General features: G+C 44.5%; 2 protein-coding genes across 4 annotated transcripts in view; both read right to left on the minus strand.

Moving 5' to 3' along the window:
- Window positions 1–2,636: 2,636 nt before the first annotated feature.
- Window positions 2,637–76,773, minus strand: igdcc3 (immunoglobulin superfamily, DCC subclass, member 3). Of its 2 annotated transcripts, none has more exons than XM_088641037.1 (14): window positions 76,431–76,773; window positions 68,336–68,641; window positions 30,453–30,597; window positions 29,448–29,578; window positions 29,025–29,162; window positions 24,866–25,024; window positions 19,623–19,788; window positions 10,992–11,239; window positions 9,784–9,948; window positions 8,510–8,698; window positions 7,972–8,076; window positions 7,585–7,720; window positions 6,369–6,582; window positions 2,637–5,704 (listed from the first exon to the last, which is right to left on the minus strand). In XM_088641037.1, the coding sequence occupies exons 1-14, from the start codon at window positions 76,492–76,494 to the stop codon at window positions 5,552–5,554; spliced, it is 2,319 nt and encodes a 772-aa protein (XP_088497163.1). In that variant the 5' UTR covers window positions 76,495–76,773; the 3' UTR covers window positions 2,637–5,551. The 2 variants fall into 2 exon arrangements, with proteins under 2 accessions (XP_088497163.1, XP_088497162.1); XM_088641036.1 differs by having other exon boundaries at window positions 68,336–68,644.
- A 9,581-nt stretch (window positions 76,774–86,354) lies between these two features.
- igdcc4 (immunoglobulin superfamily, DCC subclass, member 4) overlaps window positions 86,355–144,179 on the minus strand; it is a 65,622-nt gene continuing 7,797 nt past the window's right edge. Inside the window, exons 2-20 of one of the 2 annotated variants that reach the window (XM_088641038.1) lie at window positions 129,809–130,123; window positions 122,762–122,903; window positions 115,725–115,858; window positions 111,263–111,397; window positions 109,872–110,024; window positions 109,048–109,458; window positions 107,658–107,822; window positions 106,886–107,023; window positions 106,261–106,431; window positions 105,533–105,766; window positions 103,537–103,644; window positions 102,816–102,999; window positions 102,445–102,572; window positions 99,418–99,588; window positions 98,689–98,829; window positions 95,926–96,031; window positions 93,662–93,896; window positions 91,876–92,040; window positions 86,355–89,491 (exon numbers count right to left, since the gene is read on the minus strand). In XM_088641038.1, the coding sequence (XP_088497164.1) occupies window positions 88,955–89,491; window positions 91,876–92,040; window positions 93,662–93,896; window positions 95,926–96,031; window positions 98,689–98,829; window positions 99,418–99,588; window positions 102,445–102,572; window positions 102,816–102,999; window positions 103,537–103,644; window positions 105,533–105,766; window positions 106,261–106,431; window positions 106,886–107,023; window positions 107,658–107,822; window positions 109,048–109,458; window positions 109,872–110,024; window positions 111,263–111,397; window positions 115,725–115,858; window positions 122,762–122,903; window positions 129,809–130,123 (3,773 nt within the window). In that variant the 3' untranslated portion in view covers window positions 86,355–88,954. The remainder of the gene's footprint in view (window positions 89,492–91,875; window positions 92,041–93,661; window positions 93,897–95,925; window positions 96,032–98,688; window positions 98,830–99,417; window positions 99,589–102,444; window positions 102,573–102,815; window positions 103,000–103,536; window positions 103,645–105,532; window positions 105,767–106,260; window positions 106,432–106,885; window positions 107,024–107,657; window positions 107,823–109,047; window positions 109,459–109,871; window positions 110,025–111,262; window positions 111,398–115,724; window positions 115,859–122,761; window positions 122,904–129,808; window positions 130,124–144,179) is intronic. The other variant, XM_088641039.1, reaches the window with a different exon arrangement.

A 144,179-nucleotide genomic window follows, 5' to 3' on the forward strand; every position in this document is an offset into this window, starting at 1 on the left:
AAATGCAATGCAACATGATGTTGGTACTTGATTTAAAATGGGTTTCAGCGTTGCAAAAACGTTCTGATGTCAATGTTTTTATTAATGTGACAGTGACGTCTGAAAAAAAGAGGCGCTTATTACGAGTCCCGGACAACTGGGAACTCTAGCGTCGTAGCACAAGCAGCGCTTGGGTCTTATGCGCAGGTTAGTTTTCAGCTTTTTTCCTTTCTTTTGTTTCTACAGTATGTACACAGAGAAAAAAAGAAGATACTTTTCAAGGAGCCACTACATGATAACGTCTTCTAGAACACGACAGTGATTTCGAAAGCGAGGATGATTTCAAAAAAGAGTGGTGCTGCCGGGTCAACAGGGTGTTTCAGTATGTCACTAGCTGGTCTGTGTGCTGCCCAGGGTGACACACCAGAACCTTTTACATCCAGCTGCACAGACCTCACAGCGCAAAGGATTGACTTCTGCACCTGGTCTCCTCGGAGGGAGCTTGTGCTGAATTGTCACACCAAGTAAATTGCTTTCTTGCTCACACTCACAAAAAGATCCCTATCAGAGAATATAAGAGGCCTGTTTTTTTTCTAAAATTAGACGCTGGTCACGAATCTTTGAGCCTTGTTAAAAACAATAACTGACAGTGGAGAAAAAAAAACACATTCAACAATGGACTTGCAATTAATGCAGAATGTGTATCGTATGCGACTCTCCACTGAAGAATAACAGCTGCCGAAAACAACGAGTTCCTGTTCCTCTGCACTCTGAGGGTGTAGCTCTGGAATGGTGCTTACAAGATTCTGGTCCTGATCTCGGCCACATTAAAACACTTGGACCTATGGCCTTCTTTAAAACCTAAGGACGGGTCAGTTGTAAGCAGTAGGAGTCTTATCATATTTAAGATTAAACTCACAGGTGGAGCCTGTGTGAGACACAGGCAATACCAGATTTCCAGATTTTGTTTGGCATCACAGGTCACTGCAGGCAATGCACACTAAGCATGAACCACAGTGGCAGAATGCTCATGGTCTGGGTTGACTAAATATTTCACATGGACATTACTCATTCAATTATACCAATGGAACTGTTTCTTTCTGCTGGTGCTGTGCCTCCGTCTGGCTGGCCTGAGCATTCAGAACAAGGAAGCAAACTCTTTTAAACTCTTTTGACAATGATCAGCTGCACAAAAGGAGCAGGGGAGGAGGTGGGGGGGTGGTGGTGAGTCTCTGCTGCAAACAGTAGGAGGCTCTTATTCTCCCAACAGCTAAATTGCTGCACAATGAAATGTTTAACACCACATATTCATAAGAATTTTAGTCTTGTTTCAGGGAAGGAAAGGGAAAGAAAAAAAGTCACAGAATTTTAATCCCTTTTAAAGGGTTTAAAAGCTGAATTGGCTACACATTGGTGCATCAAACTGTTTGTTTTTCAGATTCAAAGTTTGATCTTCTTACTACAATCTTTTAAATACCCTGCTGTTGCCATAGCAGTATTTGCAGCTTAGCTACATGTTAATAGTTTGCCTCTGTCTCTCTCTAGGGCAACTGGGACACTAGGGTAACCCTGACAGAGGCAGCATTGTCAGCAGAGAGAGAGATATTCCTTTTACCAATGGCAAAGACTCTGAAATCTTACAGAAATGCAAATGCAATCTTTCTTTTCTATGATTTAGCAAGGCAGCATCTTACTGCTGCGTTTTGAATTGGCACAGTTTATCTTAACATTTGTTTAGCCGGTACAGCCCCCCCCCCACCTCCAAAACAAAACTGGCTCTGAGAGTGTGAAGAACAGTGGGAACAACGTAATAAATATCTTGACACTAATAGAAAAATACCCTGTTATTAGCGCACTATGAGCTACTGCAACATGAGGATATGTTCCCTGAGGAGACAGCCATCACGGGCACTCTCTTTGATAAAAAGAACCAAACTCGGTGGACAGGGATCTCTGCAGGGAAAAAAGACAGATAAAAAAGAAATTAAGAAATGGTTTTCAGTTTCCATGACCATGAAGATGACGGGGAAACTCTTCTTCGGCTGAGACATAACAAAATCACTGGACTTTTTTAGAGAAAGAGGTAAAAAAGCAGAACCATAAGCTATTTCTCTCTGCAGTTTTAAAACAACAGAACACTCCTGCCATTCCAGTGTTTAAATCGGGGAGTCTAAGAACCATTGATTTGGAAACCTAAAGCACCACATGTGAAAAATGTTTTCAGTATGCATTGTGCTGCAAAGTTGGGGCCACATAAGACAGTTGTACCAGTAGACTAGAAAACCTCATGCTTGTCTGGTTGGTAAAATGAATAGAACGACCTATTTCCCTGGAGAGATCCCAATCAGTATGAGGGCAAAAATACTTGACAAATACTACAAACACTAAAAAATCACATTGGTAGCAGTATTATAAACATACAGGTATTTTACCTTTATCGCAGACATCGTTCTTTTGCTAGGTTTCCTATTATGAATATTACATACTGACAAATATAAAGGTATAACATATTGAAACATGTGGAAAGGAAATTACTTTGAACGACCAAGAAACACACACAGACACAAAAATTACTGTAGGTGACTTTTGCAAAAATTCACTTGAAACGTAAAAAAAAAATATTAATGAGCAATAAACAATGGCTCACACCATAGAACTGCTTCAACATCCCTCTGAGGAGTCAAAGCATGAGCTCAGTCTTTCAGGAATGTTTATTGTCCCTCTACAGTAGTTACTTCACATGGAAATCCAAGAACAGTAACAAGTTTTACAGTACACATCACCACATTTCCCTCAAATCCATGTCATTACGTTGAAATATACTAAATAAGTACAGTTCGATCCATAATTGGATGTTACTTCCCTAAATTTCAGAGAACATTTGATATTCTGCACCAGTATTGGAAGCGGGCAATGTATCTACAGTATTCTGTTCAATCATGCTTAGAGCATGGGCAGTCTGCAATGTGTGCTACTGGACAGGTCATTACTGTACACTCTCAGGAATGATATCCCTGGGGCTTTTTTAAAACAAAAACACAGAAATTGAATGCATTTGGCTTTTAAAAAGTCCCCTCACACACACTTAATACAGTTGAAGGAGAACTACATTAAGTTTGTTCATTATTTATAATAACCTTTGATGGACTGGATGAATAACCTATGAAAGGAGAATGAGCTCTTTGTTCAGCTGGCATATATATATACAGAATATATATTCCCATATTCGGCAGTAAAGGCTTATGATCCGTTGCCTTTTCATGCTACTGCTGCTGTGCAGCATACAACGTAAAGGCAGAAAGGAATCATCCACGACAAATGTAGTTATGCAAAACAATAGAGAGATTGTGACAAATCCACTGAGAAACACAGAAGATGTTTACAAAACAGAAATATTTACCATTTAATGCATTTCCATCAGTGAATGCCCCTGATATTTCTTTCCCAGTCTATTGTTGTCGTAAGATCACACCGGGACCACCTGGCTGTTGTGACGAGGTAGGTAATCAGAAACCAGTTCCAGGCTGCATGTATCGCTTATTCTAAGGCTTAAAAAGCAAAGCTACAGAGATAACACTATTCACCGTATCCTAAGACTGTATCAAGACTGCAGATCATGAACTCATGGTTAAATAACCTCCACACCTCAGTCTCAAACAAATCTGAGTTTAACTTTGACAGGAGGGACTTGTTCATTCATTCCAGAATCCAGCTCAGCTGAGAACTCCAGTCCCTGTTAACTCCTGGTTGGAACTGATGAGTGAAAAATACTCCCTTGACTTTCTGATTTTTTTCAATACACGGGTATGTTATTTCTGACTCGGAATGCTCTATTTAAGCTGGCTCTCTGAGGGGGTTAGATATCTAGAGAGACTTGTGACTGACAGCCTGAGACCAGCCTAAGTGGGTTCTGACACTCTGCTAATTAATAGCTCCTCTCCAACAAAACAATTAGGGGGCTTTCTCTCTCCTTTCCTTATGGCTGGGGTGTCAACTTAAAATGACAAAGTGGCAATACCAAAGTCTGACTGATAGTATACAAGTGTTCTTGCACTGTCAATTAAATGTCCACAATTTCAGACCCCATCATTTTGAAATAGATCCATTTTAAAATGTACACTCTGCATTGCCCTGGCTGATTTAATAAATCTGTGCTTTAAATCTGATATCTCTGTACATAACTGCTGTTAAGCAAACACAATCTATACATATTCTGTATGTATACACACACATTTTGTACATATATTCTGTATATATACACGCATTTTGTATATACTGTATTTATATACATGCATTTTGTATATACTAAATATATACACACATTTTGTATATATTATATATGCATAAATGCATATGTATAAATGTATGTAGACGGATCAGTCAACAAAACAGAAATGATTTTTGACAGACCCACTAAATGCCCCTAACACTTGTTAACAGATGTAAAACTATCCTTACATTATTAGTAGGAGTGCACTGCATTTCTAACAGTCTTACAATGTGGAGAAGAAACAAATCTGCTGAAAAACTATACACAACATAGGCACCTGAAAAAATAAGGAACATCACCGAAAAAACCTTCACAAAAACAATTTCGAACACCGTCCTGTTTGGACAGTGTCACTAGGCGCCATCAAATCCATGAGTAAGATTCCCAGTAGAGGGAAGCAAGGATCCTGTGACAGAAATTCGATTCATATATATTTATATACGTATATATATATAAAAAATAAGAACAACAATCTGAGGTAGAACATTGCCTTCAGTGTTTGGAAGTGCTTTACGTTGGAAACTTTTTTTTTGTTTTTGTTTTTTTTTTTAATAGCGGATGTGTGGATCGATGGCTGAGGTAGTGCTGAACCTGTTCTGACCGAGCGAGTGCTGTGTAAATCATTGAGCACAAAGGGAAGACGCACATTCCTGCTGCCTCCCTGACAACATTCATTCCGGCTGAGGTAGGTTTCTGTTGCGTATCCTAGGGTTTCTTAGCCAAGTCTGTAACAGCCTTCATGTAGGCAAAAACCACTAATATCACTCAGCAAAAAAAAAGAAAAAAAAAACATTAGAAAAAAGAGTCCTGAGACAGAATGTCAGATCCCTGGAAGGAGGCCCTTTCCTGGCCAGGATTGTGGAATCATTGGTAGGCTGAGGCTGGCAGGACTTGTCATTTCAAGGAGGCCCAAGTCATAGGTCCAGGACTGCCAATGTAAAATAAAAACAACAGGCCTGTAATACAATACCTTTGTGAACAAAGTTGTTTTTTTTACACTAAAGAGATGTATCCAGCCCTCATTCCGTGTGCGGCAGGCAGACGATGGGACCGAGGGACAAAAAGTACAAGAAAATGTCATTTGTCTTTTGTCCAGTGACACTGTCACTATACACTGTCCATTGCAAAACACATAGAAGGCTGGAGTGTCTGAGTACGGCTTTCTCAAGGGTACTTTAAGTCGACAATCTTCGCATGAAAAAAAAAAACTATGACATACTTAAATTGACCTGAGAATGATGAGTCAAAGAAGAGACACTGTGAGAAAGTATCCTACAAGAGGCAGAGAGTGAGACTTGGCGTTTATCCTTCATCCTGGGTTGTGTTCTGCCTGTTGCAGCCATCTCCCCCTGGTGGAGAGTCTTCAAACTGCGGCTCTTCCACCATGCTGAACTCGTCCAGGGGCAAGGTGGAAATTTGCGTCTCATCGTGCGAGGTAGCTGGGATATGGTCCGTCTGCCCAGAAAAACACAGACAAAGTTAACAACACAGTTTCACAAAACACAGCAGACCTGAAGCCTTTGTACACAAAGCCCGGCACTCTGCAATCCTTGACAACATATAATACCCTGGCCTAGTGCATCCTGCAGGGTTTGGCGTCCTTAGTCTTGCAGAAGGGTATTGTTTCTACCACGGAGTCAGAATTATTTGGAAAAATGCGACAATTACAGTGTGTGTGTGAGGGGGATTTTACAATAAACATTGGGGTCCTAAAGCAATGAGCTTTTCACATTTGAAATCCTTTGCCAGCTGCAGTGCAAACCGTGGCCCGTTGCTACAGTAACCTTTTACTACTGAGAGATTCTGACCTTTACGTTTGCTTATCTGCCGTGGGTAATGGCACAGTACCTACATGACATATCTATGACAGCCTGACAAATGATGAATTCTGCAGCCTTTCTCCCGAATCAGCCTGTGTGCATTTGCCAACTGATCCACTCCAAAGGAGCTCATCCATTGTTATTGGTCTGCTAGGGTACATACAGTCCTTCTCTTCTTAAGTACATGCTTACCCCTCTGTGGGATCACACTCAGAATAAATGGTTGCGTATTTTTGACCTGAGCAGCATATCTTTAGCCTGTGGTGGGATTTGCCTGCTTTCGGGGCCCCAGTTCTCACCATGTCTGCCTTATCCCGTTGCTCTCGGAGGGATGGTCCCGGGAACAGCTGCTCCAGCTCGTTGGTGTCGTTGAGTTTCCCGGCACTGCAGGCTGCCTCGTGCTCTCTCCGGCTGACGCCGTTCAGCACCAGGAGCCCAGAGCCACCTCTGTTGGGATTGCGGGCTGCCTGTGGAGTGTGAAGCTGGTCCTGCATGTTCTTGCACATCATGAGCCTGTGGAGAGACAGTGGACAGCGTTACTGCCGGCCTCCCGGTCCCTTCCGATCGGGCTTCAGCTCACCGCACCAGAAATGGCACCTTCATCACAGTCGCCGAAACCTCAGTTCAGCACTGTTCTCCTGAACATGCAGTTCTGCAACAACAATGCTTATATGCTGAAAATCAGAATTTCTAAGATCCATATTTTGCCTAATCACACAAGGCTAAATCGGCCAAAGGCCCTGTACAAGAACAGTCATGGGGTTCAGCATGGGTGCATACAACAGGCTGCATCTTTAACCCTGATGATGTCTCTGTATGTACTGACTGCCCGAATTTAATCTGTCCAAGTCTAGAACTTCAGAATTGGTAAATAATTGAGCTCTTTGGATTTACATTGCTTTCATGCAATGTAACAACTTTCATGCAGCTTTCATGCAGTACCACAGCCTATGTTTTTCGTATCACACCTACTGAGGTGAAATGTGAATAATTTCACCTAGAAAGGATCTTAGAACAAAAGGCCCTTTAGAAGACGCACAGCACGGAAGCCTCTCACACAAGAATTCCCTCTTTTAACAAAAAATCCTTTCTCATTGTTTGTAGAATGACAAAGCCCAGAGCCAGGAGAGGTTCTCATTATAGGGCTGTTTTAAATCTTGATCAGTCAAAAAAGGGCTGCAAGGCTCAGAGCTTCACTGACCACACAGCTCCATTTATATCTGTATGCAATGCAGCAATGCAAGTGCCAGGGATTTCACAGAATTAGCAGTCATAGCCCACTTAAGTGAACATAAAGTGTTGCGATGATGGGGCATAGATAGTTTAAATACTGAGGAGCTTCATTCAGCTGCTTCTGTTTAGGAAATTACAGTAGAGCGCATTAGTTCTGTTTTGAAAGACAAAGTCCAGACGGGACAGATTGTATGGGAAGAGTAGATCACACCTGTCCTGCTATTCCACTACCCTTGAGATGTGTCTCTGTGCAAGAACGCTGCTAGCCAGCTGGCAGCCTACCTTCCTCGATAGCCAAACATGAGGAACAGGACACAGAAGATGATGCAGGTGACTCCAATGTGGATTCCTATGAGGATGCCAGGGGTTGATGTTTTGCTTTGCTCATCTTTCACGCAGTCACAGGGGGTGTTCAGCACTGGGGAGAGGATGTGGAGGACATAGCACAGCGTGAGTAGAAACACAGTACGGAAAACGTGTCCACCTAAAGCCTAATACCCAACCACCCACTGCTGCCGACCAAAGAGAAGAAAAAAAGAGAAGAAAAAAAGAGAAGAAAAACGACAGCCAAACGCCACTCATCTCATTGCATTTTAATAATTTACTGCACAGGCAAAAAACTGCTGATGAATACAACCCACTGCTTGCACAGCTGCCCCCCAATCTCACCTGATCGCTCAATGGCCTCCCGCAGTGAGACGAAGCGCACTGTGGAATTCCCGTCTCCGTGATGGTTGAAGGCCAGGAGCTTCACCTCGTACACCACTGAAGGGTCTACCAATCAGCAACAGAGCTCTGAGTCACACAGCTGGGAGGTACTTCTGTCTCATAGCATGATGTCAATTTTGCACCATTCAGGCATGCACAACCCAGGGTGTCTACACCGAAGAGGCACTGTCTCTAACAAGATTCACCACTAGCTTGCTGGGAGAAACAAAAGCCAATATGTGCAACACATGATGTCTCCCAAACCATCGCGGCATAGAAACGGGAAACACTAGGCAGCATTTTTCAGCCGGACTGATGATGCCAGTGATACGTGAAGAGGGCACAGCAGGAAAGAGTCTCAGGATCCAGCCTCTGCACACGAGGCCAGCTAATATGAAGCCTGTGATGTCCCTTGCAGAGCAGTGTTGAGCACCCAGTGTTCACACACAGAGCCTTCCAGCCCCGCCCACCCCCACCGCAGGACAGGAGCAGGACTCACCGAGCTGCGTGATGTTGTAGGAGGTGACGTTCCTGGACAGCAGCAGCGGCCCAGTGAAGTGAGTAGCATGAACCTTGCGGTAATACAGCTTGAAGCCCTCGTGGAGACCCAGCTTAATGGAAGGCTCCCAGGTGGCCTGAACCGACGTGCTGTTTAAAACTTTAATAAAGAGCGATGGAGTGGCTGGAACTGAAACAAAGAAGAGAACAGTAACTCCTCTGCCTAATGCTGAGGACAAGAGCAAATTATTTGTTTTTATTGGTAGCATATATCATTCTGAAATGAAGCAAAGAAGCTTGAGAACTGTGGGCTTGTGAACCTTAAGGCCAATACAGCCTGTAAACGGAAGATCAACGGAATTATTTTTACATTTAAGTGAGATTATCCGAAACCTGCAGAAAAAAAATCAACCCACTGGCTAAGTCTTTTATACTGCTACGACGGATTACACATAGGAGTACAGTATACACCTTGGAAACGGGGATGCATTTCAAAAAGGAAAGTCTTACTAAATCCCTGAATATTCAAAAGTCCCAACCTAAATCTTTACGCAAATCAGTTCGTGAGGCTTAATGGCTTGTGAATACCCCATCAATTGGGGCATTCAGTGATGCGCAGCCCTGGGAAATGTATTGCACTGTATAGTCCATGTCATATACTGTACATGGCGGTGTAGTGGCTCTGTGGCTAAGGATCTGCGCTTGTGGCTGGAAAGTTGCCGGTTCGTATCCCGCGGCCGGCAGAGAAATCCTACTCCATAGTGCCCCTGAGCAAGGCCCTCAACCCCGACTACTCCAGGGGCGCCCTATAAATGGCTGACCCTGCGCTTTGACCCCAAGCTCTTCTCCCTGTCTGTGTGTCTCATGGAGAGCAAAGATAAATTCCTAATACAAGAAATTGTATATGGCTTATAAAGTGATCTCTTATACACCAGATTCTCAGGTATTGGGGAGCCACCCTCTGCCTGTAGTGCTGCGGTTTTCTGGGGTTCAAAGAGCTGGATGAGTAGCTTTACTCTATACATTAGAAAACAACGCAGGACTCCCAGGTACACATCACAACTGGCAGATCCCAGCTCTGTTTACGTCTCCTCCTTTCCACCCTCAAGGGAGCTGTACAAACCCCACGAAGGAAATATCCTGAAGCAAAGCTGAAACAGATTGGGCAGCGAGTGCTTTGGCCTTCGCCGAGTCAGGGCTCCAGATTCGAGAGGGGATGTGACCCGGGAGGCTGGCGCAAGCCAAACGCCGCCCGACTGTGGAGCGGGCCCCCACCTTCGCCCAGCGTGCTCTCCACGGCGCTCTCCGAGGGCTTGCTGGCGCCGCGGGAGGTGTAGGCCTTCACGTAGAAGGTGTAGCTGGTGGAGGGCTGCAGGTCGCCCACCACCTGCTGCAGCGTGTTCTTGCTGACGGCCTCCTGGTACTCCATCTCCACGGGGTCTGGGAGAGACACGAGGGGGGCACAAACACCGCATTGTAGAAGCTCGTTAAATTAAAACCTAGCACTCGCCCCCCGATTGAACATCAGGCCTAGTTCAGACCAGCGCGCGCTGTGCTTGTATCTACCAAACTCCCTGTGCTATCTGGGTTTCTGTCTTTAGTTGGTAATTAAAGTATTTCCTCTTCTGAGGCCTCCGAGGGTTTTAACGGGCCATCTGATAGGGATTTGCAAGAACCGCTGTGGCCACAGAACTGCCTGGGTAAGTTCTGCTGGCCTAAACAATACAAAAATAAACACTAGAAAGGAGAAAAAAAACTGGATAATGTGATTAATTCAGATTTAATTAAGAGCCTTTAATCATCTGGCTCAGGCAAATGAGAAATAAGTATCATATGAGGCTGATCAATTAGGCACTGGAGTAGCTTGTATTAGCTTGACATTATTGCGTTTAAAACTCTGAATCTGGGTTGTACCCCGGCATCCTGAGCTAAGGGCTATGCCGCTTATTTTAAGACATTGCTGTTACCCCTTTGAACATGCAGACCTGCTTTCCAAAGCAGTTTGGCCTTCAATCCTTAGATTGCTGCAGAAAAAGAGAGTCATACATGTACCAGTCCCCACCAGGAATGTGTGTTTGGATTTCAACCTGCACTTGATTTGGAGGTTTTGTCTTCGCTGCTTGGCAACAACATACAGCACGAACTGAACATTGAAACAATTTCTAATGATTCTCAATGCTTATGTTAAAATATACCTTAATTTAATTGTAAAATGCAATTATATATTTTCCTTTGTAGCCTGTCTTATATCCTATCTCACGAAACGTCTTTGGTGGTTTCTCGTCTGTGTGGTAAAAACAAGGACCGGGAGTCCTATTCCAGCTGTAAACTCAGTTCTGAAGGCCTTACTGTAACCTAACACTGCTATTACGCAACACAATTACAATGTTCTTTTAGGCAGTGAAGAAGAAGATGATGATGAAGATGAAAATGCTTGTTGCACTGCTGTTTTTTGCTCTGTTTTTTTCCAGCAGCCATCTTACCTCCAGTCTTGCGGATGTGCAGCACATATCCTATGATGTCTTGCGTGTTCTGGACGGGCTCTTTCCAGGACACCTGGATGGCAGTGGGGGAGACAGTGGTGGCACGGACGCTGTGGGGGGAGCCGGGGAGCCCATCGGCCCAGAGCACAGTGAGGCGCGCGCTGGCCTGCGTGGAGCCCGCGCTGTTCTCCGCAATGCACTGGTAAATGGCCTCGTCCTCCTGGCTGATCCCATAGATCGTCAGGGTGCTGCGAACGAGGAAGAGGAGGATGCTCACAGAGTGAAAACGAAAAGGAAGCCGTGAGTACAGCATCATCCCACAATGCACTGCCCTGCCCTGGTTCTTGACGTGTACCGCCCATCTTAGCCTGTTCTGGGACAGCTGCAACATAAGACAGGAGGCTGCTCAGACCTTGTGCTTGTGTGGGTGCAAACAGCTTATTGATCACAGATGTCAGCACTGAGTTTTGAGACACAGGAATAAGACCCATATGTGGACACTTAGGATTTCAATGTAAATGACTTGTAATTAGACACGAAAATCTGCTCATTATTTCACATTGGCTTTTTCATCACACCTCTATTTAACGGCTTACTTGGAAGAATTTTTCTTCAACTCATCTGAACCCTGCCTGGTACTTTTAGCTCATTCCAGACAAAACCATATCAATATATGTAATTGTCTTACTCACTATTGGGAATTTTGAAATGTATTGAATTTTTTATATGTATTCAAATTGTAATATTATGTTATTGCACTTGGCTCTGTATGTATTTATCTTCTTGAAGTCGCCCTGAATAAGGACATCTTATGACTAAATACAAATTATAATAATAAAACATAACCAGTATACATCAAAGCAGTTTCTGTCAAAACAAAGAAAACAAACAGAGGATCCAGATTGATTCAAAACTTTAACCCATCAATCACATATCAAAATGACAAAAAATGACATGACCCTCACCATGACCGGCGTTATTATATATACTGTACTGTTAGCAAGTGAGCAGAAGTTTTGATTTCATCCCAGACTCTGGACAGCAAAGACTGTCCTTATCTTGGTTTAAAACGAACTTCCTCTGGGCATCTGGCTGAGCCAGCAGCCTTGACCACAGACACAGCACCAGCCCAGTGGCAGTGAGTGAGGTAGTCCCAGCCCATCAGTCCCCCACAACCACCTCCATGAAAACTGCAAGAGGAGTATTAGGGGAGTATTAGAGCTGAATACATAATGAGATACTTTGCTCCTCTAATCCTTGGGCTAAAAAAAATAAAACATTTAACAGTTAAACAAATCACTTGAGAGTTAGAATGTGTAAATCAGCCTGCAGCCCATTTTAATTTCAACTGCAGATGATTGGAATCCATTATTTTTATTATTTTTCTGAACAGCTTTTGCTGCAAGGAGCACTTTCATTTTATTGAATCAAAAGGGGTCATAAACAAAAAAAATGGGTTCGCTTTAGTTTTTCATGTTTAAAGTACTGTGCATTTATTGTATTGTGTCTTTTGCAACCACATTTTATTATTATTGTTGTTGTTATTATTATTATTATTATTATACTGTGCCTTTCTATTACACTTTCTTCTTAGTATTGGGATCCCTTGGGTGATCCGTCTAGGATCAATATCTACATTAAAAAAATCCTTATCCCAGCTTTCTTCTTATGCTTCTCAGAACTTCCTTTAGGTCTCGAAGGCATTTTTCAAACGGTGCTGAAACACAAAGTTAAATATGCTTTCTTTCCCTTCCGAGTTCTCCCATTCAGCGAAGCAGGGCTCAATACAGATGAGCTGAGTGGCACCAGTCACCTCTATTCAAACCCATTTCTATGGGATCAATCTCGGAGAGAAAAAGAGAATGAGAGAAGATCAGGCTTTCCTCTGCATGGCCACAGCCGAGCAGCACCCTGCCGGCTGAAGACAGGGGTTCCGCTCTGTGTTTCAAACGCGCTCTTTATTTGGTAACAAAGTTCTTATTTTCCAGACCACCAGTGCAAACTGCAGGGGCAGAGAAAATGTGTTGGAGCAAAAACAGAAAATCAAAATATACTGTTGCTTAACACAAACTGGCTCCCCAGTGATACTGCAGTGCATTTTATAAAATGTAAGGAATCATCCAGTTCACAGTTGCCCTTAAACCTTGGAAGACAAAAACCTAAGATTTGCTTTTGTTTGAAATGTTTCTATTTCTCTCCAAAATGATTTGCATAATGCACTGCCAGTTCATATTGGAAACTTTGATTTTGGATATGTGCATACTTAAACACATGCACTGTGTAGTAAGAACCTCCCAGTAACGTATAATACATGCAAGTATAATGTTCGACATAGAGAATCTTTTTTATTAAGAAACCTTAACCTGGCGTAGTGCTTTTAAAATGTGATTTAGATACACTTGGTGCTGTGCGCGGTGATGAGACAAAGGCCCCAGAGGTGAAAACCCAGCCCACGTGACTCTGGCTGTCAGTTACTGGGAGGTAAAAAAACACTGCCTGGCGACAATTTAAAAAAAATAATTACTCCAATCTCCAAGGCAAAAAAAAACAGCCTTTTCTGAGCATTGCTGAAAAGAGGCATCACAGGGGTGACTGCTGTGGGTGAGTGGGTGGTGGGGAGGAAGGGCTCCTGACATGCAGAGAGCAGGCGGCTCTGTTGGACTGTGCTGATCCCTGTAAGCCCTGTGGCACTGGGTCAGGACGGACCAGCCTGGGAGAGGTGCTAACAGGAATTAGGAAGCTCTATTTACACCTCAGGCAGCTCAAGAGGCAATCCTCTCGAATCCTCTGCGATTTTATTAGGACACGTTCCAGTCCTACTCAAAACATTCCATTTTCCAATCCACACTGGTGCTGCAAAGCAGCTGGGGTCTCTGTGTGGAAGATAAATTGGCCTGGTTTTCAGCCAGGAGCTGTGTTTTATGTTCCAGGGCTTATCCCTGTCTCTCTTGCACTGGCACCCCAGTATATTCTAGGATACAAAAGCCTTGACTTAGTCACCATGCAATAAAATACCAAAACTGCAATGCAAAATTGATCATGTACTCCAAGCCATCTTAACTATATAAAAACAGATGGATTAGATGCAACACCTTATAATATGTAAAAGCTTTTGCATGTTTTACACGCAATCGTTTGACCATGGACACTGCTATAGAGTTTATCTCTTTTCATTTTTACTATTGCTGTGTTTGCTTTTTGAGACTTTACAACTAAATAAAACCTTACAGCTTTTTTGTTTAGAATGCAAGGGGTTTCATACTGAAGTTACTTATCGGGTTCAAACAAAAATCTTTGAGGAGGACCCATCTGGGATGAACCCCACTCAAGTCAGGGCAGAATCACTTTCACAGAATCACTTTCTAGTCCAGCTAGGACTCCAGGATTAAAAAGTCTTTGTTCAGCCCCTAGTTTTACACCAGCCTGTGACTGCATCCCAAGGCAAATATGACCTTTGACCTGGAGGTGCCTGCAGCCCCCCCCCCCTCCCTGTCCCAGTCGTCTTGCCCAGCGAGAGGCTCTGATGTGGTGGATGAATGAAGTGTTGCTCGCCAGGCTGCTTGACCAGACGCCAGTCACAGCCCTGCAGGCCCCCTGGGAGCATTAAGAATGAGGCTGGAGCTCTAGGTATCCTGGGATATTTCAAAGGCACTGCATATTTCACTGGGGCACCAGTGCCACTTTAGCGTGTCTATCCAAGTTCAACGGTGCAAATGGTTTGATTCATGGCTTGTGAAATTCCACACCCACAGTCAACATTCCGTCCCCTTCCAGCCCCTCCACTCTGTCCAGCTCGGTGCTTCTTTCTTCTCTCCCTCTCCTGCTTGTGCGCCGCTGTCCCCATCGCCCTCCTGCTCCCCGCTCCGCCCACACACCCTAGAACCATCCTCCCACCACGTCCTCCGCATCCTGCAGCCCTGGGCACCCCAGGGTGCCACACACACTGGGAAAGCAGAACAATGTGAAGCAGCAGGACAGGGCATTGGAAGAGACCCACATTCACACAGACAGGAGCAAAGAAAAAGTCATACCAAACGCACGCCTGCACAAGATTAAACTGAACATCAAATTACATTGACACGCAACACGAAACAAAACGAAACTGAGCATTTCCAGTTAGCATGCAAAGACTTTAGGGAAAAAAAAATCCCAACTGCTGTTTAAAGAAAGTAAAAATGTTTTCCTTTCCACAATTAAAGTGATGTCTAACATCTTCTTTAAGTTATTCAGACCTATCAGAGACCAGTACAGAACATAAACTCAGTCAACGTGCTGTTTATGTTATCTTTTTTATTGCATTGGCAGTTTAGGCAGACTATCATTATAAATGCCTCATAAAAGCAGTTAATAGATGTGAGTCGAAGATCTGCCTGAAAGCTGTGAAAGCAGTAAGAATGTGTCTAAGCTATCCATGTGTTTTCTGAACTCCACAAGATCAAAGTCAGCAGATGCATGCTGTGTGAGAGAATCTGCAGGGGGCTTACGACTGTGTACAGTATGTACCTCTGAAATGCACAATGAGTAACTAATATTTCACTATCAGCACAGCACTACAGAAGATCATTTTCAACAGAAGTGTACAAAGCTAAAGTTGTTACTCAGAACATTATTTTAAAATCCTGTTTTATACATTTTGTAGTATAAAACTTACAAGGCGCTGTAGACAATCAACAGTATCACTTTGCAGTACAGGACAGCAAACTCTCTGGTGAAATAACACTCAGGTGGAAACACAGCCCTTGTTTCCAGCATGCATGCAATCAATACAGAGATAAAAGTTTATTGCTGGAAAACCTGTAAGTGAATTTTCTCAAATCCATCCTTTTATTTCTCGTATGCTGAGAAAATCGTGTGCAAAAGGCCAACTCTGCCAACCGAATGCGAAGTGGAAAATTTCACAAGTGAAAACTGAATAATGCAGCATCTGCACCAATGGATCTGAACACGTCTGACTGCTGCTGTTCACACAAGGGGGGAGATTTTTTTTTTTTAAAAGCCCTGCTCAGATAATTAAAATATGCTTAACCAGGACATAAATAGTTGGGAATCACATAAGCAGACACAAACACAGGACAAAAAAAATCCTTTGTAGTCCCCAAAATGAGCCTGATTAGACCATCTGCTCTTGTGGATTTCCTTTGTACTGACAGCAGATTGATACCGTCATTTACTCATCAGTTCAAAACCACTTCACAGATAGCTCAGGCAAGGGCTGTTTTGTTAGGTGCCGGCGATGTTTGTGAAACTGCCAATCAGCAGTTTGCAGCAGAATGCACTAACAGCCAGTAATGAAAGGCAGTCGGGGCCGTGTCAGTTTCTCACCAAGCTGGTCTGCAGAAGAAAGGGGCAGTGAGGGGAGGGGACGGAGAGGCAGAGTCTTTGAAGAGGGGGCACATTGAGAAGCTGTCTCCCGGCTCTCACGAGGCGATCAAGATGACTGATTGCGGAAGGGTCAAGGGTCAAAGCCAGCGCCCCTCGTCCCAGCATTTGTTTGGACCTCCGAAAGGGTTAGTCTTGACAAGGAAAAAAAAAAAGCTCTCCAGCAATTCAACAGCACAAACAAGGAGCTCACCGGACCTGAATGATATCACCGCGCACTAAAAAGAAGCTTTCTCCCCCCAGCCAAAGGGACATTTAATGAAATTAATAACAGTTTTTTTTTTACAGATGGAAAATCCCCTACAATGGCTGAGAGTGTTTCAAGTGTTGCCCATTAAACCTCTGCCTACACCCTCTGCATTCTTATCAGGGGAAAGCTGGCTACAGAAATCTAGCACATGTCAGCTGTGAATCCTGATGTGCTGTACATTTTCCTGTACAGTAGTTTAAGTGTGAGCAATTTTCCACCAGATTAGGGAATCGTGCACATTCACTTTCTAAATAAGTGGCAGGACCTTAAAATCTGAAAAACTGCTTTGTTTCCTGTTTGCTTTCTTCTGCAGAACATAAACATTCAACATTATTCAGCTCTGAGCTATGGACGGCTGTTTCAAATGTTCTCATTGACACTGACGGGCTTGAATAAACATTCTAAAAGCAAAAAGCACTTGCTATAACGTGCTGCCATATTAATGAAACTTTTATGCATATAAGGGAGTTTAAAAAATGCACGCTTCCTTATTCAGGTCACTTGTCATTCATTAGTTCCTAATATTCCCCCAAGTGTGCCGATTACATCGAACACCAAGGATCCGCAAATGAAACAGCCTTTTATTCTCTGTGAAGTAACGAACATCTTAGGAACAAAACCAATTTAGCCTGCAATGTAAATATAATAATGTACCGATAAAACAGAGGAGAAATACATCAATATAAGCAACTTAAAAAAAAACATTTGTCAGGGAAATGAAACAATATTGCCATCTCCCTAGCAATCACTCTAGCAATACTGTCGGCTCTCTCGAATCTGCCTTTTGTTTTGTAAAGCCACCAACAGCATCTATCATTGCAGTGTCTGTCCTTAAAGGCAGATCCTAGGCGCTCCTGCAAGCCTAATCAATACACTGGCCTTCCAGCTCATGAACCTCCCCAGAAGGTCAATACCACAGGAGGCTGTGAGTGCAGGATGGGTTGGAGCTGGAGAGGCAGGGGAAGGACACACGCAGGGCTCTGCGTCTGCACTTCTGCGTGGGCCGCGTGTCGGCCCCTCACACAGCCGAGGACGCCCTCAGGGGATCGCTCAACAACGTGGAAAAAATCCCAAACCTTCACCCAGCGCAGTCCACGTCACAGGCCAGATTTTGCTGAGCTAGTTATTTTGGTGTTTGCAGAATATTGGTTGTTCGGATCGATAAAAAACATTTTATTCCTTTATTTCAGACTGCAAAAGATATATACTGTATAGATGTGTATTTGTAATGTCCTCAGGAAAGGAGCGAGTTGAATTGAACGCATTTTTCAAACCTGGTTTATTATTATATACAGTACAGTGCATGTAATTCAATAATAAATATACAATGTACAGTATATCAATTGCTATTAAGCAAATTGCCCTTTTCTCATTCCCCTTCCTATGTTTAAGTGCCAATTAGTTAACGATGCTGCAGGCGCAGCAAAGCCACGGACTTGCAGCCAGTCAATCCTATTAAGGGAAGGGTGATGTATGAATAGAGGTCAAGGGTCAAGGTGACATCACTGGGGCCTGCACCGTGCCTTGGCCTGCCTCCTCTCTTCTCTGAGTGAGAAACAGCCATCAGTATAACACACCCCTTGGGGCCCTGCTGCTCAATCAATACAGGAGAACTGGACCAGCCTGTGCTTCAGCAAAGCAGGTTTTTAGTTGGACAGCTCGTTACAGCTATAGCTAGAAGAGGGACAGAAACACGGGAGAAAAATTACCCCAGGAACCAATTATGGCCTCTGAACCCCTCTGCATGCTTTCTAGATCTATACAAGGCTAGCTTCAGATTTTGGAGGCATTAAATTTCTCATTATGATCTGCAAAGTACTTGCTTCCTTTCCTTGAGTTACATTGATTTTTTTTTTCAAAAAATCATTATCAACTCATAAAAGTAAAGACAGCCTCAGCTCTGCTTGTCTGGCGAACCTAGTACAGTTGTCTAAATGCACATCATTGCTCTGAGAGAGAATCCTTGCTTTCCAGCCTGTGCTTTTCTGTTCAGTGTATATAAGCATGTTCAGGGGGGATATATATAATTGTACACCTTCTGTAATATAAAAAAGGGTGTCAACTCCAGTCGTTCAAATTTAAGTGCTGCAAGAGCAGAAGCATCCAGATTTGAACCGGATTTAAGACCCAGGCTTTGCCTTCAGTGCTGAAATGTTTAGACAAAAAACCTGGGAGACCTTTTAATACCTATTGCTCTTTAAAATATTGAGAAGCACTTTCAAAAAGTAACTTCCATCTTATCCTCATGAAAACTTCTGTTGCCTAATTAAAAATAATAGCAGCACCTATCAATGGTCACGAAGGGCTAAATCCAATAGTCCTTAATGCTTTATAAAGAGGAAAAACAGATTGGAAACATTGATTTCTGGGCAATTTCCTGCTCTTTAGTGAAAAACTTTCCTGCAGTAGGCTATTGGTTCACTGCAGAAACAAAGCTCTCTCTTGAGGATCTTTATTGTGTACCAAGCCCCCTGTGCTTAGCTAGACCCCTTGTCTACCTCCCAGAAAGCCCTTCAGATTGTAACCTGAGCCCTTAAGGCTCATCTCCCATCCTCTCCCTCCTTATAGTCTCTCAGAGCAGCTACTTCATCCTCTTTCATGTAACCTGCAATCTCCTCCTGAGAACATCAGCCTGTTCTCTCCTCACTACACACAGCCCATGAAAGCCCCTTGTAATTGGCCAGTTATTGGTTTCAGCTTAGGCCCTTTCCTCTCATCTCTCATCCAGGCTCTCAGGATGTAACCTGCACGCTGTACACTCTTTCCCTTCTTCTCCTCTGTGGCCAATCACAGTGACACTTAGAAACCATATCTAAGTTGTGGAAAGGAGAGGCAAATCCCCCTTCCCCAGTTTAGAAACTGGATCTTACACACTGTTCCTTGTTACCTGCACACCTTACCTTCCACTCCACATGGAAAGGATAGTGCCCTGGATCAGTCCCTTGTCCAAGACTCCTTTCAGTGCCAACGTCAAGTGTAAAAATGGCGTGCATATGACTCACCTGTTGTTATTCCTCAGCTTCACATGGCCACCAGGCTCCAAGATCTGTCCGTTCTTCAGCCAGGTGAGCTGTGGCATGGGTTCGCCCTGTGCCAGGCAGGTGAAGATTGCAGTGGTGCCAATGGGCCGAGAGATGGATTGGGGTGACTGCACAAACTCTGCAGGTGCTGAGAGAAGGAGGGGGAGGAAATTACCCATTCGTTGATTGAAATTGATAAAAGGAGACAAGATGTTTTGTGTGATCTCTCCCCTAAAGATGAGTTTTTATCTGGCTAGAAATGAGCAATGCTAAACTGCACTCAATGGTCAGACTCAAATGGTTATGAATGGTTATGTTACTGTAACTGACCCAAATTTGTCACAGTTACGTCAGATGATCACATAGAGAAGACAACAACAATCTGCATAAATGCTCATTTTGAGTGTATAAACCCTGCTCTATGGGAACACTATTGATGCTGTGCAGCAGATAGTGAATTGACCAGGATGGACTTTGCAATCAATTTCACTGCTGTCACCAGGATCTGAGAGGAAATGTGTTTATCTAAATGCTGAACAGTGTTTCACAACATTTACTAAACTCATCAATACTCAAGAGGTCTGTTAATGTCTGCATATTGGCACAGTTCATAATGCTGCCCTGTCAGGGCTGTTATATTCTTTGTCTAGCAGTTTAATATTTTCTATTTCTCAATGAATCACAAGATACTAAGACAGCAAGAATCACACTGAAAATTAAAAAGAAAGAAGCAAGAAAGTAAGTATAAGATAGCTTCAGTATCAGTATATTGATATAAAACAGCAGAAATGTTATTACTGATAGTAACTATGGTGGCAGGTGGGTGAGTCTGTGGTCTGTGCTTTGAAAAGCACACCCTAGGAGACTGAAAGACCCTCTAAGTTATTCAGACTGTTCCACTTTATAGTGCACTCAGCTGTACTGAACAGACCTGTACTGCACAGTACTGTACCATACTGTAGTGCACAGGTCATTGCTACATAACTACTTTACTACGCAGTATAAAAGTGTGGACTGTACATTATAATAGTACACATGTATTGTTCACATCATATTACTGTATTACACTGTTCAACACAGCACTGTACTATACTGTACTGCACTGTACTACAGTGCATTACTACAGCATAGTACTAATATAATACACCACAGCATACTATAGCATACTGCACAATACTATAATATAGTACACAACACCACACTATAGCATACAGCACTGATTTGTGCTGCACAGCGTGCTAACACTGAGCACACAGCCAACCATAGCAGCAAAAAGTGCCTACAGAAAATCTCTGTTTCAGTCATGACTGTCTGTCCTGTGCCTGCAACAAGAGCTGGAAAAAAGCGATGTTCAATTTTGCTTTCATTTTCACATCCTGACGGATCTTTTGTCAAATTCAATTCAAAGGGGCCCCCCGGAAAACCAGGTCTGTAAAGTGTCTATATTGCAAGCACTAGGGGCCAGGCATGCTTCAGGCAGAGCTGTCAGACAGCTGTCAGTGTCGGGGTTCTGAAGGCTCGTCTCTGGGGTGTGGGAGGGGTGGTCACACACTCTGATTCCTGACAGCACACTGGTGGTTCTCTCTCCACCACCTCACTTGGAGGTGACGGACGGATTTCTCTTTTTTATACTACCACGGCCTTCAAAAACAGCCATAACGGAATTAAGCTCCAATTGGTCTCACCCCTGTTGCGCCTTCTGTAGACCATGACCTTCAGGAGTTGTAGGACAGATGATAACAAGATGCAGATAAATCACTCATTTTGGCTGCAATATTAAAGATGCATGCAGTACTTGGTCATGGCTAGCCACAAAACATAAAATAAGCAAAATAAACTAAGAAAAAAAACCTGCAATTCTCCAGAACAGGGTCTGGTGGGTGTATTTTTCCTATCCGGTCAGCAGGCTGCTCCCACCCCCGTCTTCAGCCAATCAGCCACCAGCTCCCCCCCCCCTGCCTCTCCCACACTGGCCTTTCCTCATCCCTCCTGCTGCAGGTTCCAAACGCGGCCCGGTCTCAGGGGAGAAAACGGCTTCCACTCCCTCCCCAGCTCCCACACTTCTCAACTCTCCCAGGAGGGCTTTACTGGCACAACATGGGCTGCCATAGCCGTCACGATTAGCAAAGATTTACAAATACCCGGGACGGTGACATCACATTATTTGAGAACACACTCTGTTCCTCAGGCTGTGCCAGGACATCACATGCCAGGCTGCAGCTCAATGGAGTTTCCTCGCCCCTCCTCTTGTAGGATTGACAGCCTCGCCCTCATCTCCTCACTCACACCTTCCTCCCTCTTCCCTCTCCCTGCAGGGCCCGGACATCTGGACCGGAATGTGCATCTCTTTCCCCACTTGTCCTTCCCTCCCTCCCTGGCCCTCTCTCTCCTGCTGGCCCAGTGTTTGCTGCAGCCTCACTCCATTGTGCCGCTCTGCCAGCGTCACCGTCCTGGCACGGGCACAACGTCCCTCCTCTGCTGCTCGGGAGTTTCATGCAAAATATTGAATTTCCTGGGGTATTTTTTGTCAATGAGAAGACAACGTGGAAATACAGTTCATACAGAATCCCCTACCCCCCTTACCTCACCCCAAGCCGTAGTGCACACTGTATACAATGAAGTCAAACACAAAACAAGCACTGCCTTTGATCTTCAACTGCCTGCACGACAACCATCGGCCAGGGGACGGTGCGTCAGGAGAAGCTCAGAAGCCAGCGGATGCTGTGCGGACTGCCTCTCCCCATTATCTAAATTACATGCCACCCAACCATCGTCAATACAAGGCAGAGACAGATGAGAACGCTGGTCATGTGGTGTCAGTCCATGCTGATCACGCGCTATTTACATACTGTGAGCAGGGTATTAGAGGCGAAAAAAAAGCTGTTAAGAGCCGGATTACCTTGATGACAGTTGTGAAAAACAGGCTTTAAAAAAGAACAAGAAAGGAGAGAATCCAATCTGGACGAGATTACAAATTACAGAAAAGGGAATTAAACTGGTGCTGATAAACAGCCAAAGGCACTGCAGTCTCTTCTACTGACATTTCTCCCAAAGCAATGAAGGATTATTTCCAGCAGGCACAGTGATGAATCATTCTTTTGTTTAACCACCGCTTGGTTACCTTCAATTGTTAAAGCGAGCCCGCTGAGAAGCCGCAGGTAACTTGGTACTTTATTTCTACATAATCAGACAGTCCTCAGTTTTACTGATTATGATTACTCCTCTTACTGTTCATAATAAATTGTCCAAAGCTGCTTCATTAAACCATTTTAAGTGTAACAGTGCACCATTTCCACTAGAACGAGAACAGAGATTTCTCATTAAAGTGTAAGTTTCATTCAGCTCTCTGATTTTACTGCTGCATTTGAGAGTCCAGAAGTGCTTGTTTACACGGCACGCAATCTCTCCCCACTGACAGGACTGCTGCTGATGTTTTATATCATGAATGAAAAGGCAGGCCCAAGACTACAGGGCCAGCCACTGACGCGCACTGTGCAAATATGATTGCTCCTCTCCGAAGTAAATGAAGTGTGTAGAAAGCAGAGGCCGATGGCCATCTGGTCATGCACAGCACATCAATTCTCTTATGACATTACACTGCTAATAAACACCATACACTACAGCGAGGAGTTAATGGACTGCCACTGTATATTGCCCCCTTTTCTTTGATTCACAAGCCAAGACAAATAAAGTCAGCCTCCTGCTTTTTTGTAGGTGGGAAATACGGACTGGATTTCAGCACATGGTGTGCAGGGGCAGGCGACCAATTGAAAAGAGGACTTTGTGAACGCTCTGGGGGTATTTAACAGGAGTAAATAACGCCTCATGGGCTTATAAAACATCTGTAAGCTGTAAAGTAAACTGCCCGTGACAAACGCAAAAGGGGGCAATATTTCCATCACCTGCCTGCGTAGCAGGACTCTGGGCGATGTCACGTGAGCTACTGAAACGAGAAAAAAATAAAACTTCCCGATGACAGCAGTTCACATCCATCAGCTTTAGGGGAAAGAGGAACGCAGTGTTGCAGCAGTGAGCAGTGATTTAGGTACCTGCATCTTAGCTTCGTGTACCAACTATTTATGGCATCGTAGAATTTCTAAACAGGATCTGGGAAAAAAAATGGAAGACAGGAACCCCTCTCAACAGCTCTCATTGTCAACAAGTAATCCCTTTAATGATATCATATGAAAGGCCGACAGCTGTTGCTCCTTAATTAAATACCGATGCCGCAGGTAAACAAATATACAATTAACTAGTGGGTCAGTTTAACGAGGCGAGCTCTGGAACCCGGATCTCTGGGAGAAAATAAAATATTGAACAGGAAGGGATCTATAGACACTGACCGCGTGCTGCTGGCTCAGGAGAAGTTCAGTCTCATATTTCTCCAGCCTTGGTAATGAAACTGGCCCCCGACACCTTGCTCGATGACAAGTACGCTCCATTATTGATAGAGAGGCTGTCTTTGCCTCCTCGGTGAGGAGTTCAATTAGTCCACTTGGGGGCTACATGCATAACTCTGGGTTCGGGGGTGCGGGTGGTCAATACTGAGTGATTAAACCAATCAAAATGTGGACTCCCTGGGGGGCCCCAGGAGCTCGGGGAGCTGAGTAATCAAGGCAGGATTAGCACCTGCGCAGCTCAGCTCAATACGCAGCGGGCTGGAAAGTGGTTTCTGTCAGATTTGATGTCAAAATCCTCACTCATATTAACGGCTCACCTCAAAGACTTAAGCCTTGAACTTGCAGCCTCATCAGACCTCTATTCTCGGCGCTCAGAGAGTTTCGCTACCCGGGGCCGAGCTGGCGTTTTCTCAAGCTCTCAGCCCGACGGAGAGCTGCAGAAAAACCTCTCCGAGAGCATGGATTTCACACCACCGCTACACGCCTGTGCTTTCGGCTAACTCGGCTCCCAGGGGGAAACAACACAATCTACAGAGAGCTCTCCGACTTCCCCGTGCCCCCGTCTGGCCCAGACATTTCTAATGAACGCCAAAAAAAAAAAGAGCAGCCCAGCTGGGCAAAAAAAAAAAAGTGAAATCAGAATTTCCGTTTGGCTTTGATGTGGGTCAAAACCTGCCCTCCCACATCTGTTGGCGCTCACCACAGAGATGAAAAAACTATGTTAATAAAGAAAAATGCCCACCCCTCCCCGACTCTCTGCTACAAGAGAAACCCTGACTGGCCCTCGTCCCCGCCGAGGCCCACAGCGGGCACCGTGCCCCTCACCTTGCACCACGAGCCGGCCCTGGGCAGTCCTGCGCACCCGCGTCCCAGGCTTGTTGGCGGCGCACACGTACACTCCGGAGTGCTGCACCCTCAGGTCCGAGATCATCAGATTCCCCGTGCCCAGCACCTGGATGCCCTCCACGCCGATCGGACGCCCGTCTGCGTCGGGCACAAGAACACGGGAAGGGTTAGAAACACCGCAAAGCGGAACTACAGGGACCCCAGGCCTCTGAGCTCAGTGACCCCCCCCTCAGGCCAGGCTGCAACAGATGCTTGTCGGTGACTCTGTCTCTCTCCAGGGGATAGAAGCTCAGTTATTTATCACCAAGTTATTTTTTTTTTAATCTAAGTATTTTATGACTAAACATTTGCAGGCAAGTAAAAAAAAAGGGTGGAACACAATCAGATCAAAGCAGCGATATCATAAAATACTGCACGTAGTATAAACGACAAAGGATACACTGGAATGAGCCAGGCAGCGGAAGAGACAGAGCATCCTACCCTGATTGTCATGTAGTTGTCAGCTGTGCAGGTATACAGCACGTCTGTGTGTGTCACTACATCAAAATCCAATCAGTAGGGGGGGTGAGATTAAAAGACTGCAGGCTGCGTCTGTCACACCTCTCTTTACACGACACGCACAGATCTTTCAAGGGAAAAACGGGATTTCCGTGCCGTAAATCGCAATACATATAGAAACCTCACTTCCCGCACCTCTGAAAAAGACATTTGCAAGGCATAAAAAGCGTATTGCTGTGGCACGGCTGCCGGTGTGTGACAATGGAAGAGAGTTTCTCCCAGTCGAGCAGTCTGATAAAAAACGCCACCAGCTGCTCCTTGAGTGGGTGAGAAGATTTCTGTTGCCATGGTTATAATGCGCCGGGGTGTGTGTCCCTGTGTGTGCGTGTAAAGAGGGGGGTGTTGTACACATGAACACAGCATTACAGATGTCACATGTAGCCCCCTCCCCCGTACCCCCCAGTCCTCGTCCCCAACAACCCCAGGATCAGCCACGGAAGAGCTCTTGTGCTTCGCAGGCACAGCTCGGCGGTGGATTTCACACGAGCCTCCATTTCACACGTTCTAAGGAGCGAATTCTGTTTTACCCGCGGTCCCTTCCGCTCCCACCCCTTCTCGTTGGCTTTCCTTTCCGAATTTATGGGGAAAGACGCATTTGCATTTTAAAAGATCCTGACATGACAGCGGGAATTTTTTACTCGTCCGGGCGCTCCATCATTTAGCAGACATCTGCCATCTACATTACTCAAACTGAGAGGTGCTAAAGACCTGAGCGCTGAAATGGATGGTCTGTGTAACATACACACTGCATGGCTGACTGCCACAGCAAAGCAATCTCATTCAGGCAGCGAGGGGGACCATATGGCCGGCCTGTGTGAAATGGAAAACCCAGTTGAGTGGATTTCCACAAGCACATGTGCAGGTCTTGCACAAAATGAAATTGAAGACATTCAAAACTGTAACGACATAGTGTATTATGCATATTTCATAAAAATACAAGAGCAAAGTGCTTCGATTTATTATTTTTAATGGATTCAGTTTGCTGCTTATTTAAGTCGATGGCTCGTTTGGAATCGGAAGAGCTGTTGAATCCAGAAAGTCTGTGGGATTCTCTGTGATGGTGGAGCTCATCTCATTCCCTGCTACAGTCCAGTAGTTGTTATTCATCTCTAAAAATTACAGGTGGCTTAAGACCCGAGAGGGGATAAAATGGTCCACTTAAGCAATTAAGTCATCCAATTATGCAATTAAGAACTCTAAACACAATGGATGTCAAGCAGGATTACAGTCCACTCGTATTCAACTCGACGAATGGTTGAATATGTCAGTGAATGACAGTGCCAGGCATCCACAGATGCCAACATATACTACCGTGGTTTATTATTAAAGCCATTTGGATCAACACACAGACAGCAATTTGCTATGCAAACCATAAGGCAGACTCCCGCTACAGCTTGTGATTGGCATGACTGACAAGCCAAGTGAATAATGACCTACAGTAGGACACAAGCGCAGCACAGGGGGGAAACAGATTCTCCCAGCCAGTGTCAACCGGTTTTCATTTATCTGCTGCTACTGAAGGCAAAACCAATGTGTGGTTGAAGTGCTCAGCTTTCAATGGTCTTCACTGTGTGGCTTTAGGACAAGTCAACTTGACAAGTGAACTTGAGAGAGCTGCTCATTACGCAACCTTCAGCAACAGAGCCAATTAAGAAATCAAGGTAAAAAAAATTAGAAACAATTAAGCAATTAAAGTACAATCGAGGAATTAATGGTCAATTAAGTGATTAATGTGCTGGTTAGTTTAAAGTCTTAGACAAGATCTTCGTCTAGCCAGTGGTGTACTGTATGTCCTGATGAAGACTTGAGAATGATGAAACACTGGTTCTAACATATGAATTATTTTCTGATCAGATTAAGTGTGTGCCCAACTGACTTTGTCGTCTTTCCTGATTTTTTACTTGAAAGCACCATAACAATTTGAGTGTGGGTTTTTTTTCCTCTTTCCGTTGGTTTAGAGTCTTGCCACAGTATAGCACTAGAAGAGGCAAGGTTCCTGACCCCTGGCACAGGGAATGCCATTTTACTATCTGAAAGCTGGACAAGAACAGAGACCCTTCAAACGTCAGGGAGGAGAGACGGGCTGCCAAGGATCAGCTGGACACTGAACCTCTATAGTTCACATGGATCCCTGCATCTCAGGCAATAATGGAATTACAGAGAAAGAGGGAAGACGACAAAGATGTAGCAGCATTGATGAATAAAAAGAAGAAAAACTTTCCCATTAGAGAAAGACTAATGTTTATCCATCAGATTCATTATGTAGCCTACCCTAGGCTCTTCCCTGGTAATCTAATACTCACAGAAGCCATCATGTTAGCATTTAATTTTGGCAGCAGCATTCAAAGCAAATAGAAAGAATATCTTATTAGCGAGGACGTGAAGCCGGGAGGGGGGGTGAGCAATAAGTTACCGTTTGTACAACAAATTCAATAGAATAATGGGTTTTGAAAGAGACGCTAAATTATTGAAGAGTGGGTTTTGAACATTATCAGAAGCGCACTGAGAAGGGGGATCATAGCATAACAATCTTCTGACTGTCCTTGCAGTGGAGTGTTCCTCCGGCACTTGGGAGACAGGGGGTCTGTGTGTTTCACAGCTGACTGTGAAAGACCAGACTCACAGTGTGACAGTAGTAATATACATTACCCTCCGTATATTACTACTGTCACACTGTGAGTCTGCTCTATTCCACTATTCCACTTTTCCATTGTCATAAGCAGGACTTTCTAATCCATTGCAGCATAGTAATTTTGGCAGAATTACCTCCTTTTAGTCCATAATGAATTAGATGCTTAATTAAGAGGCCTCTCTGCAGGTGAATGGACTGAAACAGTGTTCCTAAGTCCTCACCAGTCCTTGTAGGCCTATCCAATCTTTTGGTTTTTATCCTGTGTTGGCTCTTAATTAGTTAACGGGACTCATTATTCACTTTACTGGAGCAGTCTTGCACTCTCCCTCCGACTGAAGCAGGTCAGGAAGTGAAAGGAACTGGCCGAAGCAGCTGAACTGAGGAGCCCCGTGTCCTGACCAGAGAGACGCCAGCTTGGCAGCTGGGCTTTTGACTGGCTCTTTGCTATGGGTGGCAAACACTGCACACACCCGTCCACTTCACGGCCTTCTTACCCAGCAGACTCTGTCTCAGCTCCATTAAGCTGGCCTTTGGCCCATCAGCTCAATTCCCAATAGTGACGACTGAAGCGAGCCATCTAAGCTGGGGCCATCTAAATCTAAATGTTTGGTGGAAAAAGGAAGCAAAGAACCGGTGAAAAAGCCATAGCAAGACTTTTGTTTTTATTGGTTGATGTTAATATTTTTATTTTGCTGGCACAGTTTGATGTTGTACATCATAAAGAGAACAAGTGAATAAACAGGACCTTCCCCTTCAGGCATTCTGTATTGAAACAGGAGCACCAAAAGCGAAGCCACTTGGAGGCCTCCTTGCCCTAACCACCTACACTGCAGTCGCATCTAGAGGACACTGAGCAATAGCCTGTTGGTGTCAGCGTCTCAAAGCAAAAGAGCACCGCCATGCCGCCCGAGCCAGCCCATGACATCCTTCCACTGCTGTGTATCTCACCCAGCCTGCTCCAGGAGACGATTGGGCGTGGGTATCCCGTGGCAACGCATTCCAATATGGCAGTCTGGTGAACCGTGAGGGTGAGATTCTCCGGGCCAACCAGAATCGCGGGCTCCTTATAAACAGACGACTGAGAGCCTGCGAGGCAAGGGGGAAGAGAGAGAGAGAGAGAGAGAGAGAGAGAGAGAGAGACAGAAGGAGGATTCCAATTTAAATCTCTCGCCCCTGTTCATTTCTTATCTGTCACTACATTAGAAAATGTTCATGCAGGAGAGTCACAGCACAGCCCGGTATCCGTGAACATGATTCATGTTTCGTCATACTGACCGAAGTGACAGGTGGGGCAGGAGATGGGTAATGATTCCTAGTGAGGGCGAGGGGTTCACCAGTCCGTGTGCCAGCGGTGACGGAGCCTATACGCACCTGACACAGTGAGGCTCGCCCCCGCGCTGCGCTTCACGCCCGCGGTGTTCTCCGCGACGCAGCGGAAGATGCCGCTGTCCTCGGGCCGGATCCCCGTGATCTGCAGCACGCCTGTGGGCAGGAGGGTGTACCTGAGGACCAGGAGAGAGACGGCATTACTGGGTCGCACCGCTGCGATAAGTCTGTCTGCAAGACTTATTACATGGCTATTTATGTGTTTCATGCTTAAGTGGTGAGTCAGTTTGTGAACAAGCAGTAGCGATTACGGTCTGGTTGGGCCGTTCACTCACACCGCCCGAGCCAGGCCCAACCAGACTGTAATCGCTACTGCTTGTTCACAAACCAACTCACCACTAAAGCATGGAACACATAAATAGCCATGTAATAAGTCTTGCAGACAGACTGCTAAGACAGATCAATAGATAAGACTACAATTCATAAATGATCAGACAGGTAACATGAGGCACAATTGGCGCTGAGCAGTCTTTTCTTCAGGCGTGTGAGATAGAAGTGCTGGCGAAAAGGTGTGTGGCAGTGAATGAGTGGATGAAGAAAGGAGGTAATCTGGACAGCAGGGCAGCCCTCCCTACAGGCTGGGAGATGCCATCCATTAGCTGTGAAAAAGTGCAGTGGGGATCACTGCAAGGGCACTGAAGCTCCTCTCTTTAATTATTCACCCAGGTTTGCTACCAGGAATCAAAGAGCTTTGGATTGTGGGACCTCAAACACAGTCATTTTGTATTCATCTTTATAAAAAAGCCCTATAGAACTCGACTGGGCAGTTCCTAATTCAATCGGAAGGCCTCAAGGTGGAAGCTCACATAATGCTTGTCTACAAAGGTAATGCATAGCTTGAGCTTCTCAGTCATTAAAAAAGTGTTAAAAGAAAAACAGCTGACAACACTTGCCGCTTCAATCCCATGACCACAGCTGTGTCGAAAACAGCTGGCTTGCAACACGTCTGCTAACTCAGCCTTTCCCAGAGAGGGGATTCAAAGGCAGTACCTCTCATCCTCGGTGTCCACAGGCGCTCCGTTCTTTTCCCAGCTGATGAGAGGCTCTGGCAGGCCGTGAATCTGGCACTGGAAGCGCCCCACACCCCCCTGCTCCACCAGCACGGACTGGGGCTGCACGTGGAACTCTGCCATGGCTGCGGAAAAGAAACAAGACAGCTCCTGGTCAGGCACGGCGGCAGCCCACAGCTCCTCTCCACACCACAGCACCCTGCTGAGCCTCTGCCCTGCCTCCTACTGGCTGGAAGGAGAAACAGAGGAGCATCAGAAGAAAGGCTTGGGGGTGCTCTGGGAAGCTTTATGTCCCTGATAAACTTGAAATAACAACGTCTTGGCTAGACCACCCGAAGTAGCTGAACAAAACTCTTCTGTTTCCTCACAGTTCGTAAACATAATTCAAGTGCTATTCATTCCACTGCTGCCATTTGCTTTTAATTTTGGAGGAAAAGGACTGAGAATCCGCCTTCAATATCTCTCATTGATCGCTAATCTCACTGCTTAGCTGTGGAAAATGGGCAAGGCAGGCCAAACACACATGACAAATGAGCAATACTGCATAATCACCACAGGGCTGGGTTTTTATCACCTGTCTGCAAGGTTGCAATAAATCAGACACAGAATAATTGTCTCCACATCCTATTCTGTTTTGTGCATTTAAATGCACTTGAACACGAACGTCTTAAGAGTTGGAGAGAGACACTTCTTTTATTGAAGGCTCCCTTGTCCTTGGCGCAGTGACACTGAGCGCGCAGTTTCTACCAGCACCTCTGATCGCAAGGATGAGATGACCTTGTCAGGTTGCCTTTACCGCCCTCTCTAAGAGGCAGAAGCTGCTTTTAAAAGCCAATGGGATTGCCCCCCGCCAAGCACAAGACCTGTCTTCCTACCAACCCATTCCGCGGGAAACAAACTCAAGCGGACTGGCCTCCGCGCTAGCTGTTAAATTTCCTACAGCTGGAGAGGACGAAACGGAGCGAGAGGCTCTAACCTGTGAGGTGAGGAATGTTCTCCAAGGCAAGGCACTAGTGGCCAGTACACGCTAGGGTTCTGGTGGGACTAGGGTGACAGGTCCACAGTCTTTCTGACTGGATTATTGATGGCCAAATAAATACAAGCGTTTCTGGCTATGACCATAAAGGGTTACAAAAATGCCACTTCATTCCCAGTCAATTGGACTGATGGGGAGATGAGTGTGAAATTTAGCTGCCAGCACCTAACTAAAGCCTATCTCCCTGCCCAGAACTCCAGTGTGGCTACCATTTGCTGTCACATGTCATTGAGCAATATTCCAGAAAGTAGTGATATATAGATATAAACCAGGCATTAATCAAAGAATAGTATTAAGTATAAAATATCCAATATCTTTATTAATCCCCCTTATTTCTTTTTCCTAAGGGCAGCAATGGATCTCATCAGCTAAGGATCATAACGAGGGGCATCCTGCACTAACTCAAATTAGTGAGAAGTTTGGCATTTTGCAGCTCTCACTGAGTCTTTGAGATGAGTGCACTTATTTAAATATCACCCCTAATTAACTTGGACTAGGCAAGGCTAATCTCAGCTCTATTAGCATAACAAGAGGGATAAACTAACTCTGCTGTGTAGCACCCGGCAATTTGTTTCCATGCACAGATTTGTTCACGATAAGCTGGGTCTGCTGTTGTACAGAACAGACATAAGAAGCATGAAGTCAGTGCAGCTACACAATCTCCACCTGTTTTCTAAGAGGGTGTTATGAAAGCATCTATATTTCTACAGACTCAATCTTACAATGTGGAAGAAAGACTTAAATCATTTAATTGTACTGGCAAAACACAGAGGAGCTCAAATCCGGAACAATGACATTTGATTGGTCAAGCGGAGTGGTATAGAAATAGAGGAAAGATATCAGTGAGTCGACTCTGTTTGGTAGTGTTAATTAAACCCATCAGCACAGTGGTAAAATGGTTAGCATTGCTGCCTCACAGCACTGGGGCCCTGGGCCAATTCCAGATCTGGAGTGCTGTCTGCGTGGAGTTTGCATGTTCCCCACATGGTTACTTGGGTTCTCTTTGGGTGCTCCGGTTTCCTCCCGCAGTACACGCTAGTAGGATAATTGGCTTTTGAGAAAATCGGCCCTAGGTGTGAGTGTTTGTCTGTGACTGTGCGTGGACTGTAATGCTTCACAATAGGCTCTAGTTCCTCCATGACCCTATCTGCTTCTTTCTAACTGAAAGAAGCAGTCAGAAAATGGATGGATTTAAGCCCATCTTACTAAAAGGGAGGTTTTGGTGAAAAGTGCAGAGTGATCTGACATGGTATGGCAGAATGTTTCAATACATATGTACAGTTCTTTGATTAAACTTTAAACAACCTGATTTAAAATTCCTAGAGCTAGGCAAAGTGCACTTGAGGTATAAGAAAATAATCAGTGCGGACAATGTCATAATCAGGAAGTATTGCACTTCAAAAGGATGTGACCGGCATGAGAGGAACTGCTCCTTCATTCTGAGCTGCTTCCTGCTGTACAAGAAACAACGAAAAAAGCTCGAGAGACACACATCAATATTTCTCTGTTACTGCCTTTTCCAGAGAGGAAATAAACATCTCTACATGCATTTGTAGCATCCTGATCCTTGCTAAACACACTTGGAATATGGATTTTTATGATTTTTTTAGTCAAACCTCAGTTTCCTCGTGGTGTTAATCAGTCAATTATTACTAACTGACAGCCTGCCCGAATTTTCCCTCTCAGACAATTAGCGGCAGCACCTCTGTGATGCACACTTTAGGAAGCGAGATAATCTGGCAATTTCAAATCTCGCAGCCCTAATTGGTGAGAGCGTGCTGAAAATAATTGATAGGCTGAAGGAGGGGAAAGGACACAGCAAAATCCCTGGACACAACAGCTCCTCGCTCGGTGGGCCAGCTGCTGCCGAGTCTGATCTGATATCAGGCCTTTTGGTGTGACCTTTGCAAAGTCTACGAACGATGCAAAAACCTCAGCAGGAAGGGTCCCTAACCCCCGACCTCTGCAGGAAGCCCTTAGGAAGGCTACATGAACGATAACCACTCATTACAGAAGAGCAAGCAGATGTTCTTATCCATGAGTCCATCTATTTTCTGACCGCTCCTTCCAATTAAGGGGCATGAGGGGGCTGGAGCCTATCCTGGCAAGCAACAGGTGCAAAATGGGATGGGATGCCATACATCCTGGATGGGACAACAGTCCAGTGCAGGGCACTCACAAACACAGACACGAACAAGCACGGACTCACACCAAGGCCAGTTTTCTCAGAAAACAATTAACCTACCAGTATGTCTTTGCACTGCTGGGGGAAACGCATGTGAACACAGGGCGAACATACAAAGTCCATGCATGTAGCACCCCAAGTCCAGAAATAAACCCAGGGCCCCAGCACTATGAGGCAACAATGCTTACCAGTGTACTGTATCGCCCCCAGATGTTCTTAGCTTTGGAGAATTCATAGCTGTATTCTTCACTAATCAGAGTCTTGTGACATTGCATCAATCCTCCTAATTGTCAATGCTTTGCCTTTAAGCCATAAAAACTGATCTTGCATATTATAACAATGTGGAATTTGAAATATGTTGTATTTGTCGCACAAATACACGCTAAAGTGTGTTGCTTATTTTGTTCGAACCCATTGACATTTGCGAATGGCAAAAAGAAATAGAATTCCCCAGTTCAAAAACTGTGTAATATCACGAGCCTGCCAACAGTCCAACAGCAAATATCATACTGATGGGTGTTTCCAGCCTGTGTATTCATGATTCATGGATGCACACTACTGAATGGCTCATGTGTAAAATTCATTTGTGCACACACATATGCATAGTATGTGTTTTAACAAATCCAGGGATCAAACTGGCTAAGCATTCCAAATATACATTTCCTTTAAGAACATAATGCCCCTTAAGAAACAAATAGAGGCCCTGGACTTAGTGAGCATGAAATGAATTAACCACGCTCCATCCATTAGTGAGAGTCCCCTCGCCAGACAGTGGACTAAGATGCTCTGGCGGCTGGGGTTTTCATTCGCCAGCCCACACGGCAATTTCAGGGCAATATCATTCTCTCGTCCACGCAGAACAACATTTACTGCCTCTTTATTTCAGTTCGGCCACACTCCTCAAAGCCCTCAAGGCACAGTGGAAAAAAAACAAACCTCTGGCCAAGGAGATGTCCGCCCATTCGTTTCCTTTCTTTATTCATCCGTTTAGACGTTAATGCATTCCTCGAGCCGGCCGTGATGCAAAGTGTGTCAATTTCAATAAGAACGATAACCATGCAGGGCTCGTATCAGTGTGTCACTGGGGCAAAACAGCCACAGGATTGTCTGCTCTGGGAAAGAATCCACTCTTGAAGGCTGTGGCCCAGTGTTTTGTGATACAGTGGCCCCTGTGAAGCCTGAGCTAGACCGTTGGCAGAGAAGGTTCCCAGAGAAGGCTGTGGAGACGTGAGAGCAGGTAATTACTGCAGCCCCACCTGAGGTATTACCCTCCACTGATGGGTAGGAGTAAAGTAACTTCTGCAGCTCTTCTTGCTGTAAAGACTCCCTGGTGCTTTCAGTCACATCAGTGGAACAATTACAAGATGAAGAAACAAACAGGAAGTGGCTCAGGGCGGTCTTAATGCCACACTGTCAGCACATGATTCATCAAGTCTGCATGCAGCAAGCCAGTACTTGGAGCAGGGGAAAGTAAAAGCATGAGGTGATGGTGATGTGGCACCCCCACTTAATCTTGCCTCTGTCCCGGACAATCAACCTACATCTGTTTCTCGACACAACCCGCCCCAGATCCCTCCATCACTCATCTCTCTCGCAATCAGGGCGGCCCAGATGGGCCATGGCCATTAACATTCATGCATTAAACATGGACAGCATTAACCAGCTCGCGCCTGCAGTACAGAGACACTGTGCCCTGCAGCCACAGTGCCAGAAGACTGACACACACAGGGTAAAATGCCCATTATCGGGGAGTTAACAACATCAGTGTTTTACTCTTGAGTCCCAGCAGATTTCTTATGACTCCTATTAATTATACAATACTACTATGACGAATCTGAAACATTTAATAAACAGTTAGCTGTAGCCGTGCAGCCTTATCGTGCAGAAGCTTTTTAAAAATGTTTTTTCGGATGATAAAATGAGGGGAAAGGAGACGCTAGACACGAGAAGGTTATAAGCTGTCTGCTCCCAGATAAGATTTGCTGGTTTACTGACACAGCCAGATCCTTCACGAGATCTGTGTCCTGCAGGACAGGAAACGTTTTGACAGAAAGAGGAGATGGAGGCAACAGGTTTTAAAACACCAGAAAACTCAGGTTCCTTCTGATTTAACATGCTTTTTGCCCTATGGTCCCCATAAGGGAAGACTGCTGAAACCAGTGCACTGAAGCTCTGTTCTCCTTGCCAAGCAAGAACTATCCTCCCTCTCTTTCTTTTAATGTTATCACTTTATTTCCCCATTAATTTTGACATCATCCACCACATACATCCTAGCAGGAGTTAGGGCCCAGCTAATGGGCACCATGAATAATGGACGCCAAAGCCATAAATAATGCAAAAATGATGCTACTTCAGCACCGAGAGTCACCCTTCAATGGCCTTTAAATAGCTACACTGCAATACAATTTGCAGTAAAGAGATCCAAATATGTGTTTTTTATGCAGATGTAGCTTTTTGGTGGTGGTTTTCAATGATTAAATCCTAAGAAAGGGCACATATTGATCTCATTAAAGCTTCCTGTTCTTTGTCTGGAGTTGATACAGGAAAGATTCTCTTGCCCGTTTGATGCATGAGGTCATATAAGAAAAAAGAAAAGAAGAAACAATGGAGGCATTATGCTGCCCCTATTAGAGGCGATATTCCTCTTGTGTTACAGGCCACTGAAGCTACTCTGAAGAGATCCTGCTCTGCGTGCCTCCCAGAGACTAAAGTAAGTAAGGCAGACAAAACCAGGTAAAGGTTTTGGGAAGGCTAGCCCAGGCAGGGTGAGACAACTGTCCCTGTACACAACACCACTGCACACGAGCACATCACACACTTAAGATCTGCAGCCTGAGCAAAGCTGAAGAGACTGGGGGAAGGAGCTCTAGAGGTCTAAATTGTAAAAATACATTTTCTTTTGCATCACCCTTTGACCCTGTAGACGTACTGTAAGTACAGTATGTGCAGAGTACTGAAAACTCATAATTACCAAATTACGTGAATAAACAACACTCTTAATTAAAGAAACATCTGTTACTTTCAAATCCATACCCACACCATCCTGGGTGTAGTCCCAGACACACCCCTTTTTATCACAAGTTCATCTGCTTCCAAAAAGAGCAAGTTCATGTGTGGCAGAACAGTTATTGGTCAACCAGATCTGTATCAGACGGGGCTGCACCTTAATCCTAAAGACTTAATCTTAATCCTAAAGATTTAAAGGCTTAATCCTAATCTGTTGATACAGTTTGGGTTTGGGCCACAGCCAAGGGAGAAAAATAAATGAAAATGGAGAAATTGTTTTCTCAATCTGCAATGTAATTCAGTTAGTCCCTGACGTCAGAGAGCTGAAATGGGCTAACGAGTTAATTGATCATGGAATGCGCGATCTTGCTCACCGCTGCAGACCTCCAGCAGCTGCAGAAGACAGCAGAGCCCGGAACACAGAAGCACCTGAGCCTCTGGAGGAAGCAGGTGGGGGAGCTTCTCTGCTTTACCGCGCAAGGGCCACCAGCTCAGCGGCTTCAAGACCGCTTGACCTGGAACGGCCCGGGGCTTCTTGAGGAACGCTGGCGCCTTGCATCCTTCTGCTCCCCCGCCGGGAGAAGGGCACCACGTACTCACCGGTCGCTCCCTGCATCCCTGCGGTTCTCACGCACCCCTCGCCTTTCAGCTGGCGCCCCACCGCTTACTCATTCCACGACAGGTTTATCGTCTGAATGCTCGCATGTTTGCGCGGATGCGCGCGGGACAAAGCGGGAAGGCGCGGCTTGTTTGGGATCATTGCAGTTTAAGCGGCGAGGGAGGGGGGAATCATAAAAAAAAACCACTCCAAGGATGCGAAGGAGCTTTAGTCAACAGGATCCACGCCTATTAATAAAGACAATAAGTGGGAATGCACTTTAAAAGCAACAGGAATAATAAAAGCTCTCCCTCATCCAGATCGTAAATAGCATCTCTGGCCAGGCTTCTATATATCATTGGGTCTGTTCCAGGAAGGATAGCAGGTAATTAATGAACAAACATAAAGACATTAGCTGAAGTGGAGTAGTGATGGGTAGGCATGTCACTCATTAAGCCATCTTCCTGCTATAAACAGCAGTGTGGGGAACAAAAGATGTGTTTCTTTAACACTCAGCTCTGCACTGTCCCAGGCTCCACCAAGATGGACCAATTCACTGCAAACAACAAAGCCCCACAGATATATCTGCACAAAGCTAATTACAAAAGCGCCATTCAGAACCGCCGCTGAAAATTAAGAGATTATTTAAATGACTACTATGAGAAGAGAAGGGAGAGGGGGGTGCATTCCATTTGAAATTAATTAGCACGTTTTTTTTAAGCACTAACAAGCAGCCATGAAGAGGGAGGAACTACTCGATAAAGGCCAACCTTGATTCATTAAATCAACAAAAAAGAAAGAGACTGTTGTTTAATGATGCACTATCAAAAGAGTGCTTTGCCACTAAAGCGCATTTAAATTGGCAGAAGGAAGGAAACAAAATCATGAGAACTGCAGACAAATACACCCAGGCAACACTTCCTGAGTAGGACTGTCCTGCAAGCGTGCAATCTGAGCATGTCTTCATTACCAAAAGGTGATGTGACACTGGAATACCATCTCAACGTTGCATGGGCCTGAAGAAGCAGAAACTTGTTTGAACGATGTGATGGTGATGTATCTTTTATACAAACCTTAAGATGTTTGAATCAGCCATAAGGGAAGCTATATGCATTTCCATTTCCAGTAGGAATACAAAATTAACTTTACAAAATAAAGTTCCTCTGCCTCTGGGTTTCAGATTCTTTGAAATTGTGCAGTATCAGGATTTGCTGTGTAGAAGAAATCTACATCAGCATTGGCCCTTACCAATCATGGCCTCCTAATAATCCCCCTCTATGAATTGGCTACATTACTCTGCTCTCCTCCCCACTGATAGCTGATGTGTGGTGAGCGTTCTGGCGCACTATGGCTGCCGTCGCATCATCCAGGTGGGTGCTGCACATTGGTGGTGGTGGAGGGGAGTCCCCATTACCTGTAAAGCGCTTTGAGTGGAGTGTCCAGAAAAGCGCTATATAAGTGTAAGCAATTATTATTATTATTAATTACATCAGTACCTCACATCACAAGCAATATGGACTGTTTTTATCCTTTCCATAGTTCAATGATACTCCAGTATTCCTATATCCCATCAGGTAATTCTGCAATTTTTGAGTCACAGGAAGAGATGACACAAATGATTCTCTCTCTCCCCCATTATAAATAATTGGAGACCGCCTGCTTTGCACAAGTAGTGGTCAGAGGATTACAGCACCTGAACCTGATACTGCAGCAGTCTCTGTAAAAGTCTGCAGGCTTCAAGACAATAGAACTACTGGTTCAGTCTGACTGCCTGGGATTGAAGACCTGGGAGGAAAAGATGATCTCCTGTTAACCTGCCCCCTCCCTCCCAGCATGGCCTCCTTGTGAATCACCAACTCATTCCAGGATTTACACTGTGATTGCTCCGGATGTAGTGTGCGGATCTGGCTTGGACAACTGATGAGCTCCTTCAGCCTGTAATTTTAAATCACTCTTATCCCCCTTTCCCTCCCTCCCTCTCTTTCTGTGTGCAGCTATGCACTCTCTCTGCTGTCCTCAGGCTGTGAAGGGAAGGCGAGCTGGAGCTAATAGGGTTTTCCAGGGTTGCAAGCTGTCGGTGAAGGAATCCCCACAAGTCTTCCAGTGCTCACTGCAGAAGGAGGCGAGTGCAGGAGAGGCTGAAGATGCACACTGGTCCACAGGATCATGGACAGGCTTGTTAATTGGTGTGCATGCCCTCTTCGCCAGAGCCATGAGCATCACCACTAAGGCTTCAGCAATGAAGAAGAGAGATACGCTCTGTTGTAAGGAGTCAAAAGACATCATGGTAAATTCATGTCAGTTTGAAAGAAATTCCCCGCCTGGAACTTTCCTACAGTCATTTTTGTACTGCCAATTATACTGGAGATTCACTCAAATTGTTGTTGCGTTATTTTGAAAGCATGTGCTGTTTGCATACAGCGATTCTTTTTGGCTTGTCTTCTGTCTTCCCCAGCTCAGTCATTCAATGTGCTAGTCTTACAATGGCCCACTGACTCAGAGGAACCTGCCCCTGGGTTGAAGTTGAACAGCTAGCGTGGTCCAGCTGTTGAGAAACACGGACATGCACGCAATATCCAACACAAGCCTTCCTCCTTCCACCTCCAGCTGCCAGCTACCTGGAGCCCCTGGATTATTGAAATCACCCTATTGCATCATCTTTGTCAGGGTTTCTGAAAGGGGTGAGTTGTTGGACCCCTGTGCAAAACCGTGAGGAAGGTAGTACCAGCAAAAGTAAATCCAAGATTCCAAATCCAAGTCTTCAGGCAAGAGCGAATTCAAAAGTAGGAGAACCAGGTCGGGTAGTGAAAGGAGTCCAGTCGAGAATAGTAGTGCGCACAAGAGAAAGCTGTGGAAGACTTCTCAATAGTGAGCGTAGGTAAGCCGCTGAAGAGTGCTTAAATATCGAAGAGAGAGAGACGTGGCTGGATAATTAGTTCCTGGATGCACGTGTGTGGAGTTGAGTGCGTGTGGTAATGCCAGGGTGGTTTTGGGAGAAGGTTCGAGGCGTGACAATCTTCCCTCTAAAGGCATCATGGTCATGTCACGTCTGGTGTAAATGTGACAATATGGTTCATGACATGACAAGTGGGAAGAATTCCAGGCCAGCGACAGCCACTCCCTACACCCCATAGTCCTCAAATAACCCTCCTTCATACTTAACACAGAGCTCTGAGGTTCCCTAAACACCTCACATTAATCCAGCCTCTGCTAACCAGCTTCATGGTCCACAAAAGCAATCTGCAGTTAATTTTCTCTTTTCTGCAGTGATCTACCTCCATAAAGGGTTTCATTTATTCAAGGGCAAGAGAGCAGCATAACTAATGTACCCTAAAATACATTTCCCAATCACTACCTATCTCATCTTATGGCCAGAAGATAATTTCAAGAACTGATTGTTGGTGAAAAGAACATACAGACTGTCATTATACAGCTGCCCTGGGCAATAGATGTAATTATATTACCAATAGCATTTGATAAAATCGGTGGCTTTCGAACTTAAATTATAACGTGTGGGTATTTTTACCAATAGACAATGAATTTAAATGAACAGGCGCTGGCGTCGTTCTCAACTGAAATGCAAAGGAATACTCGAAGAAATGTTAAAAAGCACTGCCACAGTCTTTTAAATTACAACTCTGAATATCTACCTCGGAAAACAGCTATGCAGAGAAAACAAATTCAAGTAGAATGTGTTGAAACATATGGCCGCATTTAGTTCCATCAGGAAAACTTTTTGTGTAAAAAAAAGGCGCAAATTTCTTGGGAGTGAAAGTGACTCTGTTTTGAATAACAAAGTAGACATTTGACATCACTAAATCTCCCACAGCACAGACCAATTACTTCCACTCCATTAGGGTGTAACCGATGAAACCCGTTCACATGCGCAAATCGCGCCTTATTCTTCTGTCGGATGTGGTGTTCGCTATTTTCTTGAGCTTACGGCTGCTGTTTTGTTTTTACTTTTAAAGAAAAATGTTCATTGTTTTTACGACGGGCTCGGGGTGATCCCGTGTGCGTCAAAGAAAGGAAGTGATCACCTGTCCGTCCCCCCTCTCCTCCCGCGCTGCTGTGGGCAGGCTGTCTGAACGTGCGGAGCTTGAGCGCGGCTGTGGGAGAGAGTGGCCGTGAGCTCTGGACTGGAAGAATGGTGCTGCTCCCCTTAACAGTGACTGATGGGCCCACATCTGGCCACCCCCAGCCCGTCAATAGAGGCGGGGCGGGGCAGCCCCACACGCTCCAGTGCTCTTCAACGGGGGGACATGCATTTGGGCTGTCACCCCGCCACTGTTTAAATCACCACCGCGCACAAAGGCAACATTACACACACCCCACCAAACCCAGCCCTGGGAGAGTGCGCGACCTCGGAGATCCCCGCTGGGAGCGCGGGGTCGGCCCGTCCGGAGACCATGTCCCCCCGTGTCCTTTCCTCGCACCGCGCACCCGTCACAGTCACTCCCATCTCTTCAGGCGGCTCCCGGTCAGAAGGTTGTACTTCGCCAATACGGTATCGCGCAGCATGTGGCCAAAAAAAAGATACACATCGCAGTAGCTTCGAAGCCAAATGCATGCAGCGCTGAAGGTACATACTATCCTTTTAGCGAAACTGAAAAGGATAACGAAATTACGAAAAGGCTTGGTCTTTAAAAACGTTATGAACATTCCTGTATGTAGGTCTGTATTTCACCACAACATAACAGCGCTGTTAACAACTTGTGAACTGAAATACCCATACGAGTTATTTAAATGCAAAAAAAAAAAGCCTGGCATTCCGCTTCAGTATTTTCCTTTAAATCTCTGAGAAGTTTTAATGCAGTTCTTGAACTCGCTGCTTTGGGATTCCCGCACTGAAATCACAGGGCAGGGAAATTACCGCTGGCAAAGGCGTTATGTTATTTCTTCCGAGTTTTTTTAACACTATTGCTCTCCGGAATGATCAAGATGCTCTTGTAGCCTGATCTCATCAGCTCTAAGCCAGGCTGGGTATCAAAACTTCCTACTCAAAACTTCATCCTTAATTCAACAACTGAAATCATTTCACCTTTTCCTGATCTGATGGCAGTGGGGCTGCTGGCGCCGAACAGCTGCTACATATTAACTAAGGTGGGTGATACACTTCACTGCTCGATGCAATGCAGGAGATTTCGACAGGCAAAAGCGCTTTTGGATCTTCACATGCAAGGAATCAATATGCTGATTTGCCGTGAATTCCTCTGAATGCTAAAGGATAGCAGCTGGCGTATTGATGCAGTATGACTCATCCTCACACGGTCTGGTCACTGAAATGCAGGGTCTAGAATACTGCTGCATCCCCATTCTCTCTCCAGTCTGAATTCCAAGGGAGATATCAGTACTTGGGGCCCCACAGGTTCATCACAGTGCATTGCTTTGCGTGTACTGTAGCTGTAAAGATGACACTTGCTTGGGGCACATGGCTTTCTGGCACTGGGAGGTGAGTGACTGGCTCAGTGTTACCCTGCACAGCTCCCTGGCACCCAGCCTTTGGCGCGAGGCGTTTTAGAGACACCTTGCCAGCAGCTTATGGCACCCAAACACGACCTGCACTGTGGTGTTTCCAGCAGTGCCCTACTGTCATACTGGCACATTGCTGCATTAGAAGGCTGAACTGCAGAGCCCTTAAAAAATAATTCACTGTGGCTATATAACCTTCTTACAGGCTTGTAAGCTTCTTTACTCAGCTATTTCCCTCATCTTATAACAAATAAACACAGAAACAAGGCAGTGTTTCTGTGCTGTAGTTTACTGTGCCAGGAGGTCAATCCTCTCAATTTCAAGGCTAAATTAAAAACCACAGGATCATTCTTGCATTTCACACTGAGACCAAGTTTACTGAATTAATCATTTCTGGGACTCCTTCTCTAATAAATGCACACACGTGCTGTATGTGTGTACAGGCAGTACGTTTTAATACTTCTTCTAAAACAGCCTTTTAAACTGTCCGTTTCTTTCAAATATACACATAAAAACAATCTGACACAAAGAGGTGATTTAGACTGAGCAATCCATTATCCAAAGCCACCCTGATCGATAAACCCAGATAAGATGTACTCAGTTTGAAACTAGAAGCTGCCTGCATTGTGCTCATGTGTGCAGCTTTCCCTGGACTGTTGCAAGTCCCTCTGCTCTCCTGCTCTCTGTTACACACACACATACATGTCCACACACTGACACAGATCCACTCTGCTCCTCACTCAGCTGGTAGCATTAATGGTTTCTCTTTTCCAAGCAGCCAACTGGCACCAACTCAAGGAAAAGCTGAACTGCAGCCGCTCTTCAGAAACTAGGCCAGAAAGTGCTGTCACGTGCAGCAGGCTATGAACTGTTTTCTGAGGTAGTGGGCCCAGCACTGAGCAGTGCTGCTAAGTGTGGAGAGCAAAGCCAGACAACTCTCCCTAACTGGTAAGGCGTTATGACAGATATCTTTGCTGTGTCCCCATTAATCAAGCAGTCCCAGATATAGCATACAATTCTTTTGATATTCACTATAACAGGATGGCAAATAAGACTAGTTCCATCACAGTTCAATCTACTAAGATCCAGAGTAGGTACAGTAGCTGTTGTGTGTGTTATTGGTAGACCACTAGGGTGCGCCCTTCCCTCTGGACTTCTTTTTCCAAGCTAAGGATGGTGACCTGGGACTCTGTGCAGTAGGAGGTGCAGATTAGCAGTTAAAGCAAGGTCCTGATTTATCCTTAAAGACTCCATAGCCATGTAAGAGATGACTGATATGTAATGTTTGGGATCCTTAGGGGTGAAAAGTTTCATATTTTTCTATATGCCTTATACTGTTATATACTGCTATAAAGTGCAAATAATTATAATGAACTCATGCAGATGAAGTTGATTTTCCATCTTCAACAGAATTTAATGCCCTATGATCTTATACTAAATATCCTAGATTCTTAGAATATGGAGAATTATAGTATCAAAATGAGAATTTGCTATTGTCGGATAACAGTCATAGCAACCGATGAATGCTGGATTTAAAAAAAAATTGCCGGGAATTTTTGCAATAACATCCACAACACGTGACAGATATGAAATGGCACAAAACATAACTCCCACAGCGGAACCACGCAGGTGCAGGTGCGTGCGGTACTTTCGGCATTTCCCCACTCCGCACATTCCATGCATTCATGGCACAGGGCTGTACAGAGGTGCGGGGAAGAAGGGAAGGATCCCGACAGTGTTCGCCAGAGGCTCGGCTTCCTAGGCCTTTCAGCGACACCTCTCCAGGAGCAGTGAAGACGGTATTCAGGCTATTAACCTGCATGTGCCAAGATGCCTAACTTTGCTTCGCTGGTTCAGTTACTGTATATCCTGATGCCCTGACATACAGAGTACATGTGGCCTAACTCTGCTGGCTGAGGGAATGGCAGCCTAGGCAAAGGACTGAGCCAGTGAGTTGCTGCTAGGGAGTAGACGGGGTGTGAGGGAGACATGGGACCGGAAGTCCCGGGTGCAAGACTTATAGGCGATTGGAAGCGTGCAAGACGAGGATCTAACCTTCCTCCCCAGTTCCTGTTATGAACTTCATTAATAGAGAGCAAAACAAACGTGAGACTAGACAGGGAGGCATGGCAGAGAAATTAATGATGTTGTGACGAAAACCGGGGTGAACATGTTTCTATTGACCTTGGGCTCTGCCCCCCTTCCCCCCTCTACCCCCCCACTACCACCAGCACGGCGCCTCTATTTTGGAAGCTGTCGAAATGATCGAGTCAAGAAGCTGAACCTCAGGTCCCCGCCAGCCAGCTGGCACTGGGGCAGCCACCTCTTGTAAGGCCCCCGAGCAGCCATCTGACTGCAGCCCCCAGGGAAATCACTGCTGGAGAACCGCTCTCCCCCAACCCCCAGCTAATCCATATGAATTCATGCTAATGCACCTCCCCAGCAAGGGGTCTGGGAGCCACCCCTACTGCTGCACGCCCAGCAGAAGACAGGGAGGCGCGGGGAAGGACAGCGGCGAGATACCTTGCTCGTGTCACACATGGCCCCACCATAGCAGCGACGCGCCCCCAAACCAGCGAGCACCCCCTCTGCCCTGCTGAGTTACCCCAGGAAAGGCCAGGACACAGCTGTCAGTCAAAGACCCTGGGTCTCACTGGCAGCACACGAGACAAAAGGGAACAGAAAATCTTTATTTCATATAGCGCCCTGCACTGCACATGACCTCAGGACGCTATACAATATGAAACAAAGACGGAAACAGCAGAGACACGGATGTACACAAATACAAATAATGAACCAGTTAAAAGCTGGAGTGGATAAAAGACAGGATTTGGATGTGCTGATTGATTAGCAGGATTTCAGACGGGGTGGGAAACAGTCTTGGAGCAGCAGATCAGAGAGCACGGTCTCCGGCACCTCATGCCAGGAAAACCAGAGTCCGCAGAGCGCACACCACAGGCAGATCTGAACACAGCACACAGCCACAGTCAGGGGCCAGGCTGTTCAAGCCCATAAAGGAGAGCGTTTAAGGAAATAACCCAGCTATTCGGCAAACCAAGGCTCCAGGCACACCTCCGCCATCAAAACCATTTTCAGTAAATGAGGCTTTGAAAACAGAAGGAAGTGCACTAGGACCTGGTGACCCACTGCTCTGTCTCAGAGGGGCACTTACCGTGCAGGCCCAGCTTGCGCGAGTCCACAGAGAGCCCTAAATGGTTAAAACCTTTGATTACACTCTCCCAGCCACCTCTGGGTTTCATTATTCTTGGAAGCCCCTGTCTGTATGTTGCATGCTGGGTGATAAAAAGCACATTTCCTGCAACAGCGAAATGGGAGGTCTGAGACTGTAGATGCAGGATTTGGGTCTGATTCTCCACCTTGACGGGCAGAAGCAGCTGCCGAGTCTTGGTTTGTGATTAGCAGCCAGTCAGGGCACCTCTTCCCTTATCGCGCAGGCCTGGATTACTGGGATTAATTAGGATTAACATTTTCCCTTTTTTTGGTGCTTTTCACAAAACAAAAGACAATATAAAGACATTAAATTCATTGCAAAGTTAACCCTTTTGGTCAACATGCTCCTACACAGAACTGATTTTTTTCTCACCAAAATTACAAAACACCAAAAAAAAAACTTCGAGTTGTTAGGAAATGATCGGTGCAATGTAAAATTAGAAGGGCTGTTGATCCTGCTGGTGATTAAGGTGTAATCCTGAATCTGAGAATAGCCTCATATTTGTAAATGCTTTATCCAATTCGGGGTCACAGGAGAGCCCGAGCCTATCCCAGCAAGCAACAGGCGCAAGGCAGTGTACACCCTGGACGGGACACCAGTCCATCGCAGGGCAGACAGATATAGACCCAAACACACACTCACACCAGGGCCAATTTTCCCAGGAGCCAATTAACCTACCAAGTCTTTGGACAGGAATCTGGAGCATCTGGAGGAAACCCACATGAACACAGGGAGAACATACAAACTCCACACAGACAGCACTCCAGATCAAGTCACTGGGTTTTTTGTAGTTGGCGTCCCTTTACTCTCTTTCCATTCACTTTCTATTGGAATAAGACACAGAACCTCATGCTAAGCTGCACAGAGAGAAATGGCAGAAATTACCATATTTAGTTCTGCATTGGGTGTTCAGCACATTGCTACTTTCTTAAATAATTTATTACTAGGTATCTTGTGTGTACCATGACAGCGAACTGGTAGCTATCGTCCAGATTTCCTTAATAAGCACAGACACACTGTTTGGGAGGGACTCAGAGAAGCAGATCTTCAGTTTTATTAGAGAGCCTGATTTGAAAGTAGAACAGTAGCAGGTAACTTACCCCTTTAGAGGGGGAGCTTCAGGTGTTAATTACTTAATCATTTCATTGAACTATTTAGATCAGATGTCAAATTGCAGAGTCACTAGGTCTTGGTCTGGATTTTCAGAATCTGCAGGACTTTAGCTCTTAAGAGCCGGAGGTGCATCCCCTCCTCATAGAATATTATCATGGGAATTTTGTGCCTTGTTTTGTTTTAGTTGCATTTGGAATTGCACCTCTACGGCACACTGCACATCAGAGAGTCTTATTTCATTCCTTGTTTGGACACTTATGTTAAACTGAATTATTTTATTAGGTGATGTCTCTTGTTCGAAGCATTCTACACAAACATATTTTTGGTCTGTTGACTTTTCACACTTGGTTGAATATACATCTCGTATCATGAAGGCATCAGTGCATTAAATTAACAATTAACACATCTTACCCTTAAAATTGTAAAAGTAACACGAAGCTTTCAAATGCATACAAGTGTAAGTCCACAGTCATCTTCATCCCTGAGAAGAATTTGCATTTCAAATCTATTTTCAAAATACAGTCACTAAATTTAATATACAAATTTAAAAAATACAAATTTAGGATGAGTGTTTTCAAAGCATATGTGCAGCATTTTAAAATCAAACTGCATGCTTTGAAATGCATTGTTTAAACATTTCAAACATCTGCTCCATATAAGAGGATAATAAGGCTTTCCAGTCACACGATCATTATAAATTCTTTACATGATGACCTAAAGGACAAAGCCTGACATCTGTGAATCCACAGGAAGCATTTATGAGCACCTTCAAACTGTTAACTTGACCAGACAAGCTGGTGTAGGATTTAATAGAATCTGTAAAACCATTTATTCAACAAACTCAACTGGGTATCAGAAAAAAACTCTCTGAGATTAAATTAACACATATTTAAGATGAGCACAAACCTTATTCAGCTTGCATTGCATAATGGCTTTGGTTGTTTCGTTTTTTGCTATGTATTTGTTATATAGCTATGGCTGGCATTTTTCATCAGTTTTTATGGGTCTTCCCTTAAAATCTTTATCTGACAAGGCAATTCCATACTTCACTGTACTGCAGTCACAACAGCAGGGCCTTTCTGTTCACAAAACAAGATCATGTGTCGGCAGCCTTCACCGCTGGGGATCGGTCAACAATCGTCAATTGTTCACTAATATCCAGGTGTGTTCAAGGGGAAAGCTAAGAACGAGATAAAAGCCCTTAAGACCTAAATATGTTTTATGTGATGTATGTAAATGTCCAATGATATGTTTGTACTGTATATGTCTGTAAATATTGTGTTAATTGCATCTGCTTTGGCGACACTGTAACTCATCGGTCATGCCAATCAAGCACTTGGGATCTGAATTCGGTGAAGAAGGGTGAAGACAGAAGGCAGTGCAATATAATGGAAGACCAGTACCCTCTTCCTCCTCACCTTCTTTAGGGCCCCAGCCATTAAAGATGAAACTACCATGTGGGAACACTGACAACAGCACATGTGATAAAGCAGAATCGCATCATAACCTCCCAGCGTGAGAGAGACTTCGCTCCTTCCTTGTGAACACACACACACACTCCCTGCCTGCTCCGAGGTAATTGATGTCCTGGAGGCTCCCAGATCCCATTTACAGTTCATAACTAATACAGATAGACAGGCATGATAAGGCAGCTTTAGAAGACAGGCCAATTCGTCTGTAAACGCCTTCCGCTTCCATTAGAAAAGTGCAGAGTTTCATCACCGAACCTCAGTCACCATAACGGCCTCTGTTCCCCCACACTTCACTGCTCTCTCTTTTGTTTTTACCTGTTGTGAAAAACAAGTCTTCGTGCGGAGGAGGAAGAGCCCCTGTCATCAGAGCTGGTGCGCAGAGGGCCGAGCTGTTGTCTGTCAGAGACGCTGCCACTATGCCACCGCGGTCCAGACGTGAAGGGCAGTCAAGTGGGAAAACACTGGGGCAGGGCCTCCTCTAAGCATGGCAGAGGTGCCGATTCTTGTAAGGATGGTGCTGTAGTTGTATTTTCCTGGCCCAGAAGAAGACAGGCAGTCTCCTTTCCCCACTCCACACGCACCAAACCCCACAGAGCACACAGAACACGCCCAACAGGAGCAGATGACACGAGCAGGCAGACAGCTGCATTCTCAAATCAGCAACTTTGTCTCACTGGTTCATGCAGAACTGCTTCAGCTCTAGAAATTAGCTCGCCGACCTCTAAGCCCTCTTATTTGGGGCACATTTTACCCCCAGCATGACCGAGCTAATGATGGGACAAAAAGAAAAATCTCTCTTGTTTTTCCCCTGAAACTTTACTCTAAATCACACTTAGCAGCGGGCATTTTTACCATCCTGTGGTTTTCCTCTCATTTTCATTACAATTGAGTTAAATATTCTTGAAATCATCAGGATATACCTTCATTTATATATTAATTATCACGCTGAGGAACCCAACATGAAGCCAATCATCACTCATATTGAAGAGAAGCAGAACCTGTACTTCTCACTCAAATAAGGGCCCATGTGCTGCAAGCATTCAGGCAGCTTCCAGAAACCCTAATCCTCGAATCCTGCTGATCCTGCCTGACCAATCACAATGGTGTTTTTTATTTGTACGGCTCTCGCCTCCTCCCATTCACAAGCCGGCTGTGGCGTTTTATTGTGGGGGCAGGACTGGGGTTGGGGGCTCCATCGCCGGCAGTATCACTGCCAAGGCCACGGTGTCTCCTCTCCCCACCGAAGCCAAAGGTCAGAGCTGCCAGGCCCCAGGACCATGGGAGAGGCCTCCTGTCCCAGAGCTTTCTCAGAGGTTACGGTTTCCCAGCACCCTGTCCCCCCCGCCCCCCCGATGACCTCCAACCCCGAGGTAAATAGAGAGAGGCGGAAAAAAAACAGAAGGAAATGACAAAAGGGGGCCCCAGTCAGTCAAGAGAAAGGCATTATGCTGCGGCCATCCTCACAAAGAGCACACTACCTATTGCCCTTTGTGAGTCTTTTCCAATTCCCACCAAGTGCAGCACTTTAAAGCTTTCAATTGAATCGTCAGATGATCTCCCAGGGACCCCTCAGATAAATAACTTGTTGGGGGATGTGTGGGGGGGCTTTGCGACACATCTTCATTGTGTTTGGCTTTGGATTTTTTTTACTGGCCATCGCTTAAATATGGCTTTTTCTATCAGTTACGAGGCCAACTTTAAACCAAGTAGATAGACTGTGCAAGCAAGTTGGGATGGCTTACAGAGACCCCGCCTTCCAACACAACACAGATCGGGGATGGCGTTCAAGATGTACAGAGGCCAGGCAGACTGGAGTACACAAGCCCTGCAGATGTATGGGGTCTTCGGTAACCCTGTTGTACTCCACATTTTAAGGCACTTCCTTCACCACTGAGGCAGGCAAATAGGAAACCCAAAGCTTGTGCCTATAAGCCATAGAGCATCACACTCCAGGCTGTTACATGACGAATGTTAAGGGCAAACACATTAGAAAGCTGACACCCTACAGCTATCCTGCAAGGTCAGGTAACCCACTACTGAGATGCACGTTTCACCAAAAAGAGGATTAGCTCTGTAGCTCTTAAACACATGCACCTTGCTCTACAAGAACATGTTATTTGAGATGGCTGCAATGATCATTATTGGAATTATTAATGCAGTAATAATTGTATTGTGCCTGAGATGTTATGTGCAGTACATCTCAATATACTGTGGTCACAGTGACAGTTTTGGTCCTTCCTTCCTATAGCATAGCAGTGCTGCTCTTATGGCATCTAGCAGACAGGAAGAACAGAGTGGCAGATCAGGAATTCTTTAATACTAAAGAATTATCCTTTAGTAATTCTGCCCATTATGTTCTATTTATACAGAAATCTAGACCTGCTCGCTGACTGCAAGTCTGGGGTTTTGCTAAACATAACTGTATACTTCTTATGAGACAGATTTATTGGAATCCCAGAGACTGTACTGTTTAAACATAAACATGAACAACAAGATACATTTCTAAATAAATACTATGGTAAGTAGTAAGCCTCAAATATCTGTATTGTTTGCAACACCATAAAGTAACCGTGGAACAAAGTTTTGTCTTCTGATCAGTACTGCAATAATGTGTCCTCGGAGCTCACACCAGCAGAGCTGGACTCTGTTGTGTGTGGAGAGAGAGGCAGAGGCAGGAAGAGGCTGATACTAATAAAAGTTGATGGTGCTGCTCTTTAAAGATTTTATGGTAGGATTTCACAGTAAAGCTCAGCAGAGATTCAGAGTGGTAAAAACCATCCTAGTGCAAACAGGAGACTGAGAACTCAGGGAATGTATCTTGAAACTTGAACGTGATCATAAACTACAATGGCTTGTAAATTGAAATTATTTAAAAAGTGCCTTTCAGAGAGAACATAGACAGGGGGAAAAGGCACCACAGGGACTACCATACACAATCCTTACAAAGTGGTGTTAGACCAAGACTAAAAACTCAAGGCACACACAGATATAAATACAGTGCACCATACAAGTCTGCACACAGACACAGGGTCCCTCAAAGCAGACGTTCCCAGACATTAAGAGGGCACATGTGGAATAAAAACACACCGTCAGACTGTAACCAATGGAGAATGCCATACAGCCCTGCCCCCTTCTCTCCTTTGACCTCTCCTGCCCCGCCCCACTCTCACCTCTGACCTCTCTCGCCCTGCCCCTGCTGACCTCTGACCTCCATTACTCAGGAATTCCCCAGATGAGCCTTAAAACTAGGGGATTTTTGGCCTCCTTTTCATTCGTTTGTTTGAGCAGGCCAGGGTGGTCCCGAGACATCCGGACCAAGACAGAATTAATTAACCGAATCCCTTCACCAGCGCTACACCACCCTCTGACTTCACAATGGCAAATCCTCCTGAACAATTGGCCAGAATTTGAATATGAACCAAAGCTCAGCTGCTTGCAAGCTCTGCAATTCCATGGTCAAGGTTAGACGCCTTGCTCAACAATGGGAGGACAGCTCAACACGTCTTTTTTCTGTGCTCCTTCCACAGTACATTGCTTTTGTGCTTTTTGCTGTCTAGCTGCAAACATTTTATTATTCTGCCCCTACCTCATGTACAATAACACAAATGTTCAGTAGGAACCAAATTTCAACAGACATCATCCAAGGCTAAACTAGACTACTGTGCTACCGTGTGACCAGAAGAAAATTATTAAGTTAAGAATACCCAGTTTTAGGAACATTTCTCTACAGACTATGTGCATAAGTACTGGTATTTCCTCATGGACTGAGATGAAAACCCAATACCTTGAAATAGAAGGCCATTTAAAAAGAGGAGACTAAAGCATCATGTGGCATTACAGATGATTTATTCAGCCCCACAATAAGCCATTTAAGACCATTCTAATAATCTTTTTGCTGTTTGACTGGCAGCTGCATTTTTTTTCTGCGGCCCACATTCCTCTCAGCACCTCTGGTATGGAGCTTGTTTGCTGCAGAGGGGGGAAAAAATATCCTCCTTCATTTTGCAGCAGCTGTCTCCACTTCATCTTAATTTCAAAAGCCACAGATTCAAACCTACCTATTTAAATCCACAGCCAAGCCACTGTAGTCATGCTCTCCAAATGTCACTCTGTCACTCATGTTTTCACAGTGACCTTGTCACAACAGTCACACACTTCCTCACAGACATTTTCCTGGCTGCCCCTGAATGAATGGTTCTGAGGAGTGCAGCTGAGAGTGTGCCGTGTAATTACCCCACGCTGCAAAAGTGTTATTTGTCTGTTAGTTCTAGTATGCCAGGTCATTATTGTCATTGGCCAGGAGCCAGGCATTCCCTCCACAAAAAAAGTCAATTTCTGCCGGAGCTGGAATGGCCAGAAGTCCGAAATGATCCTGCAAGAAAGCTTTATCTCTTGCATCCTTCACAAGAAAAATTCATAGCGGACGCACACAAGACATTCACACTGTACAGGAGATGCTTGTCCATCACTGGGTTACATAGCACCACAGCAGTGCATTGGGCAAATCTGTATCAGAGGTACTTTACACCCCTTGTAATAAGTATGGACAAGTGAACACAGCCATGTAGTGTCACCATTAATACCTATATTTGCATATTATTACACAAAAGGGAACAGCCACACACATGGTAAGTAAAAATTCTTAAACACGTGCATTTCAATAGTGACAATGAAGCCTGTCAATAATGATGATACACTTGGAAGCAGGGGACTTAACCGGCAGAGGCCATTGGATGAACAATGTCATAATGTCATAACCTTCCGGGGTTTTTTCTCCTCCTGAGTGCTTTCAGGCGGAAACCTGCACACCTTGCGTTTTGCGGCCATACTGCTTTGTTAGGATTTTAACCAAAAAAGTACAAAAATTGGTCCAATACCTGTCCATTCAGTTGGACGGTTCTGCGGAAAACACAACCAGTGCGGCCAGCTGTGACATTCAGTGCTCGCCAAACAAGAGAGGGTGAGAGAGAGGAGCTGTGGGAGTTTTGGAGATTCTAGAATGCATGGGTAACCAAGGATATTGGTGGATCCGCATGCCACAGCGTGCAGTCAGATTTAGCACGTATGACAGGTATTTGTTCCCATTGATTGTTTTTATATATAATTAATACTGCATGAGGAGAAGGGTTTACTGTACTGATTAATAGACAGGCAGGTTTGACATCAGCACTCTGGTAGGAGACCAGACACTATCTAAAGAGGTCAACTCCAACTTGATGGATTTTTGTCCTGTATTGAAAGGATGGAAATCAAAGTAAAAAAAATAAATATAAATGACCAATTTCAAAAGCCACTGAGCTGTAATTAACTGGCTTTGAAAACTGCCAACCATGTGTCTTTAAAATCAAGGACAAACCTTTAGGGTCACCCTTGACAAGGTGACAATCAATACAAATTATATTATTGGCTTTTAATAGGCTACAGTTCTAGATTACTGTCCATTCAGAATGTTAAAGCTGACAAGTGACCCTGATTGAATACTACAGGAGCATCTTGGAGCCCAGTCATTAATAGAATAAACTTCTACTGTAACAGAAGAGCATTGTCTGAAAGCTTACAAAGTGAAGGCAGTCATTAAATTCAAGACAAATTAAGAACAGTGCCGTTAAAATCCATTTGAGATCACAATATCTTACAATAGATGTTTGTGCACTGAAAAGAGAATTAAGCAAAATGTCCAAGGAGAGAAACTGAACAATATCAGTGTTTTCATAACCTCTCAAGAAGCCATCTGCTTTTCAATGTGCATTTTTATTTACTTTTGATCATGTCAGTTTCAAAATAAAATGTCAAGCAGTGAGCACTCATGTGATCGAAACAAAAAATGAACAAAGTAAGATTCTCTACAAGTTACCATTCATCCAGCTACAAATCAGGTCAATACATTACCTTTCCCATCTCCCTGTCTGTATATCTGCTGTTCTGTCTACAAACACTTAGCTTGTCTGGACTTCACAAGCTCACAAAAACAAAGAAGCAACTTCATTCCCTAATTACACAGAGATGTTACAAGAGATACTGCACAGGAGCCCACAGCTACAGAATAAGCTGCCTGCAGATTCATAAACTGTATCCAGAGAAAGGCATGTGAAGAGAAACATCCCCTTTTCATTCCTGACAGAAAGACTCCCAGTACAATTCTACTGCACTGCTTGACCCCATTCCTGGCCATTCCTGCAGCATAAACAAACTGCTAATTGCAGAGGTTTTCCTCTGAACACATTTCAGTTTTCATCTGTCTTGCTAAGAGAGGGACATCAAAGCAGCCCAAGCAGGGATAAATGAAACATTCTTTTCGAAAACCCCAATAAACAAACTGATGGATTATGTTTCAAGAGAGGCAAAACCAAAAGAGAGCAAATTTCATGTCTGTCTCTTTTCTATCTGTGACTGGGACTAAAAACTCAACAATTGGTCATGCCCTTAAGTTCCTTTCTACAGCAACCTGTTTCATACGTTACAGATGGGGGGGCAGGGGCTGTGATAAAGGCAGTATTCTACTCCAAATTAATGGCTTCCTCATGGCACATCTTTTATGAATTTCAGCTATACTAAAGATACAGCTCCAGGTTCTAGGGCTAACTCACAAATTAAGAAAATAAAGAAGGACTGGGGACAGTGGAGTGCTGTGGTGTGGTGCATCTCCGTTTTCTTCCGAAATAAAGACCTTAACCACAAATGACCAGGTGGGAGGACCACAGGAACACTGGGTAACACAAGGAAAACAGTTTCACTGCTCCAGTCTGTTCTAAAGGTCGTCTCCCCGTGTTCTGTTAAGGCTGGCAGCAGCAGCCTGCACACGACCTGCCTCTCATCCAGCAGGAAAAGGGAATATTCCATCATGCCTAAAGCAAAGAGGAGCTGTTTACGGACTTAATCCAAATTGCACAGAAAAGCATGAGATTCGATTGCAAAAAAACAAAGGCCGTTTGATTTGTAAACCAGTCAAGTTCGACTCTTCCAAACCACATTTGTTTCAGACAGAACACCCCTTTTTTCACAATGGGCATTTTCTGTGTGCATCAGGCAAAGGTTCACATAGGAACTCTGAGATTCAGCGCTCTGATACCCTGCGAGCTCAGTAATCTGTGCCTGGCTTTGTGCCATTATTTCTGCACTCGTATCCATTGATGACAACAGCCCTGTAGACTCACTGAGCAGTGAGATTTAGAGTGGGAATCCCCTATGAGAACTGCACTCCAGGGTTCCTCCGGCTCTATGGTTTGAAACCCTAGGCTACACAGAAACTTCCAAATGCACCAGAAAATTAAATATACTATGGCTTAATCTATAGCTGGATTTTTTTTTAACTGGAGGTCCTGACAATTGCAATTTCAATGACCAATAACTCTGCAGAGTTCAGACTAGAACTGTTTTGTGTTGGTGACATCAGTTGACCGGAGAAGTCAATTCATAAAAATAGCTATAAAAACAGCCCTGTACTGTATATCCATACCACAGAAGAAGGGCCCAATGTGGTTTACAAGGTCTGTAAAAGATGCAATAGGATGATGAAAAGGCTGAACAGCTCATGATGTCCAGTCACAGCCACTGAATGGATCCATTACAAGCAGCTTCAATACAATGGCTCAGTTCCCTGATTGAGCTGTAAAGGTTGTGCAATTTGTTATTGTAGAAACTGCAGGGCTTGCTCTGGGATACAGCCCCTCCCCACACCTTCCAATTATTCCTGAGCTGCCTGATGCTGGAGAGAAACTGGCCTTTCAGGGACTGGCACCCCTTCCTGCCCATGCACGGTTTTGCACATCCGCGGTGTCAGAGGCGCCACAGAGTTGTTCTTGAAGCTTCTAGATGATTCTGAGAGGCCCATATCCGAGGCTCCACTCAGAATCACAGTGCCATTGGATTAATGTCTCCCCACCATTATCGTGCACACTCGTGTGCAGTGCTGCAGTCTCATCAAATCTTCCCGAAGATTAGGGACAATGGTCCCTTTTATAACACAACTCTGTGCAGTACTGTATTTATTTTCTGGCATGTACTTTTGCTATTTGGCACATTTGACTTGATTTGTTTGCTGTATTAGGTATATTCATAAGGTAAATACGATAAGAAAAGGTGTGGTAGGGGAGACTTTGTCAGTACATGTGTTGTTCACAGATAGTTCAGGAACTTATGCCCCACGGATAAGGAGGACCGATGAACCCCTCTGACTACTGCACACGGGCTTTTTGTTCCACCCTCTGGCTAGAGAGGCTACACCTGGAAAACGTACGCGTCACAAGAGAGAGACTTTCCCAGGAAGCAGAGGGAGGAGCGCGAGTACTAAACCAGAGGATCTGTGTTTGAGGATTATTAAACCGTTTGGGTGGACAAAACAGAAACGTGACCTCAGCTCCGGAGGGGGTTGAGACATAATGGAGCCTAGCAGTCCACAGAGCAAGACAGACACTTTGTGCCAGGAGTAGAAGCAAAGAAAAATGCAGGGACCTGTCATAAAACCCGTGATGCCTTTGGAAGCTGTTTAGTGTCGACATTAACAGTGAGAGGGGTACGCTTCAGGCTGTGTGGCGAATTCTGCCCTCTGCCCCTGGAGAAGCAGCTGTGGGATCCATGTCTCTTTAATTCCGGTCAAAGGCCATCTGAAACGAAGTGGCAGGCCCGCTGCCGCTGTGGCTGTCGATGGGAGTAAAGTTGCAGGGAGAGGATGGTCTGGGAAAGGGGGGTCTTTCCTTGACTGATGTGTCGCGCTGCTCCTCTCTGGCGCGTGGCGAGATCACATAACCGAGCCGGGTTCTCACTCCACTTCCAGCGGGACAATAACAGGCCCAGGCCGCTGATCTGTTCGTGTGGAGCGTGGCCGATCAATAGAGACACCCCGCCCGCAGTGTCTCCAAATCGGGTCCTCTCAAAGGACATGGAAACGGTGGAACCGGCGCCCCCACCCCCTCCACCTAAAGCATCGCCTCTGCCTTGATTAGCAAGCCTGAAGGCAGAAGCAAGCTGCTTCCTGAAGCCCCCGAGGACACAGCATTGTTTTTAAGCAACAGAAGAGCCTTTGATTTGATTGGCGCCGAGTGTATGTCTGACTGACTCAATCTGGCAGATACGGGCCAAATACAATCATTATGCAAGGGGATATGAAACTGACATTCCACTTTTCTTCTCCCTGTCTCTTTCATCTAGCGTGCATCTCATGCAGTCCTTTTCACCATAGGCCCACCCCAACCTGTTTCTGCAGCATTTCATCTCGGGTATTTCTTGTTGCGTTGCGATGGGCCTGACCTTCAGCTTCAGAAATGCGCGAAAGGATGAAAGGTGCACCGAAATACACACTTAGAATTCACACTCACAAATCCTCACACACGCTCGCAGGGAAGACCTGGTCAGAACCCTCACAGAGGAAACAGCAAACACAAACACATGCGATCCAAAAACATAATATGATTAGGATCTTCTTCCAACGCAACCCTGCACTCCTCCAAACCGGAACCCTGTACTTAGATCCAGATGTGAAAAGCCCTTAGGATGTCTGTGCAGAAAATCCATAAATACAACATGGGAGACCGCGGCTTCTTATCAATAAGAAACAATGAGGCCAAGGCCAGGCAGCTCTGAGTCTGGTGGCCTTTTACTCTATCTTTCAAGCTGGCCAAGATCAGACTCTCTTGGAACGAGACACAATGTATTGCCAATGACAGAAAAGGGTGGAAGTAACTCACTGTAGCCTTCCAGCCCACATGGGAAGCACATGGCATGGGCAGAAGTGGAGTAGCACAGGCTGCTGATCCTGACTGAAGATCTGCACTAGGCTGCTGTGCCTTTTAGCACAAATCTAGGTAAATATAAAAAAAGCAGCTGAGGAGCATCCTCAAGAGCGCCGCGCCAGGTAGTGAAGGCTCATAAACCCTACAGGTGAAATGCAGTACAGAGGTGACAACGCTTACTGCTATGTCATTTACAACTGCTCAACTGCATACTGTAAATAAGGGGGAAAAAGAGACAAAATAAAACAGGCAATTTAAAAGTGCTGTCACAAGGTTCGTAAATGAAGGCAGTCTGGCAAGGGCGTGATAATAAAATTGAAAGCACACAGAATTCACCCAGCTGCTGCCTTGTGTTTGCTATTATTCTCCTTGCTTCCCTCTGTCCTATACAGTTAATGCTTGATGCATTGATGCACAGTGAATCAAACCAGATGAAACACCTGATGCCATCGTTTCTGGGTCTTTGATGCTCACCTTGGAGAGGAACCTGGTTCAGCAGGCAATGGGTTTAAAAGCCACTGAAAACAGACAATCTAGTGCCTGGTAGGAGCTTCATGCAGATCAGGGGCCATTATCAGGCATTGCAGCTAAGGGACCAGTCTCTGCTTTGCACTAATGTGTCTGACAGAAGCAAGCCATATAAAAGACCTACATTCACCTCATCACTAATTCCATACACACTTCACACCCACACAGCAATGTAGACAGCTCCACAAAACACTGCCCTTTCCTCTTAATAAAATTGCATTAATAATCAACAACAGAGAGTCTGAATACCTATAGTTAGCTTCCCTCAGAACTGTCCCCTTAATCACTGCAGCATAAAGAGTTGAGAAGAATCAGACAGAGGAATCACCATAGGTAGCAACATATTCAGAGCCCTTGGTGGCTTTGTAGGAATTGTATCTTAACTGATAGAATCCAGCCTTTGTCTGTAATTTTCTAAGCTGAAAGATGCTGGAGAATTGCAGGTTTGTTGCTCCCAAATGAGAGACAGCTAGGTATTTTATTTACTGTGTATGAAACCTCCTTTCAACTTGAAAATATCAGGTTTCTGCAGTGAGGAATTTATCAGGTTACAGAACTGTAGAGCAACATATCAACATGTATAGTTTACAGGGGAAATGCTTGGTCTTTTTCGAGCGCAATTGCATCTAGCTGACCTCTTGTAGCTTAATCATCTATGTTTTCCTGCAGAATGTTTCAGAATCTTTAATCACATCAGGGCATTCACAGTAATAAATCACTATTTATTTATGTTTCTAATCCCTATATCCAGACAGAGCAGTGTAAAAAAATAAAAAACACTAAAATAATAAAAAAGGCAAAGAATCTTTTTTTTTCCAAGTAAAAAATAAAAATGTACACACTGCACACACAAAAGTCACTATGGTTTGCTGTTTACTCCTTATGGAGTAAAACACTGCAAAGCAAACCTCAAGGTATTTTTCACGCTACACTATAGCACTAACTGAGCAAGGGCTACTGGATGGATGGCACTTGTTCAGACAAGGCTTGGGAGACCTCTTTAAAGCACAAGAATGCCCATTTCCGCTACACTATTCACATTGCAGCGAGAGACACATATGTCTTCTTAACAGATCAAGGCAGTCCTACATCATTGCTTTAGCTTTGCTGACACTGTAATGAACTGGGAGGGAAGCTGAATTCTATGAGAGCTGTGCACTACACTGCACAGGCAAATTAATACTCCACCTTAATCGGCTGCCACGCAAGTCCAGTAGAAGGAGGCTGAAAGGGATCTGAAAGGTTCCAGCTCACACTGTAGCAAAAACACAAAATCATGCCGGCGCCACAATCGAGACATTCATCTCGTACACCACCCTTCATTACAGAATGCTTTATACCCAGAGCGTTAACCTGCGTTTCAACAGCTTGCGGCCCATTCCTGTCCCCCCTGTCACACACACTGTAAATGAAACGTTTCTGCCTCTTACTTCCTCTCCTTTGTGCTGTGGCTGTGGCACAAGCTACTCCAGCTCGTAATTAGTGCTCTCAGTTGCAGCACAATTTCATTTGTTTCCTCCAAATGTATTCTGATCTATTGTGGCTCTCCCCTGACCTGTGAAAATTAGCCATTGAGCTCGGTGACAGTGGTAAGTGCGAAACGCCACATCAAAGACACGTAATGAGGGGCCTCTTAAGGTGGACAAAGCAGAGGCATTAATCAAGGAATGCCGGAGAGACGGTGGCCCGTCGGCAGGCATGTGATCCAGACGGGACCAGAGCCGGACTGGAGCAGGGATCGGGGGGGCCCACTGTGAGGAGCCCCTCCATCCGGCCCGAGGAATTCCTGCAGCCCCCCCGACGTCCAGCAACACTTTGATGGTTATATGTCAACATGACCTCTTCTTTGTCATTCCAGCCACGGAAGGAGGGAGATACAACCCATATGGGCACGTTCTTGAATTTCAGGGGTATTGTTTTAATCTGCACAGACAATCTTACAAACACACATCGGCCGCACTGGTTTTTTATTGTCACATTAGCTTTTGTCTCGCTGCATTTCTAAGCCTGTGTGGGGGGGGGGTGGTGGTGGGAGTGGGAGTGGGAGTGGGGGATTGCACAGCCCGTTCGTGTAAAATAACATTTTTTAAATCAGGTTCCCTCATGCCGACATGACTCTCCAAAAGTTGGTTTAGGAAAGCAGTAGACAAGCTTCATAAAATGCGGATTCCACTCATTGCAAATGAAATGAAGTGCGATAAATGTGAGATTTTATTAGTAACACGACCTTCACAAAGCACTTTCTCGCCCTTAAACAGACCACCTTTGTCTGTTATCCTTCAGTTTGATAACTAAAGTACTTTAAATCCTTCCAGAGAACTGATATTTTGCAGCCATAATTAAAACCTTCCTGAAGTGTTTGTTTTTTGAACCACCTGTAAAGACTAGCCTCTAGCTTGTCCCAGAATGCCATTTTGCTGAGTTTTGTTTGCAAAGCTATGGGATCAGCTCATTCTTACTTTATTTCTATTTACTTTCTTCTTACTTTGCATGCTTTCACAATCCTCAGCATTTACCTTCCTTTTTCTTCTCCCCATTTGCTCTGGGTTAAGTGTTTCATCTCGCAATCAAGTTGCACTTCAGTCAGGATCTCCAGATCTATACCAGAGCCAACCAGGTCAATTACAGTCTTACTCACTGAATGGACACCAAAAAAATAAATTATAACTTACAAAGCTTAAACTCTTTCCAATTAATGGTAAGAAAGGGACAAAAGCTCGTCTTTTCGATTGATCATAAAAGCCATTTTGTAGGGCTTTTATAATCAGTTGCTTGGTGACGGGCCTACAAGGGAACAATGCCTTGAGAATCAGTAAGAGCTGGCCCGGTCCACTGTAAGCCTCCCGTAAGGTCATTGAAATGATAAAAAGCTTCCTAGTGACACGCTGAGCCCAACCTAATGAGGAACTCCGAATGAAAAAAAGCCATCAAAGAGATAACATTTACAAAAATAAAGTGTTTCCTGGAAGGGCCGGCGATTGAGGGAGGCGATGGGGGACCCCGCTGTATACACTCCCCACTGCGAGCCCAGAAATAGGGGACAGCAAATAAGGGCGACAATTTATGGCAGGGGAGGGGGGCTTTATCTCCGCGCTGAAAAGGCAGAGAGGAGGGGGGGGAGGCAGGGAGCCAGAAAGAGGCTGCGCTAATCACACCAGCTCTTGCATCATGGCCCGGCTGACAGCTGACACTGCTCAATTGCCAGGGATCTGTAAGAAGCCAAAATTGCCTAAATTACAAATTGAGCTCGAGTACCAATCCGGACAAATCCAGGGCAATAAAGAAGGGCCTTTGATCTATAGGACACTTAGCCAGGGTCTAGATTTCACCTCAATTAAGGGGGAAGAAACTCTTTTTTTCCTCTTCTTCTTAATGACACACTATAGGAGGACGGGGAGGCGGGGGATAGCATGCGGAACCATGACTGACTGGGGCACTCATCTGCCAGACTGCTCCAGCATCAGGCTACTTTCAAACCTCTCAAGACCTCCTCCATGGAAACTGGCCTCTAACTCGTGGAGAAAATGACAGACGTGGGATTTTGTTTTTTTAATTAGACAGAACACTTATTTCAAAAACGACGAGTGTGTGATTTTCTTCCCCTCCCACTGCTGCCTGAATCCAAATGCAAGCTCTGGATTCGGCACTGGGTTGTTTCAAGAAATGAAACGATGGCAGGACAAGCCTTCCTGGACCGCAGGGAAGCAAGGTGTCCAGGCAGTGTGTGGACACCACATTTATGTGGGGTCCTGACCATGGGCTGCTCCTTGACACGCCTGTCTCCTTCCCTCAGACCCAGGTGGTAGAATTTGACGAGCTCAAACAGGCACAATCAGAAGAAGCCTGGATTGAAGGACCCTGGCATCCTGCTCCAAAACACTTTTGGAGAGCATCCAAGTGTCCTAATTCAAAGCAACCTCGGGTGTTCCTATTTCACAGACAATACAAGCAAAAGGAGGAATATTGGCGTTTTTTGTCAGGTTGGTAAAAATGATTGTGTGCAATTGGATTGGGGGGATACAACAGTATTTTAGGAAAGTTACGCAAGGTTAAACCAAGGTAACAGAGAGCTTGTTGCCTTAACTGAGAGCAATCCCCATACACTGAAGTGCACTGATCAGTCGCAGCTCGAGCTGCGAGGCAGACGTTTTCACTAAAGTGCGTTTCGGCCCCAGACCCCTTCACTTCTGGTTGTTTTACATGGATGGATGGGGAACGGGCCGACACCCTCAGCTGCTCTGCCCTAGGCCGCGCTTTCCCAGAAATCCGCTCGGATCCTCCGGGCAGCACACAGCGAAGAGCACAAAGCCGGGCCTCAGCCTTTTGCCGCAGAGACTCTTCCCAGCAGCTCGCAGAGGAAGAATGGGGAGCGCGGTGTGACTATTGACTCAGGGATTAGATTTTGTTAAAGGGGCAGTGGATCCCAGTCTGGGGTCAATGACTGCCCTGGCACCACACTGACAGCCACTCTCTCCCAGGCCCGAAGCACAAAGAGCCTCCCCCCAGCCCGGAGACGAGGGAAACCTCAGGGTCCAGCACTAACCCTGCCTTTCAGAATCCCCACAGTGTCTCTATGGCAAACCTTTGTGGACGGTTTGTAACAGTACATTCCACAGCCCGGCCTGGTCAGCAGGGAGGAAGAGGAGAGAGGAAGGGAGGGCTAGAGGCTTACTGAGCACTTTCTGCTTCTGTTTGTGCCCCTCTGATGAAAAAGTTGTGCCCTGTGCCGATCTGTCTCCAGGCATGAGCTCTCTATCGCTGCCCCGTCCTATCCCATCATCCCCCTCTGCCACGCAGCTTGCTGTCACTGACACTCCTGTCTTTTCAAATTTCCTTTCTACACACAGGTGAAAGCCCAGGACAACTGATTGAAAGATCCATTCGTTCACCTCCTTTCTTCACCACACACCTATCTCACTGCAGGTGAACCACGGCTAACAGCTCCTCTGCAGAAATACGATATTCATCCCTCTGTCAGAGGAGAAAGAAAAAGGCACAGAATTTTAACACCCTGCACAAGAATAAGGGGAAGAAAACAGATGGGAGTTACGATAAATGAACTTGACTTGCTTATGAAAAAGAAAATGGATTTGTTTCAAATGATAACAATACCCAAGGTGCACTTTAGAAGACCCCTATGATATATAATGATTTGCAGATCAAACTACCTTTCAACTGCACGTCTCAAGGTGCTATTATAAGTCATTGATTGCAGGTTTAAATTCAGGGAATACTCAATTGCGAACAGATAACGCATGTAAAGTATTTCACAGCTCTTTTGGGAGAAAATTACAACAAAAAAAACCCAGTAAAACCTACAAGATATATTTCAAGAGCTCAATAATATCATGAAACCGATGCATTTTAAAACACCACTATATGAAACATGAGTTAAATGTTTAATATATCTCTGCCTAACCTACATTTCTGTGTTACATATTTATTTATTTTAAAGCACGTTTCTCTCTGTCATGCCATCTTCGAGTGTAGCAGCCAGTGGAAGGAAGAGCAATGTTCAGAGCTCTTCAGCTCTGTCACTCAGTGTTGCCATCAATTAGCACATCTGAACGCTGGGACACAAAACGCTCTGTCTGCAGGCCCCAGACTTTGCTTCAGAAGGCTCCTGAGATGTCAGATAGTACCTTTCTCATCTGTTACAGGTGAAGTGGAATCAGTCAGGTAGAAGGTATGAAAGACGTTGGACTTGATTCCTGTGGTGTGGGGGTTGGGGGTGAGGGTTTCGATAATTAATAAGGACAGCTCAGTCTTGAAAGCTCTGCAGCAGGTCAAGAGATCAGACCGTGACCTCTAGGGCCATCAGTAATCTTTAAGTACAGAGACTGCTGATCAATAGCAGTCACAAGTCCAGGTCATCCAAGTCTTTGTAAAACTGCAAGGTTTCTGTAGCCAGAAAATGCATTATTACTTATTATGACCCCCTGCTCATCGTTTGTTTTTAATATTACTGCCTTACACACAAACTCTGTTCTCTGATTTGCTAGGGTGCATTAGTTCATAAACCGAACCTTCTGCCAGAGAAACATTTAATGAAAAATGTTAAACTAGAGAGACAAATCTCGCTTTAGCGTGCTGATAAAAAGTTCTTCCCCAGCAGAGGTGCCGAGTTTCAGGTGAGACATGGCCAGGTTTGTTTGTCTTAATCCTGAAAGGCAAGCTCAATGCTCCCCCCCCCGCACCCTCCCCAGTCAATCTGACCTTTGCTTTCAAACCCACAGCCCCTGCTGAGCCCCCAGGGGGGTGTGGGGGTGTTGGCCGTCACTCCTCAGCGCGCTGCTTGTATCTCCCTGTCTTCTCCTTGAATAACACGTCACACTAGATAAGGCACTTTGGTGGATTTGGAACATTGACTTTTCCTTCTCATCAGGGCAAATTAGCTCTTCCACTGTTCAAGGGGGCTTCCACAGCCAGCTCAGAAACCTGGTACAACACGATGAATGTATGTCACCCACCACAGCAGACAAGCTTAAGTCTTAAGTCCCCCACCCACCAAACCTCAAATCACCACTGGGAACCTGACCATTCACGATACTGACGCCATTTTGTGTGGGTACACTCCTGAGCTGGGGGTTAGCACAGCCTTTGATCATTTCAGGTTTCTTCAGCCCAACAAACTCTTTTTGATGAATACATCAGCATCTCTTTAAGGTGATTTGCATTTTCCTCATCTGTGAAAAAGGCTTAAATGCTAAAACCATCAAAGGTGAACAGATCGCCTTGGAAATGTCATGGAAAGTGTATCGCATATTAACAATACGAGTATCAGGCATCTCCCCCATCCAAAAGTTTTACTAGTCCAGTAAAATTGGACCAGTCACAAATAAACAACTGACAACGGGGACCCCCTCCCCCAAAATCTCAGCCAGGGCAAATGTTTCCACTCCGTTTATGAGTGATTCATCACTCATGCAGAAGGCAGAAAGTCACCGTTCTGCTATGTAAAACCAAAGGTGTAAAGATGTAGCTACAGCCTGACCTTTTCAGAAAGACTCCCTAGTGACATTTTAAAAGGTTTGTAATGTCCAGTGGGAATGCTGTGTGCTGTCCTTCAAGACTGAGCTTTAAGTCTTCACAAATACAGAAGCCAATTCAAGAGGGGTCATTATCCTGTTCACTGCCTCCAGTACGAGACACAGCAGTACAGTATATAGAAACGAGAGGAGCTGGGAGTTTAACATGACTTTTTCTTGTCTCTTTTCATTAATGAAATCCAAACTAAAGAACAGTTTACAGGTGAAGTTACCACGTGGAAACACACAACAGACAAGACTCAAGTCTTGAATTGTGTCATCCAGGCTTTAATGAAAGCAAAAGTCAAGTTGCAGAAATGTCTTGTGTGTGTATGTGTTCTCAGTGGGGCACTCGAGTGTGCCTGAGTGGGAGTGTGCATGCAATTGTTTTTTCAGGGAAGATTTACGAAGACAAATTATTTTCTTTGACAGTGCCCTTGTGTACATACCAGCAATCAATAACAAACACATGTCCACAGATCAAGACAATGGATCGTAAGGTTGAGACCAATGATTGTTTCTCAGCTTACGGTATGCATTCTTTTTGACCTTCAGACTGCGAGCTATCCCATAAGGTACCCAAAGGGGACTTATTTTTTCTGCACTGCCATTCAATCATCCATGACTTTGTCTGATTAAACAATAACATGAGCTTCCGTTCAGAGAACGCCTGCAAACCGAGAGCAAGAAGCCAGGGTTCCTATACCCATTCCAGCCCAGACATATCACTGGAAACATTTGCATACACAACAGGGAGACTTCCTCCAGTCAAACATCCATAAAAAAAAAAAAACTGAAAACATGTGGCCGAAAACGTTCAATGTTTAGTACACATTATTAGCAATGCATATTATTTTAAGAGTGCTGATTGTCGGATTTGTTTTGTCTTATGGCTCATCTCCCGAGCTTTGCAGTAGGACTTATTGGTTGTGGCACAAATCTACCTAGAGATCTTTGAAGAAACTGTGAAATGCCACAACTGTTTGGCTCGCTGAATGAATTGAGTGACTAAATCTGGGGATTTAAATAACAAAAGTCATTTTTCAATGAAATGGTACATGCACAAGAGGGATTCTAAAGAAATGTATCCAGTGTCCCGCCTGATTGTTTGATTACTGCAAAGCACACTCTTCAGAAATAACAATGAGCAATAGGGGAAAACATTAGCGTTACCCTTAACATTTTCAGGCAGTGAACTTTAAATACCAAAGCCAGCAATTCAGAAAGTAATATAGAGTGACCACAGAAAAGGTACCCAGGGAGTCAGCAGCTCCTGACAGTTACAGTAATGCTTTTTTAAACTTCTTCCTCACAATCTGACATTTTCATTTTTTTTCTCCAGGCTCAGAGGTAAGGCAATCTGTCTAGAGTTATTATTCCAGCTAAAGGAGCTGTGAACAGCTCTGAAAGTTAAGGAAAAAAGGGGCCAGCCTACTTGCTCCATTAAACCAGCTCACAATCCCCGGCGCTTCTCAAACTGCTTGGCAGATGTGAACAAGACCCGAGCCTGAACCCCAGGATTGCCAAGAGGCATGATATTGTGGACAACATCGGAACCACTGTCCACTCTCTTGTGCACGCTGCAGTCATAAAGGAGAAGATGCCTGCGCCAGGGAAGATCGTGTTGTGCCTTCATGCCTAACTGAACACACTGCACACAAAAGGATCAAGGCCGTTATGTTTGTGTCAATTATTTGCACAAAAACTCCTGATCTTAAACCCAATTATTTAGCTGATTAGACTCCCATCATAAAGACTGCTAATCCACTTGGGGCAAACTGTGAGCTTAATGAGTCTCACCTGAGTATCATTAGACCTGTCCTAGAGGTCAAAGATTCATGTATGAACCACCAGGCTCCTAATGATGCTTGTGGTGGATTAAAGCAATTAAATCTGGGAACAGGAGGCCAGCCAGTTTGGAAATCAGCTCTCCCTGATGAATGAAGATCAAATGTGGGAGACAGCTTGGTCCTTCCAGTAACAGGAATGTGGGTAAACAGTCCTCTCTCATTTTCGCTGTTTTTAAGTCTATGTTTTGACACAATTCCATGAGTTTAAGGTTCACTTCAATTCATAATAATCTATCTCATCATATATTATATACATAAAGCATCTTTCCAAACCCAAGTACACTGAATATGGTGATGAAGAAAACTACAAAAATACAATGAAAAGTCAAGAAAACAAATTACAAGATAGAATGCAGGGCAATCAGACAACAATCCCAGGAAAAAGGTGAGTTTGAGTTAAGATCTCATGGGCCACAGACTGGACCAGGGATGTATGTTTAAAATCAGAGGAATGAAAGTTTAAAAGAAGAACTACAGCCCATCCTTCTATCTTCTGTTTTCCCTACTGCATCACGGCTGATGCTGATGGAGGTTCCAGGATAGGTGATCATCTATCTGTAGACCAACCACAATGCGGTTTCCTACAAGAGCAACGAGGGCAGTGATGTTACTTACTGGCAGCCTGCACCTTGGCCTTGCGGCTGACCACCAGCCCGAAGTGATTCTGAGCCACGCACTCGTAGTCCCCTTCGTCCGACGAGCCGTCCGCCTTGCTCCTCTGGAACCTGCCGATGAGCAGGGAGCCGTTGGCGAACGTGCCGCTGCTCCCGTCCTCCAATAGGATGCCGCCGTTCCGCCTCCATAAGATCGTGATTGGCTGGATGCCGTCCACCTGGCAGTGCAGCATCAGCGGCTGCTCCTGGACCGCGATGACGTCGCTGGGCTCCAGCGTGAAGGACAGCTCGGCACCGGCACTCACACCTGCTTCAAAACACAGTGCAAGGAGTCAGGCACTTACTCCACAGCGCCCCCGCCTGGAGAGAGAGAGTCATGCTCCAGGAGAGGAATTGGAACACATTCCACTAGGATCAAGGACTTCTAAGACTTTTCAGTCTCAAAGACTGACTTTTGAGGTTTCTTCGCAGTCTTATTGGTAGCTCATACGTGAAAGCCTTTAGATGTACACAGCTGTAAAGCCTCTGCTCTCCACGTACAGCTTTCTCTGCCTTAAAAACAATCGCCCTCAGCACTTCAGTGTGGTTTTGCCCAAGGCAAGAACAAGGTTTTGGGTTCAAACAACTGCACTTCACATGGATTTTACTCAAGGCAAACAAAACATGCTTCACGTATTTTCACAAAGAACGCAGCCATTCCCCGATTGTGATTTCATTCCACACCGTGGATAAGCCCGTGTTAGATACCACGGCCACATGCCACAGAAGGATGGACTATGCCTGCTTCACGAACTGCACAGACTTCACGTAAGAACCTGCACTCGGAAAAAAAAACAGGGGATGCCTCTGTACTTATGCACTTTCTATCTTCTCGCTGAGTAAACAGAGAGCAAGGTCACAGCCCAGCATGAGAGGGAAGGTTATGCAGTTTTTAATCAATTCTTGAAGGCGACTCATTGTGTGATGCAACAGATCTGCATATTTGTGTGTCTGTTTCAAAGGATCCCAGGTCACCAACCTGAAGTTTGAACTGAGCTGTCAAAACTACACAAACACCTTGGTGTTCAAGGGCTCTGGATACCAAGCAAACGTGCTGTCAGATCATGGACAACAAAGACAGCACATCTGAAACCCTCCCCTTCAGAGCTGTGTCTTGAGCACCAGGAGAAACTAAGGCTGGGGACAACAGTGCATCATTTCCCAGGAAAGGGGTTTTCCCTAAGTTGCCATTAAGCATTTGGTCTCTGAGATCAGAAGGCAAAACAATATTGTAAAACAATATGACTTGAAGTCTAAGAATACTGGTCGATAAATGGTTCTTAAGCCACTAAAAACATGCAAGATTAGCATTCAGTCCTCAGCCAGTGTGAGTCAAGATTGAGTCTCACTCACTGGTTAAAGTGCACAGCTTTGTTTATGTCTGGATTTTTTTTTCAAATCTGCAGTGACTTTCCATTGATCTACACAGTACTGATATTTTGTTTTGTTTCACTTTTATCTCAGCTCATCGAGGGGACTGCACATAATCTATAAAATCTACCAGGCAAAATCTACAGCACTAAGGAGACCTTAGTCATGATGTGCATTTCGCCTCCACTCTGACACAGCCCCCTGAAAAAACAATGCATATCTGAGGAAAAGGGAAGGGAAGTTGATTGCAAATTGTAAAACCTTCCCAGGATCTAAAACATGAAGAAAGTCTTAAGCACCTCAGATAGATGCATCTTCATTAGGCAAGACTTTAAGGAACTTTGATCACAGCAGCAGGATATCAGGTTTCAATGCCCTGGACTTCCGACTGAGGTCTGGAGCTTTTGCCTCTTTTCTCTGGATCTGGATGAAGCCAGGGGGATGGTGACCTCTGACATCACCACTCACATTCCAGCCGGAAAGCCTTCCCTTCAAGTGCTGCACAGACCCAAGTTCACCGCCAAGATCAAATAACTGAAAGTCACCTTTCTAAATACTCCCGTTGCTCACAATTTACTGACACAACTGCATAGCAAATCCTCTCTTTCTCCTGCTCTCCCCCTGTCAGCTTAACGAAGAGATTGTTTACCCCACTGCAGCTTCATGCCATCCTCAAGGGAAGAAGATCCCCACCAGCTCCCATCCAGGAAGTCATGCAGCACAAATGTCACAGTTATGCTGCTTCTGCTGTGGGAGGAGCAGCTCTGGGCTGTCAGTCATGACTGCTGCACCCATCGCCAAAACAGATATAAGCTATTAACCCACAAACGAATGTGCAGGTCGTTCTAACATACCAAGGGAAATGAAGAAGACATCTGTAAAAGTTCTCTTGATTCTGCGTTGTCAGAAGCAGCACAATCTGCAGACTTGGGGTTAAAGGATAAAGGAAAATGGTGGGCAAATCACATCCTTCTTAGGATGGAATTCCCAATTGATTTTAGGGTGGGAGAATTTGGAGCTGGGAATCCCAGCCTCGTCCCCATGCCTCGCTGCTAGAACAGCAACTGGAGAGAGTGTGTGAGGGCTGGAGAGCTGCTCATCCCTCGGAGCAAAGGAGTCTTGGCACAGCACCGTACACCCCGGACATGGAGCAGAGGAAGAACCGGCTCTCTTAAAAAGGGGCAAAGGATTCACATGACCTCAGCACGAGCCCTGGGCTGGCCGTGTGAGAGCACAGGCCCTCTGGAAGTGCTGCCGGGAGCGCAGAGCAGAAATCTGATCTAAGAGCCAACCCTGGCTGCCTGCCTGCGTGCACAACTTTCTGACCTGCTGGCAGTTCTTCACCTCACCTCCACAGTGCCCAGTGCATCCGACACCAGCTCAAGCACTGAGCTGGTCCAGCACAGCAGACCACTGTCTAGACTAACAAAGCGTTTGTTTTGTAGAGGCAAAGTTCTGTTTAAAAAAAACACCTCAATGTTCAATTAAATATGCGTGTTATGCTTTGGAATTCTACTTTAAACATTTTTTCAGGCTTTTGGTAAAAGATTCTTTTCCCTAACATACAGAATTTTGAGCTGCCAGACTATGCTCCAAACTGATTTAATTCAGAACTGCACACATTCCATCAGTCACAGATTAACAGTGATGAGCCCTGCTGCTGTTTCACAACACTTTCAAATTAGTCTTCACTTCTGTAGGAACTACACAGACTTCACCATTAAGTTATAAAATGCATGTCGAATATAAATAAGTAGGATTTATAAGATTACAAAGAAAGAATAAGATTAATAACATTAAGAATTATAAAGCACACAAGGATAAGATCAGAGAAACACATTCTTAGTTGCTTAAGTATTCCAATCCCTTTGCTACCGCAGACCTCACTCAGCTAAAGAGCAAATGAACTGCTAGGAAGGTCACAAAGTTCTGCCCTGTGTATAAGCAAAGAAGTTTAACTTGCAGACACTTTCCTTGTACGTGCAAAACCTTTTCTTTTTCAGTGTGGAATTAACCTTCACTGTTCCGTTACTATGATGTTGTTATTTATAATTATAATTACATAATACATAATGAAATGTACTCCTGGGGTTCCGGTACTTATTACAAGGTCCTTTCTATCCTCTTTCAGCAAAAGAAGATAATCACCCTGAGATGCATCGGTGCTTTGTGTCCCTTCCACTTTACCAGTTAGGCTGGAGAACAACGAATACTTTCAACCCCTGACCTTGCCACTTTCATAGAAGAAAAGCTTCTCGCATACAGTACATACATATTCCATCGATTTGACTCTTGGGAAGAGTATTAAGAAATTACCTACATAACTCATAACTAAATGGCGCGATTCCTCCCACGGACAGGATGTATGTGAACCAGCACACTTCCAGATCTCATTAACCACTTATTTTAAATACCATAAAAGTCGCAGCCTCTTTAGGACCCTATCTATTCCCCTTAGTGTCACAGACGGAAGCTTAAAAACACATCTGGCCCACTGGGTCTTATTTAAAATTCACTTCGTATGCCACTAAGCGCATCTGTTGTGTACTTAATGCACTTTCATTCTTCTCCTAATGACGAGAAAGAAAAAAAAAACGCTTGCAATTTTGCCATTAGCACCTTTTTCAGCTTTACCCCCACATACGCACACACACCGTTTGTGAAAACACACATCACCGTCAATGGAAATTGGAACGTCTTTTTTGTTTCTCCCAGAAAAGATAAGTAAAAAGCAAATGCTACAATCCGCACATCAGAAAAAGTGCCCCTTGCCAGCCTGCAGCTGCAACACGCCAGGCTGCTCTGATGCATCTTCTGGCTGCAGCAGAGAAGGATGCCACAGCGCAGTGTGAACACGCCCACGACACATGTCCGACGAGCCCACACCGCACCCCCCTGGGCGCACAAGGTCTTCCAGCACACGATGGCTAAAGAGGCCTCTCTCTCCTCGGATGATGCATTGATCAATACAGTTCCTACAGGGAAGAGTAGCGTGCTTTTTATGTATTTATGATTGAAGAAACTTGAAAGCGGAACCTTGGCTTATAACCTCTTTGGGGAAAAAAACACACACACACACACGCACACACACGCTTACTTGCAGATGTAGAGTGTGCCGCTAGCGGAGATATAATAAATCTCTCACTCTGAGAAAAAGGTTATCCCCAAGAATATAACTTATGATGGGGCGGCCTTAGGAAACAGAAGCATTAAAGCCTTTCATGCAAGCAGTGTCCAGGCCTGCAGCTGGTTTAAACAGAGCAGAAGGAATAAGAAAAGGCCAGTAATACCAGTCTTTCTGCCTGTATCTGAAGTCTCAAAGAGCCCCTTTACAAAACATCCTCCAGACACACCGGGGTATCACGATCCACAGCATGATGGCTCAGTACTTTCTGCTCCTCCAAACAATAATTGTTTTTTGAGTGTGTGTAGAACTGCCCCCTTGTGTCATCCCTCAAACATATCCACGCTAAGTTTCTAGGAATGCCTTCAAGGCCCTCTGCACTGTGCGGCATCCGGGACTTCCGAGCACAATTCCCACTCTAGATCTCAAAGGTGGAAGCATAACTAGGGAGGATGTGCAGAGCTCTGATGACATCATGGCAAGGAGGGTTTCCTAGAAGGCGCGAGCCTGTCTGTGTCTGCTTCGGGAAGAGCACCGTGCAGGGAGGGAACTGGGATCTCCGGGTGGATGTCACTGCATCTGCAAACGCCAAGGACAGGCTCCAAACAGACCACTCTAAGGCGTCGTGCTCTTATGGCACCAAACTCTCATGCCCGCACACCCACGATGAAGCCCTGATGCGCGGTCAAGTGCGATCAAACTCTCCCGCGTCATCACCTCGCTCCTTCAGCCCACAAGTGAAAGATTCCGGCCCCAGGACTTGAGGGCAGCGGGAAATTGGGATCTTCTTGGATGTTCATCCCACGTGACGGTGTCATTTGATAATATGTCCACTCAACTAAAGCAACTGAACTTTTTGCCCCGGTCCAAGGCAGGATCTCAATTGCTAGAAAAGCTGGTGGAATGTGCTTCTCCCTCCCATCCACCCACCCAAAGACAGGAGTTAAGAGACACTGATCCAATCCTATAAAAAAGACCTAATAAACCCTCTCGAGATTGGACAGCTCCGTATATTTACACGGCTTATTAAAAATGGCTCTGAGAGACATCGCTCAATTACGGAAGGAGATCTTTGAAATATGCGACGAAGCACAGTCATGCACACGTCAACGACAGCATGGGCGCTACTGGGCTCCTCACACAACATACCAGCCGGCGGCTGAGAGAAGCCGTCTTCGCGTCGACAGACAAAAACTGCCAATCACCCAGAACAAAGAACACCAGGAAATTAAAAAAAGTGGGAGAGACCCAGTCCTGACATTTAATCTGTCCTTTTCAACCCGATAATGTAGAGACTAATGACCAAGAATGCACACCACCTCTCCATTATAAAAAGATAATACATGCAGATGGGGTAGATAGGAGCTGGGGAGCTGAATGTACAGTATGTGGACTAGCAACTTGAGTTCTGGACTCGTAGCTGAAAGTTGAGGCTTCAAATCGCAGGTGGGGTACTCCTGCCGTACCTTGAGCTGCTACTTCACTCAGATGGGTTTAGGAAATGTGCCAAATAACAATAAAAAACAGATAACCGTATAAACAAAACCCACAACTAGATTTTACAGTCCTCCCCTTATCCCTTTGTATTCCAGGCTAAACCGGACTTTTCCATTGAAAAACGACTTACTCAGCGAAGGGATTTCGATTCCAACAACATAAACGCGATCTCATTATAGTCCTAAATGCAAAACGACAACTAAAAAGGCAGAATTTACTGCAGACGTCCAAACAAACGAAGCAGGAAAATCTGAGAATTTCTTCGTCGTAACGAATCTTAAACCTAGCAATTACCCCTCACCTGAAAACAAAATAATTTCTCAAAGATGCGCGCTATGAACTTGGCGTACTGTACGTGTTGCCTAGCGTTTCCATATTCAATTTAAGGATTATTATAGGATTTAAAAAGCCAGGCACGCAGCTGTGTAGTTAGACTCTCAGCACACACAGTGCAACACAAATTCCTAACTAGAAGGGATATTTCACAACCCGCGGCGCACCGGCACACACCCCCTCCTGCGCGTACGGTGTGTTGTCACAGAGAGCAGGCAGGCTGCCCTGGGGTACGTTTCAGCCCATCCGTAAATCATTCATTTCCACAATATTCGGAAATACGGTAACAGCTATAGTTTACCCGGGAAAAGGCGTTGGAAACGTTGATCTAAGTCAAACTTAATAAAAACAGGGACCACAGACAGAGATCAAACGATATGAAACATGTACACCCATATTGTTAAAAATGAAAATCCTGAAAGCAACAGCGCGTCCGGCTCCTCTGAATGGAAAGAGTCTTTCTTACACACCCCACGCGTTAATATTATTAAAAGCATGTTCTTACTATTTTAAGGTTGTGTTACTACTGTATGAAGCTGCACAAAATAGTATTTTAGATTTGAAAAAGCACACCGCGGCTAACCCATCAACAGAGGCGACTGCGCATCGCTGGTCGGAGAGATTTCAACCCCATTTTCATGTATAGACGCAGAGCGTGCATTTTTAAGGGTAAAAAAACGTCTAGCTGGACGAACCAAACTCAAACCCACGGTTCGGGACCCGACTATCCACCGCTTTAAGACTCACCTCGCCGGGAAACAAAACACCGCACAGTCTGTTATGAAATAAAAATGCACAGGTACGAATTCATAAATTCAAGCTCCCATTTGGGTAAGCCGAAAACGAATTCAGGCTCCATGCAGCACAGATTTCTGAATAGTTCGTACAAGGTGAACTTGAACCCTGGGTTCAAAACACGAACACAGACAAGTGCAATTACCCGTACTGTACAAAGCAACTCCGACTAGATTATTTTAATGCAGCCTGTAGGTCAAGTGCATACCCGTGAAGACTCTTTAAAACTATACTACAATCGTGTTGCCAATGAAGAGCAGTCGTTTATTTTTCCGCTCCATCGCGATCCCAGCTGTGCTAAGACGAACAGAAAGAGGGGAGTATCGGGTCAGAAAACCACACACAGCCCAGGTCTGGCCAGTCTGAGACGCGAGAGGCGAGATATACAGTAAATCCTCAAGAACAGTTCTCATTTCTGTGTTCGGTACGAGCCGGCCTCGCCGATCTTGGCACGGTTCCCTTTGGTTAACTTGTTGACAGGAGCATGTGCGGAGCCGCAATCAAAACAGACGCGGTCTCGTATCAAACACCCTCACGCGTGGCCACGGGACGGGGGGGAATTCAGCGAAAGCAGTCGCGGAGTTGAATGTGGCAGAGGCTAGTTTTCCAAGTCGCTCTGCCCCTCGGTTACAAGCATCAGGAAGAAACAACCGTCTGCTAACCACGGCAAGTTAAACAGTTTCAAAGGGTAGTTTTAAGCAGCTCAATGATTGAATGCTCTTAGGCGCTCCTGGGTACGTTACCCAAATTAAACCCCCCACACACGGGGAATAAAAGCGTTTCTCAGCTCCCTGTGACATTCCGATATGTCACAATGTCTGGGTCAAGCTGGCCGCCGGTCACCGTAACGTACTGCGTGACCAACCATCGCTACACGAGTGGGAGACAGATACACGCCAAGGCACAGACCCCAAAAGGTGTCACCAAGAGCACTCACCGACCAGCGCGCTCAGAAGTAATCCAAGTAAGCAAGAATCCAGACAGCAGCGTTTGCGAGCCATTGAAGCACTTGGAAAATAAATATCAGGCTGAAAACAAAAGCGAAGCGAAAAACAAGAAGCAGCTATATCCTCATGTTCCGAGCTAGAACAATTGGTCGCCCGAAGGGCTGGAGCGTGCTTGCGCCATTTTGCACATCTATCAGCGATCTGTCAGCATCTCTCCCTGCTCAAAACACCACATCCACATCGCTGCCTTTTCGCACCGCAATCAGCCCGGCCGCTCTCTCTCTCTCTCTCGCTCCTTCTCTCCTCCCCCCCTCTCTCTCTCTCTCGCTGTCTTCAGAGGCCCCATTTGGGGAACAAAAGACCCAACCACTTTAAAGACAAACCTAGCGTATCCATCGTTGACATTTTTAGATGTATTCTTTTTCCAAAGGTGGGGAACACGAAATACAAAATATTTTAACTGCCCCCCCAACGAAATCTCGGCTCGCTGATCTTAAATATGTTAAAATTAGATTTAAACCAGGGTTGGTGTATTTAAATCTAAAGCAACAGTTATATATGGTTATAATTTGAACAAGACAGCGAAAAAGAACGATATAAAAATGTAATGCATTCTGAAATTGTAGCGAAACTATGAAATGTTATTGCAGAACTACGATAAACAGCAGCCATTGTCTACTGTCCGTTCAGGTGAGAAGTCACGGTTTATAGTTACAATAACGGATAACAGTTTATTATGTATAGAACAGATATGGTCAAACAGCAACAGCGCATAAAAAAGAAAAATGTATCCTTTTAGTGAAAGCGGCGTGTTCTTATATATTTAGGGACTGCGACCGAGGGGATTGTATTAGCCCGTCGTGCCAGATTCCATAAAAATGAAATGGCCGTTTCAGCAATATAGATGCTCTTGCTTCGCATCTGTGCGGTGGCGACCTATGATTTTAAGTTCGAGCAATAAATAAACGTTAGGGATACAAATGGGATGAACTTGGAGCGAATAAAAACGTTCAGAACCTGTGGAAGGGCGCCATCTGCTGACCCTGCGCGGTCACCCGCCTCGTTCGCCGCCTCGCGTGTCCGCAGTCCTGGTCCTGGAGGGCCGGCGTGTCTGTTCACAACGCCAGCCCCAGAAGGACCGCTGCAGTTACGCCACCAAGCATCTGATTTAGATTAAGAGCCGAGTTACAATGGAAAACATGGGCGTTTCAGGGCCAGACCTGGACTACCCTGCCTTTCACGAACTGTACCCACTGGGAGGTATTGCTTATACTGAAGATTATTATGATTATTATCATTATTACTCATATCATCTGTGGCGGTCGTTGCGTTGTTTCGGAAGAGAAACAACAGAAACAGAAGAGAAGCTTTCTTACCCCCGAAGAAGGCTCCAAGGCCGAAACGTTGTGTTTTCTTTCTTCTCTTTTCAGCATGGAATAAACCTGTTACTTGTTCCTTTGCAGCCTACGCGTGCTGACGCAGCTACCCACCTGAAACAGAAAAGATACTACCAAAACCTAGATAGGTATAGAGATAATAGTAAATACCAAAGCACAGGCTTAAAACAAAAGCCTGTTGATATGTAGTGTGTGTTTTATACAGAAGTTCAAGGAAAAACGGACATGTTTTGTTCTGTTTCCAAAACCACTGAAGACATATAACATAATGAACTTAAGGGAAGTTGTATTTTCACTTTCAAAACACTGCGACAGGAACCCCAAGTGAAATTCCTTCTCAACATGAAGAATATTTCAGTTGTTTTTTTTTTAATCAGCGAGGCAAATGTCAGGCTGAATAGCCGTAGTGTTCAGATCCGTGTGATTGCCCTTTGCGGCGCCGTGACCCTGCCTTTGATGTGCGACGGTTATTAATTCCCATCTCATCAGCCGCTCTCTTCCGCGCGCCTCGGGGGCGCCTTGCCCGGGCCCGCGCGCGAGCCGCCGGGTGACGGGAGGCTCCTACAGACCGCGTGCCGGTGGCCCGAGGAAGCCAGGGAGCGGGCACCCAAGGACTGTGCCTAATTACTCTAATTAACTGCAGTAAGGTCACAGGGCAGTCATGCCTCCACGAACATGTCAGGATGAAAGAAAGGAAGAGAGATCCCTGGTGGAAAGTAATTCTCTACTCTCTGCGAGGTATTTCACGTTCCAATTCCAAATTCATATGAAAACATTTATAAGAAGTCCTTTGTACCCTCTGCAATAAAACTAATCAATGAAGGTGTGTAAATGTAGTCCCCCCATTCATTTATGTACAGGATAACGTACCGTTGTTGTGATTTCATGTGACTCTGCTGCTTCGCTTGTGTGAGAAGCCAAACACATATTTCCACAGTAGTGGGCAATAAAGTATCTATTTCTCACGTCTGAAGCTCTGCAGGATGAGACTGTGCAGTACCGATTTTTTTTTTGGGGGGGGGGGGGGGGGGATTTTAAACATACGACGAATCGGAGACCCTTCATTCTTGCGCTAACTTGCCGTGACTGGTAGCCCCTGAGACAGTGAAACTAAGCCCTGGAAGGCGCTTCTTCAAGACATTACATTTCTTTAGTGGGTTTATGGATGGGTTAGTCATGAATATGGGCTACACGCTGCACGATGCTTTGGTGCTGTAAAGCGTATTGTCCTCAGATCCCTTAAGCTGTGGAGGGCTTCTCACATTTTAAAATAATATGCGCAGATTCGTAAAAGTGATTTTTGTCCCCTGACAACCTTCCTGTTCAATGAACACCAGGTATTATAGCGGGCTAGGAGAAAACGATCTAAGTACAATTTATGGATTGTCAAAGCCTGATTGATGCCCTCTGATTTGTGGAAGGAATACTCGGAGGGGGGCCAATCTTCAGATGAAATGAGCAAACATCTGCCTGGCTGTTGATGGACAAAACGTACTTTCTCTGCCGCCTGTCTGGGCCCCCAGTCCGGAAGCGAACAGCAAGAGACCTTCACAGCCTTCATCAGCTCGTAGCGGGGTCAGGAGAGACGTGCGATGCCGAGGTGCGGAGGAGCTAGACTACGGGGAGACCGAGCCGACCGTGCCCGGGACAACGATAACCTCGTGGGGTTGGCACGGCCAGCTGGGGGGAAGTCGAGAGGGAGAACTGTCTTCGCGGGGGAAGTCAGTCAGGGGACTGGGCGACACAACTCGAGATTGTACCGGCCACGGCGGGACGTCTCGCCCGCTACGCGATGGCTTACTCCATCGAAAGCTCGGGGCGTGTGATCGCAGTTGCGTACGTTTAAACTGTAGAGCTCTTGCAATGTTATTCACAACTAGTCTCAGCTACAGTTTAGTCCACACATGATTCATTGATGCTCCTACCATAAACGCAGTCAAGCTGCTGTGATTATTCTACCGGGCGTCGGCGATCTGACAGGCCGATGGACGCGCTGAAAACACCAGCAGGCTGCCTGGCGCAGGGTTCTGGTTCGGGACCGGTGAGAAACCATAAAGGAACCGTGAGTTTACAGCACATTTATTTGGGGGGGTACGCGGCCAAAAGGAGTCAATAAAGGTTGAAAATCTGGACTGCAGCAAGAAACAGAATCGGATTTTTGACAGAGGAGTCTGGGAACGAGCGGAAAGGGGGAAAAAAGTACTTGCTGCACTCCTGCCTGTCTCACTCTATTTCAGAAAGCACATCTCCAGGTGAATGCTGATTGTTCTTTCCCCAGCGAGATGTGTTTATGCAACACTGTCCTCGATTGCAAATAGACCTATTTAAGGAAACAGCATTTCTTCGAAGCACAGCTCTCCAGATCTGAAGACTGCGTTGACATTTGCGACAATGACTGTACTTCTAACATATGGAGATTTTGAGTTCTTCTTTTTTTGCCCAGTAAATGTGATTGTTCCCCTAGGAAGCCGGCTGCTGTTCACTAATTTATTTTAGCTTTTGCTTTCTTGTGTGTGCAGTATTTGATTTTTTTATCGCAATCTGACAGCAAGATTGGAAAGATATTTTTAAACTCTGCAAAATAATTCTTGATTGGAGTTCAGGCTAAGTTGTTGCCTGATGGGGTTTGGGTTTGTGTGTGTGTGTGTGGCTGACACCCGCATTTGAATGAGAACACTTATGGAATAATAATGATTTTTGTGGGTGTGTCCTGTATAAATCAAACTGCTGTGCCTGCCACTGTGGCTCAGCTCAGCAGGGCAGGTAAGGGTTAACCTCTCAAGCCTTTGTGGAGGTCAAGGGTGAAGATGTGACAGGTGTGTGCCCCCCCGCCCCCCGTGCCTCAGAGATCCACCTGAGTGTGACCAGGACCCTCCCTGAAAGATGCCAGGTGCTGGAGGGGAATTCTTGTTCTGCGCTGGCTAGTGAAAGCCAGTCATTGTGCACAGAGCTTGGAGCCTGAGAACCAGCCCAGAGCTGCGAGTTGCTAATGGCGGGGGTGTTCATTAAAACTCAATTAGCACTAATCAAAGATCGCCTTGGCCGTTTAACTGCAGGTTGATACATGCAATGGGGATCTTTCAAAACCATCACTTGTTTTCTTTTTAATCCCTTTCTATGCAAGTACTGCATACCTTGAAGTATATGTCTGCTCTATTATACTGGTAAGGGGAGAAAAACAGCACAAGCTTAAAGATCAGGTTTTGGGGGGGAGTTGTCACAAGTATCTTTAACCTCTCCTTGAGTGGGTCTGCTGGTTTCAGAACAAACTTGAAGATCTCTGGCAGGGATAACATGTTGAATGCATTTCTAGTACAAAAGAGTGCGGTGTTAAACCTGCATAATTCCTTTTTATAAGCCACAGTAGAAGCACTTTCCGACAACTGACTGCTCACAAATTCTTAATGAATAACAGGGGCATTCATAGGCTTATCCCTTAGATCTATTGTGACTTCAGGTGTATTTCATATGAACGCCATTGGATTTGGTGTATTGTTTGATATGCATTAAAAATATAGACACCCATTGTAAAATATTACAGTTACAGATATAACTTTTTCTCCATGTGTAATACATGGCTTTCTAACTTTCAACTCTGCCTTTTAGACTGATCTGAACATTGCTGTAAAATCTGCTTAATGTCAATGGATAAGTTAACAACATTTGTCTAAGCTTAATCTTTTCTCAAAGCTAAATCCCTGCAAACAGTATGCCCCTGTAATTAAAAGAAGCATCAGTCCTGCTAAAAAACAGTAATATTGAAAGCCGATAGCACATAGATAAGATTCTCCTGGGATGTCTCTCCTGACTGCCTTGCCCAGTCCACAGGCCACAGACGGTTCAGGTCTTCACAGAGAGGAACCACGGTACAGACCACTGGGGCTGACAGATACTTGGAGAAATTTGCTAATATTATCCCATTTGTAAAGGGATCCTTGGCGTTTAGCTCCATGTCGAAACTTGTGACCACATTCTGCAGGAGTGAAGCAATAATTGAATATAGAAAAGTGCACAAATGAGAGAAGGGCATTTGTCCTATATAGCCTGTTAATACATTTTAACTTCAGCAAGTTAAGCAAGAGCTACCTTTTCTATTTCCAACTTCACTATGCCTTAGAATTCTATTGTTCCTGTAGTTTTGGTTGTTTCCACAAGTTTGCATGTAATGGAAGTTAGACTTATTGGTCTGTACGTTTTTGGATTGTTTTTTACACTTTTTATGGACGGTTGCTACGTCAGCACTTGCCCAGTCAAAGGGGATTACCTCTGTCCAGAGTGACTGCTGGAAGAATTTCGTTAGTGGCCCATGGATAAAATCGCATTTCCTGGAGCACAATGGGTCGAGTGCCATCGGAGGTCTGGACTCGTCTCTACAATGGAGCGAAATGGGGGAAACCCAGGGCTATCAGCCTCTCCAGTGCAGCTACCTCCACTGCTCTAGAAAAGGAGACACTCCACATGTATACAATGTACAAAAACTGCTGCAATAACAGACAAAAAAAAGAAATAGACAGCAGATCAGTCTTTTATCAGTCAACTCTCGATAACAAAAACCTAAAGCACCCAAGTTTTTTGGAAGTTTAGATATGTGTATGAACAGAGGAGCATCAGAACCATTACAAAAGGCTCATCTAACTAGCCAGTTTGATAGTTAGTAGCTAATGGATCTAAGGATTTCATTAATTCATTCATTTTAGGGGGAAAAAAGCCAGGGTAACAACTGCGAATCTTGTTCCGCACTCCCACCACTCAGTGTAGTGCCTCCTGTTCTCAGTTTTGAGCACACTTCCACTTTCGCACACTCCATTTGGGTCCTCTGGATAGCACTGCACCTGTGACTTGAAAAAGTTCATTCGAACCATGTTTGTCAATGAAAACCGAAACCACACAAATTCTGTAAGACTTCTGCGGCCACGAACAGGAATTTATCAGAGCCCAGTCATTGTTCTGCTGTCCATATGCTGGTCTAGCCAGAAATGCCATCCGTATCTCAGCTTTACAAAATGATTTGCTGGGGGCAGAAGACAGAGGCGACACTTCTGTCTTGACATGGGCATGCTGCATTTCCATCACTGAGGCTGTATTACTGATTCACGACACAGCATTTTGTTACATGAGGGAATTTAGGAATTGTCAATTTAATTAAAGTATCACATTCCCCAAATAACAAATTAAGTAACACTCTGTCAGGTAAGATAGGTAGTGACACCTTGTTTTTAAATTCTAATATGTTTGAAGGTAAACAGGCAGACAATATGCTATTAATTTAATGTAAATCCCTTGGGAATTGAATGATTTTACAATTATTGTATGAGCCAGCCAATTGACCAGGTCTGCCTACAGTTAAACGGTTAATAGCAGAAGCATGTCGGTGAAGGTTGGTTTAACTTTGTGTTGAATAATACGGGGCAATATGTCACTGGGGTTCATAAAAAAATATACAGAATAAATAGAAATGTCTTTCTTTTAAAAAACTCTTGAACCATCACAAATACAATTTGGACTTGAACACAGCCTGGAGAAAAGTCCTTCCCTTCACTAATTACTGGCAGGCAGGCATGGCGTCCAGACCAGATTTCTCTCTCCTTGTCTGCAGCCCCAGGTCGCCTGTCCCTCTGGCTGTCAGCACGGACAAAGTCTCAGCACTTAGCAAAGCGCGAGGCTCCTGAACTTTGAAGAAAGATAAGAGAAGCATTTTGACATCCACGCTCACAACTCAACAGTGACAAGAACGACAAAACTAAAACACTTTAAAAATAAAAAAAAAACTACAGAGCTCTGTCAGATTTCATTGACAGCCTTGACACAGAACAGCTTACAATCCAAAGACTGAAGTGGACAAACATATCAGTGCCCAGCTGCTTGACCTTGTGCATCATTCGTGGGGGAGTTATTTACACCACAGGCACAACCTCCCAAAATAACCTTCGGGGACATTTCTGTTTTTTTCAAACGGTGTATATGGATACCCATCTACTGCTGGCCTGGGTAAGACATGACTGCGTTGCTCCCATACTGTCAGCAATGGATGAACTCCACATACCGAACAAGGGGCCCTCGAACCTTTCACAAGTTCAACCCAGCGCATTTCCTGCAAATAATCCATAAAACGTGAACCAGAGGACATGAGGGAAAGCCATGTGGAAGTGCATTTAAAACCTAGAACATGAGTCACTTATTTGTGTAAGAAGTTGTGGCGGTCTGGAACAAGCTAGCCTGCCATGTTGATTAATCCCATACCCTGGTTTCTTTCAAGAAACGTCCGGATGAGATTCTCTGATCAATTAGATACTGACTACCAAACGGGCTACATGGGATGAATAATCCCCTCTCGTTTGAACAGTTCTGATGAAGCTCCTAGAAGGCAGCCTGGTGAAACAGGAGGAATGACCCAAAGCCACAGGTTTCATGTCACCTTCACTCTCTTTATTAAAATGTTTTATTTACATTACACCAGTTTCTGCCAACTGCACCAGCAGTGCGAACGTGTTTCACAGCTCGACAGCTCATCGAACCCAAGAGGGCAGGATTAAGGTTCATACAGTAACTGAACCAACCCCCTAAGCGGGTCACCTGACATTTTTCTCTCTCGTCTAAAACCTGGATTGCCTTCCAGATACAGTAGGTACAGGGCACGAGTATCAAAGAAAAATGAATACTTTCTCCAGAACAACTGCATTAAGTGACAGAAGAGAGATTACAAATCAGTGACTTATAAAAGGACTGATCTGAGCAATTAACTGACACTTATGGTACAATAAATGGTCACTTACTCCTTTTTGTATTTTTCTTAGTGATGTACATAATATGTATTTTGACACGTACAAATGTGCAACATTTTTCAGTAATAAAAACCATACTGAACTTTTGCAGGAATGCATGAGTTACTGGGATAAAGGAAGCAGCCCAAGGTGGTGCTCCATGGTGAACTGACAGACAGGAGGGAAGGCTACTTGCAATGGAAGTCACAAACAGCAACAGAAGCCACAGGGCTTCTCTAACCAGACAGGGGACTAATTAATGACCTTGCACTGGGAATAACTGAGCCAATGTGCTGAGGGGACGACGTCTCCTCCTGGACCTGTGGACACCAGTGAGGTGGATTACATGGAAAACGAGACCATCACATTTTCCACGCACTGCAGGTGTCAAAGCAGTTCCTAAGATGGAAAAATGTAATTAGAATTTAAGCAAAAAAAAATTAACCAACGGGGCGGTTGACGCAACAGGGGAAGGGGCTGGGAGCCGGGCTGTTGCATGACAAGCACTGCAATTGAAAGCACTTCTCACAAGGCATTCTAAACAGGAACCACTGTATAAAACCTCACACTTGCCCTTGCATGTCCCCCTTACAGTTTGCACCAATTAAAAGACACCTGAGTAAGAGTTTCAGTGAGTATGCAGCTGAGGGCTGCAAACCAGTTCTCTTCGAGATGGGGTTCAAAGAGGGACCGCCAGTCCTTTTCAAAGTGCTCCGTAACGCCACTCGCTGCTCTTGAAAGGGCCCTCGAAATTCTCCTGCAGAGGAAGAGCCAGTTCGCTGCTGTGTGTGGTTCTGGAGCTGCCTATGAAAGCGATCGAATCCTGGCGTCGCTCTGCAGATTGGCACATACAGGCAACAGGCCACCACACCATCACAAGATCACCGTTTATTACTTAGACTTACTGGTCCATCCTCTCAACCCCGTAACACCAGTTGACTTTTCAGAGAGAGGTGATACAGGAATGGTCACTTTTAAGCTGGTTAGATTTCTCACTGAGGCAACAGACATGAATTGTCAAAGCTTTTGTCTTACTTTTCCAGTTCAATGTTTCCTCACATTTCCTTTCTTTCTGAGGTGTTACATTAATATGTAGTGCTAAAAAAAACAGTATCATGAAAATATAATTGCTAAATTAACAGTAACCGAGAAAATGAGGTATTCTACTGAGAACCTTAGAGGAAAAACAGAAGTCTGCAGTAGTCAAAAGTTATGTGCATATCTGAAGAAAAGTGACAGACACTTTTGCTTTGCACCATTGAAAAGGCATACAGCTACACCTGACTGAAAACACAGCCAGATGGCAAATAGCATGTTCACTGTATTGAGGAAAAAAATTAAACTCCTGACATTAAAAGCTCACATTCCTTATGCCCCAGGCAGTTTTTGAAACACTATCTTTCGATCTCAGAACCAGGGTCTCTTCAGAGACAGGGATCACTGTGTGCTCGTTTCAGTTCTGTGCCCTCCTGGAAAATAATGCCGTCGCAGCCTCCCATGGCTGCCTTCAGCCAGACAGCCTCGGATTTCCTTCTCTCAACAGGGCCTAGAAAGTGTCTCTCCTCCATCGAGGAAAGAGGTCAGGATTTTGCTCAGTCTCCAGGGAAAGTTGTGTTCCCATTTACTGTGGTTAATTTACTTGACTGTTCAGCTCTACAAAAATACAATTGGATCCTTAAAGCAATGATATTTATACCCTTGAAAAAGTGCTAAACTAGCACACACAGAAAAGAAAGAAGATGTTGCATTAGAGAGCTCAAGTTTAAAGTTCATGTTTATTAACATCATATTAAACCCTCTGAGCTGTTTCCTTGAGGTGACACTATGAAGTGCACGGTCTTTTGGTTCCCCAGCAGTCTCTGGTTGAGCAGCCCTGACATCAGTGAAGAGACCCTGATTCTCCCCCTGACTCTCGGGCTGTCAATCGCTCAAGGAGAAACACACAATCCATTCACACTGTGTAATCGGACATTGACAGTCCCTTCATCAGGGCTAATCTGGCACATGCGCATTAAATGAAGGCAGAATACTTGGACATGGAAATCATCCTGAAGGTTGAGTATGCGCAGATAAGATACTGATGAGTAGCTCTTTCAACACTGTCCAGCTACAGACTTCTGACATTCACGTTAGATGACGAGGCTAATGTATCACAAATTTATTATACAGTTTTTTTTTTAAAGATACTTCTTAAATTATTTTAAAATACTACAGAGATTAAAAAAAAGTTAAAAGAGGAAGGTCTTAAATTCTCCTCAGCAGCTTTACAAAGAGTTGTGTCTTGTCAGAACAGCATTACCACAGATATATTTACAGAAACGAAATCCGCTCTGCAGGTAGCATAATAAAACCCACAATTACACGGGCGTCATGTCAGCTAGAAGCAGATGTGTAGGACAGACTGGAGGCTTGCGGACCAAAGCTGCAGATGAACTACCTGACCTCCCCAGAGACCGGCACGTACACCAGCATCCGAAGGAAGTAAATGAAGTGGAAATCTCTGTGCGTGAAAACCAGATTAGGCATACAGTATGTTATTGGTCTGCATGAGCTGTCAGGAAGAACGGAAAGCGCTAGGAAGAGAAAGGCAATGGAACAGACGCTTCGGCGGTCCGATCGGTGAAGGCCGGATTCTTGGCATAGATACAGAGACGCACTTGGTTCACGACTACCGCTGCCGCTGTGAACAGGTACAGCTGACGGGTGGCTCGTTCTGCATCAAAGGTGAGGAAAGAGCGTCTAATTTGTTTCTGGGGTTTTTTTTTCCTGCCCCTAAAAACTCCAGTGAAACTTCGCAGGCACGTGATTTGACTCCGCCGTATTTTCCATCGTCGTATTTTTGCATCCGAGAGAATTTCCCCATTTTCCACGCCATGGGGAAGACTGCTCCCCTGTTAACGAATGAGGGTGAGACGTACTGAGGTATGAAACCCAAAAGCACCAGTGAATGTGGCGGCGGGGGGGGGGGGGGGAGGAGGGACAACACCCCCCTGGCCTGCTGTTACCAACGCAGGGGTGACAGTCATTCAGATGAGCAGAAAGAAAACCGTGAAAAAAGGGTGTGAAACAGCCAGCATCGAACTGTACAAAACCAGGTATAAAAGACTTCCCAACAACGAGGAGAAAAGGAACAAAAAGATCCTGTACAGACATGAGGTAGTTCCGTTGACTGGGAGCACACGTAGAATGTTATAAAATGCTCAAAACACACATAACCTTAGAAAATTAAATATGAAGTAATCCCAGGTTACAATGCAGTGTCTTTGTTGTGATGTTTGTTTCGCATTTTGTTTTATTGAATGTAGGCCAAATGTACCTAAAATATTAGGCACCTTAACCGAGGCGTTGTGCCTGAGCCAGAGATTGGAGGAGATCCAGCGACAGGGAAAGGGGTTAGAGGCACTCGCAGAGTGTGTAAATGCAGGGCTGTCACTCCGGCATCTAGTGTCCGAGACTGTTCCAGTGTCCAGAGGGACAGCGGGGGACACTCTAGTCACGGGAGAGGAGGGGAGGCAATGACAGGAGCCTGTCGTGACATCAGGGTTTTCTCAATACAAGATAAACGAGACCTTCTAGGCAAGGAATCCAACGACTGCAGTTCTTGTATTTGTCTTCTTCTCTGCACAATGAGAGGTCCCGGCAGTAAAACGCCTTCATTCAGTCTTATGTGTAGGGTACGTAATTCCATATAGAGCAGAAGACAGTATTCCAATATAGTAAAATATACTCCTGAAACAAGAAAGTTCGTATTGATATGCAATAGCATGTAATCCCTGTGTAGAGGGGAAAACGATCACACAAATTTACAAAGCAACATTGGGACATTTTCAGTCTTGTTTTTCTTATCACCTCCTTTTAGCAGCCCGTGTCTTATTAAAAAACCATTCCTGTTGCATTCCAAGAATCCTGTTTTTCTTCTCCCCTTCGTTTAGTTACAGTGGCCTATATAGTGAGAAAACAACCTATCAAGTGAGAGGAAGTATGTCCTGTAGTCAATTTTCTGATCAACTGTAATGCTCTTTCAAATATTTTCTTGAAAATAACCAAAGCACCACCTGATTTGGCCAGCCGTACACAGGTTTTCCTGTATGCGTGGATCTTTCTTTATGATCACAATTAAAATATGCCAATCTATCAGATCATTTTAGCGCTGATTTCTGGCAGCATAATCACCGTGAAGTAGAAAGCCTTATACAGCTAAAGAAAATAATTCTTCTTCGCCCTGAAAGAGGATGCAGAAAGCTAAAGCACAGCAGGATGGGAGCCAGGAGAGACATCTGTACAAAAACAGTTTTCTGGTTCTTTTGCCTCTTTCCCCTCCAGCATCAGAATGCCTTGAAGTATTCCTGCCAGCGGTTATGGGTGTAAGTAGCTGTGGGCTGTTGAGGTAGAGTTAATTAAGCCAGAAGCTGCGTGCTGTGACGGGGCCTCCTGGGGGTGCAGGAGAAGTCCCTTGCCCGGTGCGAAACGTCTGCTGCTGGGCTGTAAAGAGTCTCTGTTCTCCGCGGGGACACGGTTCTCAGGGCTGTGAAAACCATTGGTGAGCCCGTTGCCCTGACTCGGCTCCAGTTTGCCACGTTCCCATCTGTCACTGTTCAGAGGGGCTGGGTATCCCACCCCCTCACCGGAGATGTCACCGTTTGCCTCCTTGTGATTGGTCAGCACTTTGGGTGTGGGCTCTTGGGAGTCCTGAAAGTCAGGTTCTGCTGCGGCAGGGGCCCGTGGGAGCTGCTCGGTAGCAGGGGGGGTGCCATCACTGTGTGAGAGATGGCAGGAGCCCTCACTCTCATCCCCCCATTCGCCCTCTGGCTCAGAGAGCTCCGAGTGCACTATCACCTCTGCCTCCACCTGGTTGGAGGCCATAGCTGGGAACACCTTGTTTTTCACTTCACTCTGCAATAAAGACACACACATGTAAGTCTGGCAGGCAGTTCTCAGAGATCACCAAGTCCCAGTCATACTACATAAGCAAGATCCACTCAATTTGGCTTTAGGGTGTCTCATTGAAGAGCCTACAATATTGAATGCATGCTGCATTTAGCAAAGTCATGAGAGACTCTGAAAACATGGCTTTTGCTGTGCTTGGGAGCAGGCATTTTAAACGGTTAATATTTCCTATCACTGGAATTTGCCATGCACAAAAAAACATCTTCCAAACAAGCTCTGAAAAAAAAACCATGGATCTTACTTGATGAAACATTTTCAGCAACAATTGTTTTTTCAACAAAAGGGAGATTTATGACTATAAAACCACCCTGATAAATATCTAAAAGGTGTATGGAAAAAGAATTCACCTCTGCAGATTATTTCAGTAGAACTTATTCCTTCCATTCTTCCTTCACTATAAAGCAGTTTATGGTGCCAGTGAAAAATCTCTCTTGGCAGGTCCAGAGGGGTGCTTCTGACCTCACACGGCCTTCAGTGATGGCGGGTTAGTTTTAATTTTCCCACTACATCACTCTACGACTCTCTGGGGAGTGATGATCCCGACAGATAAAGGAGCTGTTAAAACTGCTTCACAGAGGGGTAGGAGCGAGGGCTCTCTCTGAGTAACAGAAATGCAGGGCGCTCTGAACTTACAATCCAGTGGGGCCGCGACATGCGTCCTCCCAGAAAAGACACTGGGAATGACCTTAAAATGCACCGAATGGACATGAAAAATGATCAAAGACAAATCACGATGGGAAGAAATCAGCCTGTATTGTGCGTCCTATGTCTAACTGTTCAAGGAAAACCTGCCTTTCATATTGTACCATCTCCTTAACAAAAGAAATGTATTTTTTATTTATTGGATGAGGTCGGGACTGTGAACACAGTAAAACAGAGGTGTGTGACCGCCGTGCTGTGGTGTGGTGTGCCCTTCTTAATTACTGACACAAAAACTGCACAGGGCCCTGCACTGGCAGACATGGCATTAATCCCCAGGCCTCTAGGCAAGGGAAGTGGTAGCAGGAGCCGGTTATTAGCCTTCAGGACTGGCGAGCAGGAGCCCACTTCCTGCTGCCTCCTCTCTACTGTGCCTGAAAAAACCCTCTGGCACCCGCGGGTCACTGCGGGTGGGGACAGGTGGAACAGCTAGTCCCAGGGCAGACTCTTCCTCGCCTGCATACAGTCAAAGATTACACAGTGACACCCCATCATTTATGCATCTCCTCATCTTCATTTCTGCAGCACTTTCCCTTTCCCTCCCCCCCTAGAAAACGGCATCATGAGAAAACGGTAAGAAAGAGACGTGTCTTAAAGACAAGTGCAATGCTCTTTCATGTACATACTTACCCACCCCATTATCAGTCATCTAAAATCAGTATAGAGTGCTTGGTTTAAAATAATCAAAAAACAAATTAATGCTTTTACCATTGCTTGAATAAATTAGCAAGTAAAACAGTTTGCCACTACACAATGCAAAAAAATTGCGCTGATTTTTATTTTTTTTTGCATTTGGCATGCAGTCAATTTGCATCTCTGAAAAGAAGTGTAATTTTCTTTCTGTGTGATGCCGCTATCAGCAGTTCATTCAAAACCCCACTCTCTTTAACACCTCTCGTGCATCGCAGAAACTGAGGGGGTGGCTAATCTGCTTTACAAATGTCACATTCTAATTAGCTTTTGAAAAACACTGCTGTCCTAGTGCGCTACTCCAGCATAATTACATCCTGCATGCCATTGATTTCTACACACTGCATAGTGGGGGTCGGCTGTTCTTCCTACAAAGGATCTACACAGCCAACACGACAACATGGGGTGACTAGCTGGGCCACAGATCATCAAAATCAAGCCATTACAGCCTGTGACACCTGCATCAAACAGGATTCAACTCATCGCTAAAGAACTTGTTTTTTTTTTTGGTTACAATTAATCTTTTTCTGCTATTCCCCAAGCTTTTCTGCTCTCTCATACGGCAGGCAGAGCCACTCAGACTTTACGCCTGTGCATCCTGAGACTTTCTCATCTATCTGCCCTGACTACTGTCTCCAGACTGGCCGAATGAATTCTCATTTACAGTGGAGGAATACCACTGGCTTCTCAGGGCATCGGTTAATAAAGGAAAGAGTGGAGACCTCATGTATGAGACAGAACAGGCCAGACCAGGGAACCCCCCGCCAGATAATACTGAAGAGCACAGGCAGAGAGGGAAGCAGCTGAACCCATGCACAGTGTTACAGGTCAGTTTCTCTGCACAGGTAGTCAGGTGCTGTGACTGCGATAAACCCGTAGCAGAGTGAGGGGACATTCCCTGAGCTCAGTGCTCAACACAGTAATGATCACTCCCACCTCACCTTGCTGGAATCTGGAGTAGGGGGTTCCAGGGGCTTCTCTGTATGGGTTTTCGTTACCATGCCCATCGACCCGTTACCAAGCACCGGAGAGCCCTCTGTGATGGTGTCCCGGTAACTGGTGATGTTATTGGTCCAGTTGCGGCTAACGGAGCCATTCCAGGCAGACTGGGGAGAGAGAAACAGAGTCAGAAAGACTCTCATTGCAGCAACAAGCAGGGGTTATAATCATACATTCTCTAGGACAGTGTTGTCCACTGCAGTCCAGTAGGCTATATAGTGAGTAAAGACCTAGAAACTGATTCACACAAAGTCATTAAGAGTCCAAGGTGGAATGAAAATCAGAAAACACTGCAACACTACAGACCCTTATAGGAAAAGGAGGGAATATCAGGGGTCTAGGAGCCAATACACAAAATATTTTATGCCAATTAACCAAATCTCTAACATTAGCACACAGGAGTGGTATTTATTTCCATAAGAAATTGGACATTGCCTCTTTAAAGCTGTTTTTGGAATTGCAAAAGGATGATAGCAGAGAAGAATTTTTAATATATTCAGTGAATAATGTATGCACGTATGAATTCATTTCCTTTACTGTGCAAGGTGTTAATTAGAACTAGACTAGTTAATGAGCGTTGGGCACGTGCTGCACTGAGGATTTCCACAATGCTGTACATATGGCAGCAATGAATCTTATTAAACAGACATTACCTTCAAACAGTATCAGATTACAGTCTCCTGCAAGCGGAATTCTCCAGTTTGTTTTTCCCTCATTAAGCACGTGCTCTGTTTGTTTGTCTATGGACTTACAAGGTTAAAAATTGGAAAGAGAAACACTCCGGTGCATTCTGATCTGGTGAACAGCCTCTTATACCTAGATTTCATACAGTATGTCTCATATGTCCTAAGATCCCAAAGCTGTAGAGGACCGTCACTTATTGCAGTTTCTGCATTTCATTAAACACACAGAAATGACAAAGGGAAAAGGATTTATTTGTGAAAAATAAAGTACAGATCCCTCTTCAGAGATTGTTATAAACCTGTAAGGGACCCTTTCAAATTATTTAGCTTTTTATCAATTAAAAGCTTTCTCAATGTTTCTAAAATGAACTGAAATAGCATGAACCATAATTAGCAAGAGAGAGAATAATCATCATTTATGGAGTACTTTACACATAGCAGAAGATATTGGCAGCCATTTATGCACTGGCACAGGGAGGGCCAGACTGTTCAAGCACAGAGTGGATTTTAGCCAGAACACTGGGATTAACATGCCTGTTCTTTCAAGACTGCTATGGGGTCTTTAATCACCTGAAGGACAGAAGCTCCTTTTGCACAGTGTCTCCTGACTCCATACTGGGGCATTAGTATGGAAATTATGGAGCACATGAAAATGCTCTGCCTACTGGTCAAAAAACACCATTCACAGCAGAAACCAGGAATTTCTTGGAGGTCTCCCATCCTAATGCCAACCAGACCCAGCCTGTGCCCAGGTATTCGAAAAGGAGAAATAAAATGAACATTTTTCTTTTAAAGACATTTTTGCAAATCTGGAGCAGGAAACGTGAAAAAACCTTGTACTGCAGTAATGGGAGTTTTGTAATCATAGGATAAATAGGATTGGAGTTATCTGTTATCTATTATCTATATATCTGAAGGGCAAAGTCAGAGCCAATTAAAACAGCAGTGAAGCACGATCCCGGGCTGCAGGGTTTCCACAGCAGGTGCGTGGTGAAAGTGAGGGCCACAGGTGGTCCCAGGTTCAAGAGACATGAGCATGATGCACCTTGGGCTCCAGGCTCAGGTTCAGGCTCTCCTCTGCTGGCCTGGATCCCATGAGGCTCTGCTCCTCAGTGACCTCCGTGGCCTCGGTCAGGGGCAGTGTGGTGTCCTCTGGCCGTGGCGACATAAGTGTCTCCAGCTCATGGCAGTCTGGCACAGCGACAGGGGCTGACCGGCCCTTTCGGTACTGCGAGGACAGAGCCGAGGAACCTCGCGAGTCCAGCCCCCCAGGCGTGTCCCTGTGAGGGACAGGAAACACAGACAAAGTTCAGTTACAGGCTGAGTGAACTACAGCAAGAGATAATATACTTCGAGGGTCCTGCCAATGACATAACAAACTGCTTTAACATACTAAAGGCACAACACTGAGCAGGAAAAAAAACAGAAATAAATACATCCACATGTAGTGACTTGGTCTTGTGTAACACAGAGGGCCTGATGCAGACAGTCACGCTGAAGTCTTGTACCATGGGTGAGAATGTACTGAGGAAAATTGGACAATTCTTATTTAAAATAGCAGGAATCCATACCTGTATTTCCAAGACAACCACTTACAGTATCTTATAATACTGTGAAAGCTACCTTTACGTCCATAATATTATATTGCAAATCTTTTGCAGGCAAACTCGATATAACTGTTATACTTGCTTTTTAGGATAGTGAGTTCACATATCTACATACTACTGTACACATTTTTAAAGGCCTAGCTTTCATCCACACCATACCTTGTCATGTTGTTTTATAACGTAACACAAAAACCAGGATTAGACACTAAACCCGGATTAGAAAACAAACCAATTAACCTTAGGTGCTGGCATCTGCCAGGCAAGCTTGTCTGATGCAACTAACTGTAACATCAGTGACATTGTAACAACTGCGCACAAGTGGAAATATCTTTACGACATATGGTGTAACTGTTCGCTCTCTAATTTTAAGTATAAGTTATAGAAAAAATTATTTGGTGCATTTATCGTTTCCAGCATCTCATATAATAAATAATGATCATATTATAAATAACTGATCATATAATAAATTAAACAGCTAGGCTTTCAATGGAAGCTATAACCAGTCTTCAAGACAAAGCTCCAATCAGCCTTAGTGCAGCACAATTTCTCATTCCTCATTTCTCTGTGATACAGTATTGCCCGCACTGGGACATCAGCTAAACTCGCATTGCAGCACAGAACTGAAAACCTCCTCCTCCATAATTTTTAATCAAGCGTGCCGAATGGTGATAAGGCTTTATCTTCTACATGTGCCGCCGAACTATCTACAGAAACCCATCATCCCTACAGTTATGCACAAGCGTCAGTTTCAATCAAATGTACTCATTTTTAGTACATACTGCAGAACACATCCATGCAAATATTTCTTCCCAGAATCCCAGAATTTCATTGCTCATTAACTATATAGCTTTTTAATAGAGAAAGCACACTATCCATTCCTGCAGTTCTTAAATCACAAAGTGTTCTGCGTCTGACTGGTCTTCCTGTCAGTGCACTTCTCCAGCTACTAGCATTTTAAACACTCTCCCCACTCCATTCTAGAACTGGAACACACTGATATACTTTTTAGCCATTTATTTCATTTCAGAGTCTCCTCCAGTACATTGAGGTTCAGCGTGAAGCCAAGAATTTTCCCCACAAGGAAAATGTATGCATATAAGATTCATGCATATCATTAAAATAAACACACTGACCTCATTCCTTAATGAATGTCAAATTATATGACTAAAATGCATCTATCCAGCCCTTTTGTGGTAGCTGGTTTAGAAGCACCACCGGCTTTTTACAAGTGTCTGTGACATTTCCATAGAGTATCTTGGTCAAAATTACAAATAATAAATTCTGTCACAGGTTACTAGGAATATGGTTCTTTAAGTCATTGAATGTCTTGAATGAAATGTCATTGAACGAAAGAAAGATTTATTCAGAGTTATTCAGGTGAATTCCGATGCTTTTCAGTCGGAAATTAATTAGGAATTTGCAGGTACTATTTTAAAATGTTACCAAGGTTAACATCCAGGAGCATCCTTCCATGTAGCAACAGTATAACCCAGATCTATGTGATAGATTTGTCATCTCCTTATTGTCTGTCACAGTGTCATTCATTTTAAATGTGGTCATACAGGATACACTGGTTCAGGTGTGCAGGTAGATACACAATAAGGTCCATTCAGAAATGGCTAATTTGATCCACTTTCAGCAGTGGTGTTGAACTCTTGAGCTCCTGATTCCTAGAGGCAAAGCCTGTGTCCGGATCACTCACCTGCCCTTGCTGCTGCGGAAGCTGACGCACATGCAGAGCAGGATACAGAGCAGACCGAGACACACCCCCACGATGATCCCTGTCACAGAGTGGATGTCCAGGAGACCTACAGGTAACAACACAGAAACAGAACACCTCACCCCCAGGGAAACAAAAAACACTGCTGATGCTACAGGCCACACAAATTACTACTGCAAGGCAACGTGACTGGAGAAAGAAATACACATTTTGACTGTTTTTATCCTGTCTGCGCTGAAAATAATATTGCAGATAATTTTTGCCTACTGTTTGCGAGCTTTTGATGTCATCCCGTGAGCCTAAAAGGACATACAAAAATGAATGCAGCATTCAAAATGGAGGGGTGAGCAACCTGGACACAGACATTCACTGCTACGTTAGAGGCAGGACAGACTAAGGTAAGGGTATGGTTCACAGTGAGATACTGGAATAAGACCCTGGTGAGCTGAGTAAAACAAACATTCTGCTTGAGTGTGAAAGGCGATAAAGACACTAAAATCTACTCCTAACTCACTCAGCCTAGAAGTGCTGCTCTCTAATGAGGTCTTCTGAGAGAACCTCACACAGGGAGAGAGACAATTAACTGGATATCGATGAGCCAGAGCACTGTCCTCCTAGCAGCGAGAACGCAGCCTGACGGGCCAGATGGTCCACCCGTAACAGCCTCTACCTGGGACACACCATGGGGAGAATGAGCCACAGCCCAGCATCCTGCAGCTGCTCATTATCTATGCCGAAACATTGCTCAGAAGAGCTGCTTGCTAATTGTCATGGATATAGCTTTCCACCAAGGATCATTAAGCTGCCATCTTTTCCCAAAACAGCTCAGCGTTAATGATGCGTTTGTCTTGTTTCACACCAAGTACGCTGGGCTTGCTCATCCTGCCGGAGTTCACCTCTCCTGTCATTAAGACAGAGATGAAAGAAAAGGCACGCTTTGCTTTCCCTTAAAGACACAAACCGATCCTTTCCCGGCTGGTTGATTTGTTTCCTTTTTAACTCCTACTGGCCAGAAGAACCAGTTACCCACACTGCACTGAGCTGCCGCACACCTGCAGATTGTAAAGCTACAGCCATTGTCCCAGATGTCCAGGCACAGCAGTCAAAGCCATCGTAAAGACCAAGGTCAACACAGGGAAGAGAACTGAAAAGGTTTTGGATTGCAAATATCTTTCATATAACTTCAAATCTCTGCTCAAAATCTTAAACATTTAAAAACGATCAGGAATTACTTCACATCAGCAGTCTCAGGCCACTGGAGATTGAAGATTGCCTCCTTTCTTAACGCTGGGATTAATCCATTAAAATGAAGCAGCATAAATACACCTCTGATGAGAACTCTGGGTATTCTTAGACCAAATGCAAACACTTCTGGAGCACAGAAATAATTACAAGATTGTTAAAAACAGACCTTAACAGACTGTCAAGGGAGCAGTGTGGACTGGTGGATACTCGGAGCTCGGATTCGGAGCTGGAAGGTTGTGGGTTCAAACCCCAGGTGGGACCCTACTATTGTACCCTAGAGAAGTGAATTTCACTCAGATTTCTCCAGTAAAATGCCCAGTTGTATAAATGGGTGCACATATAAGTATTTTATATGAAAGTTTCAGCCAAATACACTTGTAATATGAATTTCTGGGTATGTAGAATTTCAACAGTGTGAAACAGAATCCTGCTGTAACTTGCAGATGGAACCTGACATTTGTGATGCAGTCAGCAGTGTGGATTCCACACGAGAATACTGTACAACACAACAGCCAGTCCACTAACCAGAATAGTGAGCTGTGCAGCTATAAACTTCAATGGCTGTCTGTGCATTCATCCAGCTACCACCTTCTTGCTTATGGAACTCAAGAAAGGGCCGAGGTAGTGTGACTTGTGGTATCCTCTTAAACAATTTCCATAATGTTGTTTGTCTATTAACGTTCAGTTAAAGTGTACCATCTCAAACATGGCCCCATGCTGAATCATCTCGGACTGCCAAAGGCATTCTAGTTCAATTCACAGTTATCAATAAAACGCAGTTTGGCTGAATGAATTCACTGTTTTCACTGAAAATATCAACATAAAAGGCACATGGGTGAATGTATCTGCATGTGCATAAGCAAAACAAGCTCAGAAAAAGGAAATGTAAATTTTTGAAGAGTACAGTAAACAACAACCTTGATCATTTGAAGAAGACAGGCACATTGCATTTCACTGAGAACACAAATTCTGTTTGTCTTGTCGATCCCCCTACCAACAACCAGGCACAAAGGAGTTTTCTAAATCTACTTCATGCTGTTGTGCTTCATGATGGAAATTCCTGAAAAATTATAAATGCATTTTTTTTAAGAAAGGGGGAAATACCTAAATGGAAACTAAGACTTAGAAACAGACTGTTTCAAAGACTTCTCAAGGGAATGTCTATGGGGTTCAAGTGTGAGTGGAATAGCCCCCTGCAGCTTTTCAGACTCTCCTGTGTGTCCAGCACAAGGCTGAGAGCCAGAGGGCTCTGCACCAGCAGTGCAAGAACAAAACCCAGACTGAGACGACACCAAAAAACAGGACAGCTTTTAAAGCATTTTTTATCCTCCCGTAAAAGCTTGAAGGCATTATTTTCACGCTTACTGTATATACTGTATGGTTATGGGAATTTAGCTGGACTCGATCTGCAATCCGTGGAAAGAGCAGAGTAGTTTCTATACTGCACAAAGAGCCCTGCAGGTGGCACACGGAGGAGAGGTGCTCCCGTCTGGTGGCTACCTGGCTCAGTTGTCTCTGGCAGCGTGTGGACATCCTTTACTGGGGAAAAGGGTCCTGCCCCCACCACGGTCTTGGCCCCCATCTTGAAGAAGTAGCGCGTGGCGCTCTGCAGCCCCTCCACCTCCGTGCTGAAGGTGTTCCCTGAGGGAAAGAGGAAAGAGGATGAGAAATGGTAACACAGGCAAGGAGAGATGGCAGAGAAAGAGCAGGAGAAAACACAGACGTAGCGAAGGAGAGAAAAGGATAGAGAAAAAGGGAAAACAGAAGAAAGAAGAGGAGAGGGAGAGAAAGTCAGGTGAAATGACTTCCATTACAGAACAGCATACTGTAGGTCAGCACTGTTCCTGAACTGTCACTTCATTAAAGCAGGCATTAGCTACATTTAACAGAGAAAACATTGTTCATAAACTTTCTATTCAAAGTTAAATCCTATTCAAGGGTTTGTTCCTAGAAGGTTTTCTGTGTATAACGATTCATTTCCATGTCATACCACCTGAAGTCCTAAAATGCAAAGGCCACCATTTAGAAGCACAAAGTATTTTAGAAAAGTGACGGCCCGGCTTTTTAAATTGAGGTCTATAGAAATAAGCCAGGTTATTACAGAAGGTTAAGAGGTGGGGGAGGAAACGCAGCACAGTGAAAGCATCAGGTGTGCACAGGTGTGTACAGGGATTCACAGGGAGCAGGGCAGGTGTGTGCTGTGGTAATGTTCGAAGCAAGGAGACTCACCCTCTCGAGACAGTGAGCTCCACAGGTTATCTGGCTGGCTGCTGTTCTCGCTGTAAAGGATATTGTACTCCACAATGATGCCATTGGGCTCCAAAGGGGGGCGCCAGCGCACAAACACAGCGTGAGGGTTCAGCGGTCTGACCTGCAGCTCTGCCGGGGGTGTGGAGGGTCCTGTGGAGACACAAGGTGAGTGGGTGAGGTAGGTGGGTGGAGGGTCCTGTGGAGAGACAAGGTGAGTGGGTGAGGTAGGTGGGTGGTGGGTGCACACAGGGAGACTTGTGTGCCCCTGGTACCCTGTGCTACCAGTAGGAACAAACAATACCAAAACCAAAGTGGTATTTCAAACACAGACATCCTCTTTCAAAGCATTCTAGCATTTCCTGATATCATGAAGCGGAGAGTTGATTATGCTGGCAATGTGTATTAAAACAGTTTCTAGGCGGTCAAGACAAAATTTCCAACATCTTGAAAGTACTGACTAGCACTCAGGAATCTCTGTTTATAGGCTTACAATACATCAAATACATGTAATCTTTTTCTAAAATGTGTATAACATGGATATTTTTCTGCAACACAAATGGCACAAACTTTAAGCAAGGCTGGTGCAAAAACCAACAAGATTCTTTTCCCTTTCTAGGCTGGAGCCAGAATGCAGCCATTACCAGTATCAAAGAGGCCCAAGACCAGATGTCTCTGCCACCTCCAGCAGGGTGCAACCCAACACTCTATGACACCCTGAGATGGATACCCAGAAAAGTCCTTTCCAGATCCCAGCAGTACTTTGCACCAGGTTAATTAACTTCTTATCTCCCATGCTAATGAAAACCCATCTATATTAGTCTGTCAGATTGACTTGACGCTCGTTGAATCACTGCAGTCCAGAAATCTACAACAGCTGCACCCCGAAAATGGGTCTCTTCCATTTGGGCCTCAGTGTTCTGACAGAGGCAGTGTCTGCAGAGCCCCACGGAGGAGAGTGCATCGCGTATATTCCAGTGTTGAAAGCAGCCTTAGGGACACAGAGGTCGGAACTACAGAATTCTCAGAACTTTAAAACATCCAGGAAGCCTGCAGGAGAGAGGAGCGTGGGGCTTTGTGCGGGAGTGGAGTGGAGGAAATCTCTCTCACCGCGCTGCCTCAGTCCAAACTCTGCTGGCAGAACAGATGGCGCTCCCCAGGGGAGCCATCATTCACTCCTCTCCCAGCTCCATTTAGCTCCCTTCTCCTCCGATACACGGCAAACACGCCACTTTATTTACTTGACAGGGGAAGGCTTCTAATTATAAGACAGTAAGCAAAAAATAAAACTAATTTATCCACATCAGCGCAACAGGGTTAGTCCAGCCAAGCAGGCGACGGCAAAGATAAAAACAGACGGAGAAACCTCACACCTTCATTCGGCATACCACTGAAACACAAACACATGCCATCCTGCTCAACATGGACCGCAGAAACACATATCCCCTTACAGTGACATCAGCCATCTACCTGTAGCTGAATCAGCTGGGCTACTTTATGTTACAGCCTGTTATTTTCTGGAGGATAATCTGAGTCACACCCACATCTCAATCTTTTTGCTTTCTAACCAGATAACTAACACGCCATTGATTGCAATAAAAAATATTGGGCCCAAGATTTAGATTAGCTTTCAAAATTTTGCTGATGCATTTTAAAGGGGCATATCACTCACCTATCCAAGAAATTGGAAGATGCACCCCTGAATTAGGCTTGAGACAATGAGACAATTAGACAATGAGCCAAAGATTCTGCGCATCTTGGTGGGCATTACTCCAAATGATGAAGGCCAGCACAGTCCCTTTCACATTTTCACATGAGCCTGACCTATGCCACACTACTGGCTGTCCAGGAGTAGCAGTAAAGGTTAGGACTGAAAGAGTGTTCTGTTGCTGGGAGGCTTGATTTTAGCTGCTAGGCCCTGTTTATGCAGTGTTGCTGAGGGATTAAGTATTGTACACCCAGTTACACATCCTCCCTCTCTGTGGGCAGGTACTACACTAGGCAGAGAGAGGATAAAGGATAGACAGAGGTCTGGCAGGCAGAAGAGGAGCCATTTCCTCCATCTGCGCACTTAATCACTGCCAATTAGCTCCCCTGGCCATCGTAACGTAATCCCCTCCATCAGCAGCACACTCCTCACAAAGACAAAGGGCTGCTCTCTGTACAGTAGTGCCCAGGCTGGCTGCAGGAGACTGGCATGCTAACAAGACTAAATCATCTCCACCAGCCTGTCAGCCACCCCACTGGCCGGCAAAGAAAGACCTGCAAAGAGAGGGCTGCTCTGGCTCAGAGTCAAGACAGTCCATCCTTTGTCTCTCGCAAGCAGCCTAGCAGAACTAACTTTAGCAGCAGTAGAACTGAATATGTACGGTTAAACTTCATTCATGCTGATATCATCCTTCCCTCGCGGTCTGTGCGCATTCTTTCTGTAATACCCCTTCAACTGGGGTATCACTCTGACCACAGCACATGTCAGAGGCCATTCCGAGAGTTACATGTATGAAATGTTAGAAAATCTGTAAAGAAAATTTGCGATGCAATTCATTCCAAGACAAATACCAGACGGCACAGAGGCTGTACAAGTTAAGGCTTATTCCATGCTGAAAAGAAAAGAGAGACAACGTTTCAGCTGTGGAGCATTCTTCAGGTGTGAAGAAGGCTCCTTAAGAAAGCTCTAAAGTCAAAACGTTGTCTCTCTTTTTCTTTCAGTATGGAATAAATCTTTACTTGTTCCTTTGCAGCCTACGCACGCTGACGCAGCTACCTAATTGAACTCCTTCAGTACAGAATTGTATGTGGGATGTGGTTTTGTGAAACAGCACTGCGCAAGAGGATGGAAGAGCATGAAAAAATTCTGGAATGCAAGAAAATGAATCTCTAATTTTCTTAAGGGTCATTGTGGAATTCTTGAAAACCTGCAGTTCTGATTTGCTGCAGAAACAACCAGGAAATCTGAACAGAGAGCTTTGACTGAAAGAGAGGACAGCAGATGTTCTCATGGGTACTCACTGTCTGGAAGGGTAGACTCTTCCACAACTTTGCTGAAGGGCCCATCCACCCCCTGGGCGTGAGACTGGACCGCCAACTCGTACCGCATGAAGGGCTTCAGCGTCCCCACCAGGATCTCCTGGGCATTGCTGTGCACACGGAACAATGAGGGCCACAAGTACTCTGGAACCCACTAGAGCCCATATATGATATCAAACAACGTCAATCTTTGTTTTTAACCACACACCAAACACATTCTTCCAGATGCTTGCCTTACGCCACAACTGAAAGATGACAAGAATGACAGGGATGCACGGTGTTCAAAAAGCACCAACCCCTAGTTGATCAGCACGGCTGTGGAGTGGGGGTATGTCCCTGCAGCTCTTGCTCACCTGGTATAGTAGGAGACAAGCGAGGCATTCTTGACGCCCGAGGGGCTGCAGCGCACGGTGTAGTTGATGATCCGGACGGTGCTGAAACGCGGCTTCTCCCACCGCAGCCAGATAGAGGTGGAGCTGTTTGCGGTCGCCTGGATACCAGTGGGGGGCAGGGGGGGCAGACTGCGCAAGGCCGGCTCTGAAAACACAGGGAACACAACCGCAGCTGAAGCACTAACCTGCACTGGCTGGTCTCTGAAGTTTTGGCGTCTTTAATGACTGAACGCTAGAAAACTATTGACCAACTACAGGTAGACGAGCAGATTGGAAGAGCAAAACAAAATGGATGAGCAACTGCAGATCAATTGACTGCATCCTTCCAGGAGCGTTCCAGATGCTGGTAAACTCTACAACATGACACATACAGGCCGTACTGACAGAACGTCGTGGCTCAGCGCCCTGTTAAGTGACTTTTTACGTTGGTGTTTCCATTTTTTGGTCTGCTACCTGTAATGGAAAAAAAGTTTAAATCTTAAATTACTGTGGAGATTTTGACACTGCGTCAAGGGTGCTGTTGAGGCGCACACCGAACCGGCTAGGAAGTCTAGCCCTGACAGCTGTAAACACTCTCGTGTCTGTGCTCAGCCAAGGTGAAAGGACGTTCTGCTGCCTGGCTCCATGCTGTCCACTGTCTTTGCTCACCCGTCATGACAGGACTCTCTGTCTACAACCTTACCTCCTACAGTGACCGGTGCTCTCTCAGTCCTGCCCTTCCACACAGCAGCATAGCCATCGGTGTGTTTGTTGAAGGCCCTCACCCTCACCTCATAGAGCTGGTCAGGGGCTAAGACAGACAAACAGGTGGGACTGAGCTTGAGGGCTGCTTTTTTCATTAGCCTCCTCACTCTACCTCTATTAATAAAGGAATGTGTCAAGGTGTGAAGTTAACATCTCAAATTTAAAAGCTATTACAATGTTTCCCCTAAAGGTGAGACAAAATTATATATTTGTCATAAATAAAAGAGCAGAGATCATGTCCAAAGAGATTAAATCTGCATTTACTGACACATCTCTAAACTGCAAGATTATAAAGGCTGCAGGAGCTTCCAGTGTACTCTGCTGAGCTTGTAAAGGAGGGTGTATGTCATTAAGTTACAGTAAAGGGGATTTTGCTCAACATATGCATATCAGAAATTGCATCATGGTCAATTGAGAACTGGCTTTCACGTAATTCTATAGAGGTCTCACAAAGAAAGACACAATAATTACCCTGGACATTCTGTTGTACAGAGCACTCTGATTGTACCTCTTCCAGAGGAAAATACTCTGTATTTTATAAATATAGAATTCCTCATCACATCCCACAACTATGAATATTAGGATGTTATTAAACATAAAGGGCCTTGGGAGTACTCCACCTGATACAAATTGCCTCTTCGTTTTGTGAATCCATCCCTTAATAATGATAATGAATGCAAATTGGTCTGATTTACGAAGATAAGCTGCAAGGGCTTTAGCCAGCCTTCCCACAAACAGTGAACTAAAGGTAGGAGTCTGCATCACTAATTGAGAACGGGAGTTTCCAATTTTGGTGTTGAGTTGAGAAAATGTTCCATGTGACAGATTTTTTTAAAGCCTTCTGGCTTTCCAATTAAAATTGATATTTTATTCAGAAATGCAATATTTCAATTACTAACCTATTTCACGTTCTAGCTAAAAAGCACCAATAATAAGCCCAGACTCTCAAACAGCCTCAGTATGAATTGTGTGACTCATGTGTGTGTTTTTTTTTTTGGGGGGGGGTGGGGGTTCTGTTTAAAGTTTGTGGACATTTTAGCAGAGAGTCACAGTGTTGGTGTCTGCTAGGGAGTTCTCTCCAGGTAACAGCAGTGTTTACACGATGTGGAGGAAACTCCTACAATTGGGACTGAGTGTATGACCCAGTTTCCAGAGCTGTTTAAAGCTTACCTCGCTCTCTATCTGTTGGAACCCAGTAAGCAGCCTCTGTTTGCTCATGAGAGCCAGGAGCTTCCAAGCCCTGGTAACAAGCACCATGGCGGGCGTGATTGTGCCGAGTTTCTAATAAGAGAGCTATTTCACATCTCGGAGAGCGTGGCAGCCTGTCAGCCCTGACATGTGACTGGATGGGGAGCTATCTTGCCGTATCAGCAGACGAATCCTTGGTGCATCAATTTGTCAAACTGTAAAAATGACTACAGCTGCTCATCAGACAAGTGCTTGTCCCGGTTCTGAGCAGCAGTCTGTTATCTAGCGCAGTGAGGCGGTGCTGCACTCCTGAGGGAGGCCAGAGAAGGATATGCTGCTCTGACAGCACAGCAGTCGCATCACAACAGAGTCTGACAGAGCACTGTACATCCCTACTCATGCCCAGCAAAGACATAGAGCTATTTGCTTGATTCATATGCATTTAATTAGAAAAATAGCATACACAAACTCAATCGCATACTTACATCCAGATACAGGCAAATAGACAATGACTGCAGACTCAACTATATGCGCAATCATGGTGGCTGACATTTACACAAAAATCTCAAAACACGTATTGACTGATCTAAGAGTGATCTCCTTGTTAAGCACTTGAGAGCAAAGATGATGACTTGGTAATCAGTATGAGTGAGTAAGCAATTCCCTAGCTATTTAAAATCCCCCCTTCAACCTAAGATATCAATTGTAGCCCTTGTCCACACAGAACATGGATTGGCTTCACTCACCCAGGCCTGTGATGTCATAATGCTTGGCCTTCTTCCTCAGGCGGATGGTGGTGCCCTCCAAGCCACCTCCTCTCGCACTTTCAGGATTCTCCTCATTGGCAGGGTCCTCAAGTTCTACCTCCTGGTAGTACAGCTTATACCCCGTGATCTGAGCGTGATTGGCTGGTGGTTGCCATGTGACATGGAGGGAGTCCATTTTGGCTCTGACCTTCAGCTCCGTTGGGGCAAAGAGCACTACAAAGGAGAAACTATCCCAGTTAGCCTGGGTACCTAACTTTAGCCAGTTAACCTTCTGAGGCACTGAAATTGCTTCAGTACTCAATCTTAAAAACGTTAGTCACATATGACATTTTAATTAGGCAAGGAAGTGTACAAGATTTTTCAGGGCTGTAGGCTCTGGCATCAGACATGAAGATGTAGTGGGTATTTTATGCTTGGTAACATATTTGCATAGATACACATAAGGAGATAAAATAATATTACACAACAGAATACAATTTACAGAACACAGAAAAAATCTGCTTGTAGCATTTTGACCCAGGAATGCATCAAAAAGCAATTCAACAGAAAACACGTTTCAATCCATTAATGTATTCTAGAGATTATCATATAAATTGTTTCTTTTTTTAAACAAAGTTGCATAATCGCTGCTTGCTAAAAGCAGACTGTTGCGAGTTCTCGCCGAATTCCTGCGAAGGCTACGCGCAGCGTGTTGCCCACTCTCTCACCCATGGTGTGGTTATAGCGCTCTGGGGTGCGGTGCAGAGTCCACTCGGAAGGAGCCCCGAATCCTGCACGCGTCCCTGCCGCGATCCTGACACGGTAGAGCTTGTTTGGGTGCAGACCATGCAGCGTCATCTGCGTCTCATTGCCTGCCACCTCCAGAGAGTACACCTGATCTGCTCAGGCACACACATATCCCACAGAGTTAACAGCCCGTCATTTGAGAAACAATATTCTCCATTAACTAGACATGCAGGACAGGCACCATGTAAAACCACCTATCTGATGATGATGATAATGATAGTTGTAATAATAAATAATTCATAATAATAATTTTTATATAGCAATTTAAAAGAGGCTTCCCAAAGCACTTTACGATAAGAAAGAATTATAACCACGTGGAAGTTGTTAAAGTGTACTCGTATTCACCTTTAAATCATTTATAGCAAGATGGCTGTCTCCGGAGGCAACCTAACAAATCGATACCCTAATCCTGATGTAGGGACATAAATGATGCCAAGCTATTGCAACAAATCAGGTGTTGTTATCATCATTATATTTAACGTGTGATACAAGCTGGGAAACAGGGACATGCATCATGACCGAGGCATCATAAGAACTAACACTCGCCTTCCTCCAGCGCGCAGTAGTCGATACGGTACTGGGTCACAGAGCCGCGGCTCAGCTCCACTGACAGGGGCTGCCACATCACGCGGATGTCGGTGGGGGAGGTGCTGAGCAGGGAGAGCTGTGGGGAGGCGCTGGGCACTGCGAGGGGGAACACACACATACAGTATCAGGTCAGGGATGGACACGGAGAGCGCAGCCATTTTGCACTGCTGCCGCAGAATCCAGAGTTACCAGATCGACTGAATGCCATGACCGTGACTTGCTTCTCTGGCCAAGTTATAAACACATGGTCCCTCAGGAGTCTGCCGTGTGCACAGGAGAGATAAGACTAAAGCTCTAGGCTAAGAGAGAGATACACCGACCCCCCAGCCACACACATCTATATTTCAATCTGACTCTCCCCCTAAACATAAATACACACATTCTAAAAGTCGGACATTGTCAATACATCTCCAAACACTGCGGGTTATTAAAGAACTGTGCCTATCTAAATCATCTTCCCAGTTTTGCTCATTTAATTCTGATTATAACAATAATGAATAATGAATGAATCATAGGACATCTCATAACAAGTCTCAGACGTTGCTTGGAGGGACTGAAACCCATACCTGAAACTCTCTTCTAAGAGAGACTAAATAAAGAAAGGTATTCAGATGTTTTTATTTGAAATTCCTTTATCTTCGCTTAGACCAGTATGTTATTTTCTCAGCTGCCCTGCCTAAGTGCTGTCCATGTCCAGTTTCTGAAAGCCTCAGGGTGTTCCATCACTCACCATCCTCCAGCGTGTGTACAGTGACCGATGTGGAGGTCCTGCTGGCACCCATGGGTGAGTAGGCCACCACATAGAAAGTGTAGGCAGTGTTGGGCTTCAGGTCCTTTACATGGAAGTCTGTAGTGTCGTTGTTCACAGCAAATTGGTACTCCATATTATCTGATCCTGGGGGAAGAGCAACATCTCTGCATTGCATTCATAACATTCACAACAGACAGCATATTCCTGCGTACACATCAGCAATGTACCACCACAGCCGTATTAACATTTGTCTTACACAGGGCCCCAGCCTTGTCATGGAGCTGACAGAAGGGAGTGTCCTTAACCAGTCCCTACAGAGAAATTATGTGTTTTGTTGCAAATCAGTACTTAATTACTTAATTGTCCTAATTATTCACTTCATTGGTCAGAACGAACATCCAGGTGTTCAGCACTTGATTTTGTGCAGCCGTGCCCAAAATCTGTTCCTTTAGGGCTGAATCACTTTAATCCATCCACTACAGACATGGGAAGATGGTAATACAGACCAATTAGCAAGTAATTAGTTTAAAAAAAGCAGTTAACAACTTAGGTTTTACAGACCTCCAGGAACGAGTCCAATGCATCCCTAATTTACAATGGCCTGTAAAGAAGGGGTATCATACTTGGTTCTCAAAACCCTCAGGGTCTCCTGGCATTCATTCCCATCCAAGCTCTCAATTGACCAAGAAAAGGACTGGCTAATCTGGACACATTTCACTTTTCTAGCATTTTACAGCTCCTGAAGTATAACAGCATTCACCACACAGGAACTACAAACCATTCGGGGTCCTGCTGAGAAGTGTTTAATCACATAAGTAAAATAATGTAGCCGAGGGCTGGAGTGGAACACATGCCAAAAAACAGGACAGACCAATGGGCACCAAGACTGATTCCCTGCAGGAAAATGTATATGAGCCTGGCCCAGGACAACAGGCTTTGGACTTTCCAGTCCAAGGATGGAAAAGACACTCTTCCATGGCACAAGCATCTAATCCATTTGAGGATTTTTCTACAAATGCCCCATGGAAGCAGAGCATATTTATTCATCAGTGATATAAACATGTTAATAAGCAAGTAATTGCAAGCTTTCAAGTAAAGCTTGAAATATCCAGAAACAGGATATTTGTTTCCCTGAATACCAAACACTGATGTATCTCAGTAGGAGCAAATGTGGTATCAGCGCATGCAGTAATTTTCTATTGCACTGGACTTGTTTTTAAAATGAACAAGTAAAGGTTTCTTCCATGCTAAAAAGAGAAGAAAAGAAACACACTGTTTTTAAAATGTACCGATCTTAGTGAAGGAAGTCTGCCTTGACATATACAATATAAAATAAAGTTTAACTGATGGCTGACTGATAGCATCATACCGACGGCTTTTTGGTAGTGCACTGAGAAGCCGATGATCTGGTCATTGTTGTGCTCCGGCCGCTCCCAGGACAGCAGCATGGTGGAGCTGGAGGTGGGCTGTGCGGAGACAATGTGGGGTGCGCTGGGCAGCCCCTCGCGCACAATCACCGACAGTTTGGCCGTGGCACAGGCCGTGCCGAGGCTGTTCTCTGCAATGCACTGGTAGTACCCGGCGTCATCCAGGCCAATCTGATTGATGAGCAGGATCCCCGGGCTCTGGGTCTTCACTCGTCCATTGGACTGGATGGGTTCCCCGTTCTTCAACCAGCGCAGGGTGGGAGGGGGCTCCCCGGAGCTGTTGCACACAAACCGTGCTGTGTTCCCACGGGACAGCGAGACTGTCTCCGGGGTTTGGAAGATCGTGGGTGGAGCTGGAGGGCAATACAGATTGAGTAACAGACAGGGCAGCGTTAGGTTAGGGCTGTTATTAGACAGCATTTCACACTAAGCTTGCAGCACATATATCTAAAAGGAAAAAACCAAGAAAGACAAACATAGGATTTCAATGCATTTACTATTACTTAGGAAAAGCACCAGTGACACATATTGAAAAGCATCTCATTTGTAGTTGAACCCTGTTCTGGTGATCACTTTCAAGGTTGGATGAGCTACGCACGGGATGGTTAAGCACAGAGTGGCATGATATGGTACAATAGAGGCACAGCTTACCCAGTATGCATGCTGCACCACTGGCACATAAAACATCAAAAACAAAATGCAAGCTTAGGTGTAGGAAAACTCCAGAAAGCGTAGCACGATAAGGGGCCTGGAGAGCCACACTCACCTAGTACTCGGAGCTCAGCAGCCGCTGTGACGAACTCTCGGGTCTTCGGCTTGTTGGCGCGACAGACATACACCCCTGCGTGGTGCGGCTGTGTGTCCGCAATCATTAGGTTGGTGGACAGTACCACTACATCTGTGGCGACCGGCTTCCCGTCTGCGGATTGAAGAACGCAGTAAGCCCTCAGTACTGAGGGGCACAGCTGCATCTAACAGCCTGGCGCGGGCTGACTAACTGCAAGGTTAGCTGCAGAGGGTCAGACGGAATACCTGTATCTGACCACCTGTACACCAAGACAGTCCGTGACATCATGTTCACGCTTCCTCCTGTGTGGTACAGACATGTAATTTGGGCTTGACCCACAGCTCAGCTGAGCTGATCCGGCGACCGGGAAATGCCTTACGAAACACCCTCTTCATGCCAAGATTAGAGTCAGATGGTAAGTAAAGGATAAGTGCCCCCATGAAACTGTCCCACCACAGAGGTACAGGTCTTTCTGGAAGAATTCTCTATTGGCATTTACTGTATGACAGCTATGTATCCAGGAACTTCTAGTATAATATAGAACTATTGTAGCAACAAGATACTGAAAGTGAATGTGTGCTCGTAAACCATTTCTGCCTAGTAAGATCTGCTTCGGCAGCTGCCTAGCTCATGGTCCAAGCCAATGGTACCCCTTTGCCCTGTCAAGTGAGAGTACACCTAGGGGAATGTCTGTCCCAGCGTTGGATCTCCATAAGTAAACCTACCCAGAAGCAGAATTTGATATTAAGAAACTGTGTCAGCAGCAATTGCATTCTGCCAGAAGTGAACCAGTACATAATAAATGTTACAGCACTTAAAATCTTAATACATTTAATGTGACATTACTAACCTAATAGGTTAGTTAACAGCACTGGTGCCACTGGAGCCTATGTGTATTCCAAGATTGGGACTGACAGAGCCAAGAGCTGATTCAGTCTGAAGGAGGACTGCAGGGGAATCCCACTGGCCAGCTTAAGGGGAAAAGAATGACAGTACGAGCTCTCAGCAAATCTAGGCTTGGCATCAGAGGCCACAGCCTCACCCTCTGGCACAGGCAAAGACACAAAGCAAAAGCCACCCACAGCCACATCTGGGTACCACGTGCCATCACACATCACGGGGGTGTCTAAAGTGAAGCCAAGTCACTGAGTACCTGCTAGTACAGCTGTGTGCCTCTCAGCAGTGGAAGGAGCCATGTGGGACTGAATGCTGCAAGAGGAGAGAGCTCTAGACATTGAGTTTCAAAACCCTAGTACTACTTAGAACCCTGGCCAGTGCTTGTTGCTTTCTGTGACATTACAGCTTAGAGGGTTCACCCATTCACCCTCACGTCCTGCCATGCAGAGAGCATGTGCTTGCCTCTTTCTTACCCTGCCGTATCCAGGAGACGTAGGGTGTGGGGTGAGCCTGGGCCATGCACTCCATGACGGTCATCTTGCCTACCACCACGGTGGTGTTCCTCGGAGGTGCCACAATCACCACCTCCTCCAGGCCAGCAGGGGGACCTGTGGGGACAGGTGGGGGGGTGGGGGGTGACAGGTGATGGGTCTGTCAAAAACAGCAGCAAGAAATTATTCTTCATTCCTGAAGTATGCCCATATGTACTGTATGTCCTCTAAATCATGTTCTTTCGTGTATTCCCGTGGTGCTGCATTAGACTTTTGAGCTGTTTACTTAAGCATATGTGTTAAAAGTGTATTATGAAATGGAAAAGCATATGGTATTGCCTGTTTTTCATGGTTTCAAAGAAAAAGGTGAATCAAGGGTCACTTAATGACCACTAGAGAGCAACAGGGAGCAGTTCTGTAGAGTTCAGTTTCACACCCCCCACACACACTGGAACTGTGGAGGAACTGCAGGAGAAAAACTGAACATTATGCACCTGGGTAGAGCAACATTCTTACTGTGCAAAATCAATGACTGTGCTGCATTCTCCTTTCATGGATTTTATTTGTTGAAATGATATAGCTCAATCCTAAATGCACCACTTTATCCAGGTCTAACAGCTTGGAAAATTCCAAGGATATACAATAAAAAAACAGTACAGTTTCTCATTTCGTACGCAAAGACACACCACACTTAAAAAACTCAGCAATCCATATCTCCAAAGGGCGCTCAAAGATCCCGTTAAAACTTGTCTGCATTGTTGCCAAGCTGCATGCGTGTGATTTAGAACATGGCCACAGCAAGACAAGGTTTTTCCTCAGCTTTCAGTAAGGAACCACAGTTTATGTTCTCCAACACCAGACACCAGTGACTAAGAGAGGGAGGGAGATGGACAGAGCCAAAGAGGAGAGTCTTCCCCAACACGCTGTGCTCTCACACAAAACACAAAAGCAACTTTGCTGCTAAATACTTTGCTCAGCTGAAATTCTCTTGGTTTCGCCTAATCGTGTAAAAAGTTTCCTATTGATCCACTATAAGAGTAAGGCGTTCCCTGACAGAAAGCAGGAGACTTGGCACAGAAGCACAGATATGAAACAAGAACACGATCATCTCAACATTTAAGAAGAAAAACACTTTCAATACTGGAAAGGAACATGAATAATTTCTTAACTTATAATATGCTTAATATAAATCAAAACTTGTTTTTTTTTATCAGCCTAAATGAATCCCACCAGTGCTGTTTAAAAATAATATTAAAAAACGATGAGCACACTGCTGGGAAATAAGCACATAAATGAATAATTAAGATTACAATGCCTCTCAATTATAGATGCACCCAGGGCTACAGCTTAAATGGGTCAGACTCCTCTGTGACGTCAGCAGCCTGCCTGTGGTACAGCAGCCTGCCTGTGTGTGACCTTGTGCTCTGTTCTAACAGCTGCCACTCAGTGAGGCTACATCTGCAGGGCTTTGTGGCTGAGCTGCAACTCCAGACACTGAACAAACAGACAGATAACAAATGCTGTCCATCGCTCTGCGGCAGGGCTGTCCAATCACAGCCCAGGAACGCTTGCCCACCCCATGTCTAAAACCTCTGCAACAGGGGCTGGCTGAAGGCTTCATGGGAAGAGCTGGAAAAGAGGGCAGGACCAGAAGGCACAGCTGTGTCCTGCCTTCCATTAGAGGATCAATGCTTGTGACAAAAATTCTGAAGATCTGGGATACAATCTGATTACTTTCTTGCAAAGATAAGTTTGCAAAAACTAAGTTAAAAAAGTGCATATTTTCTCTTCTCCCACACTCACACCGTCACTTGCAAGAGGCGCAACTTTTTAACTTCTCTAAAAAAAAGTAAGAACAATTCAGGTTTAAAGTTCACTCGCTTTTATCATTTGGCTTTCTTTATTAAGGTAATTTGATTTTTGAAGCCAAAAATGTTTCTGCAAAGAGTTTAAGGAATTAAGACACTGCTTCCGTAACAAACTAAGTTACAAGTATAAGGCATTCTAGGATCTAGTACCTGCTGTCAAAGGAGAATTTAAGCAACTGTAAAACTCAAACCTTAGCTGTCACCTGATAGCCTTACTGACTGAGTGTCAGTTATGGAGGGACTGATTTCTATCATTTGTGTGGTTAACTGAACCTTCTCAAAACTAACAAATTCATTCCAGGTTGATAGAAAAAAGGAAGAGGGGGCTGTACAGATTGTGAAAGAAGGAGACTGAGAGGGGCTGTAATTAATACAGAGTGAAGAGTGTGACGTGGGTACAGATTGATAGTGTTAAATGGATGAAATATTTGTGTATTGATTTTCTGTATAAACACCCACTAGTTAAGACCTTCAGCTGGAACAATGCCTCCCCTTGTTCTCCTGCAGCATTCTGGAATGTTAAATTAGCTCCTGTGAGTAAAATTAATGGAAAAAGACATATTTACAAGGTAGACCCAGTGAGAGAGAAAATGAACAAAAAAAAATCAATGTCTTTTTTAAAAAACAATTTTGTCCATTAAACAAATGTTTTTTTAAAAGGGTATTTGATTTTTAACATGTAATTGTATTTGATTTCTTTTCTCCAGGAGAAAAAACTGTTGACTGCGTTCAGAAACATGGTACTTCAGCTCAGCAACTGAGTCTTCTTTCTAGCCAATTCCAGATGTGCACCATAGGTGACCTCCTGAATGTTTACTTCAGGAGTCTATATCTGCATTACTGTGATTTTTCATCCCCTGTACTTGTGTGCTATCAGCAGATTTACACACCTCAGTCCTCTAGACCATTCATTCCATGAAAAAATAACATGATCAAAAAACAAACCAAGGAGCATGAAGGTTACAAACAACAGGAGGCAATTTGACTTGTCTGGGTGGATTGGTTGCCCAGTAGCTTATTGATCCAAAAATCTAATCAGGTCTTTCTTGAAGGGTCCCAGGGAGCCAGCTTCACAAACACAGCTAGGGTTCTTTAGCACAGACCCTGAGTTAATACCCAATACTGCTAAAGCAGATATCTTCCAAGAACATTGTAAACTGATCTGATACAATATTTTTAGAGACTTAACAGATTTTTAAAAAATAAATTTATCAGAGAACAATCTTTGATAGTCATGAGATGATAAAAATAAATCAGAGCCACAGAACGTCAAAAACGTAGTACTTATATTGTGTTGTAATCAGTGCTAACTCCCCCACCTCCTCAATACAGTGGATACCAAACACTAGGGATGAGGAAAACAGTCCCTTTGAATTTGTCATAAACATCAGCCATATCTGTGGGCCCGGTCCTGAACTGGTCTTGTCACGATTCAGTCTCTATTCCAAGAAGGTCAGAGGAAAGGAAAGAGGCCAGACTGGAGCATGCATCACACAGAAGCAGTTATTTCACATCTCCTCCACCTACGTTTCTTTTCATAAGTGATCTTTATTAGGGGATCAAAGGATTTTGAGTACAAATGCCAAGCTTCTACTTTAAGGACATGAAATGGCACTATAAAACCTGAAACTAATGAATTAGAATACCCTGCCAAGAGCTCTCATTTACTGTTTTGCCTGCAACTGAAATGGCACCACGTGCACAGAACTCTACTACACCCCCTACAAGCCCCTGCGTGCTGAAAGTGATGCCCCTCGGATAATGTGAAATGCCAGGTTGGGATCATTTATTACCATTATAAACCATGGAAACCCAATACAGCTCTAGGCACAACTGAGAAATCCTTAATCTGATCTCACTCAAGAAGCAAATTAAATCAGGCTGCCTGTTGGACACCATTACTGCCCTATAATGAATACACCCTCTTCTGAGGATCTGGCTTTCCTGCCTATTACTGTATCTGCACCCAGGGAAGGTACCCATTAAATCTGAATTCCCACACACTTCATTTGCAGAGATTGGGAGGTGACGGGTAATGCAGAAACAGGACTAAAGAGAGGAATGGATTGATCTCTTCCTTAATTCAAGTTATCGATCTACAGAGTGATCCTCAACACAGGAGCCAGCATCTTGGGAATCTTTTAACAGATAACCGATGGATGATGATTCCCGTCTAAATATTATATCCTACAGAAAAATGTCTCACACTAAAAGAAGTGCATCACTCTACCTATTGGTGTTGATTCGTGGTAAGCAAACAAACTGCCATTTTCTTCTTTATAAGTTATATTTATAATTACAATTACTGGAGCATGGTTGCAACTACAGTTGTAAATGAACAGACTGTCTATGTAACTATAATTCTAATTCAAACTAACCGTGCAGCTGTATTGCATTTTAATTTTTAGTTGAAAGTTGTGGGGTTAAATCCCAAGTGAGATACTGCTTTGGTACCCTTGAGCAAGGTACTTCACCCTGATTACTCCAGAGAAATGCCCAGCTGCATAAACACAAGTAGAACTGCTGAGACACCTTCTGGTTCTAGGTGCGAGGCTCAGTCATTCAGACATGCCTACCTGGAACAATGGTAAGAGTGGCATCCTGGCTGTAGCGTTTCCTGGCCGAGTTTGTTGCCACACAGCGATAGACCCCTGCGTCCTCCTCCTGGACACCAACGACCTGCAACACGCCGTTCGGGAGAGAGATGAACCTGTGAGGCGACAGGGAACACAGATAAACATGCAGCCCTGGCCAGCCTCTCCACTGCACACAGCAGGGACCGGGTGCAAAGCATAGCTGGGCTAATGTATTTCAGCCACAGTCCTTCTGCTGGTAGGAGCACTCAGATCAAGGAACTTCATGCCAATGCTTTAGTTTACATAGTAGAATAAATAGGTACCATGCTGCCTTGCAGAGTGCAACCCTGTGATGGAGTTGAGCCTCATCCAGGGGTGCAGGCATGTGCTCTCAGTCCGCTTAGTGCTACAGCATCAGGAGAACTCTGGCCTGATCAGTCACGAAGCTCAAGACATTTACTTTTTACTGTTCTACCAAAAGAAACCATAACTAACATAACTAGTCTGTCCACATGCCAGTCTCAAATCAGCACACGTTCGACAGTTTCTCTTCAGATCACTGATTATCACCTCCACCAACTGTTTTAAATGAACAGCAGTGACTTGGAAATGCAAATGCATAATTTTCATTTTCAGGCAGGCCTGGAAACTACTTTCACCTCCAGCTTTTTGATAAGTGTGTAAAACATCTCTAATTGCTGGGGTGGAAGCTCCCATGAGAAGGAAAAAATCAGCCACAATCACCTCTCCAAGCTTTCTGTTGTTGTTCTCATCAGCCTCCCACCTCCACTTCATCAGCACGCCGGCTGGAGCAGAAATTCAGTCCGTTATCCAGGTCTAAATATAAAGCACTCTGCTCCCACCAGCCCTGACACTCTGAAACAGTGCTACACCTTCAAGATCAATGAATTCAGGTAGTATATGTTATGACAAAATACATTTATTCCATACAGTTAGTCTGGGCAGGTTTCAGAAAACACCAACTGCATGAACTTCTACATTTCTGAAACACATGTTCCTACACGTCTTTAAAATTGTCTGTCAATGATCCTACGTCACTAGCTCAGACAAGCTCATGAAGAATGACTTTTGACTTGACTTTCGCAAGAAGCTCCGTTCCAACCACAGCATGGATCCCACTGGTCTTTTTTACCCCTGCAGAGAGACCTTTTCTTTCCAGCTTTGTCTTTGTCTCCCCAGCCCTTCACACCATGGAGAGGCTGGAGTCCTCTACAAATGGCTTTGCAGATGAAGGCTGATTGTGCAAATAGAGCACACTTTACTTTCATCTAAAATCATTACACTTTCTTTCGTTGAGCTCAGAGGTGACGTTATTGTTCTGTTGATACCCATCTCCTCAGCTTATCACTGCAGCCCTCAGGGCAGCATGTCCACCTTCCTCCAGCCTGCATGCTTTCTAGGCTGTGGTATACACAAGTACCCACTGCAGCTACACAACTACCCATAAAGTCTCAGGCTCCAGCTGCACAGGGAGACCCAACCCCAGTAGTGCTCTGACAGTTTTGCACTCTTGTTAATGGAATGCGAGTCACAGCTGGCTAATGAGATAGCCTAGACCAGACCTAATGTCCAGAATACAGGATTCATTCTCAGTGTAACACTCCATAAACAACTCTGTAAAGTTGCCGTGAAACCGTGGTTCCTTCTGCACAAATCAAATTATCCCTGCCTGGCTTGTTTCCAGGTGTGACACTTGCCCTAGTTTATTTCCTGACCCCTGCCCGCAGGAGAGCCTGCCCATTCCTCCCACTGACATTCGTGCGCGGCTTCGGGGACACAGAGGGAACAAACAAACACCACATTCCTCTCAATCTGGGTCGCGTGGAACCAGGCATTACACGGTTGCACAACAGCAGCAGCAGCAGGTCAGAGCGTCATCAATTCATTTAGCGAGAGTCGTCAATATTTATCAGTTCTGTTTCCCCACAAGCACAGAGATGCGTAAGAGATCAGGTTCCCTTTGTACTGAGAATTCCACTGTTTTGCACCATCCGTATATTCTTGCTTGTAACCAGAAGTACACAATAAAATCTTGTAGTGAATGCTGACCCCCCCCCATTACAAATAATAGCCCAGAGCCGGCATATCGCAGGATCACACGTGCATTAAGATGGTCTGGCACTGTTGGCTTGTAGAACGCCTCTGGAGTCCTTTGATGTTGTTCCCTTTTGTTCTTGTTCAGTCCCAAAAATAACAGTTCATTATAGAGCTATTAGTAAGCGAAAGAGCGTTCAGTTCTCTTCAGTCCTTCAGTACTCCACTAGAAGAGCTTGAACAGTCCAATTTCCTCCATTTCTCTTCCTCGCAAAATATCTTCATTTTCATTCACTGGAACGCTAGTACATTCAACTGGGCTCGCCCATCCCCGGCCAGTCTTCCCACCACTGGAAGACACATGTTCCAGGACTGATGCGTCCTATGTGGTTTAGCCTTTTACAGCCAGCTTTCCTACTTTAAACAACACTATACAAGTCTAAAGAGACTCTGGAGTATTAACACTATAACCAGGAATATGTACGAAGGAAAAATGCTAAAATTCACCCTGGATTTACTTTCATAATTAAATCCAATCTCTTAAAAAACTCTGTGCAAGATTTTCATTATCTCTTAAATCCTTCAAACTATCCCTGGTATTAAGACTGCAGGCTGGTCCACTGATGACAAAGCACATGAGTAAAATATCTGTTCCTGCACTACCTTAACTACTACTCACTCTCAATAAATGGTAGGAGCTTAAATACAGACCCAGCTCTATGTACCTGACTGCTGTTATATCCTAATTACTGCTCCTGTGGAATGTTCCATTACCCTAAGGGCAAATCAAATGAACTCATTCCACAGGAGGCAAAGTAGGCCAAGTAAGGCAGGTGTGTCCAGTTTAAATCCAGCAGGAGAAAGCTTCAACCAAGCCTCAACTTGGCACCATCACGAATCTCCGAAAGGTATCTTCAGTGGTGTGGACCTTCACAACTAACAAATGGAAAATGACAAAAATACTGTGATGAATGTATCCTCATACCACTGCAATCCACAGCCTGAGATGGTGCCATGTCTTGTTGCAAACATGTTCCAGTGATATGGTGACTAAAGCAATATAAAGAACCTGGAGAAGAGCAAACAGCACTGAGCTGTAATTGTACTCCAATGAGATGGACACATAAAAAATAACCACATAAACATACCCAATATTCACTTTGAGAAACAAATGATTAATTTACTAAAAGAACAGGTTCAAACATTCAGAAACTCACACATACAGTACAGTACCTTAGTTATGTATCATGCACATATGTGACACCCCAGCAGAGGGCTCTGACCAGAACCAGCGCAACCCAGCTGGAACGCCTGACTTAGTCAGCTGGCGACACAGCTCCCTGGGGCACCCTGGGCCACTTAGGGACAGGGTTAGAAAACAGAACCCCTGGAATACCTGGCCAGTGACCATGGTCTCTAAACGTGAAACACTTTGAAACTTCACAGTAGATATTTATAGTATGCCGGTGTTTTATTAGCTACTTGCTGTGTCAGTTTTGAAGGCTGCGTGTGTGTGGCACTCACATGTATCACCACCCTGCACGGCCCTGTAGTTAGAGGAGGAAGCAAAAACCTCAACGCAGCCTTCCACTTCTACTCCACATCTTTTCTTCCACTGCAATCATCTGTGGAAGCAGGGCTAAAGAAGTAGCTGCAGAAGAGGCTGGCTGGCAGTTCTGCAGTGGTACAGTATGGCTTAGAAGATCTATACTTGATTTCCATGCTCCTATACAGTCCTAGAAGCCTAACTCTGTCAGTGCACACGAGACTTTCCCTGCTTTCATCTCATCTCCTATCACTAGCACTTTCAACTTTCTCTCGCCTTTCTAACCCTGCTCCAACTTTTCTCTTTCCCTTTCTCTCCTCACTTCTTTCTCATCACGCTCTCCCCAGTTCCTGTAATCTCACTCCTCTTTATCCCTCTCCCTCCTCTCTTGCACACTTACTTCAGCTCTCCACCCACCAAGTACTAGGTACTGTGCTGTGTTCCTGACACAAGCTGAGGCTCAGAACAATCATGTTACTCCTACAGGCTCCTGTAGTTACTGTATACCACATCACTCATTTGCTGGATTTTATGCAGTTGTATGGGTGAGAGCTTCATGGTTTAAAAGTCCCTTCAGATGAAAGGCACTCTCCTGTATTCTCACATTTCCCATTGATTCCAAGTCTTGAAAAGGTCTGCAGACCCATTTAAGTCAGATACACTAATGCTGGAGGCTGAGGTGAACAATGGCAGTAAATCGCATGCAAACACCACAGATTATCTGGAGAAGAACATGTTCCCCCTTAAGCAACGCAGCCCCATCCTGTCGGTTTTGCAATCTCCATGCAGAAGTGTTTCAGCACAATAAAATCAGCTTGTGGACCTCAGGGCCTTTAGTCAACATCTGCAGCTTGTTTAATCGTGAGGAAAAACCAAGGAAAAGAAATATGAAAAGATGTTTTTTACGGTGCAATCTGTTATGTACTCCTCCTGGGGGAGAAGATGAAAGTGAAGAGAGAGGGAAATGAGCTGTGGCTCAGGGCGGTAGGGATGGATAGGATCGACAGCAGTACAGTGTGAAAACTGCAGCCAGGTGAGCCCAAGAGACGGGTAAGTTTATAGGACCCAGAGAGCAACATGGAGACTGCCGTCACCAGTGTGACATGGGTGTTGGGACAAGGGAGGCTATGCTGAAGAAGGAGCTGTCCCTCAGAGGAGTCATTAAAGAGCCTGCTTGATCTTTAAAGATCCCATTGCACTTTTTGAAAGATTAGAGGTGTCATTCTAATGTCCTTGCTGAATTCCTCTCTGGGATCATTCCACATCTCACCCAGGTGCACTGCAGTGGTGGATAAATCTGACAATATGGAAGGCACTTTATGATAAGAAGCTCGATATAAATGCAACTATTAACTGGAAATATTTTTCTCAGAATGCACTGTTATCTTTTCCATTGACTAAATGTTCACGTTTTCTACACAGTGCAACTGGGATTGTGCACGTTTAACCCTTCTTAGCAGCTAATCATAAAACCTGCAACAATTTGAAGAGCACCTGCAGTGCTCATTAGGTGGTTTCTGAAGCAAAAATAAAACCTCCAAAAATAAAATCTCCAATGCCCTCAGGATCCTAGGTTTAAAAATTCAGATTCTGGGAGACTGCACACCTCAGGCACATAGCACTCCCTTCAGACAACACTCTGGACCCTGGGAGACCCATCCTAGTGCTCTTGACACCGAAAGCCAACTGTTTCCATACAAAATAAAGTCGGCATTTCTTACATCAACTATGCGATTGGGACGGCATGGTTTTCATGATGAAAAGTTGATTAAATTTAAGGTGAAACTTTTTAGTCTGGTTTTCTGTTTCTCCTATAAGAACAGATGAGGACAGGTCTCACTTTCTTTTCCAGGTGTCTTCATTTTCCCTGTCTGTTCTGTACAGAGTCAAGTACCTCTTCACAAAGTGCTGCGCTTGCCACTGCAGGGGGCTGCACTCTCTGACCCTGACCTTTAGACCTAAGGGAGAGAGGAACCCAGCAGCTTCGCTCTTATCTCTGAAGCGTAGCAAGCTGGGACAGATTACAACACCGGGCTCAGCATGACGTGACCCACAGGCTCTGCTCCAGCCCAGGGCCCGAGACACAGGCTCTCTTCCCGGCTGGATGAACCACTTCCTCACGCAGCTGGGTCAATCTACATAGCACAACAGGGTTCCCTTGGGTCTAAGTGAGAGAGAACCAAAGGACAGTGACCTGTTCAAACACAGGGCTGAATCAGCTATGATATGCAGCGGTTCTAAATGAAGGAACTCATTCTGATTTGCAACCGATTCATGTTCACTTTGTTTTTCAGCCCATAAGAGGTACTCTGGCTGGCATCTTCTTGTAACTCTTACTTGTCTCCATGCATATCCCTGTACAGGAACTGACACTTGGTTTATCAACCACCTTCTGGTACAGATTACATAGAGCACTTTTACTGCACTCATTTATTACATGCAAAGGCTTATAAAACACGATATCACACAAGGCAATGTGTCGATTTTATGGTGCTGTGGGAAACCCAGCCAAATTTAACACCTGGCAGTGATCCATTGTTAGTAGAAAAGTGCCAAGAACAATATTGAGATCTTATGTAATAACTGTAAGCAAAACGACACATCTAGCATGGAGAGGCAGGAATCTGAACCTCTGATGACTTCAAGATCTTTGCTACATGTGTTCAGTTCACAATGACTGGACGTTCTCAAAATGGAAGTGACATACTTTGTACCTTTAATTAATTATAACGTGCAGCAATATACTCTCTCCGTTCTGCACGATTCTACCAGATGGAGAAAGAAAACCGCAACAGCTCAGACGCAACGCACTGAGCCTGTCCAGGAGAACACACAGCACTGGCTGCCCAGGCAGGCCAATCAGGAATTCTGACTTGATGCATTCAAGGCCTCGGTATATGCAGAGTGCTGGCATAGCACCATTATTTTGCAGCTTATTACTCCAGGACAATTTATCAAAATAATGTTTATGGTTATAAGTTCAATATATTGAAAGAAGACATTGATGGACTCAATTCCAAGTACAGCTAAGCCCTTGGTTATATTTATTGAATCAGCATGGTATTACATTTACAAAAGCATATTAATCAAATTCTGCATTTTAAAGAGTTTTTAGTTATGCTGAATAAAAAAGATTAATGTTTTTTCAAATACTCACTAATTTTTTTGGGATTTGTTGTAATAAATCTAAAAAATTCTACTGATTTAATTGGCCTGTTTTTTCGCTAAACCCAGCAGACAGTTCATGGATATTTCTCAAACATAGACGGTCTACCATAGCTTAGTAAGACGTAAGACTTATTAAATCACATACATTATAGATTTGTTAAAGAAGAGCTATATCATATCAAGTGGTATATAACGTGTCTTTGATATGAAATATATATCATGTCTTTAACACCAAGAGGTTTCCAATTTGTATTCATGCAACACTGACCTAGGGTGGGAAGGCAAGGGGCCCTGGTCTTTCTCCCAGGTGATGAGGGGTGCTGGTAGTCCATCCACATGGCACTCGAACCGCACAGCACCCCCCACGGGCACAAGCTGAGGCTCTGGGTGCTGCAGGAACCGGGATAGACCTGGGAAGAGGAGACTCTGTGAGAAACGAGGCACCAACCTATGCAAATCACAATCATACACAAGTCCAATCAAGCCTCAGCTTAGTGTGGTGAAACATAGTGGTCACTGTTTCCCCTAGAGGTTGATATATGACTAAGGATGTCCCTAATCGCTGACTGGTTGGAGCGCACTGTTCGTGAAGGCCCTTCCGGCTGAAGCAGCTGTGCCATGGCTGGTCTAAAATGCTCCTTCTCCCCTTCACTGAGCCTTGCACTGCATCCTAGCACAGACTCAGTACCCTCTCCAGACACCACAGTGCTCTCTGAGCTGCACTTACTGTGGCACAACCAGTGTACATTGGCCCTTCTTTCACCACATTCTTACAGCCTGTTCCTTTTAGCTCCCTTAAAACCAGACCTCTGTCCTCATTCCTAAATCATCACTGAAGCCCTCTCCATCGCTGAACTGAAATTAGGTACTGTCGTTGAAAACTAGTGTGCCACTTTAAGTCTGTGACATACCCTTTGGGGATTTTAGAAATAGGGTCTTTTTCAGCCCTGTCCAGAATATGAATTCCCAAGTGGTGCACATGTGCTGTAATCTTTTTACTTTTTAAATCAGTGTTTCCGCTGGTCATTGGCTTGCTCCTGTGAAGGCAATTCACCAATGACGTTCTACAGCACCAGTGAGACAGGCTGCAGAGTGCCAGCGCACAGCACGCTAACCCGTGTCTTCTCCTTACCGCTCTCCACTGTTTTCACTTCATTGTCATGAAGTCTCAGTTTCAAAACTGGGAAAAGGAAGCACTTCCTGACCCAAAGGGTCGTGGCAGCATGAACGAGCTAGCCAGTCATTTGTTGAGGCTGATATCCTAACTTCTTTCAAGGAATGGCTGGGTGAAATCGTATCCTAATTAACATCCAAGAAGGCTTGATGGGCTGAATGTCTTCTTCTCGTTTGTAAGCTCATGCTGTGCTCAGATCTTTGTACCCAACAAGACTGCATATGAGCTAAAGAAGATGGCAGGACTATTGCCAGTTTAACCATATGCCTGCTTTAATATCTTAGAATCCTCTCCCTGAGGGGCAAGGCATGGGAAAAAAGCCTTTATATTTTATAAGAGATTACCATACTCGGTACAAGTGTGCAACTGTCAGGATTAAATTTGAATATATTCCGTTGTGCGCCGGGTTATGTGCTATTCCATATAGGTGCATGTACTGCAGCTCTGTGAAGTGCTTCATGAGAAATGTCAATAAACCATATCCTCATATTGCCAGTGAAGTTCCAAATTGCACTTGAAAAGCACATTTCACTGTAAAAGTCTGAAAAATGGTTCCATTAGAACAGTACTCCATTCATGAGCTGGAGAATCTATTCAACAATACTTTGAATCTGTTACAGGTCATAAGTTAAAACAGACTGTTTCTGATCTGATAGAAAACAGCCCACAGGAGATTAGGGTTGTTGTGGAGCAATTTAACCTTGCCCATGTGGATATGTTACTTATAATGTGGTTTGGTCTATTTTTCAATAATTGCTTTGTGTATGTCTTTGACCACACACATACAGAGGGCAACAGCCATGAAGTCTTAATTTATAAAATTATCCATGATGAAAAATAAGAGTTGAGGAAGAAAGAAATCCAGTAAATCCAGTAGCTCTCCAGGCCCAGGAGGGAGCAGCATAGTTTCTGCTGATGATAACCTACTAAGAGACAGGCGGACGTTACATCTTTTCATTGATTTGTTGTGGTAGGGTGGTGAAGAGCAATTTTTTTAAGAATAAGAACCAGTGGATGTTAAATGTGAGTTATTCTCACCATAAACACCACTCAACTATCATTGGACTCTACCTCCTTAAAATCACCTTGTCCTGCTAATGCTACTGAACAGGCTCCTTCACAAAGAGTTCCACTTATACCACTTATTGTGCAGAGAAGGGCTCGACCTTCCATGCAGCCTCTTACAACCAGTAGCTCAAACAGGCTCCTTGATCAGATGACTGCGGAGTCAAAAAGATGTGCAGTCTCTATGTTAACCAGACACTCAATGAGTTGTTTCCTCAGTCTTCTGCTCACAACTCGCCTAACCAACCTTGTAAAAATGATTCAGAAGTTGCTGTCTTGATGTCTACTCTGACCCCTCTTTTTAAAGCAAGGTCCATATTATTAAAACAATGTCGAGATAGATATACTTCAGGAAAACAGTTACACAACATTTCATCATGTACAAATGCCAGCAAACGGCTTATTTAGTTAACAATATATGCCAGCCAATCAAACAGTATCAGCACCTAACCCGAGATGAAAGACGCTGAAAAGGTGGGAAGTAGCGCTTGATCTGAATTCCACCCTGATCTGAATTTCTGCTGCCCAGCCCTAACCTATACTTCTAGTAAGACCACTTTCAGTGGAGGCTGTGATGAGGGTAATGGAGTGGGGGATTTCACTTCATGTTCCACTGGTTCCACCTGTTTCTATCGCACTGAGATCAGAATAATCTGGCCAGGAAAGGTAATGTGAATGAGTTTCCCTGCCACTTGGAGAGTCTATTCATTTTATTCAAGGATTCCTAATATTTTGGCCACTGCCCCTTTCAGCTTTAACTCAACTCATTTTCTGAACTCTATCCAATTGACTAAACCTAAGAAAGTAAAAATTCCAAGCCAGCTTCAGGTTTCTAATCCAGCACAGTGGAACCATCAGCGACGCCTCTGCTCAGCTGTGAAAGACAGACCCTTGAATTCATGTTTTCATTTTGTTTATTTAAATCATCTTATCTGAATTTAATGGCTCGTTTCTGGCATCCGTGTGCTTATACAGAATCAATAAAACTGATTTATTGCTACTCAATTAAAATAAAAATCCCTGAGGGACTGTTTCTAATCCTGCAAGGGCTGCTGTATCAAGTGGCAACGCAAGCCTGAAATGAACATTACCATGTGGAAGGGCAGATGAGGCGTACTCTGAGGCATGTACTGTAGCAGGGAGCTGCCCTGAGGCGGGCAGAGACTCCAGCTTGTCAAAATTTAACAGGGATACGCTGGCAAGACACACCTAGATAAAATGTCAATTCTGTAACTGTTACCTGATACATCTCTCCCCTTTCACCTCTCCTCCAGCTCTTCTCTTACCAGATTACAGCACCAGCTTTGATCCACAGAGCCTAACCCTCTCCCATCCCCACGCACCCTGAACCCCCCTTGATCGCCCGCCACCCACTGGCCTCCTGCCACCCTGCCTCGTACCTTCACATGAGCACATGCGGTGCACCCAGTGTCAGGCATTCCTGTTCCAAAAAATTAAAGATACATTTTTCCAATTGAATTCTTCTTTCAAATAATGAAAAACGCTCAATGTCAATCGCAGCTGTAGCTCTGCCTTCAGATACTGCTAATTACTTGGGATGCTGCAGATGGTGGTGTGTGAATTGTTAGGATCTAAAGCAAATAACCCAAAATGAAAACATAAATATGACACATTACTGGTTGGTTGTTTGTGTAAAAGATATGCAAGGAAGTTTAATCTCATCATATAATGCAATATTAATGTTTATATGTGGATTAATAGAAAGCAAAATATTAAATTCTGATTATGCATTATTTTGTGAGATCTTTACGTTATCCATCAGCAGGACAAAAAAAACGCGTGCCATATAGTGCAGAAATTCTGAATAACTATGTAGTACATTGTCAGAAACAGGCTGTTACTTGTAGAAAAAACATATTTTCTAATGCAAACATACCTAACCTACCAAGCAAGCACTGAGCACTGATTTTTGAAAGTTTAGAAAGTCCTTTCTAAAAATATTTTTCTGAATATAACAATGGTAATAGAAACACAATGAATAATGAAAGCATTGCCTTAAAGCATTCAAAGTTACACACTGGTTCAACAATCCAGTTCATCTTCTGTTTGACACAAACTCGCCTTCCTGCTTTCTGAAACACAAACACACCAAGTGTGTTGACTCTTACACAAGTGTCATGGAATCATTTACTGATCAAGGAGTCAGGACTTTGGTTTAATGGCTTATCTCTTCAGATGAAGCATTATGGTGACATTCCACACCTCCAAATCTTTTAAGCTTTTAAATACATCCATTAAGTTTTTTAACTCAAAAGTTTGACATAATTTATAACCCTAACCCTACCTCAACTCTCCTCATTACTTTTCATGTCATTCTTGTCCCTCCTAACCTCCACTGGCTCTGCAGATTAACTCCCTCACTCTTCAGTTAGGTGGACCACATTAAAAATACAAGTTTGTTTGATCTTGCTTAGCTGTCACCTAAATTGCCTTTCATGCATAATCCAGAAAAAATAAACTTAACAAAACCATAAAGTTAATCAATAAAACATCAAGCATGGAAAGGCAATAGAAAGAGATAGAGAAAATATTATAGTAAAATAGAGAAAGACATGGCACCAACAGGAACATCATTTTAGGAATTCTGGGAGTGTGATTTCATTCATTGAAAGCAATTTAAGGGCTTCTGACTGATATGATTCTCCTTCCTTTTTAGTAGTCTTTATAATTCTCCTCCCACACATCTATTCAGGCTTGCAGTACACCTGCAGCCACACTCCTTCACTGCAGAGAAACAATCACAGCAATCACCGCCCAGCTAAGGACACGGGACATGGTCTTGCTAGGTAAAGCATTCAGACAAGTGTGACAATGCCAGGTCAGAAGTATTACTCTGTCCTTTCATCTTAATTGCTTGCTGCCACAATAGACTGGTTTATTTTAAGTCAGCTACATGGCAGGGTCGTGCCTATGCGACTGAAGTACAGCTCTGGAGACAATGTTATTCTGCAATTCCAGCAGCCAGTGCAGTGCGTCACTTAGTAGTTGAACAACACCAATGAGCTGTAGCCCAGACAGGGCCTTCTGAATAAAAAAGGGCAATGTGAAGTAGCACTGATCCTGGAGTAAAGGATAGGTCCAACAGCCTAGGGACAGATGATTCTTCCAGCTCAGTAAGATGGACTGATACTTAACAGATGTTTCTCTTTTTAAAAAAGGTAATTAAATGCTCATTTTAAATTACTGAATTCAATCATACAAGCAAGCAACTGGACTAGAGAGCACAGGTTCCGAAACTTCTGAAGTCTCATAAATCTCGTCACTAGAGTTCAAAGGCACTTCCCTGCAGACACCATGCATGTAAGATGTTAAAAGGGGCCGGGATTCAGGTGATGCAGGTGTGCACAGGTCAAGGGTTAAGGGGCTTTCTAACTTTGGAAAGGAAACCCTCACGGTTATTTCCTGTATTGTGCTTAGGCTGGCTTTATGTCATCAAAACAAATGCCATCTACTGCAGAACGGACACTGGCTCTCAAATACTGAGGAAAGGAAAGTGAATAGCTTTTCTGATTTGGTTTTGTAATGTGTGTTTAAACACTGAGAGGCCTCTGGGGAATGCATTATATTAAATGGTAAAATAGTTTGCAGACATGCAGATGTAATGGTGGTGATGCACATGTCACTGCACTTGTATCGGTGAGAACACACAGCCGGGGAAACCTGTACTAATGCCACAGCACTTACAAGCTCATAAGGGGATGCTCAGTGTCAGGCCTACAGTCATAATACAGCATATATATCCAGATGGTGTAAACATTTGCAGCACATACATCTTTTAATCAATGTAGAAAATTAGTCTCTTAACTGCTGAACTGCATGCATTACCATACAAACTTAGTCTTTTTGATCAACAAATGCAATCTGGACCCCAGATCCCTCAGTGGTCAGCACAGTGTGCATGTGTGTACCAATGCTCCCATTTTAAGGACGTCACTCTGTTGGAACTAGTGAGGCCACTGCACCCAAGACGATTAAGAGCCAATGCATTTGAGCAAGTTAAACATTTGCAGCCTTTGAAGGGCATGTTAATAGTAATGCAAATCTGCCCTGTCTGCTATTTCTCAGCACTGCCTGGCCCCTGCTGAGAATAGAGCAGTCTCATAAAAATAATAAGCGTGTGACAGTTGCACAATGGGGAGAGAATCCATGCCTGGGTCGCACATCCTTCACAAAGCCAATAAAACCCCAGGTTTTGTAAAGGAAAAGAGGGCAACCTAATCTCCGGATTGTGCTGCAGTCGCCTGGCTGACTCTACCTGGGCCACGGAGAGCACAATCAGCCCTTTCAGGTAATTAATGAAAGCAGAGCCTGCTGCAGTGAAGAAGCCAGTCTATTGAATTAGCCTTTGCAGCAGGGGCCTCCACCGACACAATGGCAGAATAACAGTTCACAGGGTCTGCAGAAAGAGCATCAGTATGTCTCTGCTGGGTCTCCGAAACAGCAGCCCCACTGCCTGCAGGATTAACTGCATTCTGCACTTCAGGGGAGCCACTTATAGTCTTGTTAATATTATTCATTTTTCTTATTAAATGCTGGAACTCAGAGAATTTGACTTTAAGTGCACTATAAAAAACTGTTCCATCTTTCAGCACGCTGTTAAATCAAGCAGCATGCCAATTTGTGCAACATGAGCGAATGAAGCGAATCACACACTCATCATGAGAAAATCTGCTCAGTGACCCAACCAAAACCCTAAAAAAATTGATACTAACACCGTATATTATATAACACCCTATTTATGACATTACAATATTAACGATGCATAATATACAACCACTCATTATGAACATCCCCATTTATGTAATACAAAGACTACAGGTTATTTTGCCTTTTTTTTATTCCAGATCATCATTTGCTCACCATTTCCTGAAAGCAACTAAAAAAACCTGAAAGGGCTAAGTCCAGGAACAGAAAAGACAGGTTGAAAATAATTAGCAGGAGCATTATCAGCATGACTTGGAAATGGACAAAAATGGTTCGAAAGGCATCCTGTCAGCAGTAAGAAAAAAACCCACAGAGCGACATGGCCGTGGTGCTGCGGAGGGCCGGACTTACCGGAGAGCTGCACCAGGACAGTGCGGCTGCTGAGGGCTCCGAAAGCGTTGGCGGACACACAGGTGTACCCCCCCTCCAAGCTGCGCTCCTGGGCCCGCCCCTCCCGCAATGCAGGCAAGATGGCCAGAGACCCATTGGGCAGAACCCGCAGACCCTCACTGTCCACCACTGGCACTCCGTCCCTCACCCAGGACACGTTGACAGGCTGGTCCACCGCCGCCAGGTTGCAGTCCAGCACCAGGGAATGGGTCGGCTCCAGAACAACCTGAACCGGGCCAGCACTGCAGCTCAGCTCCACAGAGTGCGACTTATCTGCTGAGACGGAGAGTGAGGGAGCAGAGAGAGGGAGAAAGAGAGAGCATTAGGCTCCGACAGCAGGGGTTGGATATCTGTACTTCATTACCTTGATTCGAGCAAAATTACATAGGCAAATCAAATTAATATAACAATAAATATGTGAGGAAATTAAATATTGAATTGCTTTTCTACTTCATGAGCACAATGTTCTTAGGAAAAAGGCGATTCCCTTGCTTTGGGGTCTATTCTAGTTGACAGTGGGAATTACATGACAAATGTCCATATTAAGGTTGTGTTGGCTGCAGTTTAATTTCAGGTTCAGAGACGAGGTCTGCAATATGCTCTCAATCTAGTGTAACCAAGAGACAGTGTGTTTGGAATAGCATCCTTATGACGGCTGGCAATTAGTTTCCCCCGTGACCAGCTCCAGTACTCATATCCTGTGCCATCCTGAGGACAATTTTACACTAGCAAAAGAGAAAAGGCAGCCAGGCTCTGTTTTAGATATACTGTAGGTAGAAGTAGGATGTAGCTAATGATGGATCTATATGATTATGGAGTGCAGTTATTTAGTGAGCATGTTAAGCACTGCAGTACTTGCTTGAAATGATGATGTAATGCAGTTCTCAGCAGGGTGCTGTGTGGGTGCGGGCCAGTGCCATATAAACACACACACGCCCACTAACACAGACAGCAGCTAAGCCTCCTGTACTCTCACAGCATCTCTCACTCACAGTGGATCAGCTCCAGATTAAATTTGACGCTGATCCAAAGAAAAAGACTTCCGGCTTCTCCTGGCAAGGAGTGTATCAACACTCTACTCAAAGCACATGGCTCTCTGCCATACCCCTGCTCACACAGCAACTGTGCACACCCTGACAGCCCTGTGAAGAGCAGGCATGTAAAGAGAGGATCAGGGAGCAGAGGGACAGTGGTCCACAGGGAGACAAACAGATGTAGGATTGGATGGAGACAGAAAAAAGGGGACAAGATTAAGTCTGTGTTCCGACTAAAATCTATACTACTGTACCTAGTGCACAAAAAACCCACTATCAATGAGCCACTTTCTTCACTACCCTTGTGTAGAAGAGTCAGAACCGACCCCTAGTAAATACATCTATTGGCAATTTCTAAATTCTTGGACAGTCTCAATGTGAGACAATCAACAATTCACTTAAATAACATGGTTTTCGAAGAAACACAAGTGGAATTGACAATTTGTTATATTGGTAATCAATTTGAAATTGCCATTTTGTAAGTATCAGTAAAAGGACACGGGTTGTACACGTGCTCTCCTGACATGCCCAGCTGTCAGACCTATTCATCTTTTGATAAACTGCAACCTCTGTAGTACCTTACAGGGAAGCTGGCTCCTGTTGGAGAAGAGGTGCGTTTTTCACTTGGCATCACTGAAAGCTTGCAGCCACCTAACAAATCACTGGAGTCATGATTTTGTGAAAAGCATGATAAGATCATGACCAACAAATGCTCACACTATCCCAGCTGCACAGTGCTAATTGTGTGCCTTTGCTTGAGGAATTCTACACAGAATCAGCCCGGTACTGAATCAGCAGCATCTGGGCCAAACGGGTCAACTTGCACTCTAAACAAGTGTCTTTATTGGTGGAGCCACTGGGGAATGGGAACACAGCCTTAGAAAAAAATAAGCTGAAGAGTTATCCCATTAAAGCAATTCCTGAGAATGCAGGGAAATAAATCAAACTCCCATAACTTAGAAGTCTGAGCTCATTCACCATTCGCAGCTGGCAGGGACCGAAACAGCGATCAAGACGTCTAATCCAGGGATACAAATGGGACTCCCAGCTGACAGTGGTTTGAGCCATGCCAGGTGTCACTAGCCACCATTGTATAATAGCCAACACCAGGTGCTGGATATTCAGAGCTTGTTACCTCCATTAGAGTGAGCTCACATGGAAAGAGAAGCTGTGTCACAATCAAATGAAATAAATTGCTTTCCTCCTTCCATATAAAATTAAACAGCTTGTAATGGAACATCTTTATATCTTTCCCTTGAAGTCTAGAGTTCAGTGTCAAAGTGCAAAAGTCCACTGACATTGGTGAGAAATCAGAGGGCAGACAAATGGGGCAGTTCTACCCAAAGACTCTGACCCGACAGTTTGCTCCCTGCTCACAGTGCTGCTGATGAATCAGCCTGCTGATGCTCATTAACAACAGTAAATTAAGTGAAAGAGTTAGCCTACTTTCCTTCCTTTCATCTGTTAATAACTGGGAGAGGGCTACATGATAGAAGCTCATTCACCCCTTTTCACCTCCAGCAAGCTCATTCTTTTTCCTTTCCATTTAAGCTCTAATTAGATAATTAAACCGTTTGCATCTATTTTTAAACACATCACTGCTTGTTCACATCTCTGTACCGTTTATGGAACCTCTGAGAGGGTTTTAAAATGTGGGACCGATTGACACAATCTGGTTGCCCACACAACCCTTGACTACCCCCACTTTCAAGAGGCACACAAAGTCTTACAGGCTCTAAAATAGAATACAAAAATGCTCCAAAAGAACAAAAAGGTTGGAAAAGTAGTTTTATTACAAGACTACAAAAATAAAAATCAATTATTAAACAAAACAGAATTATTCATCATTGACATTACTATTTTCCATTAGCAAAACAGGCATTCATTATTCATAGTGTTCTAGTTAATAAGAAAGTAGGATGTTGGTCTCTATCACCTAGTAGCTGTAGGACTTTCTTCAGCACTCTGGAGTGAGAAAGGTTCAAGTCCTAATCCCCCAGATCCTGTTCTTGAAATTCATATCCTGTGGGTCATAGGGTTAACCATTTTTTATTCCACTCACTCTTATTTAGTTAATTGAGATAATTATTTAATTCCCATAGTCTCAGGACTAATGCAAGTTATTCAGTTTAATTCAAGCTATTTTGCTGACTTGCTGAGAACACCAGGGTTAAGGTATTGAGTACAGTCCTGTTATTTTCTGTCTCAGTTGGCTGTTAGTGCCAAATTTTCCACTCAGTTTCATCAAATATTGAAGGGGTGTTTGTGTGGGATTACAGAACGGGTAATCATTGGTGCTCAAAGAAAAGCTGGGTAGGGATCCTCGCATAGTGCTAACATTGAGTGCTCATCTGGAAGACTGAGACTGGACCAGCACTGACAGCCATGAGCTCGCACTCCGCCAGGGAGTAAGACACCGCGGTTGCAGCACATATGAAAAAAGCACAGACCAAAGAAAGTCCTCTGAAGTACTCAAAGCATGAAGTGGCATTTAAAATTGATAGTCAATGAAAATGAGGAGTGCACTCTCGTGAATACTTGGCAGGCTCCTGGCTCTTTGTGTATTCAAATTGAGTGGCGCTGAATGGATGCAATGGCAGGCCGCCAGTGAACCGTCTGCGCAGCTTGCCCTTCAGTAGGGTGACTGCGTCTTCTTTCTAAAGCTCCTGTCCGCAGCCTGGTCTTCAAACCTCACTCCCACACCAACTCTCCTTATATCTGCGAGTAACAGGGCACTCTGCAGGAGCTCCACACTAGCTTTTCACAGAAGACAGGGATGCGGTGATGCCGATAATTCGTCTGCCCTGTAGTGGATTGGACCTGAGAATCCAGACTCGGCAGTCACACGGAAATGTACCAGCAGTCATGGCCCTAACGGAACCCATTCACAGTCCGAAGCACAAGAACGCCTGCAGCCCACTCCAATGGAGGACAGCAACAGGCTGCCTTTTAGATGAGCTCTGTAATTCAGCAAAGCTTCCAAAAGACCAAATTCTTTAGAGTTTGAACTTTCTGTACTACTAATAAGGGAGGAAAACATTTAATAACAATGTTTTAAACTAAAACTAAAAATAAATGTGGTGCATTTAGAGAATAGCGTCTACAGAATAACTGACAGTACAGAGATATACAGTGCACAGCTACTGTATTGAGGGTTGTTGCATTACATACTGTAAATGCCTTTGTCTCAGGCAGGAACAAGCAATATTGCAGCACAAGTAAATTAAACATTCTTCCCAGGCAGGAATACTGCAAACTGAACCCCCCTGGCAAAGATTAGGCCAGTCAGGCTCCATGCAGATCAGGTGTCTATCTCTCCCAGATTTTAATGTTTAACCTCTTTGCCAGATTACTGAATCTCAGCAGCTGATGCAGATAACAGAATGGAGTACAGGCTGGCGTGTGGCTCATGAGTGATCAGGATCCCGGCAATAAGTCTCAGCAAGGTGGGGGTGTGACAGGCAGCATGAGAAATGAGCCCACGACGGAGAGGATGGGTGTGGGGAGGGGGTGGGGGGGCAAACAGACTGATTGATAGCTATGCGCAACACTCATGTTTGGAATGGTGTGCAACTACAGCTGCGTCCCTGACTGAACTATTACAGCTCGTTCACAAGCCACGCCAAAGCACTCAGGAGCTTCAAACTCCTGTCAAAATCGCAGCTTTTAGGAAAACCTGACAAAAAAAGGCATACAAAACACAATCTGTCTGCAGGTTCAGGAAAGCTGCTTGCTATTCAGCTACTTTTCATCTGTCACTTGTTCTAACAAGATAGCTCACAGGAACGCTGAGAGATGAGCTGGCGGAGCACGTACCAAGGAGGGAGGCAGGAGGGGAACGACATTGGACAGCATCAGCACATTCCCAATAGAAGATATCACTGGGATTTCTATTTTGGAGAAATCGAGACATCCTGAGTAAGGATCGTGATAACGCTGATGCACAGTGTGCTCATTAAAATTAAAAATAAATCAATACAAAAAAAACTGAACGTATATACTGCAAATGGTGCATTAGAGCGGAGGCCATTTCTTTACCGCTTGCATTAACTTTATTATCCTAATCTTAATGTGGCCTTCTGGTACAGCACTTAAAAAACTATAGATCTTAAAAAGTCAGGACTGTGTCAAAGTCAAAACTACTTCTTTGAAAAGGTACTCCTTTGGCAACGGAATAAATTAATTAGTGATGCCAAAGCAAGGTATCTATCTTCATCCATGTGACTAAGGAAAGAATGTGATTAAGGTGGCTATCTTACGCTGTAATGTGATTTTCAACTTTATAGGGCTTGAGAGCTCCTGTCCCAGCAGGCTACAGCCCTGTAGGATTTCTAAGTCCCTTGAAATCACCATTAGCTTAAGACCTGGGAGAGGGGTCGAATTGCTCGGTGTGAGCACAAATCACTTTGATTAGCCCATGCAGGACTGAGGTGGAATGACCTAGAATCCAATGTAGTCCTCTAGAACTTAAAGACCTCTAGTCTTAAACTGCGTTTTCCAAATACATTTTTGGCAATCCCAAATTACTTTAAAGGGATCCAAGAAGTCAAACACTGCCGTCCTGCACTATCTGGTGAGTGGTAATAATATGCAAATATAAATATGCATAATTATCAAACCAAGCATCCAAAAAGTCAGTAGAAAAAAATAAAGACTACAGAATGGAGTCATTTTTATTTTCAGAATAATGTTGTAATAGCTACAGCACATGCAAGGAGTTCCTTTTTGTCATAATATTGACAGACAGCCAAGACAGATATACTTCTGAATTATATAAACATTTAACTCAATAGCCTTTTAACATCATGTCTCTCAGAACCCGGGATATGTTATCAGAGCTCTCGGAAGGAAGTCTACTGCTTTGGTTTGTGCAGCGTGCAGGAGTTAGAGAGATCGAGATCACGAGAGATAGGGCAGACAATGGGAGAAAACGCAAAGAACTAAAGGGATGGGGCGCTGTGATCCTGAGAGGGGAAAGTGAGAAAGAGGAGACTCGAGGAAAGTAAGGGAATGTGTTCAGCTAACTCTCAGCAGGTTAAAACCATCCAAGTGAAGAATTTCAGTGTCGCTAATTTTAACATTGTAATTAAATGCTTTTCATTAGGTGCCTCACAGATGATTTTTTTTAAATCAATGCCTTTAATACACACTGAAGCTGGACTAATTCCACTGAAGCTGGACTAACTCGTGAAAATCAGTGACAAATGAGCTTACGACCAAGGCGAGAGCTTCATCCCCCATTTGCTCAGGCTTAAAAAACCACGTTTGAGAAAAGATAAAAGCAGCCTGATCGTCCATCGCTTTTTCTTGATCCCTTTTTAAGCGTCTACAGATTCTGACATGCAATTAAAAAATGGCAGAATAAACCTTAAATACCCGGCGCCCGTAAAACTAGCAACAGAATCTCACCAGCAGCCCCACTTTCCCACTGCAGCCTTTTCACTAACCCCACTGACATTGAAGGGAACAGTTCAGGTGGGAAGCTGCATCAGCATGCGTAGTCTGCAAAGGAACAAGTCATAGGTTTATTCCTTTGTGTTTTCTCTCTTCTCTTTACAGCATGGAGTAAACCTATTACTTGTGCCACTGTAGGGAATAGATGTGTAAGCGATGGTGAGAACTGACAAGGAGAAAAGGTTCTGTCTCTCCAGCACAACCTTCATGTTCCACAGGTATCAGGTTTACTGGACCTATGTTCTGAGAACGTGCTTCAGGATACATATGGATAAGTGACAGATCCGTTCAGACAACAGCAGCAGTGGGCCCACTACAATGATAAAATCAGTTGACTTGACTAAACATGTAGATGTATGTGCAGAAAGCTTAGGTTAAACAGATTGATTTTATTCTTTAGTTTGAAAGTTAGAAATGATTTGAAATTGAAATACACTGATTCGAGGTCAGCATGACTGCAGTTTAGGGCATGATACATGCATCTTTTCTATTCTACTCTACACTGAAAAAGGCTATTCTACTCTACGTGGTTTAGAAATGAAAGCCATTTTCATGCTCTGCTAAAATCACATCAAGTGGAAATAAAACTGAACTGTTTACCTTTGGTCTGAAATACAGCCCCTCTCAGACCCCCACCCAGTTTTTAAATTATTGATCTGTGTGCAGCAAAGGAGTGTGAATGAGGGTGACAGTGAGTCAGGGCTTTTGAGAACGTACCTGGGGCTCTACTCCTGCTTAAAGCAGCCTCATTAGAAAGATGATCACAGCAGAAGAGAAAAAGCACTCTGAGACAAGTCAACATCATGCTGCATAAATAAGGCCAGAATTCAAGCTGCTACTGTAACTTGTTGCTTGACTGGAGTTCAAATCAATTTCGTTTCATGACCTCTGTTGTCATTGATACAGTACAGTGAAGTTCCTTTCCCAAATGCAAAAGGAACAGACCATTTCCTCAGTAATGACCTGCAGGACAAGGTGACCACCGTCTGCCTAGATGCCCATTTAGCAGGAGCACTGCAGGAAAGCAATTTTCCACCTACTGGGTGACCATACACTCTAGGCTCAATAACCCCAAACTCCAAAACTAACTGCTGTTTTTTTACTTAGTTGCCACCATGAAGAGGTATAAATCTTCAGCCACCCCAAGCAGCCCCAGTAAAGTTGGCAGCTAAGGGGAAGTCATCAGGAAGCACTCAAAGGCAGGGTTAGGCCTACCCCACTAACTGCTCTGGCAACAGCCATGAGTGATTGGAGGAGAGCTCTATGGCGAGTTCATGGCCTGTTCTGAAGCCTCCTTTCGGTTTCCTCTAGGGACTCAGGGCATGCACATTGTGAATAGATGCATCGACTGTCAAATCTGCTGCTTTTTCAAGCTAAGAAAACAACTAGAAGCAAATATGCACAGGAGCAGCCTAGTGAACTGAATTATCAGTTTCCTGTTGTTATACGTCTTATTGTGACACAATTCGTGATTTTATTTAGTAAATTAAAAATGGGGGAAAACTACAGACAAACTAGAATGCTGTTACAGAACTACTGACCCAAATTCCAACAAAAAGAGGGCAGATTATTATATTCCAGCTCTAAAGGATTATTATAATATACTGTATTGTATTTGTCATTGTAGGCACCAGGTAAAACTATACGGTAAACTCTTGGTTTAACAGACTTCGCTTTAACGGACTTTGACTCAGAAAGTTGAAAAATAGTGGACTTTCCCTGTAATAACGGACAAAGTCCAGAAAAGCAGTAGAGAGTCCTGTCAACAGGCTTGGTTTATTCTTTAAAAAAGGACAAATTAGAAGAAATGAAAGTATATATGAATTGTAAATGTAAAAGTAAATGTACCAAACAGTGATGTAAGAAAGCTCTGTAAAATGCAAAAATTATAAAAATAACCTTAATAACCTTTTCTACAACATATCTTTAAAATAGGTATAAAAGATAGTAATCTCAATGGTGTTGGTATGGCGTAAGCAGATTACGAGGGGTGTTTGCGTTTCATATATTTTAGCAATTTTGAAAAAAAAATAATTGAAAAAATATATTAAAATGCTAACAATATGTAAAAAAAGTTTGAAATTCAGGAATATCAATGGTGCCTTATAGGAGTAGGTCAGTTTCTTATGATGAATGTTTGTTTTTTCTATGCTTTAGCAAGTTTTACACAGTATATTTACAACACATGAAACACACTTGCTTGTATATTTACAATTAAAAAGGCAGAGGAATTTTCATTGTGTTGATTACAAATGTTAATAAATAAGTTAGGATATTCTATATACAGTGGATATAAAAAGCCTATGCACCCTTATGGAAATTGCAGGTTTTTGTGATGTAAAGCCAGAAATCAAGATAAATCATGTCAGACATTTTTCCATCTTTAATGTGACCTTGAACCAACAAAATTCAACAGAAAAACAGACCATTATTAGGAAAAATAATTGAAATTAAAAAACCTACAACACCCTTGTTGCATAAGTGTGCACACACTTTTACAATGGGGGCTGTAGCTGTGTTCAGAGTTAACTAATCACATAAAAAATAATTTCCAAAGGTAAGTAGTATACACCTCCCATCAATGGAAGTGATTCTAATTAACCCCATATAAAAATCAGCTGTTCCTGTAGGATTTCCTTGAATCTTTCGTGGTTGCATCCTAGTGGGATAGCCATGGTCCGCAAGGAGCTGACAAAACATCTACGGGATCTTATTGTTGAAAGGTACAGATCAGGAGAGAGGTATAAAAGAATATAAAGGCATTGGATGTACCATGGAGCACTGTGAAGACTATCATCAATAAGTGGAGAAAATGTGGCACCACAGGGACATTGCCAAGATCAGGATGACCCTCCAAAGTTGATGACAGGACAAGGAGAAAACTTATCGTTGTGGCTACCAAGAGGCCTACAGCAACATTAAAGGAGCTGCAGGAATTTCTGGCAGGTACCTTGCATGTGACAACAATCGCCCGTATTCTGCACATGTCTGGGCTATGGGGTATAGTGGCAAGATGGAAGCCATTTCTCACAAAAAAGAACATCCAAGCCCGTCTAAATTTTGCAAAAAAAATACATTCAATCACCCCAAACCATGTGAAAAAATGTCTTATGGTCTGATGAGACAAAGGTTGAACTTTTTGTCCTTAATTCTAAAAGATATGTTTGGCACAAAGACAACATCATCACCCAAAAAACACCATACGTGCTGTGAAGCATGGTGGTGGCAGCATCATGCTTTGGGGCTGCTTTTCTTCAGCTGGGACAGGGGCTCTAGTCAAGATAGACAGGATAATGACTAGCGCCAAATATCAAGATATTTTGGCTCAAAACCTGCTGGCCTCTGTCGGAAAGCTGAAGATGAAGAGGAATTTCACCTTACAACATAAGGACTCAAAGCACACATCCAAGTCAACCAAGGAATGGCTTCAGAAAAGGAAGATCAAAGTCTTGGAATGGCCCAGTAAGAGCCCAAACCTCAATCTCATAGAAAAGCTGTTACTCAATTCTCCCCATGCTTATTCCTTGTACAATAAGCCTCTCATAACTGGCCCAGGAGATCCCCTGGTGATTCGAAGGAGCTTGAACTTTTTTGCAAGGAAGAGTGGGATAAAATTGCAAAGTTGATAGATGCTTATTCACAAAGACTTACAGCTGTAATAAATGCAAAAGGTGCTTCCACAAAGTATTAGCTGGGGTGCACACTTATGCAACCAGGGTGTTGGAGGTTTTTTTATTTCAATTATTTTGCCTAATAATTATTTGTTTTTCTCTTGAATTTTGTTGGTTGCAAGGTCGCATTAAAGATGGAAAAATGTCTGACATGATTTATCTTGATTTCTGGCTTTACATAAAAAAAACCTGCAATTTCAATAAGGGTGTGTAGACTTTTTATATCCACTATATGCATTTTTCTCATATCTAATTTTTCTCAGGTGTGTTTTCAACCTGAAAAAACGTTTTAAATTTGTGATTTAATGGACATTTGGAAACGATACTGCATTAGCACTGACTGAAGCCCTCAGTAGTCTTAGCCCTCCCCCACACACATTCTAGTGCTTCAATGTCATTCTTCCATGCTCCAGAATCCTTTGCCTGGCACATTATGTTCGGCCCATGCCAAGTGACAGCAGAGGTGCTGTAAACTCATAAATAATTTGATGCCCCGTCTGCTCCAACACGCTCCTCTCTCCTATCAAAACCAGCAAGCAGCACAATTTGAACAGGGGCCAGAATCATTTAATCTCAGTAGATTATCATAATAGGAACTAGCCTGGAATCCAGCCACTGAGATAAAGGCGCTCAACGCGTTCACTTCCCCTTAACCTCCTCCCTTTCAACCTTCTGCAGTCACACCTGCTCTAGTCAAGATAGACAGGGGTAGACTGCTGGGGTCTGGGAAGAGTGAATGGCTGGGGAAACTCGTGTGGAACAGGGCCATGACTTCTGAAAGATGAAAATCTTTTTTCATCGAAACCTGAATTAAATATTAAAAGAGGCAAGGAGACCAGGAAAGAGAAAGAAACGCCGCAAATAGCAGCAACGTTTTCTTTAAACAAGCGAGCAATGCCTTTCAGGCATTAAATGTGCTCTGGCCAGTGAGCTGTGCTTGACTGCTCCGATAATGCCAGAGCCCCTACTGTACTCCTCAAATGGGTTTTCAGCAGCTCACAATGAACCTCCCTGGAGCCGATAACAAGCTGAATGAAAGTTCAACCGTATTTAAGGATCATCCAAATGGAGATCAAACACACAGAGTCCGCTCCAGCTGATCTAAAACTGAATAGCTGAATAGGACGGAGGGAAGAGCTGGCTGTCGTATTACATAGGAATAATAGAAGGATGGGACTCTTGAGGCCTATGATGGGAAGCCTCAGAGCAGAAACTGGCTCCAGCTGTGCCACGGGGCTATTTCTCGAGTTTTCAAAAATCAAATGACATAAGAAAAGATCAGCTGCTCACACAGAAAGCAAGAAGGAATGGAGGATTTATTACATTCTGCTTTCTATCTCCTCGGAACAGCAAAACACAACAGCCTGTGGCTAGCAAAGCCTAAAACAAATCAAACGGCTGCACAACTGGGAGCCTGGTTTGCTTCCCAGCAACATAAGGCCTTACAGTCTAGGCATGCACTGAGAGAAGCGTGTTTCTTTAGCCATGTATGCATGAACCAGCAAAAAAAAAAAAAAAAACCTCCCTGATGATGTGTGTGAAATTTAACACAGCAGCACTATGAAGAACGGCTCCATTAATAAGTAAGGGGTCGCCAGAGTCACTTGGCAAAGGAAAGAAATGAATCCCATGATACAGGATGACTCTTTCCAAAGGCCCGGCTATATCCATAGCAACTGGCAGAAGGGGAACTCTCTGACCGGCAGAGGGCAGAGGTTGGAAGGGAACACTATCAAAGAGGTTTTTACTGTCAATTGACAGAGCGGACACGTTTGGCAGTAATCTGCCACGTCCAGGTATAACCTCATCCAGTAAAATCATGAGATCATTAATCCTTCCTAGGGTTTCTGCAAATGTCTTATGTCGTGACATAGGCAATGGTGTTACCTAGCCGCAGTATTTTCTCTCAAAGTACTTGTGGCACAACTAATCAATTCCCCCCACTGCTTATTCCTTGTACAATAAGCCCCTCGGAGTACACCTCTGGCTTACACCTCCCTGCTGCTTTGTGAAAAAGAAATTCTAAAGAGGGATCTATTCGCTGTAATCATGCAAAATTCTCTGGACAAGACGTGTCTGTCTGGCCCTCATCCTGCTCGGGCCCTTCTGTTTCTCATGCACCCCAGCCTTCACTGGTCCCACGGCCAAATCTACCTTCACAAAGGGCATGTGCTGCACCTGTTGCTTAGCCTCACACCATATCACAGCCAAATTACCATATCAAGTACTGGTAGACTTGGCCAAGAAAAACATCATCCAGGAAGTCTGTGAAACTCAAAAACATAGTGGCCTCAGAGCCGCTTTACAGACGTTTTACTAATCCTTTTAGCAATAGAACAAGCAAAGGTTTATTCCATGCAGAAAAGAGAAGAAAATGTTTCGGCTGTGGAGCCTTCTTCAGGTGTTTTTTTATTTTATGTGTGCTTTGCTGATATTAAAGGTTCTGAGATACTGCATGCATTCTGAATACTTTTCTCATGTTGATTGTGCCGAGGCCTCTGCTATAATTCATCAAGGTTCTTTTAACAATTCTGTGACCTGCCATACATGAACTTCAGCTGCCAATTCAGTGGGATCCATTAAGAACTGAAAAGATAAATTCGTCAGATCAATACCTTCCTAGCAACTGCACAGAACAGGTCGGTACTCAACGATGACCTTCCTCATGAATCACGACCCACTGGTGACAGAGTCCACATGAGCAGGAGGCTGGTCACCCAGCAGGCGGGCTGTGGGAGGCCCGTACAGCTGAAAGCAGAAAGGCAGCTCTACGACTTGATGCAGAGACGGCAATGTGAAGCGGCTCTTCTCCAGTCACCGGGGCCTGCCTATCTGCCACACTGCACTTCCAGTGTACCATTTAAGAACCTCCTCACTACAAGGCACTTCTAATGAAAGACAGCAGGAATTATAACACCGACTGCTGTGAGGCTCAACAGCAGCTCAGCTTAATGGAGGTAAAAGTTGAGCTCTTAAAAACTCAGTTTTGGAATTTCTAATTATCTTTAGTCGTACAGCCATGGCCCCATTATCAAGGTGTGCACAAGATCCTTGGTTCCCTGGAGTTTTTAAGTGCTCTTCTTCAACAATGCCATTCACTCCAGGCTTCTTCCTGAGGAATCAGGCTGGTTAATGTTCTGTATGTTACAGTGCTGGCAGCTTTGTTAAGGTCTAGGTCATATTGGTTTCTTGAAAAATAAATCTTGTGTTCCAGCCTTGTGATCTGTACTACTCTGATAACTCTTTATTCGGGCTTTACAACAGACAATGCTGTCTTTGAAAAACAAAAGGCACAGATCAAGAGCGAAAATTCCACTAATAGCAAAAGAAATTGATTCTTGATGACTGCAGTGATGTTAAGGCTTGGCAGAGGGGATTGTGAGCTTTGGCATTTCAAACTGACAAGCTGATATTTCAGTCCATCAGTCTTTCTTTGGGTACACATTTTCTGGGCAATTTTATTAACAGGACCTAGATATGCCCAGTATCCGAACCGTAAGTGTTCAATTCTCTCATTCGCCTTTTCTCTGTGCCTTACTTTCAAAGCCAGCAGTGCATTGCTCTATTTACTGCAGGGTGTCTGTAGCCCACAAGGGCTGTATGGTGATGTAGATTCCATTTTATCATGAGATCATTAAGACTAAATGTAACAGCCAACTAAACCGGGTCTTCAGGATTCAAGATATTCAGCAGGAGGCGACTTAGATCTACAAGACCACAGCCCTGCAAGACCAGGGATGACAACCAGAACACCTCTGTTGGGGACTACACCTCACCCAGGATTGTGTCCATTTCCTATTCGCCACCACAGATGCAATTCTGCTCATCTAGCAGGATGGTGTCTAGTAGATGACTGATATAAGTGCAAAGGGTCTCAAGCCAGTGAGGGGTTAATCCTCCCAGAGCCGTCCTCCCCAGCTCTCACTCACACCAATTGCAGCCATGTGATGTGGCAGCCAGCACCCAGAGAATGGAAAGAATGCGATCGTATGACTGTTTACCCAGCGAGCACTGTGAAAGGATCCCAGCTCACCGAGAACAGAGAGAGATGCACTCCTGCAGAGACTTTCCCACAGAAAACCCGATGCACAAACAAACTCTCACACACAGGCACCCCCGATCACCCCTCCCACACACACATTACCACATAATATGTGCACAAAAACAAACTTA

The sequence above is a fragment of the Lepisosteus platostomus genome, chromosome 7 (assembly GCF_059453375.1).
Source record: "Lepisosteus platostomus isolate fLepPlt1 chromosome 7, fLepPlt1.hap1, whole genome shotgun sequence".
Classification (NCBI taxonomy): domain Eukaryota; kingdom Metazoa; phylum Chordata; class Actinopteri; order Semionotiformes; family Lepisosteidae; genus Lepisosteus; species Lepisosteus platostomus.

What these genes read in the sequence shown, in the direction of transcription:
- igdcc3 (XM_088641036.1), bottom strand. Translation starts at nt 76,494, where the DNA reads ATGGCTCGCAAACGCTGCTGTCTGGATTCTTGCTTACTTGGATTACTT. An exon ending in GGGCCGGCTCGTGGTGCAAG is followed by an intron (nt 19,789 to 24,865) that starts GTGAGGGGCACG and finishes TCCTTCTCTCAG; the next exon opens with CACCTGCAGAGTTTGTGCAG. An exon ending in ATGTTTGGCTATCGAGGAAG is followed by an intron (nt 6,583 to 7,584) that starts GTAGGCTGCCAG and finishes GTCTCTCCACAG; the next exon opens with GCTCATGATGTGCAAGAACA.